This window comes from Monodelphis domestica, chromosome 2 (assembly GCF_027887165.1).
Source record: "Monodelphis domestica isolate mMonDom1 chromosome 2, mMonDom1.pri, whole genome shotgun sequence".
NCBI classification, from domain to species: Eukaryota; Metazoa; Chordata; class Mammalia; order Didelphimorphia; family Didelphidae; genus Monodelphis; species Monodelphis domestica.
Genome location: NC_077228.1, coordinates 522414743 through 522557824, shown reverse-complemented (window position 1 = coordinate 522557824; position 143082 = coordinate 522414743). Strand labels below are relative to the sequence as shown.

General features: G+C 46.4%; 3 protein-coding genes and 1 long non-coding RNA gene across 6 annotated transcripts in view; 2 read left to right on the top strand and 2 right to left on the bottom strand.

Moving 5' to 3' along the window:
* FKBP6 (FKBP prolyl isomerase family member 6 (inactive)) overlaps positions 1–5647 on the top strand; it is a 27201-nt gene extending 21554 nt beyond the window's left edge. Inside the window, exons 6-9 of one of the 2 annotated variants that reach the window (XM_016429403.2) lie at positions 3545–3739; positions 4478–4587; positions 5067–5156; positions 5392–5647. In XM_016429403.2, coding sequence (XP_016284889.2) covers positions 3545–3739; positions 4478–4587; positions 5067–5154 — 393 coding nt within the window. In that variant the 3' untranslated portion in view covers positions 5155–5156; positions 5392–5647. Of the gene's footprint in view, positions 1–3544; positions 3740–4477; positions 4588–5066; positions 5157–5360 lie in introns of both variants that reach the window. The other variant, XM_016429402.2, reaches the window with a different exon arrangement.
* Positions 5648–11134: 5487 nt separating this feature from the next.
* Positions 11135–18974, bottom strand: LOC130457554 (uncharacterized). The gene is made up of 2 exons (XR_008916864.1): positions 15409–18974; positions 11135–14801 (listed from the first exon to the last, which is right to left on the bottom strand). It is a non-coding gene; the product is annotated as an uncharacterized LOC130457554 (long non-coding RNA).
* Positions 18975–71683: 52709 nt separating this feature from the next.
* Positions 71684–74364, top strand: FZD9 (frizzled class receptor 9). Its single transcript, XM_016429662.2, has one exon. The coding sequence runs from the start codon at positions 72072–72074 to the stop codon at positions 73926–73928; it is 1857 nt and encodes a 618-aa protein (XP_016285148.2). The 5' UTR covers positions 71684–72071; the 3' UTR covers positions 73929–74364.
* A 2602-nt stretch (positions 74365–76966) lies between these two features.
* BAZ1B (bromodomain adjacent to zinc finger domain 1B) lies at positions 76967–141576 on the bottom strand. 2 transcript variants are annotated; one of them, XM_007486005.3, is made up of 19 exons: positions 140649–141576; positions 133833–133949; positions 123996–124140; positions 123532–123715; positions 121284–121405; positions 116416–116613; positions 98826–100533; positions 96190–96328; positions 93748–93881; positions 92469–92574; positions 91950–92048; positions 91011–91188; positions 89686–89868; positions 84548–84695; positions 83103–83250; positions 82300–82415; positions 80546–80688; positions 79310–79413; positions 76967–79147 (listed from the first exon to the last, which is right to left on the bottom strand). In XM_007486005.3, exons 1-19 carry the CDS (start codon positions 140753–140755, stop codon positions 78787–78789), a joined length of 4440 nt encoding a protein of 1479 aa, XP_007486067.1. In that variant the 5' UTR covers positions 140756–141576; the 3' UTR covers positions 76967–78786. The 2 variants fall into 2 exon arrangements, with proteins under 2 accessions (XP_007486067.1, XP_001366747.1); XM_001366710.4 differs by having other exon boundaries at positions 123514–123715; positions 140649–141575.
* Between the last annotated feature and the right edge of the window lie 1506 nt (positions 141577–143082).

Sequence of the window (143082 nt, the reverse complement as noted above, 5' to 3'; positions counted from 1 at the left end):
GCAAGGTTGGTTTAATATTAGGAAAACTATCAGTATAATTTACCATACCAATAACAAAACTAACAAATCACATTATTATCCCAGTAGATGCAGAAAAAGCCTTTGACAAAATGCAATAGCTCTTCCTATTAACACTAGAAAGTATAAGGCTGATATTAAAAAATAAGTATTGTTTTATTAGTTTAGGGATAAAAAGTAAAGTGACTGACTTGAGAAAGAATTGAAGTTTGAAGCAGAGCTGAGAGAGCATGTTAATTTTAAGTAAGATCAGTAAGATCAGAGGTGAATGCCTATTATCACTATTATTTAATATTCTACTAGAAGTGCTAGCTTTAGCAATAAAAGAAGAAAAATTTTAAGGAATTAAAGTAGGCAATGCAGAAACTAAAATATCACTCTTTGCAGATGATATGGTGGTATAATTAGAAAAGCAACTAAAAAAATAGATGAAATAATTAAAAACTTTAGCCAAGTTGCAGGATAAAGAATAAACCCCCATAAATCATCAGTATTTTTATATATTACCAACAAAGCCCAGAAACAAGAGAGATGACGAGAAATTCAATTTAAAATAACTCTAGACAATATAAAATACTTGGGAATCTATTTGCCAAGACAAACACAGGAATTATATGGACACAATAACAAACACTTTACACAAATAAGGTTAGATCTAAGTAATTGGAAAAATATTAATTGCTCATGGGTAGGCTGAGCTATTATAATAAAAGTGATGATTCTACTTAAACTAATTTACTTAGTGCTATACTAATAAAACTACTACAATTATTTTATAGAAATAGAAAAATAACAAAATGTATCTGGAAGAACAAAAAGTCAAGACTATCAAGGGAATTAATGGAGGGAAAATAGAAAGGAAAGTGGTCTAGCAGATCTCAAACTATAAGAGGCACTAATTATCAAAACAGTCTGGTACTGGCTAAGAAATAGAATGGCGAGTCAATGGAATCGATTAGATACATAATGTACAAGAGTAAAAGACTTTAGCAACCTAGTGTTTGATAAACCTTTTCAAAGATCCTAGTTTTGGGAATAAGAACTCACTATTTGACAAAAATTGGGAAAATTGGATAATAGTATGGCAGAAACTAGGTACAGACCAGTATCTCATACTGTATACCAAGGTAATGGTCAAAATGGGTATATGATTTAGACATGAAGGGTGATACCATAAGCAAATTAGGGGAGCCTAGAATAAGTTATATGTCAGAGCTATGTAGAAGAAAAAATGTTTAACCAAATACAAGAGAACATTACTAGATATAAAACGAATAAATTAGAAAGGTTTTGCACAAACAAAGCCAATGTAACCAAGATTAGAAGGGAAAAACAAATTGGAACGAATTTTTACAGCCAATTTCTCTGATAAAGTTCTCACTTGTCAAATTTGAGTCAAATTTAGAAGTACATCCGTCATTCCACATATGAAGCAGTTTTCAGATGAAGAGACCAAGTTCTGAGTAGTCATATTAAAAATGTTCTGAATCCCTCTTGATTAGAGAAATGCAAATTAAAACAGCTCTGAGGTACTACCTTGTACCTATCAAGTTGGCTAATATGACAGGAAAGGAAAATGATCAGTGTTGGAGGAGATGTGGCAAAAGTCAGACACTAATGCAATGTTTGGTGGAGTTGTGAATCCAGTTATTCTAGAGGGCAATTTGGAACTGTGCCCAAAGGGCTATAAAAATGTGCCTCTGCTTTGATCCTGGAATGCTACTACTATATCCCAAAGATCATAAAAAGGAGGGAAGGACCTGTTGGTACAAAAATATTTCAGCAGCCCTTTTTGAGGGGGCAAAGAATTGGAATTGGCAGGATTCTTTTTAATTGAATATAATCAGAATTATTCTTTTTACATCTTGTCACGTTCTCTGTCTCGCTTGGTCCTACATTCTTCCATTCCCCGTGGCTCTGCCGGGCAGATGATTCTAGGCTCCCCTTTAGGTCTAAATCGCCTGTTGGGGAATGGCTGAACAAATGGTGGTGTGGTTGGTAATGAGACTCCTGGGCTGGAAGCAGCGACAAACAGGAGTCGTGGTGCGCAGTCTCAGCAATGATGCCTTGTGGGGACGCTGATCTGGGGACTGAAGACAAAGCGGGCTCCGCGCAGCCTCCTGAGAAGGAGCAGGGGCCGGAAGGCAGATGGACCCTCCTCGGGGTTTTAGCTTAGGCTGTCGGGGTTGGGGGTTTGGCCTCATGGGAGTCTCCTCTTCCAACAATGACTGATACGGAAGTAGGTTTTGTCCCATGATCCACCGCGGCGAACCAGATCAGATTGCTTACCAGCTCCGGGAGGGGGAGGGAGACCATTTTGGTCTTGTCAATGTGGAAAATGTATGTTGAAAATCATTATTGCATGGAATTGGGAAAACAAAGTGTTAGGAAGTCGGAGGCCAGCCTTCGTCCAGAACCGGCATTTTGTCATTTCTGGTCATGGCGCCTCGGGACCACCAAGGGGGAGCCCAGCCCAGATCCTGCGGAAGTGCAGGGACTAGCGAGGAAGGCCCTCCCACGTGTACAGAGCACCTCCGCAGTGGGTTCCAGCCACCCAACCCATTCCCTCCACCCGGAGCCATCCGTGATCCCCAGAGAGGGCAGCGGGAGGAGACGGAGCGGCTGGGCGGAGCGGGGTGCGGGGAGCCATTGCCTGGCATGCCACTGTAGAGGATCAGGCTGAGCGAGCAAACGCCCCCTTATCTAGGAATGGGGGCTGTAGGGCTTTCCGCATCCATAGGTTGTGACCAGCCCCAGGAATATGCGACGTTGACCCTCGCCTGAAGTCCCGACGTTTCCTGCCTTCCCTCTAGCCTTCTTGATATTGTGCCATGGCTGGGTGGGAAAAGCGATTTAGGGCTGAGCCTAGAGAGGGTGTGTGCGCGACCCCGGGAGCTTGGGCAGAGCGCCACCTGGTGGGAGAATGACGCGTAGCACCCTTACTGCCAAGGGATCCAGTTTTCCTTGTGGGCTCATTGGGGAGGGAAGCCATACCTGCCTCTGTGAGCTGTTGCTGTCGCAGCTCGGGCATCAGGCGGTATTTCGTAGGTGCCCACCTTGTGCCAGGCCCTTTGCTAATCTGGGGGATTCCCATACACCCAGCCCCACCGCCCTACAGATAAGAGGGAGGCAGATACGCTTGTGTTTTCCCTAGACCGAGCCCAGTTTTCTGTTGGTAATTAGATGAGGACCGAGCTGGGAGGTGGGCGGCTGTGGGGCCGAGCGGGGGTCCTTTCAGCTGGGAAGAGCACCCTGTGCGGGCTCCTTCCTGCTGTTGTCTGGTTGGATTGTGGCCTCCTTGTCCAGCCCACTAAGGAATGTGGTGGTTGACAAGAGGGAGGTCAGGCAGCAGTGGGGTTCCCCGGAAACGGAAGACTCGGGTGAACTGTCTGAATTCCTTTCTCTTGAGCCCAGCACGGGGACTTCCGTGCCAGGCCCTGTAGGGGCTGGGGATACTGAGGCAAAGGCCCTGCGTGGGGTGTGAGCACTGTGGCCCTCTCGGGTCACCTACTTTGTTTCCCTGCAGGCCTCCTTGATTCTTTGCCGCAGGCCTTTTCACCCCGGGGAGCAGGGCCAAATAGAGAGCGCCAAGCTGCTGGTCTTCCTTAACCTGTCCTTCACGTACCTCAAGCTGGACCGGCCCACCCGGGCCCTGGTCTATGGCGAGCAGGCTTTGGCCATCGATCAGAAGAACGCCAAGGCACTCTTCCGCTGTGGGCAGGTGAGGGGAAGGGAAGAGGCGCCTGGGCCTAAAGCAGGAATCCTCCCAAAGCCCATTCCGGGGGCTCTTCTCCCAGCTCCCACCCATCCCAGTGGCCGGGGGGCCAGCTCGTGGCTGCTGCCTCTGCTCAGGGCTCCAGGAGGAGCCCGAGACACTGGCTTCTCCTTCCCATGATTAGCCGTTAGATCAGTTCATCATCCATAATTAATTCGCTTTTCTTAGGGTTCTTTGTAAGAGGAATTGATATAGAACAGCCCCCCAAAAGGCTGTGACACGCTTCCCCCCAGGACAGGCTGAGCCCAGAGGAAAATGGGCCAAAGCTCCAATTGAGTCGAGCCTCTGCTCAGCTCCTCGTAGAGGCTGGAAGAGGCCTGTCCTCCGTTGGCTCCAGTGGAGGCCCAGCGCCAGCTCTTTCAGGGATGACACTAGGACGAGGCCACCAGTGACACAGCCCGAATCCTCTGTGTGGCCAGTGTGGGACGGGAGACCAAGAGGTGGCCTAAGCGGGGGCCTTTCCGCTCCCCCCCCAGGCCTGCCTTCTCTGTGGCTTCCCCCACTAAGCGTGGACTCCAAACTCGCCCTCAGATTTTAGGCAGGCCCCAAAGGGGGCCCCCAAGCCTGTCCGCCAGTCCAAACAGACTGTGCAGGTTGCTTGGTGAGGGAGAGAGGAAAGGGCCGGGAGCCCTGGGAGGCCCTCACTAAACGGAGCCGCTTCCAGCCTTGTTCTCTTCACGGCAGGCTTGTCTTATCCTGACCGAGTATGAGAAAGCCCGGGATTTCCTCGTCCGAGCCCAGAGAGAACAGCCTTTGAACCACGACATCAACAACGAGCTGAAGAAGCTAGCTAGGCAAGTGCCGTCTCCAGGGAAGGAGGGCCGGGGGGGGGGGGGGGGCCTCTGGGAAAATATTGGGGGCTTGTGTCATGCCGTGCCCGGTGAGCTCGAGGGTGAAGGAGGCTGTGTATTGGGCATGGCCCAAGGAACCCCTAAAACTTGGGCCATTTTGAGGACATTCTAGAGATTTCTTTTCTCATGTTGAAAAATACCCTCTCTGGTCGGGAGGCCGGACGGTGATTCTTTAGAAGAAACTCTTAGAATCGGTTCTCCAGTGCCTCTGAGTTCAGGGCTGGGAGGCAGCGGAGGACTCTCCCCCGGGTCAGACCCACAGAGCGTCTGTGGCTGGCAGCCGGGCTCAGGCCGGCCTCATCATGTGCTCAAAAGCACCAGAGCCACCGACAAGGTTGGGAGGCCCCGATCTGCCGCCTCAGAGGGGGAGGGAAGGCCCGGCCCGGCCCTCAGGCGCTCAGACTGGTTCTCTCTTCCTAAAGCTGCTACCGACACTACATGGACAAAGAGAAGGAGATGTGCTACCGAATATTTTCTCCGCTCCATTCCTCTGCTGTGGAACAGAACTGAAGGTAAAGGGAGACCGAGAGGGCGACGTGCTCAGGGCCTGGATGAGGGGCGAGAAGGCCAGGCTGACTGGCTCTGAGGGCAGGGGGGGGGGGGGGTGGCAGGCCTGGGTGTGAGGGAGCAGAGGCCAGATCTAGAGGGGGCCCCCCGGGCACCTTCCCAGCACCCGTGGGAGCCAGGGATGGCAAGGATGGTCCATCCCATTCCAGGAGAAAGCAGACGTGTCAGCATTTCCCCCAGGTCTCTGGTCCTCCCGTCTGGTGCGCTGCCCTCAGATCATCCAGGAGGAAGGAGGAGGGATTCATGTGGTGGATCCAGGACCCAGGAGTCCGAGCAGCACCATTCTCTGGCTCCAGTTTGCCCCTCCCTGCGTGGAGACGGCGGCCCAGGTTCACTGGGCTCTGCCCGGTGGGAGGCGTTCACCTCTTCGCCTGGGGGGGGTTCTGCTCGTCCCCCCGCACGTGGGGACGTCTTTAATAAAGGCTGTTGTGTCTCATCGGTGTCAGAGGCCCCAGAGAACTCAGGCCTGCGCGGCTCCCTCCATTCAGATCACCCCGAGAGCCCGGAATAATCATGCCCTCCCTCACTCAACTGTCACTTAATCCGTGGAAAAAGCCCACCTGCCTCCACCACCTGCTCGGCCTCACAGATAAGTCTGTTCTGAGGGAAATTACACAAGAGAGCCGCTCGCGACAGCTGCGGAACGGCCGCCAGCGATAAACCTTCCCTTTGAGCCTCCCTCCTCCGTGCAGCACCCACAGAGGCCGGCCGGCCGGCGAGGGGCCTTCAAAGGGGGCCTGAGAGCCGCCACTCCCCGCCTGGCCCCGGGGCCGGAGACCAGGTTATCACCGGTGGGGCTGCCGTGCTCTCACGTGGCTCTGAGCCCGACGTCTTCAGCTCCTCGGGGCTCCCGGCTCTGTAGCCGGAGGGGTGACGTGGGCAGAGGCCTCAGTGCCGGGCCTCCCTCCGAGGTCTACTTGGTGTGTGGCCCCGGGCAGGTCACCTAACCTCTGCCTCCCTTTCGAGGAGAACGCGTGCCCCGCAGGGCCGGGGTGAGGCTCAGAGTGCTCAGCCCAGAGCTTGTCCATCCCGGCCCGGTGGGGAAAGCCTGCAAAAGGGTAGGAGCAGCAGGGAGGTGACTCAGTGGATAGAGCCAGGCCTAGACGGGAGGTCCGAGGTTCCAATCTGCCTGCTGACCCTTCCTAGCTGTGTGGCCTTGGGCCGGTCATTTTATCCCCATTGCCTCGCCCTCACCAGACCTCTGCCTTAGAATGAATGCTGACCGAAGGTAGTAAGGTGGAAAAGAAAAAGGGCAGCGGGGGGCTGTGGGGCTCGGCCTCTGGTGCAGCTTCTGCTCTGTATTTTGGGGAAGTTCTGCCTGTGTCTGAGTCGCCCCACTCCACGGCCCCCAGGAGTTGGAGGAGGGAGCCTGGGCTTCAGCCAGGCCTTTCTGCCTCACCAGCTGCTCTTAGCACAGGAGCCCCATTTCTCCCACACTTGGAGTGGAGCCTTTCCTGCACCCCGAGCCTTGGGTCATCAGAGGCAGAAATGTTATATTTTAGAGGTGGTTCATTGAGAGATGGGTCTAAGAAAACCAGAGGACCCCTTTGAGCCTTCCTGTCTGGCTAGGGGACAGCACCCCCTTCAGAGGGTCCCTGGGGAGGCCAGAGACCTCCCCCAGGCCTGTTTCAGGGAGTGTTTGTGGAGGTTGTTCCCAGGAGCCTCTGCTGTCAGCCGGGTGTTGCATGATGAGCTGGGCTCCTGGAGAGTTGTTGACAAAAGTACCCAGAGAAGAACCTCTGGACGTGTGACCCTGGGCAAGTCACCTAATCGCTGCCTGCCGTGTGAGCTGTTGCTCCTCCGATTTGGTCTTGGTCTCAGCAGGCTTGGAGCCCTTCCCAGAGAAATGCCCTAAAGCAGGGAGGTTAAACTCACATAGAAACGGGGCCTTCACCCCGCACGATGATCCCTGTTCAACTGGACATCAACGGAGAAAAACGGGCTTTAATGTTATGATTTGTCAATTTTTGTTTGGGTAAACATTTCCTGGTTCTCTTGACCCTGCCTTGGCCCCCTGTCAGGCACTTCCTGGGAGAGTTTCAGGAGGCTCACAGAGCAGAAGCTGCACCAGAGGCCGAGCCGCACAGCCCCCCCCCCCTGCCTTGGGGGTGCTTAGGCAGCTTCCTGGGATGGTGGGAGAGGCCCAGGGTCTCCTGACCCATGATTGGGAGCACCTGGGTAGGAGGGGCGAGCTCGGTCCTCGCTCCACTGACCTTCAGCCTCCTTCTCCAAAAGGACGCGGGGCAGGGGTGCAGCTGAGCTCTGGGCTCTCCAAGGCCCCTTTTAGCTCCAAAGCCCACTCCGTGTAGCCGGCCTGGGGTGAGCGTGAGCCGTGCTCTCCCCAGAGGCCTTGGACAAGGACTCTGGACTGTCTAACGGTCAGGGTCACTCGGACTCCCTTTCAGACAACAGCTCCGAGGGAGACCCGAAAGGTTGGGGCTGGATCTTTAAACCATCCTCTTAGAACCTTGAGTCTCGGCATTTGTTTAGGGGTTTCTTTTTTCTCCTTCCTTGCACGCAGAAGACATTTATTTAAGCCTTGGAGAATTGGATTAAGCGATTGAACCCCATTGCCCAGCCCAGCCGACTCCAGGGAAGGAATATCCTCATTTTTAAAAAGCAGTGGCGGGTCCCCAGGAGCTCCACGGGGAGGGGCGGCGCTTGGGCGAGTTTTATTAGACTCTCCGGGCAGCGGCAATGCAGGTCCTGTTGGCAGGTAGAATCCCGGCTTGGCCCTCTCCCCTAAATGGAGCATAGGAGGATCGGCCGAAGGAGAGCAGCCAAGAACAACACGCCAAGGCAGCGGGGCAGGAAGCGTCCTCGCATTTCTGAGGGTCTGGGGCCTGGAGCGAGGCAAAGACCTGGCATGACCGTGCCCAGGAGCTCAAAGAGGAGACCCAGAGAGCCTCAGAGCTGCTCCGGGGCCCAGCTTGGCCCAGCTCCGAATGTCGAACAAACAGGGACTTGTGCAAACTGCTGGCTGCTCTGCCCCTCCCCCCCAGTGAACACATGCGCCCCCTCAGAGCCCCTCCTGCTGGGCTGCATCTTCTAGGAAGGCTCAGAGAGGCATCTGACCTCGGCGAGGTTGTAAAATACCCTCCTCCCTCCGGCCTTCTCACTGGGAGATTCCAGTGAAATAACCCTTTGTTGTGTGACTATATATAGTCCCACTTGGGCTTAGCAAGGGCACATGAACACCCCTCCCTCGGAAAACATTTCCCCTGCTTGGGTTTCTTTGGCCCCCTTGTCTCACCACATCCTCTCTTGGCTGCTGCCGTGGCCCCAATTCCTGATTCCCTCGCAGCTTGCTTCCTGCCCCAGAGCACAGAGATGGACTTCATCGCATCTGTCTGGGCTCCCGGTGTGCCAGTTATCAATGAAGGGAAGCCCTCGCAAAGCCCCGGAACTCTGCTCATTCCGGGATGACTTCCTGCCATCTTGAAAGGAGCCTCAGAGCAGCGATCTCACTTTCAGAGGCTCACCGGAACCCAGGAATTCTCAGCTTGGCTCTTGTCCAGACTTGGGATGCCCCAAATAAGGGTGTCAGGTTAGATGGGCTCAGAGGGCCCTTCCGACCACTTCCTAGCAGGACCATTGAATCCCCATCGAGCTTTGGAATTATCTTGGTTTGTGTCATGGACGCAGCCCTTCTCTCGGGTGTCTCACTTGTGTCCAACTCTCTGGGACCCCATTTGGGGTTTTCTTGGCAAAGATCCTAGAGTGGTTTGCCATTCCCTTCTCCAGCTCATTAGATAGATGAGGAAACTGAGGTAAATGATCCTGCCCCTGGTCACACAGCTAGGAAGTGCCTGAGGCCATTTTTTGAACCCAGGACCTCCCCTCTCTAGGTCTGGCTCTCCATTCAGTGGGCCACATAGTTGTCCCCCCCCCCCATTCATCATCTATCACAGTCATATACCACGGTTTCTTCAGCTATTCCCCAGTGGATGGGCATCTCTTCAATTTCCAATTCTTTGCCACCACAAAAAGAGCTGCTATAAATACTTTTGTACCAATAAGTCCTTTTCCCCATGTTTTGTATTTCTTTGGGATACAGGACAAGTGGTGGTATTTCTGAGTCAAAGGGAATGCACAGGGAATATATCACTTTGGGGCTTAGTTTCAAACTATCCTCCAGAACAGTTATATCCACTCACAACTCCACCATGAGTTCATTAGTGTCCCAATAATTCCACATCTCCTCAGCATGTGTCCTCTCTCATGTAAGCCAATCTGATAGGTACGAGTTGGTTTTCATGCTTTTAATGCGTATTTCTTTTATCAGTGGTGTTCATTTTAAGAGCCTTTTTTCAGGCGACTTTATAGCTTTGATTTCTTTTTCTGAAAACTGCCTGTTTACATCCTTTGACCATTTATCCATTGGAGAATGGCTTTCATTTTTATGAATTTTGCCTTATTCCCTATATATTTGAGAAATTAGGCCTTTATCAGAGACAATGTAAAAAAAATCCATTTCCTACTTTTCTTCTAATTTTGGCTGCATTGATCTTGTTTGTTCAGAAACTTCATAATTTCACATAATCAAAATATCCATTTTACTTCCCATGATGTTTTCTGTCTCATTGAGTCATAGACACTTCCATTATCCATAGATCTGATAGGTCATTTTTAAAAAATGTTATTTAATTAGATGACTTAGAATATTTTCCGTGGTTACAAGACTCATGTTCTTTCCCTCCCCTCCCCCTCCCCCTTCCCGTATCTGATGTGTAATTCCACTGGGTTTAACATGTGTCATTGATCAAGACCTAATGGGTCATTTTTCCCATGTTCCTCTAATTTGCATATAATATCAACATGTACATTCAAGTCATACCCCTTCTGACTTTATCTTAGTGTACTATGTAAGATGTTGGTCTATGTCTCGGTTCTGCCAAACTCTTCACCATTTCCCCCTAGGATATCTCCCAAACTTGGGTCTTTGGGTTCTGAAACATGCAATAACTGTGGTCATTTACTACTACCTAGAGAATCTGTTCCATTGACCCACCACTCTGTATTTTGGTACCAGGTTGTTTTGATGATTACTGCTTTATAAGGGTTTTTAATCTGGTACTGCACGGTCACCTTCACATTTTTTTTCCCATTGATTCCCCTGATATTCTTGACCTTTTCTTCTTACAGAATTTTGCTATTTTTTTCTACCTCTATAAAATAATTCTTTGGTAGTTTGATTACATGGTGCTGAACAAATGAATTAATTTAGGCCGAATTGGCATTTTATTACATTGGCAGTGATTCCTTATAAGCAGTGAATATTTCTCTGGTTGTTTAAATCTGCCTTTTTTAGTGTGAAAAGTGCTTTGTAATTGTGTTCATGTAATTCCTTGCATTGTCTTGGCAGGTAGACTCCCCAAGCACTTTCTATTTTCTGTACTTATTTGAAACGAAATTTCTCTTTCTAGCTCTTCCTGCTGGGTTTTGTTGTGGTAGCTAGAAATGCTAATGATACATAATGATTCATTTTGTGTTCTACAACTTTGCTAACGTTGTTAATAATCATTTCAACTCATTTTCTAATGGATTCTCTAGGCTTCTCTTAAGTACATCCCCATCCCATCTTCAAAGAATGATCGTTTTATTTCTTCATTGCCTTGTCTTAGTCATTCCATTTCTTTTTCTTGCCTTGTTCCCATAATCAGCATTTCTAGTACAATACTGAATAATAGTGATGATAATGGACATCCTTGCTTCACCCCTGGTCTTCCTGGGAAGACTTCTAGCTTCTCCCTATTACAGATAATGATGCTCTTGGTTGAAGATGAGTATGACCCATCATCCCAGGTCCTCTTCATAGTGTGGAAATATGCTGTAGCAAACTCAGTGCCAGTTTCTTAACCCCCCCCCAAAAAAAAACAGATAAAAGAATCAAGTGTGTACTGAACTCTAACAAAACCAAATATTCATTTATAACTTTTTAATAGAAATGAATAACAATGGTTATCACTTACATAGAGCTTTAAGGTTTGCAAAAGGATTTAGACATATAATCTCATTTGATCCTCACAGCAACCCTGGGAGATAGGTGTAATTATTGCCTCAATTTTGCAGAGAAACTGAGGCAGGCAGCAGTTAAGTGACTAGCCTGCTGTGGGGTGGGCCAGCCTTCCACAAGGGATGGGGTCATGGAGGTGGGATGGTGTTGGTGAAATGATGGATGGGACACAGCTTTCGCATTCAACCCGCAGCACACATTTCACAGCATAAACTGTTCCACCTTGGCTGAGTCCTGGCTTTATTTTATACCCTCGTGATCACACATCTACTTGGCACACAGTTTCATTCTCAACATGCATGTTTCCATGGAACCCAACAACAGACAGGAAGCCTAGAGAGATAGTCAATGAAACATTGTTGCTAAGGGCACGATCAGTGGGTAGAATCAACATGACCCAGATATAGGTTAGGGAATTCAGAGCACAGATTTGCCAGAAGTTTTTATGCCTAGAAAAGAGGGTCCTATCTAAGTGGGTATATAAGAATCCTTAGGTTTAATTTTGTAAGTGGTCTCTCCTGGTAATATCCTGGGGGGACAGAGTGGGACATCTGTATTAACCCTGCAAGCATGTTGCTCTCATCTATTTTTCCTAGGGCTAAGTAAGAATAATAATCATGGCAATTCCAATAATAAGGGGATGTTAATAATGAAAGTCAACGTAGGGGGGTTTTGGTAGGTGTTTCCATGGTTTCCACATGGACCGTGTCAAACAGCATGGTCTTTGATGGCTCCCAGCACTAGTCTAGTATGTGTCTGAGACTGGATTTAAACTTGGGTCTTCCTGACTCCAGCCCTATCCTCTGTGAACTGCTCTAGTCCCTTCTCTTCACTGCTTGATCTCTGTATTTACATGTATAATTTTCCTTTTGTAATTGGCTGCTACTCTGTATATGGTTCTTCCCATTTATCTTTCTTCCTTCCAAATTTCTTCTGTCTTTCCACATTTCTTCATGTTCATATTTTCCATTTTTTTAAACCCATACCTTCCATCTTGGAATCAATACTATGTATTGGTTTCAAGGCAGAAGAGTAGTAAGGGCTAGACAATCAGGATTAGGTGACTTACCCAGAGTCATGCTAGAAAGTGTCTGAGGTCACATTTGAACCCAGGACCTCCCTTCTCTGGGCCTGGCTCTTAGTCCACTGAGGCACTTATTTGCCCCCTTTGCCATTTTTAATATCACTGACTTACTTGTTGCTGATAAATTGACATTTAGGTTGTTTCCAATTCTTTGCGATTACAAATGTTTCTGAAATTATTTCCATATTACAGTTATTTGTCTGTTGTGCCCTCCTACAGGAAGCCTCACTGGCCAGTGCCTCCTGCCCCAACTTCTTGGCCCCTGGAAATTTCTTTGTGTATATTTCATGGCAACTTTTATGTGTTCCTGTTGTTGTCCTCCGAAAAAATTCTGAGTCCCCTTAGTGCAGGGACTACTTCATTTTCCCCTCAGGAGCCCCATTGACTGGGCCTGTGCTGGCACACAGTAGGTACTTTTAAAATACTTTTAGTGACTACCCCACTGAACTGTGAAGCCCATGAAAGCAGGAATGATTTTATCTGGACTTTGTATCTTTCCCTGTGCTCAGCTCAGCATTCTATACATTGTAGGGACTTAAATACTTGGCTAACCTGAATTACATTCAAGTATTGATCTAAATAGATTATAGGTATAAGATAGATTATGTCTAAATAAATTAGAGAATTTCAGAAAGAAAGGACTTAAAGAACCATTGAGGCCAATGCTCCCAAGCCCCTCTCCTACCTACCCAGTGAAAGGTCATCCATGTTGTGTTTAAAGACTCAAGAGAAACCCAGGCCTTCCCAAGGCCTTTAGGCCTCTTTTGGACAGTTCAAAATGTTAGGAAGTTCTTCCTTGACATTGAGTCCAAATAGGCCTCTGCAACTTGTATTCATTGCTCTCTGGGATCCAGCTTGTCTAAAGCAGTGATGGCAAACCTTTTAGAGGCTGAGTGCCCAAACTGCACCCTCACACAACATGGGCCACCTCCCCCCACCCCTGACAGGGGCAGGAAGAAACACTCCCATTGGGCTGCTGGGCAGAGGGGCAGGGCATGGGAGAAATGTCCTCAATAGTGGTGGAGAGGAGGAGGGGAACAGCCCCCTCTGGCACACGTGCCATAGGTTCACCAATACAGGTCTAGATGAATCATCCACCAGGCTAATCACAGTACAGAGAGTTGGCTTTTCTTAGCTAAATAGCCTCATTTCCTTCAACTCATCCTCAGCTGGCATTGAGGCCCTTTACCATTCTACTTGTCCACCATGGGACATTCTCTAGCTTATCAGTGACCTTCCCAGAGCCCAGGCCTTCAGATGGGGGCTGACCAGGACAGAGGAAAGGAAGGGCCTCACCTGCTTATCCCAAGAAGTTCAGCCTCTTAATTCAGCCCAGGGTTGCATTGAGTTTTGGGCCTGTAGTCTCCCATCATTGAGTCAAGTTTAACCTGAAGTTCACTAAAACTCTCAGATCTTTTGTAAACAAGTTGCTGTCTAACGGCGCCTTCCTATCTTGTACTTACAAGGCCCATCTTTTAGAGGGTAAAAGTTTACATTTATTCTTCCTGAATTTCACCCAGGGCTTTTTGGATCATCCAATGTGTCAGTTATCCCTCCCAGCAGCCCCTGTGTCGTCTATAAATTGGACAATCCAAGGAGTTTGTCCCAACGTTAAACAGCCTGGGGGCAACCACAGACTCTGAACCTTCCACTTCTGAAGTGACCGAGAACCATCAGGGCTTTTTCCCTGGGCTTGTTTGTCCAGCCAGTTCTCATTCACTGCATGGACTTTGTGAAAAACGAGATAAACTCTTATCTGCAGTGTTCTCTGGGTCTGTCAGGTGAGGAACCCTGCCGAAAAGGAAGTTATATTGGTTTAACAAGACCTCTTCTTGAGCGTTATTTTTATCTCATATACTTAGCAGGGCTTTATTTTTCTTCTCCTGCCTTATAGGGAAAAAAGAAACGAACATTTTCGTGACAAGCAGAGTCACCTAAACCAGTTCTTGTCTTGTTATTTCAGTCAGGTCTCTTTATGGCCTCGTTTGGGTTTCCTTGACAAAGTTACTGTACTGGTTTGCCATTTCCTTCTCTTATCTCATTTTACAAGTAAGGAAACTGAGGCAGACAAGTCTAAGCAACTCACCCATAATCACACACTAGTCTGAGGCCAGATTTGAACTCGGCGAGATAAATGTTCCTGACTCTAGAGCCAACGCTTTATCCATTGTGCCACCAAGCTGCCCTTATTAGCCAGTTCCCATATGGCTATGTTAAAAACTTCGCCTTGTTTGCCTCAGTTTCCTCATCTACAAAATTACCTGGAAAAGCAAATGGCAAATCACTCTGGATCTTTGCCAGGAGAACCCCAAATCAGATCCCTGAGAGTCAGACTATAGCAACTAAACAAGGCCCTCTCTAAAAGCCAGGAGAGCATGAGGCAAAGATGATGAAGGGGGCATCGTCCGTGTCGTTCCTAGTATCCTTAGGGATGCAGGGTGAGTGATGTGCCATCCTGTAATACCCCTTCTTCCAGTCTGATGCCTGGGCCTGCAGAGGGGAGGAAAGATGCCCGTCTTAGTCCCTTCACCCACATGGGCCTGTCCATGGTCGGTGGGGTACTTCCCCTGCCCCTCTTTCCAGTTTTCCAGATATATCTGCTGCCTGCTACACTGAGAGGTCTCCACCCCGAGGCCAGCCGTCGGGATGTCCATGAGCTTGAACTCGTTCTTCCATGATGAGCAAACTCCCATCAGTCTTACCCTCCCCATCCCAATGATTCTGAAGCCCCAGCTGGCCCCCATGCACTGTTCCCTGTCCCCCCTCTCTCACTCAGCTCCAGGGGCTCCCAGCTCCCTCCAGGACCAGACACGCAGACACCCTCCCTAGGCTGGACATTTCAAGTCCTCACTAAACTCCCACATCTTACGAGAACACTTTTCTGGCCCTCCGCAAGGCTCCGTCCTTCCCTTTAGGGTTTTCATTGCCCAGCCCTGGGTATTTCGTGTTTGCCCACAGTGAGTTCTGTCCTCTGTACCATCGAATCTGAACCTCGGGGCACAGAGACAACCGTCTGCCGCTTCTTTGTACCCTTTGCCTGGCACAGTGTGGGCACTTAAGTACCCATTGACTGACTGCGTGTGGCAGCGGCCCTTACCTGAGAACGCAGCCTCGGTGTTTGCTTCTTTCCATGTAATTAGCAGTCAAGAGCAGCCGCCAAACGCCTCTCCAGAGAACACTGGGCAGGAGCATGGCTTCTGCCCGCAGATTTGCCCTGATGCTCTGGGACTCGAGAAGTGGGCCAATAAGCGAATCGTCTGAGAAAGGGGCCGAGGGAGTCCCAGGATCCCTCCACGTTGTCCTTGGGCCTTCCCATCTTCCCTTTCCAACACCATGTGTCTGTGCTCCAAGAAGCCAACCGGACAGGACGGTTGCCAATGGGATGCCGCTGCCGTGGGAATGGGGCTTGCTCCCCCGGTGCCATTTCCCTGCCCAGCTCTGCTCTCACATTTCAATGCAAACATTCCAGGCTCCATTGTCCCGCTGTGCGTCTCCCCGGTCCCATCCCTCTCTATCTTCTCCGTTACATTTTCACACTCTTCTTTGATTACTGTACATTATTTCTGCACAATTGCTGCCGGCCATTGATTCTATCATCGCTCGGGTTTCTATTTCCCATTGATTATGGCTTTTCCTGAAACCGAATTCTTCCCCCTCTGGGGCTGCTGGTTTGGCAGGACTCTGTTCCTGAGGGATGTCTTCCTTTGGGGACCTTGACCTTCTTCCACCCCCAGCCCAGCCCAGCCTGTCCTTGCCTCTCTCCTGGCTTCCTGATCCATCTCCCTGCTGGGGCTTTTCTCTCTTGCTTTGTCCATGTGGGCTTTGTTTAGCAGGCTTCCTCCTTGGCCCTAAAAGTGAACTGTGAACCAACTTGTGTGTTTTAGGAGAAACTCAATCTTGCTGAGGTGCCGAAGTGGCCCGATCGGTTTATTCTAAAGTAGAAATCTGGCCCAGATGGTACGTGTGCCCCTGACTGTAAAGGGCAGTGGTGGAACCTTGAGAAGATATAAAGAATGCCATTCCCCGGTTGATAAGTGGCCAAAGGGTACAAATGGGCAGTTTTCAGATGAAGAAATCAAGGCTATCAAAAACCATATGAAAAAATGTTCTAAGCCCTCTTGATGTCCATTAGAACAACTCTGAGGGACCACCTGTCAGATCGGCCAGGAGGACAGTAAAGGAGAAAGGACAGTCTGAGGGCCCGGAACGTCGGTCAGATCCGGCACGGGGCCGGCACAGCCCAGATCTTAAAGTTCGTTTCCTTCACATAAAGAAGTCCATTTCACGTGAAAAAACCATGCGGTAGAGACCCCAAGCCCTCGCCTTGGAGCGCCCATCGCTTGTAAAGGAGGATCTTCAGCCAGTGTTTCTTGGGGGCCTGCTCTGCACCAGGAGCCCAGCGCGAGGCCGCCCTGCCCTCCAGCCTGCCTTCTCGCGAAGCCGTCCCGCGTGAGTCAGTGGCATCAGTTACCGTGAGACAGAGGGATGGAACGGGAAGAACGCGAGAGGAGGGACCGGCCCAGAGAGCCGAGTTTGGTTTCTCTCTCTGGTACCCAATGCGTGGGGGACCTCTGACAAGTCACAGCCCTTCCCTGGACCTTGGTGTCCGCCTCTTTGAATGGATGAGTCAGACTCGGCGACCTCTAAGGTGTCTCACGGCTCGACGTCTTCCAAAACCATGAAAAGAGACTCTTAGTAAATTGGCGATAAAGACTAGATGAGATCACGGACTGTGTAACCAGATTCAGGTCATTCCAGCAAACACTTGTAAGGCGAGAAGTTAGGGCAAACTTCGTGTGACTGGAGTGGCCACTCATTGTTTAGAGGGCCAAAAGCAACCCTCTGGATCCGTGCACCTACGGGGACAGGCCAGCCCCAGCACCTTCCACAAATGTTAGACGTCCTCCGAGCATCATCATTTCCACTGTGGGAGAGCTCCAACTGCCTAATTTATAACCTTTCTTTGGGGGAGCGAGGTGGCGCAGTGGATTTAGAGACAGGAAGTCCTGAGTTCAAGTTTGGCCTCCGTGTGGTACCTAGACGAGGAATGACAGCCTCCCTCGTTGTGGGTGCTGGACCTCCACGATCCATCTAAAATCTCCACCACATTTGGCGCATCAAGCTTGACATCCACTCCAACCATGGGGTCTTTTTCCCCTGAGCTGCTCTTGAGCTCTCTCTCTCACCTCCCATGTTTGTCTGGTTGATTGGCCTTAAACCCGAAGGCTTCCTTGTGCTCACACTGGCCCGCTTTTTTAGCCAGTCAAGATCTTTCAGTCCCAATTCTGCCACCTCCCCTGTTGGTCCAACCTCGGACCCTCCACAGTTTTGTTGAGCATCTGGGCCGCATCCGTCTCGTTGATAAGATGCTGACAAGCAGGGCTGAGGAGAGGCCCCTGGACGCCATCGTGATGTCCCTCCGAGCGTGCCCTCCCTGCTCCTTTCCTGTCACAGGAGCGGCCTTCCTGAAATCTAAGGACACGCCGGCCACGGTAACCCTGCCAAGAAAGGAGGCCGCGGCGGGTGCTGCTTTTTCTAAGTGCTTAGAAACTGTTTAGAAAAGAACCTCTCCAAGAATTCAGCCGGGACCCAAGTCCAGCTCAGTAGCCATCCGCCAGTCTTCTCGTTTGAAGGCCCAGACCCACGCCAGCCTGGACTGCTCGTCCCTAACCATCATTTCCCCTGACTGGACGCTCGTGATCTTTGGTTTTTAACCCAATTTCATGTAGAGAAGAAGCGTGTGGAAGGGAGGGAGCCTCATGGCAGAGGCCAGCGCCCAGGGAGGCCCTGAGGACCTTCCAGGCCAAAAAGCAAAGCAACAGGGCTGGCCTGAGGCCTGAGACGCTGGAATGCAGGCTCCCCACTCTCCGAGTGGGCCCTGTTCAAGGCAGCCGTCATCCCCGCCGGCAGAATGTCCCAGCAGGCATTGGAGCGGAAGGCGTTTCCCTCTCCGGTTCCAGGTCCTTCGTTTCGTCTTCGATGGGCCGCGGCCTTGGGAGCAGGCCTGGGAAGGGGACGAGAGCTTCTTAGAGGAGCAGGGGAGGTGGGGGGACCCTGGAGGCCTTGGGGACGTGCGGCCAGTTAGGATCGAGGGAGACAAAACGTCTTCTAGGAGGAGCAGCGAGAAAGGAGGCCCGCTTGGCCAGATTCCGGAGCCTGGGCTCTAGGCCTGCATGGTGGTGGGGCAGCCTCGGGCTGTGGAAAGCCTTTAGACTTTACAGGAGTTTGTTTTAGCCACCAGAGTTCATTGAGCAGAGGAGGGACAGGATGCACTCAGCGTTTAGGAAGCCTAAAAAACCTATTTGATAGGTCGCATCTCAGCATTTTAAAGGTGTTTTTTTTTTTTAATTTAAAAGGTTTAGAAGTATTTGATGTGGGGACAGCTGGGTGGCTCAGGGAGCTGAGCGCCAGGCCTAGAGACAGGAGGTCCCGGGTTCCAGCCGCGTCAGACAGCCAGGCCTAGAGACGAGAGGTCCCGGGTTCCAGCCGCGTCACAGACAGCCAGGCCTAGAGACGAGAGGTCCCGGGTTCCATCCGCGTCAGACAGCCAGGCCTAGAGACAGGAGGTCCCGGGTTCCAGCCGCGTCACAGACAGCCAGGCCTAGAGACAGGAGGTCCCGGGTTCCAGCCGCGTCACAGACAGCCAGGCCTAGAGACGAGAGGTCCCGGGTTCCATCCGCATCAGACAGCCAGGCCTAGAGACAGGAGGTCCCGGGTTCCAGCCGCGTCACAGACAGCCAGGCCTAGAGACAGGAGGTCCCGGGTTCCAGCCGCGTCACAGACAGCCAGGCCTAGAGACGAGAGGTCCCGGGTTCCATCCGCATCAGACAGCCAGGCCTAGAGACAGGAGGTCCCGGGTTCCAGCCGCGTCAGACAGCCAGGCCTAGAGACGAGAGGTCCCGGGTTCCAGCCGCGTCACAGACAGCCAGGCCTAGAGACGAGAGGTCCCGGGTTCCAGCCGCGTCACAGACAGCCAGGCCTAGAGACAGGAGGTCCCGGGTTCCAGCCGCGTCAGACAGCCAGGCCTAGAGACGAGAGGTCCCGGGTTCCAGCCGCGTCAGACAGCCAGGCCTAGAGACGAGAGGTCCCGGGTTCCAGCCGCGTCACAGACAGCCAGGCCTAGAGACGAGAGGTCCCGGGTTCCAGCCGCGTCACAGACAGCCAGGCCTAGAGACAGGAGGTCCCGGGTTCCAGCCGCGTCAGACAGCCAGGCCTAGAGACGAGAGGTCCCGGGTTCCAGCCGCGTCAGACAGCCAGGCCTAGAGACGAGAGGTCCCGGGTTCCAGCCGCGTCAGACAGCCAGGCCTAGAGACAGGAGGTCCCGGGTTCCATCCGCGTCACAGACAGCCAGGCCTAGAGACGAGAGGTCCCGGGTTCCAGCCGCGTCAGACAGCCAGGCCTAGAGACGAGAGGTCCCGGGTTCCAGCCGCGTCAGACAGCCAGGCCTAGAGACAGGAGGGCCTGTGTGGAGCCGCCCTGGAGGCGGCCTTCCGTGTTTACAGAGTTTCTTGATTTCAAGGAGAGAATTTTGTGTTGTTGTGAAGAAATTAGAAACGTCCGTCCTTGGGCGTCCGTCCGTCCGGGCTGGTGCCAGCTCGTGGTGCAAGGCCGACTGTGCTTTCAAAGGCAGTGGGCGGGAGGACTGGGCAGCAGCCACTTGCCAAGACGAATTAGCTCCCTGCCCGGAGCCCGCCGGGGTTTCTGAAACCCAACAGCAGCCCCTTTTTCTTCAGGACGGCCCGGAGCGGCCGAAGGCTGTTGTGGCCGGAGCTCTCTGGCCGCCCGGCTGCTCCATCACCCTCCCTATTCCTGCTCCCTGGAGGGGGTCAGGCCTCTCCTCTGGGGTGTAGCGTCCTCGGGGTGCCCAGCCAGGCCCCACGAGTGTGCTCAAAGCAGGGATGGGAACCAGAAGGCCGGGGTGGGGAGAGGCCTTGCTTTCCCTTCCCGGGCCGGGCAGGCGTTCATCTGTCACGAGACGAATAGGATTCGACTGCGGAAGAAAGAAGGCCTGGGATGGGGCCTCAAGGAGAGCTCCGGCGCAGGGAGGCCCCACAGGGACGAAGCTGGCCATCAGGACGAGGCCTCCCGGCGTGGCCTTCCTCGGCCGGGCTGGCATCGAGGTGGCCGGGGCTGTAGACAGCTCGCCTGGCAGAGGTTTTCCAGGGAGGAGAGACCAGTCAAAAGTAGCCCCGAGGCAGCTCCCCTTCCTGGGCTGGGCCCAGCTCTCGGAGCTGGGGTCAGAGTGCCAGGAAGGACGATGGGTAAACAGCTGGGCCCATTGTGTCCGTCCCGGCCTCCCCGGAGGCTGCCTCGGCCTGGATCCCCTTACAGGCTCTTCGCGCTGGGTCGGCCTCATCCTGTGACAAACGCGCCCACTGTGGAGGCCCCGAGATAGCGATCAGAAACCCAAACCGGCCGGGGCGAGGCTGGCGGGATGCGGGACTCTTTCAGCCTCGCTTTCCCAGGCAGGCATCGCCTTTCAGGGAAGGGCCGGCCTTTGTTCCCGTCTCGGGGCACCGGGAGGCCTCTGTGTCTGGCCGGGGTGGCCGAGGGTGCTCGCAGAGCTCCCAGAGGCCTCTCTGTGTCCCGCCCCCTCGCAAGCTCTCCAGACTTCCCGCCGCCCGCTGCTCTCTCCTGCCTGCGCCTCTCCCCAGGCGGGTGCCATTAGAATGGCTGCTTGTACCTGCGAGGAGTGGCGCGGCCAAAGATGCTCCTCGGCCCGCCTTTATCCTTGTGGGGGATGGACGGCCCGTAGCCAGGCCTTGTTGAACCCCAACCTCGTATTGGCTCCAAGACAGAAGACTGGCACGGGCTGGGCGGCGGGGGTGAGCTGACCTGTCCAGGGTCCGAGGCCGGGGACGAGCCAGGGAGCCTCCCAGCTGCCCCTCACTAGCGACGGACAGAGAAACTCACAAAAGGGAGATGCGCGCTCGGCCAGGGTCTGGCTCCCCTCCCTGCCCGTCAGACCCCAGGCGTCAGGAGGGGGCCGGCCGGGCCCCATTTTTCCAGCCCCTCCAGGCAGCCAGAAAGGTTTGCTGGCGTGGCTCTGCCTCGTGGGCACTAGATGGCGACAGGTTCCTCTTTGCACTTCCAGCGGCCGGCTTGGCCTGGCTTCTGTGGGACGTGCCTGGATGGGCCCCTGCCACGGTCTTCTCTGAGGGCGAGGGCTTGCCTTGGCAGCACGGCCGCCACCAGAGAGCCTTCTGATAGCCGGGCTGTCGCTGTCAGTCAACACGCCCAGCAGCCCTCGCCTAGGCCCTGTGGGGGACTCGAGGAGCCCCTTATCTGGGGAGAGAAGCGCCACAGATACACACGAATAAATACGGAACCTGTGCCGGGGGCATTGGGGGCAGGGGAGCATCCAGGAGGGCTTCTCGGAGGCGGCTCCACACCCACAGTCCCTGTGCATTCTCAGCCCGGCTTGGACGGTCCTGGGGGCCGTTCCCAGAGTTCTCAGCTCTTCCTCCCAGCGACAAGCGGCATCCGGGAGCTGCTGCTTCGGTCGCTCCTAGTGCCTGCGCCGAGCCTTCTGCCTGAGGCTCAGACGGAGGAGATTCCGTGAGCTCCAGAGCCTCCTGCCAGCTGGCTCTTCCGCCTCCTCTTCCCTCTCTCTCAGGGCCGGGAGTCATCCGGGAAGGCTCCAGGGAAGAGGCCGGTCCGTGGGCAGGAAGTAAGGAAGTCAGTGGAGGCGGGGCCCAGAGACCGGAAGGCCTGGGTTCAAACGCAGACTCGGACACTTCCTCGAGGGGTGACCCTGGCCAAGTCCCTTCAGGGCCATTGCCCGGCCCAGCATTCATTCTGAGACCGTTTTACAAAGAAAAGCGTGCAGGGAAGCCACGTGGGTGGTGACGTGTCCGAGGGAAGACTCCGAGGAAGAGGAGCTCGGGGGAGAGAAACTGCCCCATGGGAAGAAGAGGGCGGCCTTGGAGTTCCGGTTCCGAGTCCGGTCAGGGGGGATCTCCTTGGGGGAGGGACGGGGCCCCCTGAGCCGTCCTTCCTTCGGGGTGCAGCCGGGCCAGCGGTTTGCTGCCAGTCATTTCCAGGCTCTCGTTCCTGCCTCTGTCCCCCAGCCAGACCCCCAGACTTAGGCGAAGAGGGTCCAGGGTGCAGCTGAAGGTCTGAGTGCGAGGATAGCCTGGGGGGGAGGAGACCTTTGGCTTGGATGGGGGGCACAGGAAGGAGGGGGGGTCCGGGGTCTGCAGCTGGGAAGGATCTCAGCCACAGGCTCTCACACCCACCTCTTCTGGGGAAGAGGACGAGGCGGAGAGCCCAGGGGAGTCACCCAGAGAGCAAAGCAACAAGAGCAGGATTCAAACCCAGGTCTCCAGGGCCGCTGTGAATGGAGTGCTGAGCCTGGAGGATGGAAGACCCAGGTTCAAATCCAGCCTCAGACACTTAAAGGCAGTGTGGCCCATTTAGAGTGGATATCCTACTGTTTGCCTTCTCTTTAATTGGGGGGGGGGGGGAACAGAATTGGGAACTCAAATTTTTTTAATGTTTAAAATAAGCAATTTTTGAGAAAAAAATGGTGTGACCCCAGACAGACCATGTGACCTCTGCCTGCCTCCATTTCTCTGCAGCTAAAAGGAGGTCATCACAGGACTATCCCCGGTTCAGTTTGTCCTGAGGATCCACTGAGATAACCCCCATGAAGGGCCCCGCACCTAACCAATGCCAGTTCCTTTCCTTCTGACTAAATCCAAGACTTTTTTCTTTTGAAAAACAATATTTTTACTTCACTGATTGATATTTTTTATTTTTATGCCCCGTTATTGCCAAATACCTCCTTCTTTGCTCCTGAAGCCTTTTCCAGCTCCTTTGACAGAGGAGGAAACTGAGGCAAACAAGGTGAAATGACTTGTCCAGGGTCACACAGCTAAAATCCTGGAGGGGTTGGCCATTGCCTTTTCCAGCTCCTTTGACAGAGGAGGAAACTGAGGCAAACAAGGTGAAATGACTTGTCCAGGGTCACACAGCTAAAATCCTGGAGGAGTTGGCCATTGCCTTTTCCAACTCCTTTGACAGAGGAGGAAACTGAGGCAAACAAGGTGAAATGACTTGTCCAGGGTCACACAGCTAAAATCCTGGAGGGGTTGGCCATTGCCTTTTCCAACTCCTTTGACAGAGGAGGAAACTGAGGCAAACAAGGTGAAATGACTTGTCCAGGGTCACACAGCTAAAATCCTGGAGGGGTTGGCCATTGCCTTTTCCAGCTCCTTTGACAGAGGAGGAAACTGAGGCAAACAAGGTGAAATGACTTGTCCAGGGTCACACAGCTAAAATCCTGGAGGGGTTGGCCATTGCCTTTTCCAGCTCCTTTGACAGAGGAGGAAACTGAGGTAAACAAGGTGAAATGACTTGTCCAGGGTCACACAGCTAAAATCCTGGAGGGGTTGGCCATTGCCTTTTCCAGCTCCTTTGACAGAGGAGGAAACTGAGGCAAACAAGGTGAAATGACTTGTCCAGGGTCACACAGCTAAAATCCTGGAGGGGTTGGCCATTGCCTTTTCCAACTCCTTTGACAGAGGAGGAAACTGAGGCAAACAAGGTGAAATGACTTGTCCAGGGTCACACAGCTAAAATCCTGGAGGGGTTGGCCATTGCCTTTTCCAGCTCCTTTGACAGAGGAGGAAACTGAGGCAAACAAGGTGAAATGACTTGTCCAGGGTCACACAGCTAAAATCCTGGAGGGGTTGGCCATTGCCTTTTCCAGCTCCTTTGACAGAGGAGGAAACTGAGGCAAACAAGGTGAAATGACTTGTCCAGGGTCACACAGCTAAAATCCTGGAGGGGTTGGCCATTGCCTTTTCCAGCTCCTTTGACAGAGGAGGAAACTGAGGCAAACAAGGTGAAATGACTTGTCCAGGGTCTCACAGCGAATAAGTGTCTGAGGTCAGATTTGAACCCAAGACGACGAGTCCTCTTGACTCCAGGCCTGGCACTCTGCACAACGTGGTATTACCAGAGGCCCCTTTTAGCAGAGATCTAAAAAGAAAGGGGGTGAGGGGAAGCGTGCCAACAAGACCATCCCTTCCACCCTGTCCGTGGTATAGGTTCTCCCCAGGCCTCTTTTCCCTGTAGAAAGCATTGAATGCCATGTTGAAGGATGTGGATCGGACTCTGGCCTCCGGCTAGGCTGGGGCAGGAAGCCCAGCCCTGGCCGTGCCTGGGATGATGGTCATCGGCTTGGAAAGGACGAGGGGGCTCGCGCCCAGGCTCAGGCCCCATCCGGAGCGCCGAAGCCAGCTCTGGACAGCCTGTTTGGGGGAAGAACTCGAGAGGCCGGAGAGCCCGGAGAGGCCAGGAAAGGCCTCCAAGGTTCCGGCTGTGAACGGACCGGAGCAAGCGGTCCGCCGAGCCTGGAGAAGAGCGGCCTTGGCTGGGCTTCAGGTCCAGATGAGGAAACTGAGGCCCAGCGACGGGCCGCATCCGTCCCAAGGCCGCCTCGGCAGTCGTGGGCAGAGCCGCATCCTCGGATGCCAAGTATAAGCCAGCTTCCTTCGGATGGGAAGGGCAGGACAGACGCTCCCAGAACAAGGAATGACGGGGCGGCCCGGGGTGGGGGCGAGAGGGGGCAGCCCCGGGCCTCGAAGCCTCCCTCGGGGGCCCCCTTCTCGGCCCCCGCCTCCCCCGCCGGGCCTTTGGATTTCCGGTGCCATTTTCGGGGAGTCAGCAGAGCGGAAACGGCGTGGAGGCGCCAGCAGCAGGGCTGCCGTGGAGCCCAGGCCTGGCACCTCCGCGGCGCTGGGCTCCCCCACGTTTGTGTTGGCAGCCGCCCGCCGAGCGGAGCCGAGCCGGGCAGGCCGGCTTTAATTGGCCGCTGCCTCTGCGGCCGGGCTCTTATGAAAGGCTTTCTGTCTGCCTCGCCGAGTCCGCCCGGCTCTGTTTTCATTCTGAATAGAATGTGCGCCTCATTTTGGACAGAAGAGAGGCGCTTTGGTCTTGTTTCGGGCCCTTTTCCCAAACACATACACGTATTCCACAGATCTATGTTTTTAAAGGCCTTCATGCGGCCGTATTATGAAGGTTGGGATTGTCCTGGAGAAGGCGGGCAAGAAACCCGACGCTGACGGGGATTCAGACAGAAATTCCTTTCTTTCCCTGCGTCGGGGCTCCGGACTGGGGTGCGGAACGTGGGGCTCCAGGCCGGGAAAGGGCTCCCCACATTGTCGCTGGCCGGGGCCGGGGGGCGCCGCGGGGGGACACGTTTGATCGTTTTTGTTTTTAACCTGAGCCCAGCAGTGCAGGGTTTGGAACAGGGACTTTTGTGTGACAGGCAGCCTCAGATGGGGTGGGAGTCCTAAGGGGGGGGCCTGCCAGCTCCCACTTAACTCTTCAGCTCCCACAGCTCTGTGGAGCTGCTGCCAGGAGGCCCATGTCACAAGCTCAGACGGTGCTCTGTCTTGGGCTTGTCTCAGTGGAAGATCCTGGCCCCAGGCTCTGATTTCATGGGTGTGTGGGGATTCTCGAGGCCGAGCTTCCTCTCCTGATGCTCTGGGATCATTAGATGATAGAGGGAAGCCTGAGAGAGACACAGAGGCCGTCCACGCCAACCCTCGCCATCCAAGGCTCACGGGGCTGGAATTGGACCATTTTGAGGCCCCCTTGCCCTGAAGGCAGAAGGTGGCAGGTTCAACTCTTAGCCTGGTCCTGGGTGACCCCTGATGCATCTCATCACCTCTTGGGGTCCCTTTCCCCCTCAGGACAATTCGGGGTGACCTCTGAGATTCCCCAGAACAAGGATCCTATCCTTCAGATTTCCTCCCATTCTCAGGGGTACATCCAAGATGGCGCCCCAGTAGCAGTGAAAGCAGAAACTGCTCTGAGAATCCTTATAAACCTCGGAATAACAGAAGTCAAAAACCAAGCACCGTCCTCAGAAGTACCAAACGCTGTAAGTGTTGTCGCCTAGAAAAAGTCATCTGTGCCCACCGCCTCCACTTCCCCTCCTCGCCCTTCTGCCCTTTGCAGTCCGGCTTCTGACTATCCGTTGGCTGAAACGGCTCTCTCCAAAGTGACCAGCAAACTCTTGGGCACCAAATCTGAAAATCTTTTCCCAGTCCTCGTCCTTCTCGACTGACCGCAGAACCGGATCTTCTTCGATACGTGCCCTCATGTGCAGGACTTCACTTGGTTCTTCTCCTAGCAAGCTGAGAGCTCCTGAGCTCCCTTTGTTGGCTCCTTCGCCTGATCATAGCCTGTCACTCTGGGGGTTCCCTCCAATCCCCCTCCGAAGCCTCCTGCCCTTCTTTTTCTGCACTCTCTTGCTGACATCAGCAGTTCACATGAGTTTCCTTATTATTGTCTCTATCAATGACTCTTTTTTTAAACCTTTCCATCTTAGAATCAATACCATGTATTGGTTCCAAGGCAGAAGAGCAGTAAGGGCTCAGCAATGGAGGTTAAGTGACTTGCCCAGGGTCACACAGCTAAGAAGTGTTTGAGATTCGAACCTAGGACCTCCCATCTCTAGACCTGGCTTTCAGGCCACTGAGCCACCCAGCTGCCCCCTGTCAATGACTCTTGAATCTGTTCCCAGCCCAAGACTTTTCCCCCAAGACTGCATCACCGTTAGCTCTTGGGTACTTCAAATTGGCTGTCTTAGAGACGTCTCAAACTCAGCATATCCCAAATGAAACTCATTTTATTTCCCCTCAAACCCCTCCTTCTGACTTCCCCATTTCTGTCAAAGACATGCAAGTCTTCGTCTTTGGCATTATCCTGGACTCCTTGTGGTTCCTTCATCTATCCAGTCAGTTGGCCAATCTTGGCATGTCTACCTCTACCAACATTTCTCCCACCCAAGGCCTCCCTCCTGACACAACCATCTCAGTCCTCGGACTCTGAAGTCACTATTCCTTCCACCAGCCTGTCCTCTGTCCCATACATGGACTTGAACCGGAAGCCCCTCTGTAAACTGCCAGCCACATGGATGTCCAGCCTCTGCTAAAAGATCTTCAAGATGGGGGGGGGGGGGGCAGCTGGGTAGCTCAGTGGATTGAGAGCCAGGCCTAGAGATGGGAGGTCCTAGGTTCAAATCTGGCCTCAGATACTTCCCAGCTGTGTGACCCTGGGCAAGTCACTTGACCCCCATTGCCTAGCCCTTACCACTCTTCTGCCTTGGAACCAATACACAGTATTGACTCCAAGATGGAAGGTAAGGGTTTAAAAAAAAAAAAGATCTTCAAGATGGGGACCATCACCTCTCGAGGCAACCCATGGCAGTTTGGGATAGCCCTGATTGTCCATCAGCCATTCCTTACATCGAGTTGAAACTTGTCCTGCCTTGGTTTTCCTCATTGCTACTAGTTGGGTCCACTGGGGCTACGAAGAGTGTAGGTAGGCCTTCCTCCAAATGTTAGGCAACCACATCCATGAGGACCACCATCACGTTCCCTCTGGGCTAAGCATCCCCAGCTCTTTAGCCTATCTCTCTAGGGTGTCTTCAGCCTTCTCCCATCTTGTTATGCTTTCCTTGGATTCAATGTGCTTCCTAAAATATGGGGAACAGGACTGAACCAGGTGCTCCAGATGTCATCTGACCAGGATCCAGGGCCATCTGCTCCCTCATTCTTGACGTTATACATGAGTGTATCTTGATGGACCTGTGATGTCAAGGATGCAGTTACTCCCTTCACTGGTGCAGATAGCAGCCTGTTCACACCTTCTCATCCCGTGCGATGCTTGTACACATCCTCCCATAATCCTGGAGGCCTTCTTTGAGGTCTCATCGTATTGGATGGGGCCCAATATAGTCCCCTTGCTAGCCCTTAGAGCTATATAACTTTAGTGACTCATCTTCCAATCATACCTACCTGAGAAAGTCATGATTGTTACTACCCTGCCAATCACTTTGAAGCCCCACGTGACTCTGGGTGGCCCTTTGGCATGCCCACGGGATTGGTTGTTGACTTTGTTATGCCTCTCAGTGTCAATTAAGACCAGGTCACCTTTCTGGCAGCCCCCTAAAGCCTGGAATGTCTTTATCGGAGTTGTCTAAACCACCACCCCCACCTCGCACTTGCATAGAGTTGCCTTTTTTTTAAGCCAAAGTTTAGGATTTTACATTTATCCCTATTCTAGTTCATCTTAATTAAAATTGGCACCTGGGTTTAATTTGTGGAGAGCTTTTCAGAAGCCTAACTGTGTCAATCCATGTGTTGCTTCTCCCTCCCAACTCCATGTTCTCTTTACATTGATGAGCACTCGTAATTCAAGGGCAAATAAATGGTACAACCCCGTGATGAAGTCAAACAATAAGAGAATACTTCCCAAAGCATACACTCTTTCTCAATGCATTTTTTGTTGTTGAGTCATTTTTCAGTCACATCCAACTCTTTGTGATCCCATTTGGGGTTTTATTGGCAAAGATACTGGAGTGGTTGGCCATTTCCTTCTCCAGGCAAAGCGAGTGAAGTAACTTGCCCAAAGTCACCCAGCTAGTAAATGTCTGAGGCCAGATTAGAACTCGGAAAGATGAGTCTTCCTGACTCCAAACCCAATGCTGTGTCCACTCTAATGCCAGCTCGTTGCCCTAATTCTATCCACTGAGCTACATAGCTGCCCCCACAATACATTTCTAATTGAAAAATTTTATCTAATTAATTTCAAATATTTTTCCATGGTTACATGATTCATGTTCTTTCCTCCCCTCTACCCCCCCCCCCGTAGCCGACACACAATTCCATTGGGTTTTACATGTGTCATGGATGAAGACCCATTTGCATATTATTGATAATTGTACTAGAGTGATCATTTAAAGTCTACATCCTCAATCACATTCTCATCGACCCATGTGATGAAGCAGTTGTTTTTCTTCTGTGTTTCTACTCCCACAGTTCTTCCTCTGAATATAGATAGCATCTTTCTCATGAGTCTCTCAGAATTGTCCTGGATCACTGCATTGCTGCTAGTAGAGAAGTTTGTTACATTCAATTGTACCACAATGTATCCGTCTCTGTGTACAATGTTCTCCTGGTTCTGCTCCTTTCACTCTGCATCAATTCCTGGAGGTTCTTCCAGTTCACATGGAATCCCTCCAGTTCATTATTCCTTTGAGCACAATAGTATTCCATCACCAACAGATACCACAATGTGTTCAGCCACTCCCCAATCAAAGGGCATCCCCTCATTTTCCAATTTTTTGCCACCACAAAGAGTGCAGCTATGAATATTTTACCCACAATACATTTTAATGCCTATTTATTATGAGAAAGAGAAAGGAAGGTTTTCTCAGATTAGTGTAGATGCACAGGGGAGTCACTGACCAACTAAATTTCCAAAAGACACAGACAGAAGATGGAAACAAAATCAAACAAGGAAGGGGACGAAAGCTTGGGGGAGTTTTATGATAATTGAATCAATAGTATCAAAGCCCAGATTGAGCTGCAACCAGTAAGAGAAAAGAAGGATAACCCAAAAGAACAAGTTCTTATCTTTTCAAGCTATGCAGAGGAAAGCCAAAGGATCCAAGGAAAGGCAGGGCCCTGGCTTAGAGGGGAAACGACCATGATGAGTAACTGAGGGAAGGAAGGACTGTTCAGCTTTGCTTTTGTTTTCTCTGCCAAAGAGGAGAATCCCTGACCTTTGAACTGGAAATGATGGGGCCAAAATGGCTAGCAGGAAGTCACTTAACAAGATCAATAAGAAAGCAGATGTCCTCTGACCCAGGTGGACCACATCCTGGGCTACTAAAATAACTGACTAATGTGTCTGGCTGAGGCATTGTCAGTGACCTCTGAAAGAAGGGGACGGATAAGAGAAGGACCACAGGAAGGAGAAAAGAAGTCACTACTCCACTTTTCAAAGAATGAAGAGGATTGAGTCTACAAAGAAGTCAGGATACTTGACCTCCATTCCTGGACAAGTTAAAAGCGTACTCTTAAAGGGGTGGTGAGTGAACATCTAGAAGAGGAAGCACTGACCAAGAGTGAGTCGTGCCCTCTTAGCCTTCCTTCTTCTTATGGACTGGTAGCTCAGAGGATGACGTCTATGCTTAGCCTAGATGGGAGCAAAGCTTTTGACAATATCCCTCATGTTCTTCTTGTGGACAAGATGGCAAGAGGAGGGCTAGATTCATTTAGTGGGAGTCAAACCTAACTCCGTGGCCAGATCCCCAAAGCAGGCATTAATGAATGGCTCAATGTCATCTTAGAAGGAGGTCACCTATGGAGTCCTCTAAGGATTTGTGTTTGTCCGTGAGCTGCTCAACAATTTTATTGGTAACTGGGATATCGAATTTGTAGATGACACAAAACTAGGAGGGAGACCCAGCAGGTTGTTTGAGAATTTGGAAATCATAGACTATAAAAGTGAGCCGGATCAAACGAGAGGAAATTTGATCCCTAAATATAGAACATGTGAAATAGGTAATATTTGTAGGTTTACTATTGAATAGATGGTGATCTATTTAGATCTACATATTTAATTTAATAGGGGTAAATGTAAAGTCTTCCAGTTGGCTTAAAAGAACCAAATTCATCACTGCCAAACGGAAGCAAGACTAGACTCTGATAAGTTTGAAGGTGATTTGGGGGTTGTAATGGGCTAATGGTGGGATGTGACATCTAGCAAAGTTTATACAATCTCAGAGGCGGGATGTCGAGGAATAAAGAGGCGATGATCTCGCTGCACTCTGCCTCATTCAGATCATTGTGTTCAATGCTGGTCATACATCCAACAATCACTGATAAATAGTTTTCAGGGAAGGGTCTCCAGGGTGGAGAAGAGCCTTAAGCCCGTGCCTTATGAGAATCATCCCAAAGAAAGGAGAATGTTTAACTTGAGGGGAAGGCTTGGGGGTACCTGACAGCTGTCTTCGAGTATTAGACATGCTCTCGTGTGGAAGATGAGTTGTTAGCAATTGTTCCTAATAACTAGAGCTGTCCAGAAATGGAAAGGACTACCCTGGAAGATGGTAAGACCCTGCTCAATGCCCGTATTTTTAGAGATCTCTCTTCATAGAGAAATGGGTGACACAGTGGCTAGAACACTGAGCATGGAATCAGGAAGATGCATCTTCAGGAGTTCAAATCCAGCCCCAAATACTAACTGGCTGTGTGACCCTGGGCAAGTCATGTCACATCATCCTCTTTGCCTCAGTTTCCTCATCCTAGAGAAGGAAATGGCAAACCACTCCAGTATCTTTGTCAAGAGTTCAAATCCTATGTGTGACATTTACTAGCTGGGTGACCCTCTTGGCCTCAGTTTCCTCATCTGTAGAATGACCTAGAGAAGGACATGGCAAACCACTCCCCTATCTTTGCCAAGAAAACCCCGAGTGAGGTCATGAAGAGTCACACATGACTTAAACAACTCAACAACAAAAACTTTGTAAAGGTCCGGTTGAATGGATCCTTCCCCTAGAGTAGTCAGACCAAATTACCTTTAAGCATCTGTAATCCCAAGCTCTTTAAAGTGGCCACTTGCCATATGACCTTTGGAAAGCACGTACCCCCCTGGTAGTGGGCACAGATGACACGGAGGCATATGGAAGTGGAAAAGTTGCAGAGGGAGCCCATCACCCAACGGGACATGAAGATACCATATCGTGGGGGGCATGGGGCCATATGATCTCCATAATCAAAGGTGAAGCAATGGTCCTCCTGGTGCCAATGGAAGCCCCCATCCTTGAAAGAACAGTAGGTCATCATCCTCCATCATTTGACTTCCAGATGTCAAATTTATTACATTCATTTACTTCCCCCATCTCAGGCCAAAAGGTTTGTCCTTATTGCAGTTGGTACTAATCAGTCTATAGCACTGCTGTGTCTGTCAAGACCTCTTCCATGGCAGCCACCACCAAAGTTCTCCATGATGGACCCTCCAGCATGATCGTTACCTCTCGTTCAGGCATTTGCTTTGCCAAGATGTGACACTGAGCCCGCCACCATCCCATCTGTCCAGTCTTCCATCTTCCATTGGTACCATCTTCAGGCGTTGACATTCCTGAATGCTGAAATGGGCTCTTGAATCAATCAATGACTTTGCCATCATGCCCCTAGACTATCGAGGCTGGTTGCTGCCCACTACCCGGAAGCTGTGTCCTTGGCAAATGGATGCCATCTCATCAAGGAGAATGGGCAGACTAACTAATAGCACTGCTCGCTGGAGATCAGGAATGGTGTCCAGGAAAAGGTGGTCTTTAGCTGAACTTTGAAAGGATTCAAAGAGGCAGAAGGGAAGGAAGGAGCATGTTTTAGACATGGGAAAACAAGATATGGAAAATAGTATGAGGAGCAGAAAGTAGGCCAACATGAATGGATCTCGGCATTTGTGATGGAGAGTAAGCTATAATAAGGCCAAACCAATAATGTGGGGCCAGGTGGTGAAGAGCTTTAAATGTCAAACTGAGAAATTAGCATTTGATCCTAGGGGTGATAGGGAGCCACAGGAGTTTATGGAGGGAGGGAGAGACTTTCACAATATCACTTGGACAGCTACATTCTTTATACCGAGAGCATGTGTGCAGCCTGAAAAGTTAGCCTGCAGTTAGATTGTGATGGTCTTTGAATGACAAATAGAGAAGGTTCTATTTTATCCTGGAGACTGTAGAAGCCACTCCTGAGTGATCTGGTCATACTTGGGCTTCGGGAGCATCACTTTGGCCCACCCGTCTCGTTTTACAAGAGGAACAGCTGAGATCATGTGCTCAAGTCACAGGTGGTAAGGAGAAGAGGGGGCTTGGATATCACGTCCGACTTGGATCTGGGGCTCTGACCCCAGGCTGCTTTCCATGGGAACCAAAGGGAGGTACCCTGCCTCTCTTCCTGGCATCCCGCCCAGCTTGGCTTCGTGGCCATGGCCAGAGAGTGCCGAGCCCTGAGGAGACCCCTCCCAGCCGGCATCCAGAAAGCACAGAGATGCCCCAGAGAGAGGACGGAGGGAGGGAAGCTGCCGTGCTGCAGCTGGGAGAGGAATATGTAGTCATGCCCCAAACAGGCCACTTTTCCACAACTCATTTTTTCCTGTTGCTGATGACCCAGGGACAGCTGGAAATCTGGCTGGACTGAAGAGAGAGGGAGGAGACTCTCTGGAGGATCCCCTCCACCCCCTTCTAACACCAGCACCCCCAGCCTCTCCCCGGCTGCTGAGTGGGATGGCAGTGAAGGGACACTTCTGGGGGTCTCATGGGAAGAGGCCAGGTTTGGAACTGGCGATAAAGTCCTCTCCAGGCTTCCAGCCCGTGATGTGGGCTCCGTCCTATCCAAGGTGGTCCTCCTGGGCGTCAGCTGTTTTCCGTGTGAAATAGCCCTCATGATTGCCTGCCCCACCCCAACACATGCGCCATCTTTGCCTTTATTTCCCCAGATGTCACTCCGATCACCTCGGGCCACTGGACCTGTGAAACTAGGATCTGAATTCCCTCCCCTGCCCCCTGCCCTACCCCACTCCTATTCCTCGCCATCCCGGGGCGTTCGTGGGAAGCCTGACTCTGGAGATGTCTTCGGCCTCCCGAGGACTGGTTCCCCCAGCTGCCCCTTGGCCAACCCCTGGCCCGGTGGCATTGGGGTGGGGGCAGCGTGGGCAGTCCCCTCTGCGGACGTCGAGCTGCCCCGCATGCAGGAAGTGAGACGGAAACTCTTCCCCCCGAATCTTGGGTGGGAGGGGAGAGGAGAGGGAGAAGCGGCCATAACGGATTGGGAGGTGGCGGGGAGCCTGAGGTCAAGCTGTTCCGTACATAAGCGGGTGCAGGATGCCATGTGGCTATTTTTACCCCTGCCGAGGAAATGATGTGATTTATGGGAGGCCCAATCTGCTCCCCGCCGCCTCCCCATCCCACCCCCAGGGGCTGGGCTATAAATACACCCAGTCCATTTGCCCGGATAGAAATACACACGGCGGCCCGAGACAGGCCTTTTCGGAGTCTCGCCTCTCCGTGAGCCCTTCCCCGTGTCCTCCCTCCCTCTACTGTGTCAGGAAGTGTGCAGGGCTGGGCGCCAGGGAGCAGAGCAGGGCAGGGCCATCCTCAGAGACCCCCGGGGAAAGGGCAGTCGGTGGGTCTTCCTCTGGGCATATGTGCCCAGAAGAGGGGGCTCCTGGGAAGAGGAGCCACTGAGAAAGCAGGCAGGGTGGAGGCCGTGAGGAATGCGAGCCGGCCCGGCCACACATGAAAGCAGCAGCTGCTCCGGCCAAGGGGCGACGGGTTCCTGGTCCTTGCCAGGGAGGCACTCGGAAATGTGGAATCCCCGGGACGGCCGGGCCCCTCACCTGGCCGGGGGCCTCTGGAAAATGTACTCAATCGAAGCACTGTTCGCCCTCCTTTCTCCACCCACCGTCACTGGAGGGCAAAGACGGGCCTTTTTCCACTTCTGTTTCCCCTGGTGGCCGGCCTTCAGCATCCAGTGAAGTGAGTAGGAGCCGAGAGGATGAGGGCTCAGGAGAAATCCCCACCGGCTCACTCACCGGGTCATCGTCCAGCCCCAGATTTGGCTGAAGGGACCAAAAGTCCTTCCATCCCCCCCCCCAAACACACGGAGAAAATGAAGCCGGTGAAGGCAAATGATCAGCTCTGAGCGCTGGGGCTTCAGCATAGGCCAGGCCAGCATCTCTAGGGAGGGCCTTTAAAGAGGCCTGACACCAGGGGCAACTAGTGGCTCTGTGGATAGAAAGCCAGCATGGAGATAGGAGGTCCCAGGTTAAAATCTGACCTCAGACACTTCCTAGCGGGGTGACCCTGGGCAAGTCACTGCACCCCCAATTCTTTATCTCTTTTCTGCTTTAGAACTGATCCTTGGTACCAATTCTAAGATGTGTATATATGAAGATTTTGAACCTTAGACTTCATTTCCCAGAAGTCCTTGGTGTTTCCCAGAATTCCCTACAATCTCTCCTGCATCTCCTTGGCGAGAGCATGTTATTGGCATTTAACTGGCGGTAACGCCTCCCGTGTCCTCTCTTCTTGCCTGATGTAGCATCAGCAGTGATGGTGGTAAGGCGGGGAAAATTTGAAAATGGCTACCAGCCACGGGCACGTGGTTTTTATTTTGTACCCTCTTTATTCCTTGATTTCTAATGATCCTTAATAAACCTCATAAAACGTAAGATTTTTATTATTAAAGATATAATTTAATTTTCACAGAGGGAAGGCAAGGATTTTTTTAAATGAAAGGGTTGGAATAGACAATTCTAGGATCCTATAATGCCTCCAGGAGGAAGAGACAAGCTAGCTCTAGTTGTTCGGCCCTTCTCCATCGCTCACAGAGTATCCAAAATGGCAGCTCCAAAGCCAACCACCCAGAATCTCGGGCGACCTAAAGTGGCCCAAATATCCAGAGTCGAAGTGATGCTCTGACTTTCTGAAGTGCTCTCTGCACAGCAGCCCCGGAGGCAGGCGTGGGAGGGTTTGCCGAGGCACACAACGAGGAAGTTCCAGAGCCTGGACTGACTCCCAAGTCCTCCTTCCACTGCAGAATTTAGATCCAGATAATAAATTTCCCCAAACGGTAGATGGTAGAGAAAACTCGGATCACGTGAACAGTAGGTGTTCCGGGACTGACCCCTGGGGCAGCCCGTGTGGGACCGTCTGCCTTCCCCAAGTGCCCGTGGTCCAGCCTGGCACAAAGGAGCCGACCCCCTGGTGCTGCTGCTGAAGGCCCGCGCAAATACAGCCCCAAGCCAGACTTGCTGAGGTTCTTCCTGCCATGCTAGCGGAGGGATCCCCATTTTTATCGTTCGCTTCCCCTTGGGCAGAGCTCGCTCAGGCCACCCTATCGGCCGCTCCCTGAGGCTGCTGGCACGGATGCAGGAGCTCTTCCTCAGTCTCCCCAGGCCCACCCCAACCGCAGGAAGGGGATGGCGGAGCTGGGGGAGCTGCCAGGTGGAGAACCCTCAAGGGCTCCCTGGAAATGAGGCCAATAGGCATGGGGGATCCGCGTGCGGATAGAGGCTCAGTCGGAGGATGGAGGCGTCATGGCTGCTCTAGCAATGGTGAGGCCGCCATGGAAGGAAGGCCTCAGTGGCAGAGGGCGGCGGGAGCCTGATGTCATGGAGAAAGGCTCAGGGCTGAGATGGGGGCTCGGGGTCAGGGGTCGGAGCTCAGGCGCTGGGGGCTCCCTCCAGGGTGGGAGAGTTCTAAGAACGGAAAGCATGGCCTCATCCGGCATCCGGGTGCCGCCCCGGGTTCCGGGCACATACCCGGAGTCTGGCACAAGGTGTTATTCTTTTGATCGTGGGAAATGCCATCTCAGCACTCTACCGGGGTCTCCGGGGCTTTGGTTCCAAAAGGATCCTTCTTGAACAGCTGTTTCTCTTCCTGAATAACAAGGCCGCCAGGGCTTCCTCTTAGCCGGCTCCGCATGGCCTCCTCCCCTCCCTGGGCTCCTCATACTGCCTGCTCAGGGCCTGGGAGGTGCCCCGGCTCGGGGGGCTTAACATAGCACCCCTGGGTGCTGACAGACACATTGAGACAGGCACAGCCCTCCCACCCTCAGGGACCTTCCAGGCTCCCAGTGGAGCAGTCAGACATCTAGTGCTTGGAAAGACTTCAGCAGCTGTTCGGAGCAACATTTTTTTTACAAGCAAAGAAACTGAGGCTCAGGGAGGTGGTGATTGACCAAAGGTCTGGAGAAAGGAGGGACAGAGGCAAAGAGGCTCGCCTGGGAGATTCCAGGATGGCTTCTGAAAGGGGAGGATGGGAGGCGAAGCCCCCACAAAGCAAGTCCTAGCGAGGAAAGGAGAGAATTGGGATTGTAAGAAGCCAGAAGGCAATCGTTAAAGCATGTTTCTTCTGTGATGGATGAAAAGGGAAGAGAAAAGAAAGTGGAAATAATTAGCAGACAGAAAGTGTGTGTCTGAAACAAAAATAACTGACTTTTTAAAAAGGGTAAGTCCTAGCCCAACAGTAGAGGGTCTCAAATGCCAAGCTAAGGGCTTGCGAATGGCTGGGTTCTCTCCCCACCGTGGGGTTTCCTAGAAAACGGTCACTATCTCACCTTTGCTCCATCACGGTTTGCCTTATTTAGCTCCATCTGTGTAAATCCAGTTGGAAGCGTGCATAATTCTAAGGCAAGCAGCAGCATCGATGGTAGCTGAGAGGAAATGGATGAAAGAAGGTGGGCTTGGACACTTAAGAAGGAGGCTCGAGGGGGCAGCTGGGGAGCTCAGGGGATTGAGAGTCAGGCCGGGGTTCAAATCTGGCCTCAGACTCTTCTCAGCTGGGTGGCCCTGGGCAAGTCACTTGACCCTGTTGGCCTCAGTTTCTTCATCTATAACATGACCTGGAAAAGGAAATGGTAAACCATTCCATTATCTTTGCCAAGAAAGCTCCAAATGGAGTCATGAAGAGACAGAAAAATGCCTGAACAACAAATGGACAAGAATCTCTCAGATGGAAAAGGCATTATTGGGCTTCAGTTTGCACCGTTGGAGAGAATCCCCACATCTCTGATTCCCACCTCGAACCCCCATCCACTGCCACCTAAAGTCCAGCCCCAGAGAGCTCTGGGGTTATATGCACTGAGATCTCAGCACTTGATCGCACCGAGAGGTTTTCCTGGAAAAATCAGAATTTGCTTTTATCTAGGTACACACACACACACACATACACACACACACACACACACGCACACACACTCACACATGCACACACACACATACACATACATATATATACACACACAAAAACAAAAAGAGGGAGAAAGGACCCTCGGCTCCCATACAAACACTCAGACTAATTCAATATAAAATTCATGAACCCCTTGGGCAAGTCTGCTAAAGTACATGGACCCTTCTCAAGAATTAATGCATAAAATAAAATCCATTGAATTACAAAGGAATCCAACTGTACCCAAAATCAGTTATTAAAATATTAAAAAAATAAGTCCATCAACCCCAAGTTAAGGGTGGGCTTTAACTTCACCCAATAGAAAATCCAAAGGACACACACGTGAGCCCATAAATACTCATGACAACATGATAACTTCTTCCCTCTGAAGTGGATCTCCACTCATCACAGAGACTTGATCCATGTATAATGGCCTTTGAAAGGAAAATAACTCAGAACTTGCAAAGGATTGTTCCCTTCCCCGTCCCCAGACCAGATCTGCACAGTCCACACAACTCACACTCTCTCTCACAGGAGGCCATAGACTGAGTTGACTCCTCCACCTTGTAGCCGCCTTCTTCCCTCCATGCCTCTGGTTTGTGGCCCCACTTTGCCTCTGTACCTATTTCTGTGGTGATGAGCTTTGGGGTGGGAATGAGATTCTACCATCTGAGGACCTGAATCCACTCTACGTGATTAGCCTCTCTCACCCCTGCATTTCTCTTCAGCAACTATTATCTCTCTTTCCGTCTCCCTGACTCTGTCTCCCTCTTTCTCTCTCTTCTCTTCCTCTTTCTTTCTCTTCTCTCCCTTTCTGTCTGTCTCTGCTCTGTCTCTGTCTCTGTCTCTCTCTCTTTCTCCCTCTTTCTCCCTCTCTCTCTTCCTTTCTCTCTCCCTCTCTCTCTCTGTCTCTCTCCCTTTCTCTCCCTCTTTCTATCTATCTATCTATCTATCTATCTATCTATCTATCTATCTATCTATCTCTGTCTCTCTCAGTCTCTCTCTGTCTCTCTCTCCCTCTTTCTCTGTCTCTCTCTCTGTCACTATGTCTGTCTCTGTCTCTCTCTCTGTCTCTCTCTCTCTGTCTCTCTCTCTCAGTCTCTCTCTGTCTCTTTCTCTCTGTCTCTCTCTTCTCTTCCTCTTTCTTTCTCTTCTCTCCCTCTCTGTCTGTCTCCCTCTTTCTCTCCCTCCCTCCCTCCCTCCCCCCCTCTCTCTTTCTCTCTCTGTCTCTCTCTCCCTCTTTCTCTGTCTCTCTGTCATTCTGTCTGTCTCTGTGTCTGTCTCTGTCTCTGTCTCTGTCTCTCTCTGTCTCTGTCTCTGTCTCTCTCCCCCTCTTTCTCTCTCTTCTCACCTTTTCTCTGCCTGTCTCTCTGTCTCTCTTTTTTAACATTCAATATTCCCCAGTTCTGCCTCTCTCCTCCCCTTCTAACTCTTTTAGACAAAGAAAATAGTTCAGCAAAACCAGTGTGGATATGTAGATGCCCCGTCCTCCCCCTGCCCCTGCTGTGAGAGAAGGCAGACCTATTTCCTCCCCTTCCGGCCCTCCTTTGAAGGGCCAGGTCCCGGGGGGCACTGCTGTGAGTCTAGCTCAGGTGTTAACTTCATTGGAAATGACATATCCACTGAGCAATCAGTCCTCTCCTCGAGGCAGGATTCACTCAGTGGTCTCTGGGATAAGGCGAGCTCACACGTGCCAAAGAGCTGGCTCTGGCAAGGGAATTCCGCACTCTATTAAGTAGACATCTCTGAGTCAAACAGCTGGCATTTGGGGCCTTCATATGTCCTCTCTGTAATTATGGACTGTGTAAACGTTGTACCCTCCCCCCCTAGACTGGAAGCTCCTTGCGGGCAAGCATTGTGCCATTTTGAAAATCTTTGTATCCTCAGTGCCCACTTATGCAAAACAGGCTCTTTAAATAAACAATCCTTAACTTCAGCCTTAGAATTAATACAAAGTAACTCCGTTCCAAGGCAGAATGATATGGGCTGGGCAATTGGAGTTAAGTGACTTGCCCAGGGTCACATGGCTAGGAAGTATCTGAAGCTAGATTTGAACTCAGGTTCTCCTGACTCCAGGTCTCACCCATAATAAGCCCCTGATAAATTTCATTAAACCAAGTTTATCTCATTGACAGTAAGGAATCATTGAACATTTTGAATAAGAATTTTAGAACCAAGTTCTCAGAAGAAGGTTAACCTGGCAACAGCCTGTAATCTGAATTTGTAGAGATGGGAGAACAGGCTAGAAGAATGGAATTGCAAGAACTCAGGGCCAAGGGGGCAGCTGGGTGGCTCAGTGGTTTGAGAGCCAGGCTTAGAGATGGAAAGTCCTGGGTTCAAATTTGGACTCAGACACTTCCTAGCGGGTGACCCTGGGCAAGTCACTTAACCCTGATTGACTTACTGCCCTTCTACCTTGGAGCCAATACATAGTATTGATTCTAAGATGGAAGGGAAGAAGAGGAGGAGGAGGAGGAGGAGCCAGGGCCAAGGTGACAGTGGAAACAGAAAGGAGACCTATTGCAAAAGGAAAAAACCAACCAGGAGAAGGCCTGCTGAAAGAGGAGGGGGAAGCCACAGTTCTAAAGCTGGGTGATCAGAATAATGGCCTTTCCCTGCATCCCCCAGATTGGCCCTTCTCATGCCCCAGGGCTGGGGCACCTGTCAAAATGTGGACCGTTACCTTCCCATGTGTCCAACCTCTCCAATCTGAGTACAAGACACTAGAAACTGAGGGAGAAGGAAGGGCTACTTGACTGTCTCTTTCTCTGAAGGAAGCTTGAGCATCTCCTCTCCCAGAGAAAAGGGGTTCATGGGACACAGAAATTAGCCAGCTTTTTTCCTATGAAAAACGAGGGGGAAAGAAGCAAACACATTCTCCCTCGAGGGACAGCATCTTCTTGACGGTAACTCCTGGGAGTGCCTTTGGGGTCCCAAGGAGAAAGGCTGATCTTTCCCGGACCTCTCTGGAGTCCCTCCTGGTGCGGTAATGCTCTTCGGATCAGGAAAGGTCCCTAGGATTGTTCTCAGTCCAGGCTCAGTGGGCCCAGCCAGGGTTTGATGGATGGGCTCCCCTTTTCTCGAAGTTAGTTTAAAGTCACAAAGGATTCTTGTTCTGCATCGGAAACCCCTGGGAAAATGGAGCCAACCCACCTCATCCTGATGGTCAGTATTCCCTTCTCTTTCTCCTTTCTCAGCCCCACACTTTCTGGGCTTTTGTTTCTCCAACTGTCAAATGAGAGAGTTGGACCAAGCCTCTTCCAGCTCTGAATTCTCTGTTCACACCACCAAATAGCTCCTCCAGGAGAAGGAAAACTCACGGAGGGGAAAGACCGGACCGTTTCTCGTTGTCTTTGTGTCCCCAACAGGGCTGGGCAGGTCATAACGGCTTAATAAATGTTTGCCGAGTTCAACTGAATAGAGACTAGAAAAGGACACGTGTGGGGTAGCAGAGAGTCTTAAAACCAGGAAGAGCTGAGTTCGAGTCCAGTCTCAGTCCCATGCTGGCTTGTGTGACCCTGATGGTGTCATTTAAACTCTTGGCACGTGCTCCAGGAACTCTCTAAGACCCCAAATTTCAGAGAAGGTTTGTTGGTGAGGGTTCATTTCCTCTTCTAGATGTTCCCTTTGTCAATGAAATCACAGGTTCAAGACAGATCCAGTCCCTTAGGCCTGTGGTGACAAATCCTAATAGAAACTGGACCTTTAAACTGCACCTAAAGATCCCAGCAAGCTCCCATAGTGTTTCAGTCATGCCCAGAGACTCTTGGTGACCCCATTTGGGGTTTTCTTGGCAGAGCTACTGGAGTGGTTTGCCATTTCCTTCTCCAGCTCATTTGACTGAGGAAGAAACTGAGGCCAGTGAAATTAAGTCACTCTCCTAGGATCATGCTGCTAGTAAGGGTCTAAGGTGTAAGGATAATTTAGGGTTGTGACCTACTCTAAATTTAATTTTTGGTCGCCAGGGGATATCCCAAATAAAATACTCAAGTCAGTTTGGAAATATATGGTGGTTTAATCAATATAGAGGGAAGAAATCAAGGAGAAGAGAAAGGGAAGGTATAGCATTTCTCCCACCCGGCCTGTGCCAGGGGGAGTTCAAACGACAAGGTCTTTGAAGATTAGAGGCTTTCTCTAAGAGGATAGTGTTTGGAAGGTAAAGGAGAGAAAAATCAGCCTAAAGCCCAAGAGATCTCAGAGAAGGCACCTCACCTGAACTAGGTTACTAGGCTTCCTCCAGTATGGTATCAAGGAAAATCACCGCTAAACCCAGACAACAGCAGCCGACACACCAAGATGCCAACGTGCTCAGCAAGCTGCTGCCAGCCACCTCTCTGCCATCAAAGAGGCCCCAGAGAGGAAGTGGCAAGAAATATATAGACGGTTTTACATCACTTCCTGCGTCTCACATGTACCAATGGTAGCTTAAGCTTGACTTAGGACAGCCCAGGGGACTGTCAGTTGTTTCTGATTTGTCATTTGCTAGCACATGTCTGTCATAGGCCATCCTTCTCAATACTTAATCCTTAAGTATGGGTGTAGACATTCCTGATTTTGTTAGACTAAGTAGGGTGGAGTAATCTAAAGTTCACAAAGGCCACATTTAAACTTGGGAAGATGAGTCTTGCTGACTCCTGGCCTGGCATTATAGCCAATCTGCCTTTTTTATATGCCACGTTTCCCTAATATAATGGTAATCAGATGGATGAGGAAACCGAGGACAATGAGGTTAAGTGACTTTCCTAGGATCACACAACCAGTAAATGTCTGAGACCAGATATTGACTTAGTCAATCCTCTATGTTCTTTTTTTAATTTAATCACTCACCTTCCATCTTGGAATCAATACTGTGTATTGGTTCTAAGGCAGAAGAGCAGTAAGGGCTAGGCAATGGAGTGACTTGCCCAGGGTCACATAGCTGGAAAGGGTCTGAGGTCAGATTTGAACCCAGGACCTCCCATCTCTAGGCCTGGCTCTCAATCCACTGAGCTACTAGGCTGCCCCCTCTATGTTCTTTTATATCTTTATTTTGTTCATTGTTTTCCAGTTATGTTTTTTAACCCTCACCTTCCATCTTAGAATCAATACTGTGTGTTGGGTCCAAGGCAGAAGAACGGTAAGGAGTGAGGGCTAGGCAATGGGGGTTACGTGACTTGCCCAGGGTCACCCAGCTAGGAAGTGTCAGAGAACATATTTGAACCCAGGACCCCCGTCTCTAGGCCTTACCTCTCAATCCACTGAGTTCCCTAGCTATGCCTACCTCCCATCTCCCTGACAATGGGAGCCTAGGAAAATATTCCTTAGGTTTCATTCCATTTAAATCATAATCTAAAAGAACTGCTGCCTCCCTGAAGCCTTCTCAGGTTAACCCTGCCCAGACCTCCAGACTTGCAAGGACACCGAGACCTGGGTTCCAATCCTGCCTCTGCATGCCAACTGTTTATGTGACTTGAAGCAACTCACGGAGCTTTCCTGGGCCTCTGTGTCCTCCTTTGCACAGGGAAGGGGGAGGCCCAGCTGGCCTTCGAGTGCCCTCCTCACTCCTCCGTTGCTGTTGCCCCCAAACAGAGTGGTCGTGGCTACGTGGTTAAAGGGCAGCTCCCTGAGGGCAGGGGCCTCCTCTGTTCTCCAGTGGCACCCAGAGAGGGTGCCCAGCCTACAGGGACGAGCTGAGGACAAATCTGATGCCACAAGGGCTGGGAGGAGGAGCCAGGGCTGGGGCTGATGCCCTTGGCCTGGATGTTAGGGGCTGGGCTCCAGGAAGGAGGTATGGTCAGCAGATTCCAGGCAGAGAAGGGCCTCACTTCAGCAGAAACAGCTTTCCTTCCCCATCAGCCTCCCCCGACCCTGCCCAGCACAGGGCGTCACCCCACCCCAGGAGAGAGTCCCCTTGGAGGGGAGCCTTGCCAGGCAAAAGTCCAGGGCCTCCAGCCCATGGGCATGATTCACCCTGCGGGCATCACTCAGCCAGGCAGTGGGCATCAAGATGGGAACAGGGGGCTGCCAGGAAGGGGGCAGGAATCAGAGAGGAGGGCTATCTCCCACCACCCTGTTCCATTGAGGCTGCAGGCGAGAGAGCCCCCTAACACCCCCCACCCACACTCCCACCCCCAGGCCCCAACTTGACTGTATTTGTTTATTTACTTTGGAAAAGGCCCGAAGCCCGGGCAGGAAATGGAGCTGATTCCATGAGGCTGCTGGTCGGGCTGGGGAACAAGGAACAGCATTGTACGGCCTTGCCCTGGCCCTCCCTCCACCCTGGGCCTGCCTGCAGGAGCCCCACTGAGGGGGAATCAGTGCAGGGGGATCGTTGGGGAAGAAGAGGAAAGTGGGCTGGCCTGGGCTGGGGGTGGGGGTGGAGGGAAAGGGGAGGGGGCCAGGATGAGGGGCTGCCAGTGAGCAGAGCCAGCCTGGGCAGAGGAGTAGAGTGGAGGAGGGAGGCAATGAAAGAAAGGCCTTCTGTCTGTCCTGGGTTATGGGGCCCAGACCAGGGTTCAGCATCTCCTCCTGAACCCCTGCCCCCCAGCCCAAGGTAGGACTAGCACAGGAGCCCAGGTATCCTAGTCTAGAGAGAAGAGAAGCCAAAGGAAGAGGCTACAAGTCATGGTTTGGGAATGAGCTTTAGTTCTGAAGTCAGAGGACTTGGGTTCAAACCTCAGCTCGGCAGTCACTCACTGCCCCTCAGGTCAAAGATGGATCTCAGACAAGTTGAACAACCAACCAGTATCCTAGAAAGTCCCTTGGAACTTCAGATTTTTGTGATCTGGAACTCCACGCTGCCATTATTCCTTGAGAAGGTGGGTCCCCATCTTCATTCTCCTGTGACTCCATTTACCATCCCTGTGACTTTCCAAACCAAAATACCCCTCCCTCCTTGGCCACCCTCCTCCATTCTGATTACCTCCCCCTATTTGGGAGTTCTTAACCTGGAGTCTGTGAACGTGGCTTTGTTTCTTTCATCCGTATTCTGAGAACTGGATCTCAATACAAGTGGCTTCCTTTGTCATCCCAAGCATTTTATTTTATACATTCTGAGAAGGGGTCCACAGGCTCCGCCAGACCCTGTCAAGCAAGGCCAAGAACGCGCCTTGAGAGGCGGGATTTGCCTTTGATTTTACATTTAGATCCCCAGCACTTAGCACATTGCTTGACACTTCATTTATTATTCCGATCCACGAATTCCCTTCTACAACATTCCCATCAAATGGCAATGGAGAGCCACACAAACATGGAGGCACTGTGGTTCAGTGGGAAGAACCATGGATTCAGATTCAAAGGCCCTGTGAGGTGTGGGCAAATCGCTTCCCAGTCTTCCCTGGGCCTTGGTTTCTCTTCTGGAAAACGAGGGGCTGGGAGCACTTAGTGCAAGGCTCCCCTCCAGCTCTAGGTCCATCATCCTTTTCTTCACCACTGGCTGAGAACACTTCCTCTCTTCTCTCGCATAAGCAGAATCATATCTCGTCCCAAGAGCTGAGAAAAGACAAGTCTTCACTCCTCCATTTTGCTGGGCATCACAAGTGATTCGTACACTCTCCCAGTGTACCTCACAGCGAGAGGAATTCACTTGCCAGAGGACAAACTGACCCTCCATCCAAAAAGCAGATCGAGTTCGAATCCAGGCCACCATCATCTCCTACCCTGTGACCTTGATTCCCTAGGAAGGGCCTTGCCTTCAGCCTCAGTTTGACCTCTGGCTCTAGCCTCCCACGGAGCCCAGGAACCTTGACCACAGACTGATTCCTTAACAGAACTAGTTGTCTTCAAGGCCATTGATCTAAAGGAATATTAGCAAAGACTCTCTTTGTTTTGATTTGGTTTTGGGAAAGACTCTTTACAGCTGGGTGTGCTATCTGTCGCCACTGCTGGAAATGCCGCCTATAATGGACATGTTATTTATTGGAGCCTGACAGTTATTTTCTGGAGGGAGGAAACACATCAGTAGGGTTGTAACCCGGGCTTCTCTGCCCCGACCTCCGTCCTCCATGCTTCCCTTCTCTCCCAGGTACCAGATTCTAATGAAAATGGATCCGAAATTCCTTGGTCTAGGAGTCAGCAGACCTGGGAATTCTAAAACAGTCTCTACCTGCCTCCTGCTATGTGTAGGACCTTCAGCAAGTTCTTTCCTCTTTCTGGGCCTCAGTTTCCTCATATGCCTACAAAGGGAAAGTTGGACAAGATGGACTATGCCGAAGTTTTGGCATGCTAAAAGATCATGGAAGGAGCATTTGCTAGTGTTCAAGCAAACCTCACGTGTGAAAATCCTTACTTACATAGAAGGTAAATCGGGGGTTTTACAGAAGAACTCTCCACAGTATTAGGATAATCAATTTCCTTTGGGGGGCAGCTGGGTAGCTCAGTGGATTGAGAGCCAGGCCCAGAGATGAGAGGTCCTGGGTTCAAATCTGACCTCAGACACTTCCCAGTTGTGTGACCCTAGGCAAGTCACTTTACCCCCATTGCCCAGCCCTTACCACTCTTCTGCCTTGGAACCAATACACAGTATTGATTCCAAGACAGGTGAGGGTCTTAAAAATAAACAAATAAATAAATTTCCTTTGAACTCTATTACCCCTTCTGTGCCCACACACCCACTCTGTACCTGAAGGATGGCCCTGAGGAGTAAGAGCCCCCACTGGTGTGTTTCCCCTTTACAACCTGCCAGTAGCTAATTAGTTTGTAGTCAGATCATTCACTAAAATGGTTTAGGAATAGTGGGTACATAATAGTGGATTCCCTCCCAAAAGTCTGAATCATACTCTACCACAAATACCTATAGGTCCACGAGGAGAGAGTGGGTCCATTTCATATTTAGAATATGAAGACAGTAGGCCAAAAGCAGAAGATACCCATGTGTCAAAGGGGTAATCAAGAACTCCTAGAACTTTAGAGCTGGGGAGAACTTTGTAGCCTAGAAAGCGATATCCATGTTCTTCTCTGCCTTAAGAGGCTATTCTCCCTGCAGTTACTTTTCTCTATGGGGGAGTTTCTTTCCATATGTTTTCCTCAGTGTATCACTTTGCTCTTAGCTGACTGTATTGTCTCATACTATTATTCCATTATCTTTGATCCCACCTAGCTAAACTGCCTGCTACTGGTCCAGGCTATTTATGTTGATATCATTAATTGGGGATGAGGAGGAGAAAAGATGGGGGGGGGAGAAAAAGAGAGAGACAGACAGAGGTGAGGGGGGAAGAGAGGGAGGGGAAAAGGGAAGGAGGGAGAGAGGATGGAAGAGAGAGAGAGAGGGAGAGGGAGGGAGAGAGAGTGGATGGAAGAGAGAGGGGATAAGAAAGGAGAGAGAGAGACAGAGGGAGAGAGAGGATGGAAAAAAGGGGGAGAGGGAGAGAGAGAGGGAGGGAGGAAGAGAGACAGAAACAGAGGAAGAGAAAGAGAGAGAGAGGGAGGGAGAGAGAGGATGGAAGAGAGGGGGAGAGGGAGAGAGAGAGGGAGGGAGGAAGAGAGACAGAAACAGAGGAAGAGAAAGAGAGAGAGAGGGAGGGAGAGAGAGGATGGAAGAGAGGGGGAGAGGGAGAGGGAGAGAAAGAGAGAGGATGGAAGAGGGAGGGGGATAAGAAAGGAGAGAGAGAGACAGAGGGAGAGAGAGGATGGAAGAGAGGGAGGGAGGAAGAGAGACAGAAACAGACAGAGGAAGAGAAAGGGAGAGAGAGGATGGAAGAGAGGGGGAGAGGGAGAGGGAGAGAGGATGGAAGAGGGAGGGGGATAAGAAAGTAGAGAGAGAGACAGAGGGAGAGAGAGGATGGAAGAGAGGGGGAGAGGGAGGAAGAGAGAGAAAGACAGAGGAAGGGAAAGAGAGAGGGAGGGAGGGAGAGAGAGGATGGAAATGGGAGGGGGATAAGGAAGGAAAGAGAGGCAGGGAGGGAAGGAGAGGGAGAGAGAGAGAGACAGAGAGAGACAGAGAGAGACAGAGAGAATCTTTTTTCCTCTAAAAGTGATTCTCTTTCATGGGCTTGGATCCAACTTCAGTCCTCTGCCACTGAATTAGTTCCCTGCTTGACTGTCCCCCACTTCTGAAATTCTTCTAGCTATTTAAAACCCCCAAAGGCACAGTTAGTTTGTTTGGTTAGCCAATTAGCTATTCCCTTCTTGACCCAATTAAAGAGGTTCACACCTCATAAAGAAATAACAGGGAATAGACCAGCTTGTTTACACATTTAAAACTACATCATACCTTTATGCTGATTAACTGAAGTGGAAGTATGAAGCTCCTCCCCTTATAGTTAAAATACTATTGGATTTGATAAAATTTTATGGACAGTGTGGTGTACTGCATAGAGAACTGATGTCTAAGCCAGAAGGACCTGTGTTCAAGTCCTACCTCTTGACACTCACTTGCTGTGTGATGCTGGGACAGTCACTTAACGTCTCAGTGCTCTAGACAATTCTAGACAACAAGAGTATATAAATTGTGCAGAAGGTGCTGAACTGCATTGATGGAAGGAGTTTCCTCACAAGGGAATTCCCTACACCAGTAAAATCACAGGTCCAGTCCCTATCTTTGATAGAGAAATAAGTCTTTTGTTCATATTCTTGTTAAGTTTTGAGTTCCAAATTCTCTCCTTCCATTAGCTGCTCCTTCTCCCATTGAGAAAGCAAGTGTACATTTGAAATAAAATAAAACATATTTCCATCAGCCGGGCTGCAAAGAAAAGGAAGAAAAATAAAGTGAACAAATATGCTTCAATGTGAACTCAAAGCTCAGCAGTTCTCTCTCGAGGTGGCTGAAAGTTGTCATCCAAGGTCTTTGGAACTGTCTTGGCTCATTTGATCAGAACAGCCAAGTCTCTCACCGTTGATCACTGTTACAATCTTGCTCTTACGGCATTCAGTGCTCTCTTGGTCTGCTTACTTCACTTTGCAACAATCACTGGTGTAGCTCTTCCCAGGTTTTTCTGAAATCATCCTGTTTGTCATGTCTTTTTTTTTTTTTGGGTAATCCTTACCTTCTGCCCTAAAATCCATACTAAGTATTGATTCTCAGACCAAAGAGTGGTAAGGTCTAGGCAGTTGGGGTAATGTGACTTACCCAGGGTCACATATCTATGTTTGTCATGTCTTATAGCACAATAGGATTCCATCACAATCATATACCACAACTCATTCAGCCATTCCCCCAATTGATGGGCATTCCCTTAGTTTCCAGAGCTTTTCCCCCATAAAAAGAGCTGCTCTGCTCCTGGTATTTTCGTACATAGAGGTCCTTTCCCTTTTCCCAGATGTCTTTGAGGTAAAGACTTAGTAGAGGCATTGTTGAGTCAAGGGGTGCACAGTTTTGTAGCCCTTTGGGCATAGGTCTAAATCGTTCTCCAGAATGACTGGATCAGCTCACCGCTCCACCAACAATGCATTTGCGTTCCTAATTTTCCACTTCCCCTCTGGCCTTTGTCCTTTTCCTTTTCTGTCATGTTAGCCAATCTGATGGTCATGAAATGTCACCTCAATGGTTTCAATATGCATTTCTCTGATTATTAGTAATTCAGAGCATTTTTCTATGACTATTGAGAGTTTTTATTACTTTTCCTAAAAACTATCTCTTCATATCTTTTGACAATATGAGGAAGAACTTTTAAAGGAGCACATAATTCATATAAAGGGAGAGTTCCTTCCTATTTCTCTAAGGTTGACTGACTAATTCTTTTAGTTACAGAATCACAGAATCTCTGAGCTGGAAAGAACTTCAGAAACTGTCTAATCTAATCTATGCTTGCCCAGGAATCTTCTCTTCCACCCCTTATAACATCACTCACCAATAGTCACCCAACCAGCCCTTTAGGGCCCAAAATAAGGAGCCACCCACTGCCTCCAATGGCAGCCTAATTCACTCTGGGACAGCTCTAATTACTAGGAAGTTTTGCCTTACATCCAGCCTAAATATGCCTCTCTGAAAATTTCCTCTCGTTTCTCCTAGTTCTACTTTGCCAAGCAAAATAAGGCTAATCCCTCCTCCCCATGATAGCCCTTCAAATACATGAAGATCAACTGATATCCCATCCTGACCAGTCTTCTCTCTAGGTTAAGCATCTACAATTCCTTCAATGGCTAGATCTCCAGTTCCCTCATTCTCCTGGGCACTCTTCTCTAGAAACACTCCAGGTTCTCAATATTCTTAAATATGATACCCAGAGCTAGACTCAGAACTCTAGATGTGACCTGACCAGGAAAGAAGATGCAGGGGAAGGTAGTAGCTGGGTGGCTCAGTGGATTGAGAGCCAGGCCTAGAGACAGGAGGTCCTGGGTTCAAATCTGGCCTCAAGACACTTCCCAGCTGTGTGACCCTGGGCAAGTCATTTAACCCCCATTGTCTAGCCCTTATTGCTCTTCTGCCTTAGAATCAATACACAGTAAGACAGAAGGTAAAGGTTTGAAGAAGGAGGAGGAGGAGGAGGATGTTGTTGATATTGGTGTTGCTGATGATGATGTTGTTAATGATGATGTTGTTGATGTTGATGATGATGGTGCAGGGAAAGTGAGTTTGCCTGGGTTGCTATGCGTCGTGCCTTTTGGTACTGCCTAAAATCAAGGTAGTTCTCCTGGTTCTGCTCACTTCATTCTACATCAGTTGATAAAGGTCTTCCTTTGTTTCTCTGAAAAAAATCCTTTTTATTTCCTTTGAAGTATTCCAGTACATCCATAATAACATAATTTGTTCGATAATTCCCCCACTGATGGGCACCCCTTTACTTTGGAGCTTTCTGCTACTCCCAAAGGGGCTGCTATAAATATAGTTATACCTCTGGGTTCTTTTCTTCTTTCTTTGATACCATTGAGGTATAGTTCTAACAGCAGTCAAAGGGGATTTATAGTGTAGGCATAACTACAGATTGCTTTGCGGAATGCCTCTTCCAGTTCACACCTCCACCCACAGTGCATTAATATGTTTGCCCACAGCCTCTTCAACAGTTGTCATTTTCCTTCTCTGTTAACTCTGCCAGTGTGATGGATGTCAAAGAGATCCTCTGTGCTGCTTTCATTTATATTTACATTTCTCTAGTTACTAGTTGTTTGGAGCATTTTTTCAGCTAACTATTGAAAACTTGTATTTTTTCCTTCGGAAATTGCCTCTTCAGATCTTTGGATATGACTATCAATATAGAAACAACTTATTCTTACAAATTTTAATCAATGCCTTCCATATTTTGGAAATGTGACCGTTAGTAGAAAATCTTGCTGCAAAGATTTCCCCCTTACAACTATTTCCTTCCTGATCTTAGCTCCATTGCTGTTGGGAGTTTTTGTGCAAAACTTTAAATTTTGTGTAATCAAAACTGTCCATTTTGTCTCCTGGAACCCAGTCTCCCCCCTCCCCAGATATGACAGGTAATTTCATTCCTTGCCCCTCCAGTTCGTTAATATTTAAGCTATATGTACATCCATTTGGAGAATTTAGTATATGGTCTAAATTTAATCCCAAAAGACCATTCTCAAATTTTCTCAGAGTTTTTGTCAAATAATGAGTCCTTGCTCCAGGATCTGAGGTCTTTAGGTTTATCTAACACTAGGCTAATCATTTCTTTTGCTTCTGTAGGCCGTATACCTAATGTGTTCCCCTGATCTGCCCTTTGTGTTTCTTTTGCTGTTTGGTCATTTTCAGTCACATCCAACTCCCATTTGGAATTATCTTGGCAAAGATGCTGGAACGTTTTTCCATTTTTCTCTTCAACTCATTTTACAGATGAGGAAACTGAGGCAGGCAAGGTGAAGTGACTTGCACAAGGTCACACAACTAGTATTTGAGGCTAGATTTGATCTCACAAAGATGAGTCTTCCTGACTTTTTACTCTAGATCCTCTACTCTATCCACTGAGCCACGTAGCTACAGTTTTTATTTCTTAGCTAGTACCAAATTATCTTGATGATTACTGCTTTGTAGTATAGTTTGAGATCTTGCAATGTGAGACCCCTTTCCTTCCCACCTTCTTTCATTATCTCCCTTGAGATTGTTCTTCCAGATAAATTTTATTTTATTTTTTGTGCAAGGATAGTACTGGAGACATTATCAAGAGCTTTAGCCAAATCTAAGAACACTGTGCCTATGGCCTGCCTCTACTTCCTTATCTGGTATGAATAGCCAAAAAAAAAAAACGAAACCAGAAGAACAAAGGTCAAGAATAATAAAGGAATTGATGAAAAAAAATATTAAGGAAGGAGGCTTGGCCTCCTTCTCAAATTATACCATAAGGTGATAATCATTGAAACAATCTGGTTCTGACTAACAAAATAGAGTAGTGGACCAGTGAAATAGTTTAGATAATCAACACACACTAGTTAATGGCCATAGTAATAAACCCCAATATCCAAGCTATTGAGGTAAGAACTCACTATTTGACAAAAACTGCTGGGAAAATGAAAAAACTATATGACAAAAACTAGGTATAGACCAATGTCTGACAATATCCACCAAGATACAATGATAGATACTTGATCTAGAAATAAAGGATAATACCATAAACAAATTAGAGGAACACAAAAAAATTTACCCATCAGACTTATGGATAAGAATTTATGACCAAACAAGACATAAAGAACATTACAAAAAAATTAAATCGATCATTTTGATTACATTAAATTTAAAAGTTTCTGAACAAGCAAAATCAATGCAACCAAGATTAGAAAGGAAACCAAAAACTGGGAAAAAATGCTATAGCCAATATCTCTGACAAAGACCCCATTTCTCAAATATATAGATAACTGATCTAAATTTATAAGAATACAAAGAATTCCCAAGTTGATGAATGGTCAAAGGATATGAACAGGCAATTCTCAGAGGAAGAAATAAAAACTATCTATACTAATATGAGGAAATGTTCAAAATCACTATTGATTAGAGAAATGCAAATTAAAACAACTTTGAGGTACCACTTCATACCTATCAGTGGCTAATATGACCAAAAAGGAAAACAATAAATATTGGAGGAAATGTGGGAAAATTTGGATGCTAATGTACTATTGGCAGAAGAGTGAACTGATATAACCATTTTAGAGAACAATATGAAACCCTGCCCAAAGTGCCATAAAACTATGCATATCCCTTTGAGCCAGCAATGTTACTAGTGGGCCTGTATCCCAAAGAGAACAGAGATAAGGGGAAAGGACCTACTTGTACAATAATATTTTAAGCAGATCTTTTCGTAGTGGGAAAGAATTGGAAACTGAGGGAGTGTCCATCAATTGGGGAATGGCTGAACAAGATATGGCACAGGGCTCTAATGGAAAATAATTTCACTATAAGAAATAATGAACAGAATGAGTTCAGAAAACCTTGGAAAGACTTCTATGAACTAATGTAAAGTGAGCAGAACCAGGAAAAATGTATACAGTAACAGAAATAGTGCATGATGTCCAACTGTGAAGGACTAAACTATTGTCAACAAAACAAGATTCCAAGATAACCCCAAGGGATGCATGATGAAAAGAAACATTCTCCACAGCCAAAAAAGGAACTGTTGGAGTCTTATTGCAGATCAAAGCATGTCATCCTTCATTTTATTTCCATCATGAGTTTTTTATTGTATAAGCGATATATATCTTCAGTTATGACATGGGAAGTATGGAAATATGTATTTCATGAAAGCACTGATACAATGTGTATATGACTATTTACCACCTACAGGAGTGGGCATGGGAGGGAAGAGGGGGAGGGAGAGAATCTGAATTACAAAATATCAGACAATTGTCAAAAATCATGTACATGTATCTAAAAAATAAAATTTAATTTAAAAATAAAGAGAAATGAGACTAATGTGATACAACCTCTTCTTGATGAAGCCCATGCTGGCTCTTCCTTTTATAAATTGTTCACAAACCATCCCTTTAACAAGATAATCAATGGTTTTGCCAAAAATAAAAGTCAAGCTCATTGGGTTTAGAGTTTATAAAATCTAGCCTTTCTTTCCTTTATCTTTATCTTCCTTTTTCTTTAGCAGTTCAGCAATCCCATATCTCACCACTGCTTCTGGTACCCTAAAGCAGTGATGGCAAACCTATGGCATGAGTGCCAAAGATGGCATGCAAAGTCCTCTCTGTGGGCATGTAGCTACCTCCCCTCCCCCAGAGCTTGTTACTAGAAAGGCAGAGGGACTTGGGCAGAGCTGCCCCCCTCCGCTTCTCCACTGTGCCTGATGACATTTTTTGACATTCCCTGCCCCGCTGCCCAGTAGCCCAATGGGAGTGTACAGGGGGTAAGGTGGGCAGCTCACAGGTGGCAGAGGTGTAGGGGAGCAGAGTGCTAGAGTCACTCCTTTCCCTGTCTCTACACTCTTTAAGGACATTCCCCACTTCAACTGCCCCTCCACCCAGCAGCCCAATGGGAGCGCTTTCTCCCTGCCCTGTGTGAGGTAAAGGTGGGGCAAGACATGCCCAGCACTTGATGGTGGGGGAGGGGCATGGCATGTGGTCACTGGGGGTGGCATGGGGGTGGGGCCTGGCCCTCTGTCTCTAAAAGGTTCACCATCACTGCCCTAAGGTGTAGCATATCTGAATCTGGTCATCTAAATCAAGTGAGAGGAGTAAGACACTCTTACTATTTATCTTCTTATATATTTGGGGTTTTAGCTCCCCAGTTATAGTTTTTATTCCATCCTTCCCAATACAAAGGTTCTTTTCCTCAGAAGAGGGGAAAAAAAGAAGACAAGTAAGCATCAAGAAGTTCCATTTTTCTCTCATCCTTTTTCTTTTATTCTGAGTTTAACACCTAAACACCCCACCCCAAATATGCAAAGTAGAACACAAAAGTAAAATTGTACATGAAACTCTAAAACTTTACTCTGTCTTGCTTGCTGTTTTTTTCCCAAAATGTAACAAATTCATTGCATTACTTTCAAAACTGTCCTGATTGTCTGTGCTTCCTTCTACATTGTCTTTGGGGCTCTGTGTGCTTTTAAGAAGTGTTTCATTTGCCCTCCTCTTATTTTTTCTTTTTTTAATGGGGATGGGGCCATCACCATCACATCCTTCTGTCTCTTCCCACCCCCACCCCCAAATTAAAAAGAGAAAAAAGCATCCCTCGTGACAAATATGCAGTCAAGAAAAACAAATCCACCCAGGGGCCATGTCCAAAAAATATGTCTCCTTCCACCCTTGAGACCACTTCTCTTCCACCATTATTTTTGTCCCATCTACCTGAAATAGCAGCATTGTCCTTCTGACCTCCTTCTTGCCCACAACATAGCTAGAAAAAGTCTTCTTCTTGTCTTTCCCTTTCATTACCAGCTTCATTCATTCTGAGTTTTGGTGCCTCTAACTAAATTCTAACAGTAAATAACATACCATTCTTTTTTTTTTAACCCTTACCTTCCGTCTTGGAATCAATCCTGTGTATTGGTTCTAAAGCAGAAGAGTGGTAAGGGCTAGGCAAGGGGGGTCAAGTGACTTGCCCAGGGTCACACAGCTGGGACGTGTCTGAGGTCAGATTGGAACTCTCAATCCACTGAGCCACCCAGCTGTTCCCTATGAACTCTTCTTAAACCCTTACCTTCCATCTTGCAATAAATAGTGTGCGTTGGATCCAAGGCAGAAGAGCAGTAAGGGTTAGGCAATGGTGGATAAGTGACTTACGGAGGTGGGAAGTATGTGAGGCTAGATTTGAACCTAGGACCTCCAGTCTCTAGAACTGGCTCTCCATCCACTGAGCTACCCAGCTGCCCCCATACCATTCTCTTATATTCATTCTTACTCTTGTTGGTTTGTATTTCCATCAACCCTGGAAATCTCACTTCAGAAGGACCCTTTCCCCATATGTGGAACAGCAAATAGAACCTTGATATTGAGGGTAGAAAGACTTGAGTTCAAATTTCACCTTGGTGAGGAAGTCACTCGCCCTCTTTGTAAAATTCCTTTTTCTATTAAAAGAAAGAAACGAGAAGGTTGGGCTCAATGTCCCATTGAGGTCCAGGAATCGGTACATGATCTGGATTGCGTGTGTTTTAGATCTAAGTGAGTGGGCGAGGATCTGCCCCTCCACCTTGGTCTCTTTAGACAACTCCCCTTTTCTTCAAAGAAATCCTTTCTGCCTGTGTCATTAGAATTTCAGTCTGTGAGGACAGGGGCGGAGTTGAGTGCCAGATGGCAAGGAGGCTCTCCTGACCACAGTGACGTCTTCCTTCCAAGTCAAAGGAGCATCTTAGCCCTCCTGCTGTACCTTTGGCACCGTAGCGGCAGAGTTAATGGCACCACCGTGTCTGGGGCCTTCATAAGAGAGATCTGTGAGAAGCTTCCAGCATTCCCTTCCTAAGAGGGATCTGTGAGCTGCTGGAAGCATCTCCCTGACATTGGCCAAGAACTTCGGCATCTTCAGGGCACGCGGCTGCCTTCTTATCTCATCCCAACAAGCCAGCCTCGTCCCCTCTCCCCCACCACCACGGTCACCACTTTATCTCCTTTTCTTCTTGAATGCCTTCTTGGTGACACCTTTTGGGTCACCTTCACTTCTCAATATAGCCCTAGCCCTGTCCCTCTCCAACAAGTCAGCTTTTGTAAATAAGATGGAAAAAAGAGGAAAAACAAAACTGCAGAACAGGAAGACCAGCCAGAACATCACTGGCCACATCTGACAGGACGTGCAGTATTTCCTACCCAGGATCCTCGATTTCTACAAAGGAAGGAGAGAGGCAGAGAGAGGAGGGGGAGGCAAAGAGAGAGGGAGGAAGGAGGAAGAGAGAGGGAGAAAGAAAGAGGGATGGGGTGGGAGGGAGGGAGGAAAGGAGGAAGGGAATATAGATAGAGAAAGCACATGTTGAGCATCTACTCTGTGCCAAGCACTGGAAATACAAATACGAGTAGAAAGAGACAGTGTCTGCCCTCAAGGAGGATCCATTCTCATGGGGGCAGACCTAAAGGAGAATAGGATGGGCTGGGCCACAGCTGAACTGACTGGGAAATGGAATCCTCAGCAGAGCCTCCACAATGCTAAATTTGGAGCCTTCGAGCCCAGGTTTCAATTTTGACTCGGGTGGTCTTTTTTTCCTAAAGACTAAGTCTTGGGGATAGCTGGGTAGCTCAGTGGATTGATAGCCAGGCCTAGAGACAAGAGGTCCTGGGTTCAAATTTGCCCTCGGACACTTCCCAGCTGTGTGACCCTGGGCAAGTCACTTAACCCCCATTGCCTAGCCCTTACCAATCTTCTGCCTTGGAACCAATACACAGTATTGTATATTACATTAATATATTATATTAATTATATATTAATTGCATTAATATATAATTAATGTTAATATATTAAGCATTTTAAATAAAAAATAAAAATAAATAAAATAAAGACTAAGTCTTCCTATCTTGCCTAGATTAGAAGTAGGGCAGCCACTTGTGGGTCATTCCCACTTTGATTTCATTGGAGGCCCGCCATCTTGTCTTCTCTCCCTGAACAGTATCCTTCTTCCATCAGACTTTTCCATCATGCCCCAGCAGCTTCTCCACCCTGGAAGATCCCTTGAGCTCTGGAAATCTCATCTCAGAAGTCCCCTTGGCCTAGGTTCCTTCTCTCTCATTAGATGTTTCCTCTCAGAACCTCCATCAAGGAGGGTGGCCAACCAGCCGTCTCTTCATCTCCCACTAGCCCCCACTCCTCCAGAGCCCAGGTGAGATTAGATGACAAGCCAGACAGTTTGGGTGAGTGACCTTCTCTAATGGTGAGTAGGCAGGAGGAAGGTGGTCGATGGAGGTAATTCAACGTTCAAGGCTGACAAGATGCCAATGGCAGAAGGAGAAGGAGGCAGGAAATAAGGGGTCAATAAGACAGCAAAGGGCAGAAAGCAGAGAAGGATAGAGGTATGGTAAGGATAGAGAAGAGTATTAGAGAGACAGCATCATACATGAGAAAGAACATTGGCTCTGGACCTGCGTTCAAATCCAGCCTCTTGACGTTTACTGTGACTCTAGGAAAGTCACAACCTCTTTGGACCTCAGTTTCCTCATCTGTAAAATGAAGAGGTCAGCCTAGATGATCCCTGCGGGCTCTTCCAGCTCTAGATCTTTGATTCTATGTTCTTTGGAAGCCTTCAGATATAGCGTCCCGATCTGATGCCAGAGGATTAGTATTGCTAGATGCCTCTTGCTTCTCAAAAGAGGGATGGGAGGGTGCTGATGCATCATGGGACATACTTTTCCAGATAAGGCCAATGAGTTACTTTATTTTCTTGCGCGGCTTTGTTAGAAGAGAGGGTTTATTGGGGGTGGAGTAGTCACTGGGGAATGACAGTGATGTCAAACAGAAGGGAGCATCCATAAAACATTGAGATGGAAAGAAAAAAGAGCACTTTAGAAATGAGGCTGAAGGAGAGATGGGAAATGATGGTTTGTAAGAGGGAAGTAAGAGTTCTGGGACATGGACCTTAGAGCATCCCTGTGTGGGGTGAAGCGGGACGAATGGGAAGGTGACAAGAGGACGGGGAGGACTGTGCCTGCCGATGGGGAGAAGATACGACCACCAGCTTCTCTACCAAGGAAAAGTAAAGTGAAGAAGGAAAAGGCTTAAGAGGGCATAAAAATCCTCTTCAAAATAAGTGGGATGAACATGAGTCTCTGGCTCTTCTTCATCGATCAAAGTCAACATAGATTACATCACGAGGTACTGAAGTTCAGATGAGATTGCCAACCCACTCGGGATGATTGTTGAGGAGCTGGAGGGAGTGGATCCTACATTTATGACTCCAGACTGTCTACAGCAGGCAGGCGGCCCAGTGGATATAGCTCTGGACTAGGAGTCAGGAAGTTGTTCAGTCATTTCCAACTCTTCATATCCTCCTTTGGGGTTTTCTTGGCAAGGATACTGGAGTGGTTTGCCATTTCCTTCTCTAGTGGATCCTTTTGTCAGGCATTCAGAGGTTGAGTGACTTGTTCATGGTCACACAGCTAGGCTGGTTTTGAACTCAGTTCTTCCAGAGTTCAAGTCACGCACTCTATCCCCTGAGCCACCTAGCTACCTCCTAAGCATACAGAGACTAAGTAACTTACCCAAGTTCACACAATTGGGAGGAAGTGTCTGTGACTTGATTTGAACTCAGGCCTTCCTGCCTCCAACCTATTTTAATTCCTTACCTTCAGTCTTAGAATCAATACCAAGTATCAAATTCAAGGCAGAAGAGCACTAAGGCCTGGGAAATGGAGGTTAAGTGACTTGCCCAAGGTCACACACTAGGAAGTGTTTGAGGTCACATTTGAACCCAAGATCTTCTGTCTTTCAATTCACTGAGCCACCTAGCTCCCTCCCAGGGCTACTTCTACAGTTGCCTCAAGAAGTCAGGTAGTCAGGAAGACCTGGAAATCTAGCCTCAGATACTTACTAGCTGTGTAAGTGATCCTGAGAAAAATCACTTGATCTCTCTATGCCTCAGTTTCCTCATCTATAAAAATGGGGATATAAATAGCACCTTCCCCTTAGAGTTGTTGGGAAGATCCAATGAAATAATATTTGTGCACTTTTATAAATATCTAAAACACTATATCGGTCTTGATCAATGACACTCATAAAACCCAGTGGAATTGCTTGGTGGCTATAGGAGTGGGGCTGGGAGGAGGGGAGGGAAAGAACATAAAGCATGTAATCATGGAAAAACTCTCTTAATCAATTAAATAAAATTTTAAAAATAAAATAAAGTAAAATAAAACACTATATAAATGTTAGCTGTTATTATTGTTAGTTTCACCCCCTCATTTTATAGATTAAACTGGAGGTGGCAAATGACTTGCCCACAGTCATTCAGCTCATGTCAGTGTCAGAGGAGATACAGGCCTGGGAGTGGTCAAAAATATCCTAATTTCATAAAAGGGAAGAAGTTGTATATTTGAGACAACAGGCCCAGAAAACTGGCACTGATTCCTAATATTCAAGGAGGTTTTATTAAAGGATATTTAGGGACCCTTAGAGAGGAAATAGGTGAGCACTGTGAGCCCATAGGGTTCACTGAGAATAAGTCATGCCCGATCAGACTTCTTTGCCTCTTCTGGCAGCAGTCTTTGAGGAATCAATTAGGGAAATGCCATGGAGAGAATATATGTTGATTCCAGCCAGGCATCTCACCAAGTCTCTCATGCGTAGACAAAATGAAGAGATGTGACTTGGATGCCAATATGTCAGGATGTGAGTGAACTCATTGTCTGACCAGACCCAGTGAGCAGTGATGAATGAGTGATTGTCCATCTGCAGAGAAGCCTCTGTCCACATAGTTCAGGATTCTTTCCCGGATCTTCTTCTGAACCACGTGGAAACATAGAGGCACAAACTTTAGAAGAGGGAGAGACCCTACCAAGTCCTCTCTGCAGGTCCAGTCTGAGGCGGTGGCATGATGTAGGATCTGATTGACAAAGGAGTTTTTTTCCAGAGAGAAAAAGCAATAACCCTTCTCTACTCAGCCCTCACCAGAAATCTACACTGGACTGATTTCAGGCAACCAACCCAACGCTGATGGTGTGGTGTGGATGGGTCAGACAGAATCACTCTAAGGATGCACTGCCTGGGGCTAGTCCCCCTCTCAGCCCTGGGAACCAGCCTGTCCTCGTTCTACTCAGAAGTCACTCAGAGACAACAGAATTTACAGACCTTCTAGCTAACATGCGCTGATAGAATGAACTCTAGACGTGATCATGGTGGTCCTTGGGTTAGATGTGTCCAAAAGGCTCTGCCCCGGCTGCCATCTCTAGAAGCGAGACCATGGACAGTATGGATCCCAAGCCTCATATGGAGCCTTCCTTCTCCTCCCAGGCACTAGGGGGAAGGTACCCAGAGGAGGAGGCAAGCTCTGATGAAGGGCCAGTGACTTCCCTGGATCCCTATAACCCCATTTCTGCCATCTTCCCTTCTCCTTTCACCATGGCCTCCCAGAATTGGCTCAGATACCACTTAGGACAGGAGGGCATCCCTTCTCCTCCCTCACTTGCTGTTGCTTTCCCTCCTTTCAAATGGCCTGGTGTCTATTTTGTACATAGACAGAAGAGTGCAGTAGAGTGGATAGGGAAACAGTCTCAGAATCAGGAAGACCTGAGTGCAAGTTTCAACTCTGACACATACTGGCTGTTCTACCTTGGATTGGTTGCTCCAGCTCTCAAGACTCCAAGTGACTCTCCAAAGCTCTCCCTTAAAGAGAGGGTGCCAACTCCCTTTGGAGATGGAGTTTCCTCAACTGGGAGTTCCCTGCCTCAGTGAAATCTCAGGTGCAGTACCTATATAACTGTGTATTTTGAATATACTTACAATATTTTGGGTTGTCTTTTCTGATAGAACGTAAGCCCTTGAGGGCAGGATCTGTTCCCTTTTTGCCCTTTTTATCCCCAGTGCCTGTACTCTGGCTGGCACATAGTAGGCACTTGATAAATGTTTATTGATCAATTATATATAGATATCAATTGATTGATTCCCTCCCATTAGTATATAAGGTCCTTGAAGTTAAAGATAGTCTAACTTTTGCCTTTGTATCCTCAGCACCTCACAGAGTGACTTGCACATAGTAGGTCCCTAATAAATGTTGCTGATTAGTTGATCGATAGATAGTAAGCCATTAAACAAATAATTATGAAGTGAACACGAGCAAAGATGAATGCTCCATCAGCATTGATTAAGTGCCTACTGGATGCACGGCAGACTTCTTACTAAAGTTATCAAGCTAAGCAGAGGCTCTACAACTGAGATCTTACCAAAGGAGATGAACCTCGAGTCAGTGAGCCACAGGATAATAAGCCTCTCTGCTTTGGAAATGGGTTTCAACAGGCTTTTCTTGACAACCTTCTACTAAGTCCTAGAGCAGTCAGGAAATCTCAGCTTGTGTATGTTCCAAAGAGGTATTTGGAAGTGTGAGAGAGTAGATAGAAAACTAGATTCAGAGACAGGAAGACCTGGGTTCAAATCCTGTCTCTGACACTTATCTCTGGGTCCCACGCATTCCCCGGTCCTATGTGGTTGGGAATCTTCCTTAATGGAGGAACTTACATTACATTAGAGCAAATACAGCCTGCCCACAGATGTACCGGGAAGGGGTGGTACAAGAAATGGGAAAACCCAACAAGTGGTCCATTCTAGGAAAATGTGGGGTGGGGGAGAATATTTCCCCGAGGAGGTATGAGGGAAGACTTCATTGAAGGGGCTCCCTTGAGCTGAACATTAGAGGACTTTAGCCTGCTCACTGTTCCCAGAATTTTCCTTTCATTTCCTGCCTCCACACTGTTGCCTCCTCCACATGCCTGAATGCCTTCTTTTAGCTAAGAATCCCAACTTTCCTCAGGGCTTCGTTCATGGACCACCTCCTCCAGGAAGCCTTCCCTGATGTTCTGAGTTGTTCATGTCGTTTTCCTCCTCCTCAGATTTCCACACACATGGTGTGTTCTCCCCAGTAGATGGAAGCCTCTTGAGGTCAGGCTCTGGTTTTCACTTTGTCTTTCCAGGCATGTAGTGCCTCGCAGAGCACTCTGCCCCCTTGCACACTGTGGGCTCTAAATAAATGCGTGTCGTCTGGGATGGGAGGAAGACAGACAAAAGGTGTGTGTCCAGGTGTGGAGAGTCTCTTCAGCAAATGATCCGGTGGGGACAGTGCACTGGGAATGACACTCAGACCTTGCTGCTAGGAGGTCAGAATACTATCAGTGAATAAGAATTCATATTCTAGAAAACATTTCTGGAGCACCCAAAGGTTTGCAAAACACTTTACCTGGGTTCAACAACATCCCCAGGAAAGACAAGCAAGCCGCTGCTGTCCTGAGAGCCACCCAGCAAGTAAATGTGGAAGGCAAAATTCACACTCCTGTCTTCCTGACTCCGGCACATGAACTAACCACTGTGCTTCCTGACTCATAAGTGGTGAAGTGACTTGCCTAGAGTCGCTCAGTTTAGAAGGGGAGGGACTGAGGAGGGACTCCTAGACCCAAATAAGTCTGAGATGAGACAGAAGGGCCCAAAGACAAAGCAGACCCAAGAATGGTTGAGGGAGAGCACTGCCAACTAGGGGAACCCAGAGGGGCTTCCTGGAAGAGGTGGCCTTGATTTCAACAGGAAAGCTGGAAGGAGGGAGATTGAAGGGAGAAGCAGCCGGGGGCCTCCCGTGGGGGGGCGTCAGCAAGAGCCATGGAACCTGGGCAAGAAGGCGCTGTGATTCTGTCCCTGAGTGGACCACAGAGTGTCACAGGGAGAGAGAGTTCTGCTGCCTTCTCGCCCTGGCCATTGACCGACCTCCAAACGGGCCGTGGACGGACCTCGAACTCTAGTCCCGGATGGAGCTCTAGAAGCGTCCAAGGACCTACTTTAATCCCAGTCACCGAGGCCCCAACCCTAGTCACCAGGAGGCCACCCGCCCACCTCAGTGGCCGCTCAGCCTTCTCCTAAGCCTCCGCCTCAAGCAGGATTGGAGGAGAGTGCGGATGAATCCCTGCAGCCAATCCCCGCTGAGCGAGGCGGCCCTGGCGGTCTTCAGGGGCCTCCCCGTGGGTAGGGTGGAGGTGGGTGGTGGAGGGGGGGCGGGGGGGACAGGCAAGGGCTCCCCTCTCATTGCCGCCGCTGCCGCCCACTTGTTTTGTTTTTCCCTCCACGGCCACAGCTGAATTTTCCTTCGAGTTGGATAAATAAGCAGCAAGTTCCAAAGTCAACGAAACAGGAGCTCGTGACCGCGAGTCCACAAAGCGGCTTTCAGGAGGAGCCGGGGGAGCCTCAGCCCCAGCTCTGGGCTGGGAGTGTCGGGGTCCGGGGCCTGGAGCGGCTTCTGCTCTCCCCACCCGAACTTGCCTGGTTCCTTCTGACGCCCACCCCGCCCCAGGAGAGCCACCCAGGCGTCCAGAGTCACAAATCTGAGCTGACAGGAGCCTCTGAGGCTGCCTTTTACAGAGGGGGAAACTGAGGCCCAGAGGGGAGGGACTTCCCGCCTGAGGTCACAGAGGTCCAGTCTCTGTTCTCTATGGGCCCCATGCTTGCGCTCCCCAATAAGTTCCCCCAGGTGGAGGGGACGCCCAGGCACTCCCTCATCGCCTCACATAGCTAGTCTTGGAGGCATCTCTGGCCTTTTCGCTCCAGCCCAGCCCCTGGGAGGCTAGAGATGAAGACCTCCCCCTTCTCTGGTAGAGGACACCAGGGGGACTGGCCATTAGGGCCGCTAGGGCTTCCTCATGGAGGAGAGGATCTTGGGAAAGGAGCCCAGAATAGCAGAGAAAGCATCAGCCTTGGAGATTGAAGACTTAGTTCCCTATGGCCCCCCTTCTAAGGGGGAGGTCTTGGATTCAAATCCTGCTCTGTTGCTTCCTTATCAGAGGTGTGACCTGGGCTACATGCCCTCTGCCCCCTAGTCTGTAGTAAAATGAGGGGCTGGATTCAGTGGCCTCCCAAGTCTCCACCAGCCTAGAGTCTGTGCTCCTACCATCCAGCTCAGAAAGAGTTCATTGGGGCGAACAGCTTTTCTCATGAAAACCCCTTCCCAGGCTGGGGAGTGCAGTTTATTGAGGGGTACCAGTGCCTGGGAGACCCCAAGGTCACAGCCAGGATCTGTCAGTGGGGACTTGAATCCAGGTCTTCTGACTCCAAGAGCGGGTCTTTCTTCCCCTTTTCACTCTAAACGACTCTGATCCATCAGCCAATGTTTGCTGATGCCCACTGTGTACAGGGCACCAGACTCAGTGCTGGGGGTTCTGAGCGTCCCTGCTGAGGGCCTTTGGGGGAGTCTCAGGCCAGGTGCCCTCCCTTCAGTCTTCAGTGAAACCCTCAGGGAGGTGGTCCTTGGAGAGTTCAGGCTGAGAAAGGCCTTCACCATCCATGGCCCCCAGGCCTTAGAACAACAGAGAGTATAGTGAAATGGCAGAGAGGAAAGACACAGTCAGAGGGGCCCGAGTTAAAATCCTGCCTCAGACACTCCCTGAGCTTCAGTTTTCACTTCTAAAATGAGACCACTGGATTAGAAATCAGGAGTTGTTAACCTTGTTTGAGTCAGGGACAGCTCAGCAGTCTGGGGAAGCCCTCCGACCCCTTCTCAGGATCAGATGTTTAAGTGCCTAAAATAAGCTACATACATTTAGGGAAATATCAAAGAAATAAATTCATGCATCTCCCGAAATCTCTGCCTGGGTCCCTTCTGTGAGGGTCCGCGTACCTCAGAATTAATATCTTGGGCCCTTCTGTCTCTGACATTGTCTCTCCATCTCCCTCTCTCTCTTCCTCCCCCTCTCTCTATCTCTGCCTGCCTGCCTGTCTCTCTCCCTTTCTCTGTCTCCCTCTTTGTCTGTCTCTCTGTCTCTCTCACTGTCTCCCTGTCTGTCTGTCTGACTCTGTCTCCCTCTTTGTCTGTCTCTCTGTCTCCCTGTCTGTCTGTCTCTGTCTCTGTCTCTGCCTGCCTGTCTGTCTTTCTCTCTTCTGTTTGTCTGTCTCTGTCTCTGTCTGTCTGTCTGTCTCTGTGTCTGTCTGTCTCTGTCTCTCTCTGTTGTCTCTCTGTCTCTGTCTCTCTCTGTCTCTCTGTTGTCTCTCTCTGTCTCTCTCTGTCTCTCTGTTGTCTGTCTCTCTCTGTCTCTGTCTCTGTCTCTCTGTTGTCTCTCTCTGTCTCTGTCTCTGTCTCTGTCTCTCTCTCTGTTGTCTGTCTCTCTCTGTCTCTGTCTCTGTCTCTCTGTTGTCTGTCTCTGTCTCTGTCTCTGTCTCTGTCTCTCTGTTGTCTGTCTCTGTCTCTCTCTGTCTCTCTCTCTGTCTCTGTCTCTTTCTTCAGGTTTGCAAATGAAACCGGAACTCCCGTGAATGCAGTGGCTGAGGGGGAGGGCCGGAGGTTCTCCCAGGCGGTCCTGGGCTGTCTGTCCCACGTTCTATAGTCTATGTCTGCGTCTAACACATTCCATGTACTCCAGATCTGGACTGGACCGTCTGGTGGCCCCACTAAGGCCGCTGGGCCTGCCGGGGGTGGGAAGCACCAAAGATCTCGGGCCTTCTGGAGGTCGCGCCTCATCCGTGGGGGTTCCCGTCCAGCTGCGTCGGAGAGGGGCCGGGAAGGGCATTTCTGGGAGCACAGAGGGGGAGGGGCGGGGCATGTGGACATCCTATGGCCGACCGGCCACCGCAGGCGCCTGGGACGGAGCTGACTTCGGCTCTGCTCCACCTGTCCCTGGATGGCCATACGGCCCCCACCCCCACCCCCGAGCTGGAGCTGGGAGGGGGCTGGGCGGAAGGGGAAGCCATCTTGTTTTCCTCCCTCCTCTCTCTCCTCCCCCCTCCATAGTGTCCCTTTCAGTGAGAGCCCCGGGCATTGTTCCCCCTTTGTGAAGAGAGGGAGGGAGGAACAAAGCCGGGAGGGAGAGGCCGAGCCGCTCCAGAGGCTCCCTTTTCTCCTTTCCCTCGCCATTTGCATGGGTGAGGGGCTGGCCCACCCCCTGGATCCCTTCCCTCCTCTTGTCTGTCCTGGGAGTGGGCCCAGTGCCATGGCAACCGGCCCCGGCTCCGGGACGGGGCCGCCTCTGCTAAAACCCCTTGGATAAAGGACCCAGAACACCCTCCCGTCCTCCAAGCTGCAGGGTTTGGCCAGGGAGACCCCGTTGGAGCTGGGGCTGGGAGCAGGGGCTCTTGGGTCTTGGGCTGCTGGGGACCCTCTCCAGCGTCTACGCGGGCAGGAAATCTCCAAATGCCTGCGAGGTGCCGGATTTGTGCTAACTAATAACACAAGAAGTGATGGTGCCAGGCTCAGGGCCTCAGTTTCCATATTATTTATTATCTATTAGCTGATGAATTGCATTAATATTTCATCTATGTTCTAAGTGGACTAATTAAATAAATTTTCTAAAAAACTTGCTCACTCAAAAAACATTAAATAAATAAATAAAAATAATCTACAATCAAATATTTAATAATTAAGTACTTAATAATGTACTTTCAATTAAATACTTCGTTTCATTTATAATGAAGTACATAATAATTGTATTAAGAATTGATTTAGGGGGACAGCTGGGGGGGTCAGTGGATGGAGAGCCAGGACCAGAGATGGGAGGTCCTGGGCTCAAATCTGATCTCAGACACCACCTAGCTGTGTGACCCTGGGCAAGTCATTTAACCCTCATTGCCTAGTCTTAGCACTCTTCTGCCTTAGAACGGATGCACAGTACTGATTCTAAGACGGAAGGGGAAGGTTTAGAAAAAGAAAAGAATCGATTTCTCACTGATACTCCACAATGTTATTAGTGATTAAACTGTACCAAAATAGTGACAGCAGTTGCGGCAATATCAGGAGCTCCCGAACGCCCTGCTCTAGAGGATCCGAGGGGGCCAGGGAAGCCAGTAACGGAGCCGGAGGTCCCCCGCCAGTTCTCTTAGGAGGGAGGGAGCGCCCCCAAGCCTTCGGGCATTCTTCATCTCCCAGCACAGCCCCAGAACTCTCTCCCGGACTCTCTTTCCACCGTCGGGAAAGGACAGGTTCTGGGGAAGCCCCGGGGGAGTCGCCACGGCTGCCTCCTCTCACTGAGCCCGGGGGGTATTCAAGGTGAACCTGTTAATAAAGCGAGAAAGCCCTTTGGGAAGGCCCCGAATCCCCCGGCTCGGTCCCTTTGGGGCGGTGGGAGTGTGAGCGGGTGAGGGGGGAGGGAGGCTCTCTGTAGCTGAGCCAGCAGTAGCCGCCTTTGAATCCGCGCCTCCGACGACGACAATGAAAGGATGACTCCCAGGAAGCCTGACAAAGCGGCTGGGGGCGACGGGGGTGGAATGGCCAATGAGGCGGCGCGTCTCGTGCACCGGCTCTTTTTGTCCCCGATGGGGGAGGGGGAGGAGGGGAAGGCCTGGAGCTTTGGGAAAATCCGAGTCATCGATCAAACTCGTTTGGAAAGGCAGAAAGAAGCCCCCAGCGTCGGGCGCCCTTTTATGTGGATCCGGCGCGCTGCGCTCCGCAGCTCTCCCGGGGTCAGAGGCTGGCCGGCTGCCTGCACACGCTCTCGGGGCCAAACAGCCGGCACAGATGAGAGCTTCATTAAAGGCCGCGAGGGATGAATCCGGGCTTTGGGGCCGGGAGAAAGGGGAGCGATGGGAATGGTGGGGGCGAGGCGGGGAGGATGGCAACGATGTGGTCCGGGAGAGCCCTGGGAAAGGGGCTCTGGGACCCGGGGATGAGGGCGGCAGACATGCAACGGAAGGGCGGCTGGGTGGCACACCAGGCTTGGAGCAGGAAGGACCTGGGTTCAAATTTAGCCTGAGATGCTTCCTAGCTGTGTGACCCTGGACAAGTCACTGAATCCCGATTGCCTAATGTTGCCACAGAGACACTAAGACAGGAAGTAAGGATGTAAAGAAGGAAAAGAAAGATGACTGGAACTGAGGCCGGGGCTGATGGTGGGGATGGGGAAGGGGATGGGGAAGGGAAGGTGGAGGACTGGGAGGGAGTGGGATGACAGGTGGAGTAAGCAAATGGAATTGCTTGGGAGGAAGGAGAGAAGAAGGGAAGGAGACAACTTGGATCATATAACTTTGGGAAACGTATGTCATTAGAATTTAAAAAATAATAAATAAAAATAAAAAGATGTCCAGTGGGGATTGGGTTTGAGGACAACAGGGAGAGGACTAGAAAAGGGGAGGGTGGAGGGGAAGGGGGTGGAGAGTGTAAATGCTAAGATCTAGAAGAATCCTCCGAAGACATCTCTCCTAGACTTCATTTTACAGGAGAGGAAACTGAGGCCCAGAGGGAAATATAGCTATAGCATTTATTAAGTGATTACTATATGCCAGGCATTGTGGGAAATACTGGTTTACAAATAAATACAAGCAAAAGAGACTATTCCTCCCCTTAAGGAAAATCTCTTCTCTTTTTTAATTTTATTTTACTTAGTCAATTTAGAACATTTCCCCCTGGTTACCAGAATCCCTTCCCTCCCCCTAATCCCTCCCATAGCTGACATGCAATTCCACTGGGTTTTACATGTGAAGGAGAGTCTCTTCTAGGGAGAGAAGACAACACCTAAAAGGGAGGTGGGGTTGGGATGGAGGGGGAAGCAAGGCTGCTGGGGAGGAGATGGAAAAGTGAAGGAACTAAGGAACAGAGAAAGAAAGTGACTTGCTCACAGTCACAGAGAGTAACTGACAGAGTCAAGATTTGAATCCAAGACCTTGGACCCCAAAGACATACAGGATGGCAATCTTGGGGTTGGGAATGCTAATGGTGAGGGCCGGGAAAGAGAAGGATTGGAAATGGTGATGGAATAAGGCAAGATAAGCATTGGGGGGCAGCTGAGTGGCTCAGTGGATGGAGAGCCAGGCTCAGAGATGGGAGGTCCTGGGTTCAAATCTGCCCTCAGACACTTCCCAGCTGTGTGACCCTGGGCAAGTCACCTAACCCCCATTGCCTAGCTCTTATCACTCTTCTGCCTTAAAACCAGTGCATAGTCTTGATTCCAAGACAGAAAGTAAGACTTGTTTGTTTTTCATTTTCTTTTTTCAAAATAGTCTTCCCACGTGGCCACACGTCCTAAAGCCTTTTTGGATCATGGACTCCTGCCCCATTGGCAGCCTGATCAATCCTGTGGACACTTTCCCTGAATAATCAGGTTTTTTCAGAATCATAATTTTTCATTCACAAAGCACAAAGGAGGCCAATCATATGGAAATGCAATTATGAAAACAATATTAAAAAAACAAGTTCATGAAGCCCAGAATACAAACCCTGAGAGTCTAAGCTTAGCCTTTGGTTTACAAACGAGGAAACTGAGACCTGGAGAGGTTGGGCCCAGGCACAGACAATTCCTGCTCTCCAGGAGGTTACATTTTACTGGGGAAGGGAAGGAAGAAGGGAATAAACACTTATATAGCACCTCCTCTGTGCCAGGACCTGTGCTAAGCATTTTTTACAAAGATTTTCTCATTTGATCCTCTTGACCATTCTGGGAAACAGTACTATTATTATCCCCATTTTAAAGATGAAGAAACTGAGGCAAAAAGAAGTGAAGTGACTTGCTCAGGATCACACAATTATTGAGGCCAGATTTGGAGGGAAGTTCTCCTGATTCCAAGTCGTGAGCTCTACCTCTTCCATTGGGGGGGGGGGGTGATGAGGGGGACAGAGAGCATAGACCACATGTATCCAGGTTGCATAATCATAAGGAACCATAACCATCAGAAGCCATTTAGTATCTCCTGCTAATTTTTAACAGATGAAGAAATTAAGTAAATTGAACATTGATACAAAATAACTTGGGGCTGAAAGAAACACTATCAACCCAGAGGGATTACTAGAGTCTTTGTGTTGAGGGATAAGGCAGAAAAATGGGTCTTGAAGGGAAATGGAGACTAAAAAGAGGGCAGTCCTGGAATGAGGCACAGCCTGTGCAAAAGTGTGGCAAGGGTATATGATATGTTGTGTATGAGGGGAAAAAAGTGAAAAGAACACAATATGTACAGAGACTAACTTTGTTAATTTACTGTTCATGATTAGTCCTATAACAATACTCTTTGTGAAGTTTTCTTGGCAAAAATACTGGGGTGCTCTGTCATTTCCTTCTCCATTCGATTAGAACAGACAGAAGTTAAGTGACTTGGCCAGGGTCACATAGGTAGTAAAGTCCCTGGTTGGATTTGAACTCAGGTCTTCCTCTTTCCAAGCTTCCTCTGGGAAGAAGAGAAGAGGGGAGGAGAAGAAGAGAAAGGAGAGGAGAGGAGAGACTGCTCTCAGGTAAACTCCTCCCAAAGCTAAATGGAGTCAGTCATTCAGTTTGGAGCTCTGGCAGACCCCTCTGTGCTTGGCTGCCCCCCAATGCTTATCTTGCCTTATTCCATCACCATTTCCAATCCTTCTCTTTCCCGGCCCTCACCATTAGCATTCCCAACCCCAAGATTGCCATCCTGTATGTCTTTGGGGTCCAAGGTCTTGGATTCAAATCTTGACTCTGTCAGTTACTCTCTGTGACTGTGAGCAAGTCACTTTCTTTCTCTGTTCCTTAGTTCCTTCACTTTTCCATCTCCTCTTTTCCCTTCTCTTGCCCATTCCCTACCAGGCTGCCACAGCTGGAAAGAGCAGAGGGGCATCATTTCCCACAGTGACCTGCGCAACCTGGGACAAATCCCTTCCCTCTTTCTTTAGATCTCAGTGAGGCGTTGAGCCCGCTGAGAAGCTGTCCTTTGCAAAAACCCTGAGCTATGGCAGAAAAAAAAAACTCGTTTCACATTACCTTGGGTAAGTCACCTGATGCGTGTGCCTGCGAGCTGGCGGAGGAGGAATGTCGGGGTCAGACTGCAGGCTCTCTGAGGTCCCTGCGAGTACTAGAACCATTAACTAGCTTGTGGCCCTGGGTAAGTCATGTAAGAATAGCTGGCATGGATAGAGAGTTTTATGGCTTGCAAAGCACTTTGCAAATGTTACTTCAGTGGATTCTCACAACAGTCGAGGGGGTCTGGTGCCATTATTATCCTCATTTTACAGATGAGGAAACTGAGACCTGAAGAGGTGAAATGGCTCGTCCAGGATCACCCAGCTGTTGGGTGTGAAAAAGGCTTTGCAGATTCCAGGTCCAGAACGCAGCTGAGCCTCAGTTTCCTCCTCCAAAACCTGAGAAGAGGGCCTCGGAGCTCTTTTCTGGTCTAAAACTGATGACGTGAAACAGGGAAAAGAAGACACAGAGCCATAACCAGATAGACAGGGAGACAGAGACAGAGACAGAGATAGAAGGCTCAGAGACAGGCGCACACAGAAAGAGAGGGAGCCATGGATAGACAGAGAGATCCAGACTCATATACCCCCTTCCCGTCCCGGCTCCCCACGACCTCTCCAATTTCGAGCCTCAGCTCTCCACCAGGCGGTGCGCGTGGGGAGCCGGGGCCCGCCGCGCGCGGCTCCTTTAAGGCCCCGCCGAAGGCGTGTCCTACGTCCCCGCCCCGCCCCGGGACGTCCCCTCCCGCCCCGGGCCACGCCCCCGAGGTGGTAGCGCCGGCCTGGAGGGGGCTCGGGCGGCTCCAGGCTCCCCGGCTCGGGCGGCAGCAGCGGCGGCGGATCCGGCTTAGGCAGCTCCGGGCGCTGCGGCTCCGGCGCGGGCAGACGCAGATCCAGACCCGGACCCGGAGCTAGACGCAGAGCCGGGTCAGGCCGAATCCAGCCCAGCCCAGCCCTGCCCAGCCCTGCCCAGCCCGGTCGGGCCGGGCCGGGCCGGGCCGAGCCGGGCGGCGGAGGCGGGCGGCAGAGCCATGGGCGGCCCCGTGCGCGGCGCCCGGGGGGCGCAGTGAGCTGCCCGAGCCCCACTCGCCCTCCTCCTCCACCTCGTCCTCCTCCTTCTCGTCCTCCTCCTACCCCGGGGCGCCCCCCGGCATGGCCCCCGGGCCGGCGCGGGCCGCACTGCTGTGGCCGCTGCTGGTGGCCGGCGCGGCTGCAGCGGCTGCGGCAGCAGCGGCCGTGGCGGCGCTGGAGCTGGGGCCGGACGAGGTGGAGCGCGAGCGCGAGCGGGGCCGGGGCTGGGCGCGCTGCCAGGCCGTGGCCATCCCCATGTGCCGCGGCATCGGCTACAACCTGACCCGCATGCCCAACCTGCTGGGCCACGAAACGCAGGCCGAGGCGGCGGCCAAGCTGCACGAGTTCGCACCGCTCGTGGAGTACGGCTGCCACGCGCACCTGCGCTTCTTCCTCTGCTCGCTCTACGCGCCCATGTGCACGGACCAGGTGTCGGCGCCCATCCCCGCCTGCCGGCCCATGTGCGAGCAGGCCCGCCGCCGCTGCGCGCCCGTCATGGAGCAGTTCAGCTTCCCCTGGCCCGACGCCCTGGACTGCGACCGCCTGCCCACGCCCAACGACCCCCACTCGCTCTGCATGGAGGCCCCCGAGAATGCCACAGCCGGGCCCCTGCCCGCCGCCCCTGCCGCGGCGGGCCATGGCAGCGGCGGGGGCGGCGGGCACCAGGGGCTGGGCATGCTGCCGGTGGCCCCACGACCCCCCCGGCCCGCGCAGGGCCCCGGGCCCGGGGGCTCCCCCCCAGCTTGCGAGAACCCCGACAAGTTCCAGTATGTGGAGAAGAGCCGCGCGTGTGCGCCTCGCTGTGCGCCGGGGGTCGAGGTGTTCTGGTCCCGGCGCGACAAGGACTTTGCCCTGGTGTGGATGGCCGTGTGGTCTGCGCTCTGCTTCTTCTCCACCGCCTTCACGGTGCTCACCTTCCTGCTGGACCCGCACCGCTTCCAGTACCCCGAGCGGCCCATCATCTTCCTGTCCATGTGCTACAACGTGTACTCGCTGGCCTTCCTCATCCGGGCGGTGGCCGGGGCGCAGAGCGTGGCCTGCGACCAGGAGGCGGGGGCCCTCTACGTGATCCAGGAGGGCCTGGAGAACACGGGCTGCACGCTGGTCTTCCTCCTGCTCTACTACTTCGGCATGGCCAGCTCGCTCTGGTGGGTCGTGCTCACCCTCACCTGGTTCCTGGCCGCGGGGAAGAAGTGGGGCCACGAGGCCATCGAGGCCCACGGAGGCTACTTCCACATGGCGGCCTGGGGCCTGCCGGCCCTCAAGACCATCGTGGTGCTCACCCTGCGCAAGGTGGCCGGCGACGAGCTGACGGGCCTCTGCTACGTGGGCAGCATGGACGCCAGCGCCCTGACGGGCTTCGTGCTGGTGCCGCTGTCCTGCTATCTGGTGCTGGGGACCAGCTTCCTGCTCACCGGCTTCGTGGCGCTCTTCCACATCCGCAAGATCATGAAGACGGGCGGCACCAACACGGAGAAGCTGGAGAAGCTGATGGTGAAGATCGGCGTCTTCTCCATCCTCTACACAGTGCCCGCCACCTGCGTCATCGTCTGCTATGTCTATGAGAGGCTCAACATGGACTACTGGCGCCTTCGGGCCACGGAGCAGCCGTGCACGGCCCCCGGGGGTCCCGGGGGGCGCAGAGACTGCTCGCTGACGGGGGGCTCCGTCCCCACCGTGGCTGTCTTCATGCTGAAGATCTTCATGTCGCTCGTGGTGGGCATCACCAGCGGCGTCTGGGTCTGGAGTTCCAAGACTTTCCAGACTTGGCAGAGCCTGTGCCACCGCAAGCTGGCCGGGGCCGGCCGAGCTCGGGGCAAGGGTTGTGGGGGTCCCCCGGGCTGCGGCAGGGGCGCCCACTGCCACTACAAGGCCCCCGCTGTGGTCCTGCACATGACCAAGGCAGACCCCTATCTGGAGAACCCCACGCACCTCTAGGGCTAGCGGGGAAGGGAAGCCATGATCGGCCTCTCCCCTCCCCACACGCTCTTTCAAGGCTTCCTCCGCCCCCACCCCTCCAGGAGGGACACGCATGCAGGCTGCCTGCCTTCTGGGACAGCTGAAGTAGCCGCCAGCTGTCAAGGTCGGTGGAGCTGGAGGGCCTGGAAAGGGGGTGGGGGTGGCGAGGAGCCTGCAGAAGAGACTCCCCACTCTTCTCCTCGGTCCCCAGTGGGCCCTGCACCCCGTGGGAGAAGATAGAGGGGCCGATGGACCTGGCTGAGCCCCCAGACCATGGACTCCAGAAGAGCATTGTGGATTGAGGGGAGGGAAGGGAGGCCGAAGGCCATGATCCAGGCAGGAGTTTATTTAATGATGTAATTTATTGTGAAGTTCCTTTGGAAGCATCGACTGGAATAAACCCCCCTCACCCCCACCCTGTGTGGCACCACTGGCTTGCCTGAGTCTGCCCTGGGGGAGGGGGACAAAAGCTAGCCTGGGGTGGGGGGCCGGAGGGGACGCATTATTGCTTCTGGGACAGCTGGGCTCGCATGGGCCTGCCGGCTTCCACTCAGGACTGGGCAGAGCTAAGGGCCAGACCAGTGAACAGGCAGTGACGGCCTGGGACAAGACATTGTGTGCTGAGTCCCAAGGGGGAGGGGGCCAGAGAGGGGTCTGTCTATCGGGGCATGTGGGCCCCAGCAGCAGCCCCTTCCTCAGGTATGGAGCTGGGAGAAGGGAGAGCGGAGGGAGAGACCTAAGTCTGACAAGGCTCCGACTCCTCTTGGAGGCTCCAGGATTCCCAGATCTCTGATCTCTCTGGGTGGGGAGGGAGACTGGTGCCCTCTTAACCACTCTCTTCCCCACGCCATAGGACTGTGAACAGGCTGTAGAATATTGAGGTCCTTCCACCTCAGCTCTGGCTTCTCTCACGTCTATGCCTGCTAGGAGGTGAGAGCGGGCAGTCTGTGGCCACACGGGGCTACATGGAAGCTGCCTTCCTGAAGGGTTTTGGGGGGATGGCCATTGGAGCAAGGAGTGACCGGTGCCATCTGGGCTTTGTCCGAGGTCAACCACATTAAGTTATGGCTTGGGTGAGTGCCCCCTGGGACTCTGAGGGGCTTGGACAGGGTCATCCATGTTCTTCCCACCTTGGCCACTCCCAATTCTAGGAACCTAGAAGGCTGGAGGGATGGGGGAGATGGACAGTGGGGGGAGGGGATAAAGTTGTGGCCTCCAACCCCTGCCTCCTTCATGGAAGCCACTGCCCAGTTGTGATTCAGATCCCAGGGAAGGAGGACCAGCAAAGACCCTGGAGAAGGTCCAGCAGAGAGGGCAAGAGGCCCCCTTTAACTCCGTTTCTCTGAGGCTCTGTGAGACTCCCAAGGCAGGAACTGTCCCCCCTCTGCCCTGTCCCCCAGGAAGCTGATGCCTTCCTGAGCTCCTCCTCCCCCTGCCCACGCCTCATGGGCAGACTCCCTGGCTTCCATGGCCCCAACTGAGGGAGGAGGCTGGGAATGCCCTCAGCTCTCAGGGAGATCTTCTCTCCTTGCCGGCCCTCACATCCATACACACAGCCTGGAAATGAGGAAGGAAATGGATCTCCAGCTGAAACCCAAGGCCGGGAGGAAGGGCTCCATGGTGGTGAGCCCAGGCTAGTGGGGAAAAGGGAGGGAGGGGGCCCCTAGCGCCGGGGTTCAGCCAGGCGTGTGGGGGTCACCTGGTCAAAAATTAGGCCCTTCCCCCTCCCTTGACACCGCCTCCAGCTGCCTCTCCCCTCCTCCTGCCTTCTTGCAGCCTTGACCCCACAGTCAATATTTGCTCCAGGGAAACAACTGGAGAGTTCCCGGACTGGCAATGATGCTTTTTGATAAAGGGGGAAGCGGGAAGGGGAAATTATGGCCTGGAATCTCCTGCCAGACAGTCAACAGTTTAGACCCCGAGTCTGGGGCAACAGGACCAAGAGAGGGTTCTAGCGGCACCCTCCGGGGTCTGAGGGGAGGCAGCCCAGGTGGGGAATCTGCCACAGAGGTCAGGAGCTGGAGGTGATGCCTCTCCCTGCTGAGCCAAGGTGCCCAAAGGACCGGGGTGGGGCACGCTTTTCGAGTCAATACTCTATACTGGTTCCGAGGCAGAACAGCCATAAGGGCTAGAAAATGGGGCTTGTGACTTGTCCAGGGTCACACAGCTAGGGAGTTGCACTCGGGACCTCCCGTCTCTAGGCCTGGCTCCCCACCCTGCCCCTGAAAAGAGGGTATTTTTGTGCCTATTGGGAAAAGCTCACCTTTGTTCGGGCAGGGAATCTCCACTCCGGTTCTGAAAGGTAGGAAAGCCCACTGGCACCGGAGTCAAAGGACAAGGGGCTCAAATGCCACCAGTCCCAGCGGGTAACCCCGGACCCTCTCCTTTATAAAACTGATCAGGTCACGGCTGTTCCTGCCTTGCTCACAGTAATCTGGGGTGGCTACTTATCGGGGGAAGGGAAGAATGGAAGGAGGAAGCCAAGCTGGAGATGCCCAAGAGCCGGGCAGGGAACCTCTGCAGCCCCCCTTTGAGGGATCCCCAGCCAGCGCCAGCACCCGTGGCGGGGAGGGATCACACACTGGGGAGCCTGGAACCCATTCGGGGCTGTAGGGTTAGTCCAGGAAGCCCGTGTTCTAAACTCGGCAGCCTGACACTGGGAAGACGCACCCGGAGCTGCCTGGAGCGCTTGGGTGAAGGTCCTGGGCCTACTCGAGGACCTGCGAAGGTGGGCTTGGAGGCTCTCCCGGCCTCCCTTCCTTAAACGGGGCCACACTCCGCCCAAGTGGCAGGAGGCTCTGCAGCGCTGCCGGACTGCCAAAGCCGGTGGCTCCTCCTCCCAAGGCCACGTTCCAGTTCTTCCGCCCCCAAATGGCCCGCAGGTGGCTGGGGAACAGGGGAAGGGGCAGGAACGCCTCCGGCCCATCCTTCAGTGGAGAAACAAGTTAACAAGGCATCAGAGGCCAGTGGGGAAGGCGAGCGGGGCGAGCACTGACACAGAGAGCCAGAGTCTCCAAAAAGGTTTAAACAAACACAAGTACATAATGTTTATTGTTTGAAATTCCGATTTATTACAAGCCTGGTCTTTGGCAGGACCTTTCCCTCCTTAATGACAATGAAACGAAAAAGGAAACATACAAGTCAGACGCCACTGAAGCAACATCGGAGGATGGACAGCTAACAAGAGAAGTCAGGCCTCCCCTCTGGGGACGGAGGCCAGGGCTGCGGGGCTCCTGGCTAACTCCAGCTCTGGACAAGAGAGCCAGGGAACGCCCTCCACACCAGCCACCTGGGGCGAGTCCCCAACCTCCTTTTTCTCTGCCACCGAGAGAAGAGAGATATCGGGACACACCTTGCAGTTTAGTAGCAAAGATTTTATTCTCAGATTCTAGGAGTTACATCACTTTTGTGGGTTTATTTAAATAGGTACATTAGAGCCATTGGCTCACATCTTCCAAATTCAAACTTGATAGAAAAAGGGAACCCTGTTCTGCATTTTTATCAAAGTTGGCCATAAAAGGGAGATCAGGACTACAAAGTTTGCCTAAATACAACTAGGGCTAAGGACTCACCGAAGAGAGGGTTCGGGCTCTGGTGCTGCCTCTCCGTCTGGGGCCACCGAATCCTCGCAGATTCTCTGGGTGGGAGTCTAGGGCCTCCACGAGAGGTGAGAGGCAGGAGCTGGGGTGGCCCATTGCTGCCAGAGCCAAGACCCCCTCCCCAACCTAGAGCAGACCCTCCCCTCCCAACCCTTCCGGCTTTCAGGGAGAGGGACGAGGATTAAGCAAACACAGCCTTCATATAAATTGTCCTGTACATGTGCCAAAGCAAGACGACAGAATTATTTTACAAGGTGTCCTTTATACAATATCACTGCTGAAACAAGCAACTTTTAATAACTAGAAAAATCAATTTAAAAAAAGTTACACGTTCAAATTCTTCCCGCTTTGTTCTGCTCCCCAAACCTTGTCTGGCTGAGAGATGGGCTGGGTGCCAGGGTCCCTCCTCGGGCCAGCTGAGCCCAGGGAAGGGCTGGCTGCATGATTAAAAGCCAGCTAAGGGGGCAGGAACCTCCAGTCTTTGTAATAGTGAAGTGCCTCAATTGGAGGAGGGGGGAAGAAGAGGGAGGGAGGGAGGGAGGGAGGAAGGAAGGAAGGGAACATCCCCTCGGGTCCACCAAGATCACCTCAAAGCCAAATTGTCTCATGATGCTGGTGAAAACTGAACTGACCTCTGAATGGGGGGATGCACCCACATTTACTGGGGACAAGAGGAGGGGGGTGTCAAAAAAAATCAAGACCATATATAAATATATATATGTATGTATATATATATATATTTTAAAATCAACAGCCCATTGGCCTGGTTACTCTTGGTCCTGTGTAGCAAAGCAACCCCTCCTCTGTGGCGAGTGGGGGCTCGGCACTGCAGGCAGCCACAGAAGGCGCTTGGGGGGCCCTTCTCTTGTAGCCCCCCGGGGGCTGGAAAGGAGAGTTCTCAGCAAGGAGGGCAGAATTCCCAGGGAAGACCTTGGCATTTCACTGACTTCCTAACAATCTCAGTATGGCAGCACGTGGCTGCCCTGATCCCTTTCCATCCCTCGGAGATTGCTCTGGGCACAGAAGCCAACCTAGTACCAACATTGCCTAAGAACGTTTATTATACTGGAGGCAGTGGCAGTGGCAGGGAGGTCCAGAAAGCAAGCTTAGGCCTCTGAGAAGGCCGCGCTCCCTGCTTCTGAACCCTTCCCCAGAGGCCTGCTCAATCCTTTCCCTGCCGTCTCCTCCCCCCACCACCGGCACCCGCCACCGCCGCCCTGGACACCGTCCCTGGCCTCTTATTTCTTCCTCTTCCGACCCCTGGAATGTGCCAGCGCCTCCGGGTCACTGTCCCCCGCGTCCCCTTCCAGGGGCTGCTCAGGGAGCTTCTTGCGCTTTCTGCGGACGTACGGGTGGCCGGGCAGGTGTTTGTGCACCAAGGCCACGAGGCACTGTTCCGTCTTCGCCAGGCAGGTCAGCACGTGGCTGCCGCGGCAGTTGTAATGCTCCGCGTTGGCAAACACCTGCTTCATGTCGGACAGGAACTCCTGCACAGAGCGGTAAGTGCCGCACGAGCATTTATTCTTCATTGTCTGGAAGTCCATGGGGTGGCTGATGACCTCAAAGTAGTCTTCGGCCTCCTCTGTAGTCACAGGCTCCCTGGGTGGGGGAAGGAAGGGCCCAAGGCCGGCGGGAAGAGGTTACGGAGGCTACTGCCAGCTGCCCAGGGACGTGCCCCCACCCCCACCCCCTTCTGGGGCTAAGAGGCCCGGGGAGGTCCAAGGACACTCCTGAGCAGGGAGCAGGGAGGGACGTGCTGACCTGAAAGGCCAGCTGAAGCGGAATTTGATGAGCTTGGTGAGGATCTCTTCACACTTCTGCAGCTCCAAGTTCTGCCTTCGAGAGCCCCTCTTGGTCTGAAGCACCTGTTGCCAAGCAGAGAGAAGGTGATGCTAGTGATCCGTCCCCCAGCAGCCCCGGAAGGAAACCGGCCCAGAGACAGGGCCCTCCAGCTAGGGAAGGGAGAGAGCAGAGTCCAAGGAAACACCGGACGTCTCTTCCTTGTTCCCTGACAATAGTCACAAGGGCCAGCAGGGTCCTGCTGAGGCAGCAGACAGCTCGGCCCAGGGAGCCGGGGGTCCGTCAGCCCTAAGCCCCGGCCTCATTTCTCCAGGAAGTTGAAAGGCAGAATCCTCAGAGCTCGAACCGAAGGCGAGCAAACCAACCCGAAGTGTCCCTCCACTGCCCAGGCCTTCCTGGCGGCAGCAGGGAGCGCAGCTTTGGGGAGGGCTCCGTGTGCCATTTGAAGCCATGACCAGAAACAGCCGCTGGCCCGGGCACTTTGCTGATGGGGACAGAAATAAAGGGAAAACCAGAGCTGCTCCACTCCAGATTTGCAGGCACAGAGAGCAGGAAGGCTAGAAGGAATGACTGAAAGAGGCCCAGCAACAAGTCATACCTTTGAGGCCCAGTCAGGAGACTGAGGCTGGGAATGGCCATTGGGATCTACCGAAGGCCTGAGGGTGGACAGGGACTAACTAGAGCAGGGCCCGAGCTGCCTTTCATCCTGGGCACAGTGCAGGCTCTCAGCCAGACCCAAAGAACCCTCTGAAGCCCTGACGAGGGGAAGGGGCTAGGAAGAGAGAAGAGGCCCCACTATGCAGGGCCTACTGCCCAGAGGAACCTAAGTGCAGCAGTGAGAGTCAAAAGGCGGGGGTGGGGTGGGGTGGGGGCCTCCAAGCCCAACAAGCAAAGTGCTGGCAGGCATTGCTGGCCCCTCCGGCCCCCCTGGAGACAGAGAGATACTATTTAAAACCAAGCGGCAAGCTGCCTGCTCACCAAGGCAGACGCTGTGCAAAGGCGAATGCAGAGGGATGCTGCGCACAGCCCGGTCCTTGGAGGGTCTGATGCTTTTGTCTATCTGCACAAAGTCCCAGCTGGCTTAGGCTCTCTCTAAAGCCCCCTGCCCTCCCCCCAATTCAGTGGGGTGGGAGAGGGGAGGGCAACAGGAGGAGGGCTATCTCCACCTGTTGCCTGAAACCATCCATCCGTACGTACCAGCTCATCCACTTCTGCCTCATCTACAGGCAGGGTCCTCTGCCGAGGTCTTCTGGAAGGATGTAGCTTCTTGCCTGGACGACGGCCTGGCCTCGTAGTGGAGATACCACCATGCTTGCCCCGGAGGGCCTTTCGGGGCCGTACTGAAAAGAGAAGAGCGCTGTCTTTAGCTCAGAGAGGGGACAGGGCCTGGGACAAGCTGAGAATCCTGACCTCCATCTCCAGGGGGTCGCTCCAGCTTCCTATTCTCTAGAAGGAGATCCTCAAGTACAAAACACGCCAAAGAGAAGGGCTGAGGAGAAAGGTGATGCCTTCCAGGAGGTGCCCCTCAAACGCAGACACCTTGAGCAGCCCTCAGGCAGGTGCCGTCCCCCCAGAATGCCACAGAATTCTCTTAGGAGAAATAAAGGCCACTGAGGTGCCTGAGAGGAGAGGCAGCTCTCTTGTGCTGAGACGTGGATGCAGAGGGCCGCAGGGCCCTTACCTTAGATCTACCTTCCTATCCCCGGAGCTGGCCCGCCCCCTTCCACAAAGCCACACCACCTCCCACGGACAGCGACTGCTCAGGTGCCACAACAGGGCTGTCCTCAAGGCCAACCCTGTCCAGCTCTGGCCTCCTCCATTAAAGTCATTTTTGCCACAATGATTTTTCCAGGCTCACATCCTAGATCCTCACAGCAGCTGAAATTCTGGACAGGAGGGTGGGGAGCCGAGGCAGAGACTGGACTGACCACATTTCATATTGTATTTTTAGACCACAGCCGCCCTTCTTTTACTATTGTCAGAGCACTTAGCTTAGGGCTTGGCTAGTCAAAGAGGTCAAGAATCCCAGTCCCAAGCAGAGGCCATAGAGGCAGAGGAGAGCAAAACAAGGCGCAGTACCCTAGGAGGTTCCTTCAGCTGGTCCAACAGCTCAGTCCTAAAGTGACTTAGGGATCCATTCAAACGGGTCCCAGGCTTCCTTGTGAATTCAAAGCCCAAAGCAGGAGCCCCCAAGATGAAGTGGGAATCATTCACTGACTGTTTCTATGCCAGTCCATGGCAGATGGGCGGTTTCATAGACTAGGAATTGGCCCCCTGATTTCAAGAGCATTAGGCCTTTCTGACTTTAGACCCTGGTTACAGGGGTCAGCTCATTTGGGGTGGTAGCAGAAGTAAAGATTATGCCAACGTGATAGACCTTTGAAAGGAAGAGCAAGGCAAGCAGAATCACTCTGGTAACATGAGAGTGAAGCCCTTCAAAATTCAAGAGCTATTAAGATTTGCCATTCTCTTGGCAAAGGGAAAAAAAGGCTAGTGATTTGGTTACAGAGCCGAGGCACGAAGCCCTGGCCTCTTACAAATACATATGTAGTTATATATACGAGGGTTAACTCCCAACCTCCCCGTTCCTCTAAGTAGACTCTCCCAGAGTCTTGTGGGCCAAGGGATCTGGACAAGCCAATAGTACCGTCTGAGGGGCTATGGTGAAACCTTCCTTTGTTCTTGCCAGCCCTGGAGAATGACTCAGGCCTTCTAAGTCACCACGGGGCACCACTTAAAGCCTCCTTGTCCTAATGGCCCACCTCTGGGGATATGGCAGCCATGAGACACAGGAAGAACTACAAGAAAGAAGTACGAGTAAAACCATAGGAATGAATGAGGAGCTCCCCAGCTCCTCTGCAAAAGAAGCCACATACATGGATGGTTGTTTTCATCTATGGGAAACTCCAAGTTTACACAGGTTCAGGCAGGCCACTTGAAAACTAACTTACATCTAACTCCAGCCACTTCATAGTCTTCTTCCTCTTCTTCCTCTTCCTCCTCCTCCTCCTCCTCTGAATCTTCCTCTTCTCCATTGTCCTCATCATCCGAATCTTCGGTGTAATTCCTATTTGGGGAATAAGAGTATAGAGGGAAACTGACTTGACTCCTGAGTTTACCAAAGGAGGACCCAGTCCATAGCAGCATCTGGCCACATTTTATTCGTATTTGTTCAAATAGTCACAAGCGAGAATTGAATTAGACTCAGGAAAGCAAGGCATGACCCAAAGCAGAGCCAAAAAATCCTCTCCCTTGAGAAACAAAATGTCTTTTGTCAACCCGTACCCCCATCCCTGGCCAATTCAGCCTGTCTTCCTCCCCAGTAAACCGACAGGTGTTAGTTCACATGATGGCTCCATTCCAGGAGGTAAGACAGCTTGCAGGTGACCAAAACATCAAAGTAAGTACAATTCTCCCTACAACAGCTGGCTAAAGGCCTAATCTTTGGGGAACAGGACGGCTCTTCCCTTTTGTTTCCCAACTATAACTGAGATGGAGCAGGATAGAACTTTAATGGGGCAGGTAGGACAAGGATCACACAGATCAGCCCTCTTAATGCCAAAGCAGAAAACTTCCTCCATCCTCAGAGGAACCCCACATGGAGTTAAGGTAACAACAGCATCTAACCAGAGGGGAGTGAGGATTGCCAAAATGGAAAGATGCTGGCTCAATGGTCTATTTGCCAGGCCAATAAGCTAAAAAAGAAAGTCTCCCAAGTTCATACTGAGCACTGAAGTCAGCCAGGCTCACTCACCTGCCCCGACAGCTTCGTCTGGAAGTAGCGGGCTGGCAGGCTGGGCACTGCCACTCCCCATCTGGAATCTCATACAGTGCCGGCCTCAGACAAAACAGGTGAAAGGCTTTATTGCACTCATCACACAGGATCAGTTTGTCATCTTCACCTACAGAATCCCAAAACAAAAACCAAACCAGCAGGAGAGTCATGTTGTCTGGTAGCACAACCACAGGCATTTAGTCTGCCCTATAGCTCATCTTCACTCTGTAACATGGCAAATTCCTCCAAAAATTATTTTCTAATATATACATTCATAGTATTTAGGACTAAAAATAACCTTAAACCCCTCACATAAACTGAAGTCAATTGTTATTATTAGATTTGGCTCAAGTCCTTGCTAAATTTTTTACCCACACACAAATCCATGCCATAGAACACAACCTGCAAAAGAGAAAGATGAAAGAACGAGGTACTAATCTTCCCACTTTGTAAATGGGGAAAGGAGAGATGGGCCCCAAAACTACCCAATGAAGTGGCCTAAAGCTCTCGATGGAGACTCATCTGCAGAGCAAGGCATGTCATTTTTCATTTCCTTTGAGTCATTTTTTTAAAAAACCCTTATCTTTCATCATTGAATGAATGCTATGTATCAGTTCCAAGGCTAGGCAATGGGGGTTAAGCAATTTGCTCAAGGTCAGCCAGCTTTTGTTTTGTTTTGTTTAATTGTATATGTGATATGTGTCTTCTTTTATAGCAGGAGGAATGTGGAAACAGGTTATTGCACAACAGCACTGACAATAACCTATCAGATTTTTATTGCCCGGGGGAAGAGGAAGAGAATCCTAACTACAAAATGTCAGGAAATATTTGTCCAAAATTGTTTCTATGTAAAAAAAAAAAAGAGGTGGTCTGAACTAACCCCAAGGTTCACTCAGGGACAAGGTGACAATTGGTCATCCTTTGACCTGTGCTTGAGAAGGTCCAACTATAGTAGAGCAGGGCTGATTGGCAAATCTGAAAAGGGTTGCCTATAACAACCAAGCTTGTCCCCTGAATTTATCTCCTCAAATTCTGAAGCTCCATTCCTCCTGCTTGCCTCTCTGCATGAAGCTCATATGCCATGCTATTCCCAGGTCTACCTATCCCACTCTATGGAGGGCATGAAGAATGATCCCTCACTCTAAGAATTCTTTAATTTATGAGATAATCTAAACTCAACTAAGCCTGTTTTTAAGTTAGTGTAAAGATTTTAGAATTTTTAAAAAGTGGCTTCTTGCTATAGAAAGCTTTAAGAGTTGAGGATCATTTGTCTTTAAAAGCCCTTCAGTTTTCTTACTTAATATTGTTAAGCTCAGCAAGATACTGAGGACAGAAATCCTGAAGATGACAGAGTCAGGTTTAGTAATGCAAAAGATGCCCAACCCCTACACTCCCTCCTCTGCATGGCCACGCTGCTGCCATACCTTTCTTCCGACAAACTTTGCATCTGGCATTCTCTGCAGACATGTCCCATTTGATGCAGGCGTCGAGCATCCCAAGCAGCACATGCATACGAGAGAAGGTCTGGGCCTCCCGGATAGCTATCTTCCATTTCTCCAAGGCTGAAGCAACCTACAGAAAAAGCAAAGAAGCCTAAGGACTAGAGGAACAGAATTGGACTTGGAAACTTTGCCATGTTGTAGTTTATGACAAACCTCTCTGGGCAAAAAGCAGGAGAAACATAAGGAAATTTCTAAGGCCATACTCATCTTTCCCAGTATGTTTTAATAAAACAAACACCAACAAAAAAAAACTCCCATGCATATAGAAAGAAGGCAGAACACCAAGAGCTGCTATCTTAAGAATGAAAACAGCCCGGGGGTAGGGGGTAAGAGTAAATTTCTAGGGGAGCACAGGAGTTTTTATCCATTTTCATTTCTCCTCTTCACTCAATCCCATCCCAAGGCTGAGGTCCTAACTTCTGCTGACATTCCATGGCTCATACCACGCTGCCAATTCCTTTGTATGGAAGAAACTTCCTGTGCATAGGCCCTGCTTCATTTTTGTACCCCAGAGCCGAGTCAGCACAGCCTGACACACAGGAGGCACTTTTAATAAACACACAATATCCCCATGACATTGTGAAGTGAAGGGGTTCCTTAGATACCAAACTATTTCTAGCAGAACACAGAACAGATGCATATTCACAAACTGTTCTAAACATGGGGGGGAAGGGGGGCAAGATGAGGCCTCAGATCAATGAGGCAATTTCTGCATGAACTGATTCAGAGCAAAAAAAAAAAAAAAACAGAATTCCCAGAGGCCCACTGAAAAGTAGAAGACTGACCCTGGGCAAAGGCAGCTCTATTTTAAGTGGTACTGCCCTCCCCCTCAGGGCAGATATACTAGAAGCCAATTATCCTGCTGGGCTGCAGACCTTAAAATAGAGCTGTCAATAGCTGGGGTGGGTCAGCGAGCTCTAACTCTGGATGCCAAGGGATATGGGGTGTAATCTTGAGAGAAAAGGGCAAAGAGGGAAGAAAAGAAAAGAGATGAAATGCAAAGAAGATGAGCCCAGAAAGAATGGATGGAATTCTTCAGACCCAGCGGGAGGGGAGAATTCCATTGAAGGTTCAAGGGGAGGAGCAGTGAGCCAGAACTGTGGTCTGGTCTGGTCACTTCACCACTTGACTTTTCTTTCTTTCTGGCCAACCCCTCTGAAGGAGGAAGGCTGAAGAAGTGCTTAGCTTTTACCCTCCTTTACATGGTTGAACTGAAGAGTCTTGCCCAGTGAAGATCCCAGCTGATATATAGAAAGTCAACCTTACATTCTTTGAAGAGACTTTGAATTGAAGCCTTCAACCAGAGATAGGGGTTCTAGCTAGGGAAATTCCTCTCCCTCTCTCCTTTTATTTCTTTATTCCCTTTTCCCAAAAGAAAATAAATTAGACCTTCGACTATAAGAAACTGTCTTCAAACTTTGCAATAGTAGGAGGGAGAATCTAAAATATTCAAAGGAGAAGGTTTGGGGAGGGGTGACTCACCACCTGTTAGGTCAGACTCCATTAGGGCTGTCTAGCAGAGAGAAACAAGAAGGAAGTTGTGACCTTGAACTCAGTTCTTTACCTCAACTGTTTCCTGTGCCATCTTCTTACTAGTCCTCCCCCTCTCCCAGTATCCCTCACCACTACAGGGGGGTGTGTGTGGACACGTGCACACATACCTATTTAAGGTTCCAAATAGCATCCCCCATGTGCCCTCTCTGTAGCCAGGCTTATGTCCCCATAACCCTACAGGGGCTCAAGGCGGGGAGCAATGAAGGCCATTCCTGCAGGGCTGCTCCCCAAAGGGCAAATCCAAAGCTATCCCTGGAAAAAACCTGAGCCTATTTCCCTGAGCCTCAAGAAAAAAGTGCCTAGCGAAGGCCGGCAGTGCCCTCTGGTGGACATGAGCAGGTACTGCTCACACTCTCTTCTGTCTGCCTGGCAATGATGGACAGCTCTGAATTTGAGTTTGTGCTTAGACTCATCCATTGTGGCATCTCTCTCTCTGTGAGAAAAGGAGAGGCGGGGCAGGAGGGCAGAGGGGGCACCAGAACTCAAATCAGAAAGGCGGCCCTAGATTTGTCTCCTCTGACCTATGACTACAGGGCTGAGGCTGGGTGAGGAATATGAGGACACCCCTTTCTTTTGCTTTAGGGGTACCTGGTTGGAAATGAATTATTTGTATAGAATCACTGTGCCATTGGGGCACAGTGGAGGCAAGGGAGTTATATTAGTGCTGGAATTCAGCTCAGGGGACCAGATTTCCAGGATTGGAGACTTCTCATCACTCTCATTGTCCTAAATTAGAAGTTTTTGCCAAACTCCCTGCTACTTGGCTTGAATTGGATTAAAATGCAATTGGGAGGGTCAGCTAGGTAGCCAGTGGATAGAGGGCTAGGTTGGAGGCGAGAGGTCCTGGGTTCCAATCTGGCCTCAGATAGTTCTAGCTGTGTGACCCTGGGCAAGTCACTTAACTCTATTTGCTTGGCCCTTCCTGCTCTTCTATTTTAGAATTGATACGAAGACAGAGGGTATGGATTTTAAAAAATTAATCAGGAAGTGCTGAACAAAATAAAAACCCAACTTAGATGATGTTAGTTTGCGGGCTTGACCACACTGTCCTAGATCATCTAAGTGGATCAGACAATGCTATCTATGAATCTATGGCCCTGCTGCTCTATGTAAGCAGCATATGTAAGCAAGAAATAATCACACTGTAAAAGGAAATCTTGGTTTCCTCTTCACAACGCACCAGCTAGTCAGCCCTTTTAACGGGAAGGGAATCTGCGCTGACATACTCATATCAAACTTGTATAAAGTCCGAAAGATAGACACAAGGAAGTCTGAAAATGGCTAACTCCATGAACCCAGCCTGCCCCTTCTGAGAAGCTCGTGTATAGCTCAAGTGATCCCAGGTGTGAAGTCAAGTGAGTGTCTTTCAAAAGCAGGCAAACAAGTATAGGACTATACTTGCAGCTAAGGCCCAGTGTTCTGGCAAGCACACAACCAAGTCACGAGTTCATGTTGTGTTCTTCCTGAAGGAGGGGAGTGAAGCTGTCAGCCTGAGGAAGATGGAAGATGTGCACCAAGGGACAAAGAGGGAGCATATTCCCCCTGCACCCAAGGAAGAGCAAGAGGCCCTGGCTGGTTAGGAAACACTCAGAGGAGTTTGGAAAATGTGGTTTCTGCAAGCTGTCATCTGTTACAAAGCAGAAGCCAAGAGGGAGGAAAAAAGGTATGAGGCTGAGTTCTCTGGAGGTAAGCAACAATTTCAATACTCAAAAGCACTTGGTGACATTGTTTTCCGTTTTCCAAGAAACCATCCCACTCATCCTGCTGGTGTATTGTGCACCTTAACCCTGATGGGCCAAAGCTGGAGAGAAGACAAAAAACCCTCATTTTCTTCTGTGGCTGAATGTAGGCACTGAGTCCTATGGGGCAGAGACAGAGAATTCCCTATTGAAAGACTTGCCATTACATATAGGAAAGGAGAGTGCTCAGAGAGAACCAGGAAGAGTAAAGGTTCCAGGCTTCACATGCTTGCCAGGCAGGAGATGAGTTCTCTTCTGTAATTAAACTAAATTGAGAACAAAATTCTGGGACCCTGGCATAGGCAGGAGGCACCTGTAAAAGCCCGAGTTTTTAAGCCTTTCCTGAAAAAGGAGCCAACACTTCACTTCCACTCAAGACTGGGGGAAACACTTCCAAATCTTGAGGGGGGAAATGGCCAGGCCTCGAACAAGACTCCTCCTGCAGTTACTAAAGCTACCATGTTCAGAAAAGTGCTTTGTTAGGCTGACAACCCTTGCAACTGAAGCAGGTAGTATATAATAATTCCCATTATACAGCTCAAAAAACTGAGGCTCAGATAGTGCAAATGAGATGAAAATCCAAGTCTGTTGAGCACTCCTTCCCATGATACTTTACTGCCTGCCTCTCCAGTATTTAAAAGAAGCCAATTCTGAAAAATGTGAAGGAGGCTGAAGTCTACTACAGAGTTAGTTATACATGGATTTATGGTGTCACCTCAAGGCAATAACTCATCTGCAAAGAGGAGGGGGCCACCAGGCCAGGAATACCCACATCACTCATACCCTACAAGTGCTGTGCAAACTGGTAATGCTCAATAAATGTTCAAGTATTAAACTGTGAAAACATAAACTACTAAATGTAATTTGGTTAAGATAAAACTATTCTACTCATGCCTTCTCCTGCCTTGAAAATGGGTGCATTTGTATTTTGTCAGAGTAGCCCCACAGACAACTTTTTGATATCTTCTAAGTTCTCTGACCTCCCCTTTTCTACAGGGTCAGCCCAAATCTCTAAGCTGTTGTTCCCATTTCAACCTGCCTTCTGGGACACTCTTACTTGGCTCCCATCTCTTCCCTTAAACACCAGATAGCTTCTGTAACTTCCTGTTTCCTGTAGGAGGCCTGTAACTTCCAGTTTCCCAGCTCTTGAACTTAAAGGCATCTTTGGTCCCTTCCTTCTTTTTCCACCCTCTTTGCTATCATTAGACTGATGTGTCTCTAAAACCCCTTCTCCACCTCTGTGTATCTCCCCCCCACTCCCCACCCCCAGTGCCTTCCTAGTGACAGTAAATGGGAAGTGGAAATCATCTGGGGTGGGGAGCAAGAGGAGAGTTTGTCATGCATGTTTGGCATAGACTACATTTACAATGCATTAACTCTATGCCTCCTTGGACATAAATGGCATTTTAAGGTGCCTGATAGCCAAAAATGGCCACACAACTTTTATTCTGTAGAAAGGTAAGTGTGTATAGTCCCACCTAAGGATCTTCCACACAAACCTCAGTCCTGCCCATCTCCTGACAACAACTTCATTTGGTTGGCTAGTACTAGAGTGGGAAGAAGTGGAGACACTGAGGGAATGTCAGCAGCAGAGCAGCCCAGCCAAGGCAAAAGACAAGACAAGATGAGGGAAACTGCAGAGCACATGAGGAGACACTCAGAAGCAGCCCTGGACTAGAGTACAATGGCAGAATGTAAAGGATTGCAAATTTCAACCATAGAAAACAAAGAAACCAACTGCTTCTGTCCAGAACCATGGGCTGATACCTTTGCTTCTTCTGCCATTTTCTTTTCTTCATCTATTTCCTCCATCTTTGCTATTGCATCTTCCTGGTGTTTCCTTCTCTTTTGTTTTGGAGCCATGAAACCTTGAAGAAATTTCTTGATGACACTGGCCTGGAGGGAAATCACACACTCTCCAAAATCCTTTAGATTCTCCAGAGAGAAAACCTATAGAGAATCATAGAAAGTCAAGACAAATCATGAGAAAGCAGGTTCATTATTGTGAGCTGAAGCCAAAACATTCTATTTACTCTAGCTGTCATCTTTTGCTAGAAACACAAAAGCAGTCTGACTATTCCTGATGCCATGTTCAATTTTTTCACAGAAATCACAACCCATAAAAAGTCCAGAGGGATTCAGAAAACATATCGATCACATAGTTTGATAGGGATGTGATTAGGGTTTTAATGGTAAACAATCATGCTACTGCAACTATGAGTAGCATGGAAATAGGCTTTGAACAACGATACATGTATATAAGCCAATGGAATTGCTTGTCAGCTCTGGGAGGAGGGAGGGAAAGGGGATCTCATGAATCATGTAACCATGGAAAAATATTCTAAATTTAAAAAAAAGTTATTTAATGGTTATTCAAGTATCATTACCAGCTATATAGCCTATTCCAATCAATTATAGCCATGGAGCAAACCCTATTGCTTCCTTCAGCAGCTCCTGGGGAAGACTTCTCTGAAGACAGCAGAATTAAGTTCTATTGTGGTCAGCTGAAGAACAGTGAAGCCAATAGCTCACAAACTCAAGTTTCTAAGTAATGAAGTTCCAGGATTCCACCGAGTTTAGAATCCAAGACCAACCTCAACTGTCATTGCTGGCCTCAAGAACAGTCTCTTCACTTTCATCTCAGAGACTGAATGAAAGCAATAGTTTGTTCCCAGTATGAAAATTATGCTCATTCCAATACACCCTCCTAGTCAGCTGGCTATAGGAAAACAGACAATATGCAGGACATCCCAAAGCAATGATTAAATAGTGAGTTCAAAGTGTGATGTCAGCAAGCAGAGAAGGTGGAAGAAATACTTGGAAGGATGCTGGAACATAAAACTTCAAACCATGTACAATTATAAATTAGGATAGAGCAAAGCTTTCTGAGCAGTCAGGGAGACACACTTGTCAAGCCTTCAGGACCACCTCTGTGTGTATGACCCAGTAACACATTGGTAATTTCAGCATATCCCCAAAGGGTTGGTCTCACATTGGTTTTTTCTTGTGCCTGCATACATGGATCATAAGGACCCTCAGTGACACCTTTGAAAGGGGGGAGGGGGGAGACGGGACTTCCTGAATGTTCTCACCCTGGCTTCAAACTCAGATGTCTCCTCGACATAGCCAAGGCCCCCCTTTTGTAATCGAGTAGCCACTTCAATGAGGTCACTGCGCAGGAAGTTGAGGAGCTCTTGATTTCCATCACAGGATTTCAGGCCCAGGTTCTGTTTCCGTGCCAGATGAATAGAATGGGTGATGTCCTGATATCTGGAAAAGGCATGGCAAAACCGAAGAGGATGAGAATACACCCATACTAGGCTAGTATTCAGATCAGAACTAGTAAAGATACAGCCTTTATATTAGACACACAAGCCTAGCAAACACCTAGAAAGGAGAGAAGAAGCGCCTGGAATCCTTTGAGATGTGGCCTTTACTGGCTCTCTTTCCTCATTCCTGCTACGCCAGGACACATCTCTATCCAGGCAGCAAAGCCATGTATTTAATCAGCGGGCTGATAAGAGTGCAGATTACCCTGTCCAAGGCCTCAAAATGGAGCATAAGATAAGGCAGCAGCTCCATTGTACCCAAAGATATGCAAGTTACACACTACACACATACATACATGTTTTAGAATGGAAAGTCTCTATTAGCAAAGAAGTCTTACATTTCTGTAACAAGAAGATACCTGGGCTCTAGAGAAAAAACTTCCTGTGATTAGGTGAAAATGGGCCCTAAGAGAAGACGAGCAGTAGCAATTCTAATCTGGAGGACAGGCCAGAATTTCTCCCAGCAAGGACAAGGTCTGAACGAAGGCTCTGTCAGGCCACCTTGGTATACATGGTAGTGCTCTGAACTCGGGCCCAAGTCTGGTATTGCTGTGATAACTAAAGAGCAGTTCTGAACACAGGGTTTCACAAACATTGCAACAAAGACATTTTGGGACAAGCTCTACAAGAGAACAAAATGAAATGCTAGCAGGATTTCCTAGTGTAGTGTTTGTGTGTGAGGCCAAAGGCTTTAGGCTTTACCTCTTCTGCAGTCTCTCCTTCAGTTGGCTTTCCCTTATTCCCTGAGGATGAAGGCAGTTCAGCAGTTCATCCAGTTCTTTTTGGCTGTCACATAAAAACCTGCGGGACAAAAAAGCCCTGAGTCCTGGAAAAGAAGAGGTATCTGAGAGGGACAAGAACCACCAATCCAGGCCCAGTCAGAGCTGCAGCCCATTAAATCCAAAAATGGTACTGGATAAGCCAAAAGTTCCATTCCAGCTGACCCCACCTGAGGCTTATTGATTCTCTAAGGATAACAATGAGCTAACCCTGCCCATCCCTAGGCTTACTCTTGGGCTTCTTAGACAAACTCACTGCTATTTTAGCAACATTTCACGGTCCCCCTCCCCCCCCAGCTAATCCATAAGATCTGATAAGCACCCATTATTCCCAGAGCATGCTGCCTTCTTAAGAAGAAGTGGGACATCACTGCCACCAATGCTTTCACATTCATTAAGAAAGAAAACAAGGAGCAGCACCCAATGCAGCTCGTCACATTACCACAAGTTCTGTCCTTGTTTGGGCACAGTGCTTTCCACAGAGCCTTCTGCCATACAGCTGGGGTGGGGGGTCACGCCTGCATTTTTTCCAAGGCTTGTTTTTTTACCTAAGAAAAATGTATGCATGTTAGATCAAGTAAAGGTAACTCTCCTCAAGCTGCTCATCTCTGTAATTCAGACAGCTAAGTCATGCCAGGATTTCTTCCCCAACCAGACACATGCTCTACTACTGAAAAATGTTTCTATGCCCAGGCCCAGGGACAGCATTGGTAATATGGAAAGAATATTGAATCTTTAAGAAAGAAAAGAAAATTACACTAGGTCCTTGGCTCCTTCCTAGTTGGGTGACCCAGAGCAAGGACCTGATGAATGTGAAGGAATTCCCCCATTTGCACAACAAGGACCACAATTCTTATACCCATATTGCCCATAGGGAAGCCCTTCACAAAAGTGAGAGGTTCCTGATGGCCAAGCACCATACAGTTGCCCTGCATCAGTAGAAAGATTATGAACACTTCTAACTCGATCAATGTGGAGCTGGAAAACGCTTTGTTCATGTGGCCAAGAGCTGAGGAGGGGCATATATATATATGTCCTTGAAACAGAAGAGCTCAACTCTCTAAGCTGAAGCTTTAAAAGCAAAACGAGGCAAAGAAAATATCTGCTAATTCAGAACTCTGAGGATGAGAACATTTCAGCTTCTTATCTAGGGGGCTAAAGTGAGAGACAGTAGGAGGATACAGGTGGAGACATGCTGGGATGCAGAAAACAAGTACTAATGCAAACATCTCCTTTCTCATTATTCTAACATTCAGATTACCAAGAAATAAAAACTTCTCACTAACATTTCTGGTGGAGCACAAAGCTTTATACACTCTCCAGAGCCAGTGTTAAACTTCTGGAAAATTCCAAGCAAGAAGTGGCTCACTTTTCCTTTCCATACAGAAACATCTTAAGGATCAAGCTCTTCCTCATCTTCAAACACCCTATCCTGGGCTCCTCAAAGTCCCCAAAACTACTGATTCTGCATTCACATTTACAATGATCCAAAGGTAAGGTGTTGGGAGAACCACTTGTCATTAATATAAATGTCATAACAAAAGGATCAGCTGCCCAAAGACTTCCAACATATCAGAGAATATACATCAGCGAGCTAGATTTAGACAAAGGAGGGAAAGAAGGAGATTCAATGACTCCAAGAACAACTGTGTTAAGAGAGGCCCTCATTCTTACTTAACCTCACCTGGGGGTAAAGCACAGAAGTTGAGGCACACACTTACTTCGGGGGGTACAATCCTCATCAGGACAGTCTGTTCGTTCTTTTCGAGGTGGGGTGAAGCGATAGTCTATGCTATCATGTACCCAGCCCTTCTCAATGAACAATCCAGGAACTTCATCTGAAAAGAGCCAGTACCTGAAAATCAAACACACCCCATATGGTAAAAAGATAGCAAACATTCATTTGATGATGTGACACAGCTTAAACAAAACTCCAAAGAACAGTCATTCATTCCTAGCTGGTACTTTTCTCCATGCTCAGATCTTCAGAGAAATGCTCTCTAAGAGGGCAACAAAAGGAAGCAAACAGGAGCTTGATGAAGTCGGCTTCATCCTACCCATTACAGTCCCTAGTGTTAGTGTACTTAAAAAATTTCCCTTTATTTTAATAAAAAATTTCCACATAAGTTTTCCAAAGTTATATTGATTAATGCTATCATCACCCTCCTGTCTTCTCTCCCCACTCCCAGAGTTGACAAGCAATTAAATCTGGGCTATACATGTATTTGCATGAAAACATATTTTCTTATTATTTATTTTGTAAGTGGAATAATCTTATAAAACCAAAACTCCATATCATATACCCAAATAAACAAGTTATAAATCATGTACTCATCTGCATTTATACTCTTAAAAGTTCTTGCTCTAGAGGTGGTCATAGCATTCTTTTTCATAAGTGCCTCAGAGGGGGAAGCTGAGTGGCTCAGGATTTAGATCCAGCCTAGAGATGGGAAGTCCTAGGTTCAAATCTGGCCAGACACTTTCCTAGCTGGGTGACCTGGGCAAGTCAATTAACCTTCATTGCCTAGCCCTTACTGCTCTTCTGCCTGGGAAGTGGAGGAGGTCTGTGACCCACTTGTGCTAAAATGGGTGACAAATCAGAAACCGCCCCCTAGGCAGTTCTAAGCAAAGCTACAATTGGTCCACATAAAATGGAAGGAATGCACAGGAAGTGACACAAAGAAGCATCTTTAAAAGCAGTTGCAACTTCCTGTGAGAGGGAGTTCAGAGTTGCGAATTCAAGGCTGGTGAAGAATCTGCTTCCTGGACCCAAGACTAAAATTTAGTAAGACTGTTCTTGAATCTCTCCCTTTGAACTATCACATGGGTGAGTGAAAAGGGTGACTTCTTTCCTGACTTTCAGGAAAAACAAGCCTACAGAGAGGCCCCCTATTTTGGAGAAGGCCTTGTGGCTGGAACCCTTACTTAGTTTACCTCTGGACCCCCTCCTTTGCTGGGGCCTCTGAAGTCCTGCCTGGTTTGAACTTGGCCGGAGTAATTATCTATTTTCTCCTTTTGTAAATAAACTACCACAAACAGTCATTCTGACTTGAGTAATTAATTTCAGCAACCACATTTCTCATAAATTTAGTCCAATCTTTAATTTTTTTTTTTAAATCCATACCTTCCCTCTTGGAGTCAATGACTCCAAGGCAGAAGAGTGGTATGGGCTAGGCAATGGGGGTCAAGTGACTTGCCCAGGGCCACACAGCTGGGAAGTGTCTGAGGCCAGATTTGAACCTAGGATGTCCCGTCTCTAGGGCTGGTTCTCAATCCACTGAGCTACCCAGCTGCCCCCCAATCTTTAATTTTTAACCTGTACAATTCTAAGAAGGAAGATAAGGGTTTAAAAAAATGTCCCTCAGAATTATTGTGGACCATTATATGGCTGGGAGTAGTTAAGTTTCATTCCACAATATTGCAGTTACTGTGTATAATGTTCTTCTGGTTCTTATTTCATTTATGCATCAGTTCATGTAGGTCTTCCCAGCTCTTTCTGAAATCATCCTGTTCATTCCTTACAACACATATTCCATCACCATCACATACCACAATTTGGTTAGCCATTCCCCAATTGAGGGACATCCCCTTTAGTCTCCAAATTTTTGCCACCACAAAAAGTGCACTATAAATATTTTTGTACAAACAGATCCTTTCCCACTTTTATTTGGGTATAATTCCAAATTGTTCTCCAAAGTGGTTGGATAAATTCACAACTCTACCAGCAATGCATTAGTGTCCCAATTTTGCCACATTCCCTCTAAAATTTCTTATTTTCCTTTGCTGTCATATTGGCCAATCAGATGGGTATGAAATGGGACCTCAAGAGTTGTTTTAATTTGCATTTCTCTGATCAAACATTTTTGTATTTTCTAAGTGACGGAAAATGCATTCTGAGTATCAGTGTTTACAACTCATTTCTGATTGAGGAGTCTCAGCTCCATCTCTGCTAGGCCTCTCTTGAACCAAAAGATCTATTTTTAAAAAAACCAACCAAACAAACAAAAAAACCTTATCTTTTATTCTACAATTGATACTGCATATCAATTCACTGAGCCACCAAGCTTCCCCTCATCAGATATATTTTTAAAAAGAAAACAAAATCTAGTTCAACATTCCTAAGAAACAAGAGTAACTAAATGTAGGCTGCCATGTAAACCTACCTGTTGTGGTTCCGGTCTGTGCCAATAGGTGTCCTACGCATAACCAGCTTGGCCTTGGCAATTCCCTCCTGGAAAGTCTTCTCAGCAGCTGCCTTATGCTTCCGGATTCTCTCCTCTTCAGCTTCTCGCTCTAATTTTACTATTAGAAAGTAAAAAGAGATGAATCTAGCCTTCTTCAGTTATATTTTGTTTAGAAATTAATGCTAGCACACAGTGAAAATAATTTTACAACACTTTCCACTCAAATTCAAATACAATTGTGTGTGTGTGTGTTTTGTTTTAAGCTTTTTTCTGTTTTACTAACATTTCTAAGACAGAGGGGGCAGGAGGTAGGCAATTAGGATTAAGTGACTTGCCTAGGGTTCACATAACTTAGAAGTGTCTGAGGCCACATTTGAACTCAGTACCTCCAGACTCCAGGCCAAGCGCTCAATCCACTGAGCCACCTAGCTGCTCCTCTTGTATTGTTTTGAAAAGAACAAATCTATGCTAAATTTCCTCTCTCCAAAAACTGAACATAGGGACTACCTGTAAAAGATTGCCCCAAATACATCACAGCCAAGAATCATCTTCCTGAGGGCAGCAGGAAACTCTGAAAGATCAGGCTGAAAAACGTCACCATTTCAAATGAAATATCCTCTTGAGTCTATGAAAACCTCACAGGTTTTTCTCTCACCAGAAGAGAAACTCAGTTCACTGGCCCCAAGTGCCAGAATTAATAATAGTTGTACAAGACAGACTTGTCAGAGGCAAGTTGGTTTCGTTGTCTGTAGTAGTATGTATAGACAAACATAAGACAAATAGCTATTCTGAAAGTTCAACTAATTAGCAGATTAGTGCTCAGAGTAAACTGAAAATTAAAACTGTTTTTGAATGATTTTAACCAGTTAGTTTTGCCTGGAAGAAATATGAAGCAGTATCTAGTAATAACAGTAAATTAAGGACCTGAGCTACTCATGTCCGTTAAGGAAAATAATCACCTTTAAAAATGGGAAAGGTGGTATGTTGGCAATAGCAAAACTTTTTGCTTAACCCTGGTCCAAAACCACATTTACTAGCAAAAATCTGAAAAACAGGGTGAACTCAGAAGTATGATCTGAAAATAGTTGGAGATAAATCTCTTTTGTTCAAAAGATAAAATAAACCTAGAGCACTATGGGGACCTGTCCTGAAGCACGTTTTCCAGAATGAATCAAAGTATAAATTGGAAGCCACTGAAGCGAGGCCACAGTGGGTGGAAAACTAAAGAAATGATCAGCTCAAGGGGAGCTCTAACAGCTTACTGGTAGGTGACAGTGTCAACAGAATAGAGCCAGCCTAGCCACAATCCTTTTTTGCCCCAGACAGCCTGGGTTCTAATTCTGATTCTGTATTAACTTTCATATGCACCACTGCTGGTATGTATGAAAGTTTTAATGCACATCAACTTTGAATCTTGAGTTTCCTTACATAGAAAAACAGAATACCTGCTGATCCTTGGAGACAGAAGAAACTTCAAAGATGACAAATGAATGCACCCTCCAAAGGGGAACTATAATTTGTCAGGAAAGGTGAAAACTTGCTATATATGTGTGCTCAGGGGTACTTCTCTAAAAACTTTTTTTTGTCATTACTTCCCACTGAGAAATGGTACTTTGTAATCTTACCAATAAAAGGAGTTTCAGTTACTAGTTTTTCCCAATTTGTTATTTGCAAATTCTCAAAATTAGTAGTTAGCAAGGATGCTTACAATTCATTTCCCTCCTTTGCAGATACCGCTATTCTTCTAACACCAAGATTTCTCAAGAAGAAAATTCTGACTTCACTACAAGAACAAACAGAAAAGGCTGGAGGGGAAAACTACTTCAACAGCTTAAACAGAAAATGAAATACATAAAGACACTGGAGAAGTAAAAGCTTAAGCATGTGCACTGCTGGTCTGTGTTCTCAACTTCTGTTGCAATAGAACTATTGAGTTTCCCAAAAATATATATATATTTCCAGAAACTTTTTGGGGGCATCTTGGGGGTTTCTCATATAATGCAAAATCTTTCCAGATATTATGATTATCTTTAACATAACATGATAAAATGACAATTATTTCATCTTAAAGATACAGCACTAAAATGATAGAGTCCAAAAGAAATGATTATACTTTTGTGACTGACTGCACCTATACAAAATGGAACTGTCTATCCTTCTCTCTGATTTCCTCAGGAAAACCAGTAGCATTAGACTTTTTCACTTAAGAGCCTTGAAAATGTTTGTAATGGGACAATTAGGTCACACAGTGGATTGACCACCAGGCCTAAGAGAGGGGAGGACCCAATTTAAAATTTGGCCTCAAGACACTTCCTAGCAGAGGGACTCTGGGCAAGTCACCTGACCCCAACTGCCTAGCCCTTACTTCTCTGATGCCTTAGAATGGATATTTAGTATCAATTTTAAGAGTACTGCTTCTAAAACAGAAAGTTATGGGGTTTTTTAAATGTCTATGATTCTTCTTCATTACAGTGGGACCTGGGTATTTTAAAACCATCAATTCTCCAATGTTATTCAAGGTCTTGGTCATACCAGGATGTTGACTTAATGCTTTAATCCAAGGCTGTCCCACTAGGGCTCAGAGGCATGGACGCAGGGTGGGTGGGGCTCTTTACCTCTCAGCTGGCGCTCCTGGATCTCTCGCTCCTTCTTGGCCTGGATGGCCAGCAGGCGCCGGCTCTTCACGGCACTGATCATGTCTTCTGCTTCCACATCCCCCGGGGGCTCTACCTTGGGCACTTCTTTTTTCCGGTCAGGTTTGGCCAGCCCATTCTCTTCCTTCCCATTCTCTTTATTTTTGGCTTCCATCTCTTTCCGTTTCTGCTTCTCAGCACGTCTCTTATCATTCTCCTCCTTCAAGACAGCCAAGCGCTCTTTCCACAGCTCGGCTGACATCTGCTGTTTGGCCTCCATGTGGTCCTGCACAGAGTAGGTCATGAGGATCCGGTGACAGAGGGCAGCTAAGATCTGCAGCTTTTCTTCTGACGTCAGCTCAAAGAACTCTGAGGTCTCAAGCTTCTCTAGAAATTCGTCCTGGACCTCATTGTCTTCAAAGGGGGCGCTCTCTTTGTTTTCATCAACTGTGTCCGAACCCTCACTCTCCTCAGGTACGTCAGTTTTGCGCAAACAGAGACGAACGAGCTCGGAGACAGAGTGCAGTGTTAGGGGGATCTCGGAGAGCTTCATCCCCAGCTCACCATAGTCCTCAGCAATTTCATCCTGCAGCAGGGTTTGTAGGAGGATCACCAGTACTCTGTTCAGGTACAAGAAACCTCCCTTGTCGGCACTCAAAGCCTCCATGAGGGACACAGCAGTGATGGGGTACTGGGCATCGGGAAGAAGCAGCCCAGAATAACAGCTCAAGAATTCAACCACCATAGCCACATCCCCAAAGAGGGTGTTGGGTAGCCCCTCAGGGGTGTCCACTAGTCGAAAAGAGGGCAAACTCTTGCCAGTCAGCTCTTGGTCCTCATAGCGCCTCTGCTTCTCCAGCCTCTCCAGCATCTCTTTCTCTTTCCGCTCCTTCGCTTTCTCTTTCAGCCTTTCCTTCAACTCCTCCCGTTTCTTCTTCAAATACTCTTTGCGCTGTTCTTCAGACATAGAGGCCCATTTCTTCTTGTGCTCCAAAAGCTCGTAGCGCTTCTGAACCAGGACACGGAGCTCTTCAGGAAGGCGGGCTCGGTCCTCGTTGGAAAGCAACCGGGCTGTTTTGGAGATAACACAGGACAGGGCACTCTTCTTGTCTTCTCGGTCTTTGTTCTCTTTATAGTAGGCAATGAGGTGGAGGGCAGCAGGTGGGAGGTGTTTGTGGGGCTTGCTGGAAGACCTGGGTGTCCCCCCAGAACTCCGAGGAGTGCGAGTCATTTTCTGGGTACCCTTGGCCATGTCCAGCAGGGTCATCTGTTTCATTTTGGTTTTGGGTGTCTTCAAGCCCTTTTTGGGGGATTTGGATTTTCCTGGAGATTTCTGTCCATTTAAAATGCCTTTGCTCCTGCCCTTTGTTTTCAAAGGTTTGTCCCCATTCTTCCCTAACTTTTTGGAGATGGGGCCTTTTTTGGGAATGTGAAATGTGGTATTTAATTTGCCAGGAGACATCATCTTCATCATCTCCTCCAGTTGTTCTTCAGGGGACTTGGAATTCTTTGAGTTCTTTACTTTGAGGGGGGAGCCATTCAAGGATTTCTTTAGATGCACATGGCACCATAATGTGGGATTCAGCACCTGGTTCACTGAGGAGCTTTCAGTCTTCAGTTTCTTAGAGGATGGTTTTCTATCAGGAGATCCAATATTTTTCCTCTTTGTAGAAGGATTGAGAGTCATGTACTGGAATTGAAGAACAGAAATAAAATTAATTCGGAGAAAAGTAATGCTGAGGATAGAACTATAAAGGTATGATCCAAATATGACCCTTCGGGACAATGAACCCCTGATCATCCAAAAGCCAGTGTTACTTTGTTACAAACATTCCTGCCCAGGATGGATTTAAACATATTCAATTAGCTATAGAATGTCACCTCTGGGAGTAACAGTCAGACCCTCTCTGGGCTTTCCACCACTCATGCTGTAGGCAAGCAAAAGAATATTCTCAAGGTGACTGAGGGCAACTGAATCATCCACCTGAAAGGGGGAAATGTGTCAGGTATGCTGCCCTGCAGTCAGAAGTAGGAAGAGAAACAGAGTAGCTACAAAAGCATTGATCCTAGATTCAGGAAGACCAAAGTTGAAATCAGACCTCAGACAAACTTTCTAATCTGTGGATCTTGGGGTAATCCACTTAGTCTCCTGTCTACCTCAGTTTCCTCATCTTTAAAATGGGGATAATAACAGCACCTCGCTTTCCTTCCACCCCAAGTTGCTGTGAGGACCAAATGAGAAAATGTTGATGAAGTGCTCTGAAAAGTTTAAAGCCACCAGTTACTCTCTTCCATCAAGACTAATGGATGAAATGGAATATCACTTGACAGGCAGGGCTGTGTTGGGGCAAGACAGGGGTAGAGTTAATAAGCTGTGCCTTCATACTCTAAAATTCCATAGTACCACTGCTTCTTTGCTCATTTTCTTCAGCCTCTGCAAGTTAGCTTTAATATTCCAAAGAGTAATATCTGTTACAAATCTGGTCAAAGCAGATCCATGAAGCTCATCTTTTCGGAGATCAAAGTTGGATGCCCAAGAGTGATTTTTGGAGATCCTATCTAATGTCTAAAAATTATCTCAGTGGTTTTATCCACTACTAAACATAATCCAAGTTTCTACACCTTTCCTATACACACACCTAGCATCTGAGAAGGTGTCAAAACTAAACCCCAAAATGGATGAGGATCCCAAATACAGTGACCTTCATCACAATGAGGCAAGAGCCCTCAATTCTTATCTTTGCTCTGTCAAGAGGCTAATTTTGCACCTTAGTTTATAATTATAATCTTTATGTTCCTGACATGTTTCTGTTCTCTTAATGTAAATTATGTCACACTCTTAGAGACTTGAAGTGATATTATTAATTATATTTGGCATATGTGAACAATGAAGAAATGTAATAAAAATGATTTTTCAAAAAATTATGCTTTAAGTCCTATCTGACAAAGAGAAAACTATGCAAAAAAAACTGAAGAACCAGGGAATAGGATCAACAGAGTAATACCAATATCTAATTAGACATCACTAAATTGACTTCAATAATCCTTTGGGGGGAAAGAAGTTCAACAAACAGCTCTAATAATGTAAAACTGAAAAAGCTATGTACAAATAAAATCAATGTGACTATAATTAGATGAGAAGCCGGGGAGCACTATTCACCAATTGGTTAAATGGCCAACAGACATTAAAATGGGCAAATATTCAGAGGAAGAAATCCAAGCTATTTATAGCAGCACTTTTTATGGTGGCAAAGAACTGGAAATTAAGGTAATAGCCATCACTGGGAATGACTGAACAAATAAGATACATGAATATAAAGAAATACTATTGTTTTGTAAGAAACCACCAAGGGGATGATTTCATAAACCTGGGAAAACTACAGATGCAGTGTGAAGTGAACAGAACAAGAACAATTCAAACAATGTAAGGATAAACAACTTGGGAATTTTTAAGAACTTTGATCAACTCAATAACCAAACATGATATTCCTAAGGATTTGATGGAGTTATTATTTTTTTTAAGCTTTTTTTTTTGTACATGGTCAAGGTGGGAATTCACGTCCTTGATCCCACCAATTTCTTTGCAAGGGGAAGGGATGTTTTTCTTTTTTGCCCCCAGTGGGGGTGATGGGGTTTGCACTACAAGAAGAAAATAATTTTAATTTTAAAAATACTACTTGGAATTACAGCAACTTATTCTCTTACCTATTTTTATTTGTGATGCATATAGGCTCTTTGGGTAATGAGTTCCCTATGTTGACAATTTTCCCATATAATCTTACTTATTTTGTCCTTGATCTCCTCGGACTTCAAGGAGATTTCTTAGAGGTTATTAAAAAGCTCAATGGATAGAGCCTAGACTCTGATGGGCCTGGATACATACTACTGCCCAACTGACCTTGAAGTCAAATGACTTAAACTCTATTTGCCTCAATTATCTCAACTGCAAAACTGAAATACCAATAGCACCTCTCTCTGAATCAAATTGTTGAATCAAATGAGATCTTATTTGTAGAACACTTATTAAGCACAGAACCTGGCAGATAGCAGATGCTTAATAAATGCTTGTGTCCTACTTCTTATATTAGAATATACCTCAGGTACTGTTTTGCAACATTCTTTCTTCTGGTTGTTAATAAAACATGTGCCTTTACAGAGAATTACTTCATAATCAAACACTTCAACTATTTATCTAATGGGAAATGGCTTCTAATTTAATATATTTGCTAGTTGTTTATATTTTGGATACAAAGTTTTTTCCCTGTCTCTATTTCCTTTCTCAAAATATTATTCCTATAAAAACTTATTGCATTTCATTTGATCAGAATTACTTATTTCATCTTTTGTTATTAATTTTTTTTTATTACTTGTTTGGCAAAGGAATCATCTTAAACTCCGAGTTGTGAAAAACAATTGTTTTAACAGTATGGTCTTATTTGCATAGTTAACAAAATTACATCCCTTTTTCTTTTCTAATCCTATACATTTAAAATTGTAGAAAGGGTCCAAGAGAAAAAGTTATGGATGCCTGGTGTAAGAAATTGATCTAAGTCTAATTTCTACCCATCATTTTCTCAAATTTTCAGCAATTCTTAGCAAATAGGGAGTTCTTTCCTATTTAATATCAAGTTATTTAATTGCATTATTTCTGACTTTCCACCTTTTCCATTTCATTTCAGTCATTTATTTTTCATTATTTTTAATCTGCTATCAAATAGTTTTGATAATTCTTATTCAATAATATAGTCTAGAGGAGAAGTGCTATTTCCCTTTATTCCATTCTTTTTTCATTATTTCTCTGATTTTTCCTTGAAATTTTCTAATTTAAGTTTTCTCTTAGCACAGTACCTGGTACATATTAGGCACATAATACATGCATAATCTAACCTCTTCCAAAGAAGGGTAACAAGAAGAGACTTTTGTCCACTCCTATGCAGGAATGGGAGATCCACAAGTTTAAAATATTCTATTTTCAGACTTTGTTTTGTTGGTTGGTTTTATTGTTTTCCTTTTTGAAAAAATATTCTTTGCTATATAGCTGTGAGAGCAAACCTTTTAGAAACTGAGTGCCCATACTACAACCCTCACACCACATGTGAGCCGTCCCCTTACCCCAGAGAGGGAAGGGAAGAAGCACTCCCATTGGGCTGCTGGGCAGAGGGACTAGTGATGGGAGAAACATCCTCAGGCACGGTGGAGAGGGAGAGGGGAGTAGTACTCTCCAGGACCCATGCCATAGGCTTGCCAACACAGCTATATAGGAAAGTTTCCTGGGATATATGCAGAAATATAGTTGAAATAAAACCAGAAATATAGCAATAGCATTTAAAAACAATTCAAGAGGAGTCCTTTTATGTGAAACAAAATCTATACTATAACAGTCTTTTTCTAGTAGAATTTTCAGCATGTTTGGACATGTAACTTCCAATCTGAGTTTATACTTCAAGGTTTTCTACTAACCTTCATTTCTTGATTCTTGAGCTACATGGCATGACAGAGGATCAGAGCACATACATGAGTTGAATTATCACCAAGAGTGCTCCCAAGAAAACCAGTACTGGTGGTTAAAATCAATTTGATAATTCATGATGGCAAAGAATGAGTGTTCTCAGAAATTAGGAACAAGTAATCCAAATATGATGGTTTGGTTTTCTGATATGTGCTTTTCCTTCTATTTAATGGAAGGATTGCCAGGGATTACAGCAATTCATTGTACTGCCTCTCTAAATGCCCCAGGTAGGAGACTGTTGAGCATTGCTTTCTTCACTCAGCTCACTGCTCCTTGAACTGCACATCACACTGCAAGTAGAGAACTTTCTCGAAGTCTTTGGTTTAAAAAGATTCCCTGGAAGGTCCACAAGTCAACAAGTAAAAGGTCTAAAAGTCAGTATAAGACTAAGTTAAAGCAAAGTTTGAATGCCCACAAGTACAAGGGAGCACAAAATAGCTAATATAATATAGACTGGTCAAAGTGCTTTCTGATCACCCTAAGCAATGATGGCAAACCTTTTAGAGACAGAGTGCTTAAACTGCATTTGAGTCCCTACCCCTTCCTTACCCCAGACAGGGAGGAAAGAAGCACTCCCATTGGGCTGCTGGGCAGAGAGGCAAGTGAAGTGAGAAATGTTCTTAGGCACAGTGGAAAGGGAATAGGAAGCAGGGATTATCTGTGAAAAATTGGCTACTCTTAGCAATACAATGATCTAGAACAATCTTGAAGGAATGCTATCTACCTCCAGAGGAAACACTGTTGGAGTCACCTTTCACATCAGTGTATTTATGGTTTTATATGAGCATGATATTACAACAATGACCAATGTGGAAGTGTTCTGCATGACAACTAGAATATTTAAAAGAACGTTTCTCAAAACACATATACCCTCTGTTGGATATAGAAATCTATCCTCCACAATAAGAAAGTAGGAAGGGGATAAGCTATACGTGAGGGATAATAAAATGGGTATAGGAGGCAATGGTCAGATTTGAGGAGGAAAAGGATTGGGGGAGGGGTGGAGAAGGAAATAGAATTAGAGGGAAATATAAAAGGAATTACAACTATGAACTGGATTGAAACCAGAATCCAACAATGTTGTGTACAAGAGATACATGTGTAACAGAAAGACAGAGATAAAATAAAGGGCTGAAGCAGTATCTATTATGCACAAAAAAGATCAAGGTAGCAATCAAAGTAAAGCTAATTAAAAGAGACAAACTATGCATTTTGCTAAAAGGTACCATAAAGAATTAAGTAATTAAATAATTTTATAGTAGGTTTCTCTGATAAAAGCCTTGTTTCTCAAATACATAGGGAACGGAATCAAATTCATAAAAATCAGAGCCATTCACCAATTGATAAATGGTCAAAGAATATGAACAGAAGTTTTCAGAAGATACCAAAGTGATTTCCAATCATATACAAAAAATGCTGTAAGCCACTACTGATCAGAAAAAGGCTAATTAAAACAAATTTGGAGGTATCACTTCATACCTATTAGAAATGACAATTACATATATCTAAAACCAACAGCTAATATCATCTGCAATGGGGATAAACTAGATGCATTCCCAATAAGATCAGGAGTGAAACAAGGATGCCCATTATCACCTCTACTATTTGACATTGTACTAGAAACACTAGCAGTAGCAATTAGAGAAGATAAAGGAATTGAAGGCATCAAAATAGGCAAGGAGGAGACCAAGTTATCACTCTTTGCGGATGACATGATGGTCTACTTAAAGAATCCTAGAGATTCAACCAAAAAGCTAATTGAAATAATCAACAACTTTAGCAAAGTTGCAGGATACAAAATAAACCCACATAAATCATCAACTTTTCTATATATCTCCAACACAGCTCAGCAGCAAGAACTAGAAAGAGAAATCCCATTCAAAATCACCTTAGACAAAATAAAATACCTAGGAATCTACCTCCCAAGACAAACACAGGAACTATATGAACACAACTACAAAACACTCGCCACACAACTAAAACTAGACTTGAACAAATGGAAAAACATTAACTGCTCATGGATAGGACGAGCCAATATAATAAAAATGACCATCCTACCCAAACTTATTTATCTATTTAGTGCCATACCCATTGAACTACCAAAATACTTCTTCACTGATTTAGAAAAAACCATAACAAAGTTCATTTGGAAGAACAAAAGATCAAGGATATCCAGGGAAATAATGAAAAAAAAAAACACATATGATGGGGGCCTTGCAGTCCCTGACCTAAAACTATATTACAAAGCAGCAGTCATCAAAACAATTTGGTACTGGCTAAGAAACAGAAAGGAAGATCAGTGGAATAGACTGGGGGAAAGCGACCTCAGCAAGACAGTATACGATAAACCCAAAGATCCCAGCTTTTGGGACAAAAATCCACTATTCGATAAAAACTGCTGGGAAAATTGGAAGACAGTGTGGGAGAGACTAGAAATCGATCAACACCTCACACCCTACACCAAGATAAATTCAAAATGGGTGAGTGACTTAAACATAAAGAAGGAAACCATAAGTAAATTGGGTAAACACAGAATAGTATACATGTCAGACCTTTGGGAGGGGAAAGGCTTTAAAACCAAGCAAGATATAGAAAGAATCACAAAATGTAAAATAAATAATTTTGACTACATCAAACTAAAAAGCTTTTGTACAAACAAAACCAATATAACTAAAATCAGAAGGGAAACAACAAATTGGGAAAAAATCTTCATAGAAACCTCTGACAAAGGTTTAATTACTCATATTTATAAAGAGCTAAATCAATTGTACAAAAAATCAAGCCATTCTCCAATTGATAAATGGGCAAGGGAAATGGATAGGCAGTTCTCAGATAAAGAAATCAAAACTATTAACAAACACATGAAGAAGTGTTCTAAATCTCTTATAATCAGAGAGATGCAAATCAAAACAACTCTGAGGTATCACCTCACACCTAGCAGATTGGCTAACATGACAGCAAAGGAAAGTAATGAATGCTGGAGGAGATGTGGCAAAGTAGGGACATTAATTCATTGCTGGTGGAGTTGTGAACTGATCCAACCATTCTGGAGGGCAATTTGGAACTATGCCCAAAGGGCGACAAAAGAATATCTATCCTTTGATCCAGCCATAGCACTGCTGGGTCTGTACCCCAAAGCGATAATGGACACAAAGACTTGTACAAAAATATTCATAGCTGCGCTCTTTGTGGTGGCCCAAAACTGGAAAACGAGGGGATGCCCATCAATTGGGGAATGGCTGAACAAACTGTGGTATATGTTGGTGATGGAATACTATTGTGCTAAAAGGAATAATAAAGTGGAGGAGTTCCATGGAGACTGGAACAACCTCCAGGAAGTGATGCAGAGCGAGAGGAGCAGAGCCAGGAGAACATTGTACACAGAGACTAATACACTGTGGTATAATCGAACGTAATGGACTTCTCCATTAGTGGCAGTGTAATGTCCCTGAACAACTTGCAGGGATCCAGGAGAAAAAAACACCATTCATAAGCAAAGGATAAACTATGGGAGTGGAAACACCGAGAAAAAGCAACTGCCTGAATACAGAGGTTGAGGGGACATGACAGGAGAGACTCTAAATGAACACTCTAATGCAAATACTATCAACAAAGCAATGGGTTCAAATCAAGAAAACATCTAATGCCCAGTGGACTTACGCGTCGGCTATGGGGGGTGGGGGGGAGGAAAAGAAAATGATCTATGTCTTTAACGAATAATACTTGGAAATGATCAAATAAAATATATTAAAAAAAAAAAGAAATGACAATTACTGGAAAGGATGAGGGAAAAAAGGTACAAATAGTGAACTGGTCCAAACTTTCTGGAGAACAATCTGGAACTATGCCCAAAGGGCCACAAAACTGCATTATCCTTTGATCCAACAATACCACACCTAGGTCTGTACCCCAAGGAGATCAAAGAAAAAGGAAAAGAACCTATATATAATATTTGTAGCACTTTTTTTTGTGGCATCAAAGAAATGGGAAATGGAAAGCATGCTCATCAGTTGGGGAATGGTCAAAGACTTGTGGTATATTATTGTGATGGAATACTCTCGTGCTATTAAAAAATGCTATTCCTGACCAGATCGAAAAACTGATTAATTCTGAGTGCAAATAACTTTTCTCCAGTTTATTTTTTTCCTGATAAAGCTAACCTGGAAATGTTCTACATGATTTCACATGTATAATTGATATAGTTTGCCTTCTCAGTGGGTTGGGGAAGAGTATCTAGAACTAAAAACTTAAAAAGAATATTAAAAATAAATATTAAGTTAAAGGAAAAAAATATGCCTTCTCTGCTCCTCCCAGAAATTAATATAGTTGATAAATTTCTTAAACTTGGTATCTGGTTCTCCAAAGTTGAGTTTTCTATTCCAGCCAATTCTAAAATGCTTCAGAGCTTACTCCAAGGATACTGGAGCTAGTTGAATAGTTTGGCTTTGAGAGTGAGCAAGATTGTCCAGTAACCCCTTTTATTTATAAGGTGTGATTTTTTTAAAAAGCCACACCATATATTTTTAAAAAGCAAAGAAATGGACTCACCCAACCCCCTCCCAAAAGGCCGGCTCCCTGGGTGAGCAGAGTCCTTCAGTAGCTGGATCATCTCAGCATGGGGCATGCTGGGCAGTCACAGCCGAATGGGAGCCGGCATGGCTGGACTCAGGGGTATCTGAAAAAGTATAAAACCACCCCCCACTTAGCATAATCAACTCATTGGGAGAGGTGGGGGAAGGGAATTCCTAACTGACTGCTTGTATCCCACTCCCCAGAAAAGCAAGTCTAACCAATCCTTAAGCCTCCCACATCTCTCTCACTATTCTACCCGCTCAGTCAAGGACTTCTCTTCAGTGAGAAAAAATTAAGGCCAATGGCCTGAAGTCTCTCTTCTTTTTGCTTCATCTCAAAAAACCAGAAATCGTCTCCCACTCTTTTCTCCTTTTCCTCTCATCTTTTGGCCTTAAAACTCAATTATCCTGTTGTATGTTGAACCCTTTCCTAGTGGAGTCTTTACTATTGCCTTCAAACATGTCTAATTCTCCATCTTTCTTAAAAATAAAAAAATGGGACTGCTGTAGTTCAGTGGATAGAGAGCCAGGCCTGGAGATGGTAAGACCTGGCCTCAAACTGGGCCTCAGACACTCCTTGGCTGTGTGACCCTGGACAAATCTCTTAATTCCAACTGCCTACCCCTTACCCCTCTTCTCTCTTGGGACCAATACTTAGTATTGATTCTAAGACAGGATGTAAGGCTTAAAAAGTAAATAAATAAATCCACTCTCTCAAGTCACTATCCTAAATCTTCCTTCCTTTTCTCAGCCATATACGTAGAAATAGACATCTCATATTAGCTCCACTTCCTCTTATCTCTACTTCTAAGGCCTTTAAAATCTAGATTCTGGCCTCACTCAACTGAAATTGTTCTCTCCAAAGTGACCAACCCCTCTCTCAATGGCCAATCTCTTGGATAATGCCCTTCTGTACTCATGTCAACATTCTCATTCAAACCCTCACCAATTCCCAGTTGGAATACTGTGGAATACTGCAATAACTTCCCTCCTTCAAGTCTCTCCCTCTCTAAGTCATCTTCTCAGCTGTTAAGGCTAGAAAGGGCCCTGGCACCCTGCTACCACTCTCACTTCAGTTGCTGGCTAATACATGTCCAAGATCAAAGAAAAACCCATCTGTACAGTATTTAAAACTGTCTAGCCTGAGCTCCTCCTCTTTATACCCCTCCTTGAAGTCTATGATCCATCAACACTGACTTGCTTTAAGTTCTTAGTATATACATCACAGTCCCATCTCCCACTCTGTGCTGTTGAATAGCTCTCATGCCCAGAATACTCACCCCTCTGGTTTCCTTCAAAACTCACTTCTAATCCCCTCTACAGGAGGCCTTTCCTGGTGCCCCTAAGTGGCCCTTCCATCTAGTGTGTGGATAGGTCGTGTATGAAATTAGTTATTTATATGTCTCTCAAATAGAACACAGGGCTCCTTTCAGGCAGAGACTTTTTGTTGGAGGTGGGTTCCTTACTGTGTATCTCTCCCAGCATTTACTAACCTTCTCCTCCTAGATACTGTCTCCTCTCTGGGCTTTCATGACATCACTCTTGCCTGGTTCTTTTCTTACTTTTTTAACCACTCTCTCAGATTTCATTGGCAGCTCATCATTTCAGGACCCCTTCGTGGTATTCTCTTAGTGACTTCTATTTATGTCCCACAGATTTAATTCTAATTTTCTGTACTGCCTAATGGACAGCATCAGTTAGATATCCTGGAGACATTTTCAAACTAACCATGTTGAAACTAGTTCTTATTCTATTTCTCCCAAAACTATTCCTCTTCTAAACTTTCCTATAGAAAGTACCCCAAATATTCCAATCTTCCAAGTTTATAACTTGAGGGTGATCTTTGACTCCTCCCTCATACCTGGCATAGTCATGATCATTTACTGAATCTTGTCATTTCTAACACCAGTAAAATTTTTTACATCCAACTCATTACTCATAATCAAGACACAGAACCTTAGTTCAGGCCCTCCTGACATCTTACCCAGATTACTGCAACCACTGACTAACTGGTCTCCCCACCACAAATCTCTCAGATGAAACCATGTCCCATTCCTCCTGAAACTCCAGTGGCTTCTCTACTACATTTAGCAAACATAAGTTTCTCTATTTACTTTTTAAAACCTTTCACAACCTGGTGCCAATAATCTTCCCAAACTCAGTGCACAATAACCCAAATTAACTGGTCTTTCTCTCTGCCCTGCAAATACAGCATTCCTTATATTTCTGGTTTAGCTTTGGTGATCCCTAATCTGTAGAAAAGCCTCCCTTCACCTCATAAATATTCTCTTCTTTCATCAAGTCTCCCCTGATCCTAAATAATAGCACTTTCTTCAACACAACATACTTTGGAGTTAACTATTTTGTACAGTCTCTTTTTTAATCATTATTGCATTAGAATTAAAAGTTCCTGAGAAGAGAAACTGTTTCACTCCTCTATATAGCCCTGGTACCTAACACAATATATAGCAGGTATTAGTTAATAGCCCTCATTTAAACAAAAGCCTTCCCTGCTGGGCAATTATCTAGATACATGTTTTAGAAACTCAAATATCACTAAGCCTAAGAACAAACAACTACAACTACTAGTGGTAGTAACTAGGTTCTTAAATTAACATCTAATTTACTGGTTAACAACAAATAATTTGTTGTATTTTGTCAAATCAAATTCAAGATTATTAACTAGCCAAGCTTGGCATTTTGAGCCCAAATGCTACCTTGGCCATTAAGTCTTTTGAGAGTTTATTTCTCTTTTTCCTAATTTGTAAAAGAGAGGTAATACCTTCTCCTCACAGGTTGTCTTCCAGCTCAAATGACACAATAGGCAAAAGGTCTCACAAACAATTCTAAGCTTTCCTCCTGTTGATCTTGCTCCTATGGCAGGCATGTTACATGGTCCCTAAGGTGCTATAAGAGGCCTTTTTAACTCATAGGAATGTCCAAGAATGAATTAAGTAAGAGGAAAGAAAATGTTTTGGAATAAAAGAACATTCAAAATAAATTCACTAGAGGAAAAACTGGAACCATTATAATTAATACGTGCCTCTTTCCCTGATGTCTAACACAAAAATTCAAGAGTAAAAATATCTTACTAAAGAAAAAAAAACCCAGAACAAGGTTAAGACTTTGTTCTTTTCTTGCCATGTAGGTCTCCTAAATCTAGCAAGGTTATTAGCAGGATAGATAAAAAACATCTTTTGTTTGTTAAATGCTCATGCTAAGTCAGTATAAATTATGCAATAGTCGCTACTATATGACACAGAAATAACTGAACACTGGAGTAAAATCCCTACTAACTATACCATGATGAGACTTTTTTACAATAATAAACTCAGGATCCTGCCCTAAAGATTAAGGCTTGAAATTTCTCTACCACTTAACCAGAAGGAACAAACTAGAAGAAGCCATGCTTCCAATTCCATCAGTAAAACATTAAATAATGCTGGGCAAGGTATGAAGATAACTAAGGTCTGGTTCTTGATCAACCAAAGTCATGAAAATTCAGTCACTAACAGATCTGATTTCCAAAAACGAGCCATTGTTTTGCAATCTAGCCCCAATAGCAGACAGACAACAACAACAGTGGCCAGTACATTTCTTGCCAGTGCCATCTCTCCTACAGCTTCTCCTGAAGTCAGGAAAAAAAAAAGAGTACAAAACTAAGGAAAAAAATCATGACACTCCAGCAAAACCAGAGAGAAGGCAGCCAGTATAGAAGAGATCCCACTCTTAGTTCTCTAGAACATGTAAAGATCCATGGAGAGGATGATCTGAAAAGCCAAACCCAAGTCAAGGCCTGAAGAAAAGAATTTCCAAAGACAGATATGAGGAAAGAAATGTGTTCTGGAAAGGGTGGGCTAAGAAGAGAATAGGATATAAGAAGAAACCAACAGAGTAGAATTTACAGAAAGCAAGAAAGGTCAAAAATGGTAGAAGAGGGGAAGCGAGGTGACTCAGTGGTTAGTCAGGTTTGATGACAAGATTTCAAATTTGGCCTCAGATACTTCCTAGCTATGTGACCCTGAGCAAGTCACTCAACCCCAACTGCTTACTTAGCTCTTAGACTTCTTCTGCCTTGAACCATATTTAAAATCAATTTTAAGGGGGCACATGGGTAGCTCAGTGGATGGAGAGCCAGGCCTAGAGACGGGAAGTCCTAGGTTCAAATCTGGCCTCAGACACTTCCCAGCTGGGTGACCCTGGGCAAGTCACTTGACCCCCATTGCCTAGCCCTTACCGCTCTTCTGCCTTGGAACCAATACACAGTATTGACTCCAAGACAGAAGGTAAGGGCTTTAATCAAAAAATAAATAAATAAATAAATTTTAAGTTGGAAAGTAAGGATTTAAAAACAAAAATAAGAAAATGTAGAAGGGAGGCATGTTTTAGAGTTCATCCTAAAGGCAAATAAGAACCACCTATCAACACCATGGGCTGGGGAGTAATGGGGTTCCCCTCATGTAAATACATTAGGAGGATTTTGGCAAATATATAAATGATGCTTTTGAAGTAAGATGGCAGACACTGAACAATTAGTGACTTTGAGCTGTATTCAATTAAAGTGCTAATTATCTATGCTATTCAAACTCATAACAACAAGTCTCCTATGCTAATTGCCACCTCAAAATGCTTTTAAATAACAGCGCCATCAGTGGACAAGTTGATTCTAGAGGCCTCATCAATGAAGTTAAGAGTCTTAGAGAGCCCCAATCTCCTTGCCAACCATGAATATCAAAGTCTAGCTCAGGATTCAAGAGCAGAGGTGGTAAGGAGGTAGCATTTTGTAAGTGTGCCTCTGGGCTTTGAAATTCAATCCCTCAAAAATTACAGCTTCAAAGAAAACCTTTACTTGGAAACAAGCTGAACTAGAATTCCTGGAAGAGATGAGTTTAAAAATGCTTTTTATAAATTAAATTAGAGAAAAAAATGAATAAGAAATAAAAGCTATGGAAGGAATTGGAATTAGAATTAACAGCTCAGTATAGTTGGTACAAATATCTCTCATGCAATAAACTGAAAATTATAATGGACTACATGGAAACTAATGACTTCAAAAAACAAAAAGTATTAAAACTAAAAGATTTTTTAAAAAGCTGAAAAGTATCTCAGCAAAAAGAAATAGTCTGAAAACAGATCAAACAAATCAAGGAAGTATTTTTTTTTAAATCACTGGAAAGCCTAAATGTTACAGACCAAAAAGGAGTCTATCAAGAAATCTTAGGAAGCTGTCCAGATCTCTTAAAATCAGAGCAAAAAGTGTATGTAGAATAAATCACTTCCTGAGAGAAACCACAAAAAAGGGAAAATTCCCAGGAAGATGACAAGCCAAAATCTAGAACTTTAAAGATAAAATACTGCCAGCCAACAGAAAACAAGGAATTCAAGTCCTGAGATACCAGTGAAAAGAGAATGATCACTGCGGATTTAGCAGCCACAACTCAAAGCACAGAACTAAGCATTTTTTGATATTCCAGAAGGCCTCAATTAGCACATCTCAATATAATCCTACAAGGGAAAACAATGGATTTATAATGACATAAAGGACTTCCAAACATTCCTGAAAAAAGACCAAAGCTGCCTGGAAACTCTGAAGTGCAAACCCAGGAATCAAGAGAAACATAAAAGGATAAACATCATCATAGGAGACTTAATCGAGGATTGTAATGAAATGTGTGTCCCCTATAAGTCCATCAGTATCAAGTATCAAAAACAAAGGGACTGAGAAATGGCTTGCTTTTTCAGGAAGAATTGGAAAGTAAGAGGAATACTACACCAGAGGAGCAAAGTCTGGGAAAAGTATCTGATATAATCAGGGTGTGGAGGAAGAGATTTGTGAGAAAAGTCAGAAGTTTATTGTCTGAAATATCTGGTCAAAAGACGAAAAGGACACATACATGTGCACATGTAGGTGCATGTACCCCACATTTTATTCAACAAAGAAACAGAAAGGGGAACAAGAACTAAGAGAGGGATGAGAGGAACAGTGAAGTGGGGGGAAACAATTCTAAGCAAAACAAACCCCAAGATTTACAAATAGGTTTAGAAATTGAGAGGCTGCCATTCATTGGAGAATGGCTGAACAAGTTCTGGTATATGATTATGAAAGAATACTACTGTATTTTAAGAAATGATGAAGACGATAAAGGAAAGGGTAGCTAGATGGCTCAATGGAAAGAACCAGCCTTGAAGATGGAAGGTCTTGGGTCTGGATGTAGCCTCAGACTACCCAACTGTGTGACCCTGGGTAAGTCACTTAACTCCTATTACCTAGCATTCCTACTCTTATGTTTTAGAATTGATACTAAGACAAAAAGTAAGATCTTAGGGGAAAAAAAGATGATGGCAGAGATGACCTCAGAGAAAGCTTGTACAAACTGATTTTAAAATGGGGGGGGGGGGGGGAGGAGAAGGACAATCTATACAACAAAATCATAAGAAAACATCTCATCAAAGTTATGACCAATTATGATTTCTAGAGGGATCATAAGGAAAAACACATTACTCAATTTCAGACAAAAAGTGGTGGATTTAGGGCACATATACTGAGGTATTTATTTATTCTGGATACAGTCGGTATAGGAATCTGTTTTCTCCAATTATATGTAACAGGCACTTTCTCAACCAGGAAGATAAAGTTGATTTTTAGGGGTTTTTAAAGGGGAAATGCTAATATTAAAATGAAAGGGAAGTTTTTGTTGTGTTTTTAAAGTCATCCTCATTTGATACAATTAAGAGGCATAAATGATAAAATAAATCACCATGATACAGTGGAAAAACTCTGGACTGGCCGTCAAAAGATCCAGTACTCATCTTATTTGTTAATAGTTTCTTTGTACCTGTTTTCCCAGTTGCCATATATGATTACAACTACTCCATAAAATGGGTAAAAAATTAAATGAATTCCCTGGTGAAGGAAGCTCAGTTCTAGAAAACATTAGCATATAATATCCACCCTCTGCCTTCTTGGAAAATGTCATTTGTGCAACTGTCAATAAGTAATTTTATTTGATTTACAGAATAAGCATTTGTAAAACATGAGACTCAACACCTTAAAGACAAGAGCCCCTCGATAAACACTTGCTAACAGAGTTATACAAACAAATGTTTTACCAACTCATTTATAAATCACTACAACACATAAATTCAGTTTTATACATCTATGAAAGCTTTAAAAAAGCCAGTGATGACTCTAGAGAAGACTGAACAACTTATTACAAAAACGTTAAAGCATGTTATTGAACTGATTCAATAGAAATAGAACATATGCTTTAAACTTTCTTTTGTTCCAGCAAATATTCACACATGCTGGTACTTGTACAAAATGTGAAGCATAAGAACAAGTGTTTTTTAGACTTAAAGCAATAAATAAAAGTTCTCGAGGAGACCTATTTTCCAAATAGGCTGTGAGTAGTTGCAAAAGTTTTGGCGCCTAAACATCCCTCTGCTCCTGTTTGCCTCCCTCAAAGAATATGACCTAATGCTGTATCCTTACCTTGTATGGATCAAGTAAAAAGTCATTGAACTTGCTCGGCAGGGCATGCTTCCTCACCAGTTCATCCTCTACTACCCAAGGAGCATTTTCACCCGTGCCAGCACGAAGAGCATTATGGCGGATAAAGTAGCGCAGAATCTCTTTGTTGGGTGGCCGCTCTGTGCGAATCAAGCTGTCAGCAGGGACATTGCTGATGATCTAGAAAGTCAAACAAAATTGGTCACTGAGGAACAAATGATATTAGAGAGTAAGAACAATATAACTTTTAAAAAGAGAGAAGGGTACATAACATATTTAAGGATTCTAAGATACAGGTTGTTCTCAAGGACTTCTCAAAGGTTCTCAGCATTATAAAGGGTCTCAGATACAATCCACAATCCTGACAAGTGGTCATCAAATATCTGTATGAACAGAAAACTCACTAGCTAAGGAGACACTCATTCCAATTTCAAACAATTCAAAATATTAGGCAATAATTCCTTATACTAAGTTCTAGGTCTATTTCTCTTCAACTTCTTACTTATGATACCAGTTATTTTCTCCCTGGACCTATATAAAAATAAATTAATCCTTCAACTATGGGAAAACAACTCCATTTCCCCTAAAGTTTGTTTTTCTCCAGAATGGCCCCGATACCATCTATAGAACAATGCTATCAATTGCCATAAAGGACAAATTGTTAATTTTAAATATAAAATGTCACCTTAAAAGGAATTCTTTCAATTCAAGAAAATGCCTCTCCACTATATACTTAACTGCAGAAATTCTGAGAAAAAAAAATTGAAATAGAATAATTCGCAATAGAAATCTATAACTTGACAAAAGACTAAGCTAAATATGGTACATTTCCTCTTCTCAAAAGTATTTAAAGGAAGTCCAGCTAAATGGCTCAGTGGATTGAGAGCCAGGCCTAGAGATGGGAGGTCCTGGGTTCAAATGAGCTCAGATACTTCCTAGCTATGTGACCCTGGGCAAGTCATTTAACCCCCACTGCCTAGCCTTTACTGCTCTTCTCCTTAGAACCAATACACAGTATTGATTCTAAGACAGAAGGGTATGGGTTTAAAAAATATATATATATATATTAAGGTAAAGGCTGCTGTGACTCCAAAGGTAAGCTTCCTGTAGTAGTACTATAGTAAAATATTACCAACATAACGGCAGGACTGGACCAAATGACCTATTATGGTTCCTTTCAGCTCTAACATTTATTATGTTAGTAGAGAGAATTGTATTTGCAATCAAGAATTTGAGGCTCATCTATCTTACAAATCTCTCAATGGAGTTGATATCTTGAGTTGATAATTTGCTTCATTTTAATTTAGGATTATCCTCAGGATTGTCAAAAATTTAAGTCTTTAGTATTGAAGTTCAGAAGTAACTACTTTTCCATCAGTTATCATGGAAAAAAACATGTTCTATTAATAAAGAATCTAAATAGTTATCATTAACATTTCCCATAGTCTATTATATTTTATACATTATATATACATTACATAAAATACAAATATAAGCACAATAAATATATATTATGGAAATATACCTAATAAATATAACAGTGTATTTGTTACATTAAATTTACTATAACACACATTTATATTAATTATATTGTGTATAAACACAAAAATAATACCATGCTGTACAATTAACATAATATGGCATGCATCAGTTAAAACAATAACTTATTTTTCTATTTGCATTAAATAGCTATATTATATATTAAACAATACTGCATATTAATGTACTACATGTAATAATATAGAATGCTTTTATTATAGCGCATATGGCTATTAGCAATGTTCAAATTATTTTGAATTTACATTATATTATTGATATGCTAATATGTAACAATAGTATGTGACTACATTAAGAGTTTTTCTCCGGTTCTGCTTACTTCACTTGATAATAATAAAAATTTTCCGTGCTTTTTTGGACTTATTATAGTCAACATTTCTTAGAGCATAACGTTGCATCACCAACTGATCAGCATTTATGATTATCTAGCATTGATACTACTTCAATTCCCAGTATTCAAAATGTAGTAGGTCCTTAATAGACCTTCATTAATTAGTATATTTGCGGCTCTTGTTATTCACCTCCTTGAAGTATATGCCCTGCCCCAGAATTTCTTTGTGTATTTCTAAATTGTTTTACAGGTGTAAACCTTAAAATTTCTCAGACTTATGAATGTTAGGGGTTTCCCCCATTGGGGAATCTTCTACTTAAAAAAATTCCCTAGCAGATGGTGAGAACTCTACTTGAATGTGGGGGCTCCTAGCTATGGGAGTGTCCCTGCTCCACCCTACTTAAGACTGCTTCCATGCTTATGGAAGGGACAGGAAGTTCTTTGAGTCATGACTGTTTTAGAATTGATACAATGGGATACTAAGTACCTATAAAGGTGGGGCAACTTGTAAACTACTTAAACCTAAAAGGGTGATAACTTATTCAGGTTTTTATTTTTTCCTGACTTACTAAAGAGATTAAAACTACTCAGCTGTGAATTCAAAATGGGCGGTCCTTTAGAAACATCTACAGTGATTGGTAAGAGCTCAGAGAAGAGCAAGAAATCTCGATTTCTGACTCTCATTCTGAAGGAGAGCTCCTTGAGGAGCTCCTCTGAGGGACTCTGTCCCTCTGGGGTAGGAGCTCTGGAGGCTCTTGAGAGAGGCCCTTTGAAACAATCTCTGGCTGGAAGACTCTTTGAGGAAGGGTGCTGGCCTGGTGTCACTGGTATCCTTGTTTAGTCAGACCTTGTGGTGAGTGTTAAAAAACTGACTGATTTCTCTTTTAAGACTCAGGTCTAGGCCATATTGGCTTTGAGGCCCTTCATACTTATTCCTTTTTTACTCTCTCTCTCTTTTCTTTGATTACTCATTGTATTGTTAATTAAAATCTCTATAAAACCCAATTGACTTGGGTATTTGAATAATTGGGAATATTTCCCTGGCGACCACCTTATATTTGATTTAAAAACCCAAGACACTCTAGTGAAACATATTTCTGCGGTCAAATTTACTCACCCTCTCTTATATCTATCACAATTTATATCTTCCACTATTTTAATCACTACAGTTTAAGACCTCAACCATTTTAAATCTCACACAGGATGGTAAGACAAGTTCACAGATGAACCAGCTCTGCATTGTCTTTTGACAATATTGACTTTTCTCATCTTTGCCAAAGCTCAGAATAGGTTTGATTTGTATTTCTCTTATTGCTAGTGATTTTTTTGTATATTCTTTCAAAGTTTATCAGTAGTTTAAGAGACCACCTGAAAATTGTTCATATTGTTGACCACTTAATCTTGTGAGGCTTTTATTTTTATATATTTGCTATGAGTATGTATTCCATATAAAGATCTTTCTTTCCCCAATTAACCAATTCCTTTCTTCTGCTAGCTGGCAGTTATTTTATTCATCCAGGTCTTAAAATTTCTTGCCATTGAAATTATCCAGGTTATCTTTTATAATTTTTATCCCTTTTTTTGACTACAAAATCATTCCACGAGCTATAAAAAGTACCTAATTTCATTCTCTTCTAAAAATTTTTAATGGTGTGATCTTATATATGCTGGTTGTATATGTGATGGAAATTGCTAGTCTAACCCTAGTTTTCTCCAGCCTGCTTTTCCACTTTCCTAGCCAATTATGTCAAATAAAGAGAGTTCTTTCCTATGTCATGATGTCAAATAATTTTGATTCTTCCTTTTCTAATCTGTTGCAATGATCTACTTTTTATTTTATTAATATTTTAATTATCTTTGTTTCCCTAAGTAAGTTGTATTCCTTTACTTAGCTCTGTAAAGCACCTTTCTTAGTAGTCTGATTGATATAACATTTGTATATTAATTTTGGAAGTATTGTCATGATGCAGCATGAACACTATCTTTTAACTATTTAAATTCTTTAATTTTTTTCAAAAAGTATTTTGTAACCACAGAACTACTGAATTTTGTAGATTTATGAGTTTGATTATTATGATGAATAGGATTTTCCTATTTATTAGTTCCTAGATTTTGTATTATGATATAAAAATACTCTATATATTTTTTTATGTATTTATTTTGTGTTCTTCCACATTACTGAAGCTATAAAATGTTTCAATGAGTTTTTTGCTATTTCCTTAAGTAAAATGAAATAAACATTTTCAATGTGGTTAAATTTTATTCAACTTTTTTTCTTTATAAAAGTTCTTTGTTAAAAGGGAAAGCTCTCTTGAAGGCAAGGATGTTTTATTTTTGTATTCACAATGCCCTATACAAAATTGGAATTAATATCTACTGATTAAAAATAAGCTTGAAATCTGGAAATAGTATTTCATTGCTTTAAGGTCAGTCAGAAGGAAAGAGAAAGTGAGTTCCATTCCACAGTATGGGCTAGGAAAAGACAGCACACCTGATAAGAAGTAATAAGGAGAACAATAGAAAGGGAAACAAATAGAACAATCCCTAAATTCCTTAGGAAAAAAAGGTGATAGAAATCAAACTTATACTGATTTCATCCAGAAGACTTTACATGCCCAAGATAAATCCTACATATATACACACACAGTAATACAGCTGCTCACTTACCCCCAAAGAGCTCCAAATTCAGTTGCTAAAAACCCCAGCACCGCCTCAAGCAATGAGCACCACCACTAATGGTTAAAAGTTGAAGGAATCTTCCTTCCTGACAGGTCTAGGGGGATTGGAAGGAAAGGGAGGTCTCTGATCCTGCAACTGGTAACTATTTTTTACTGAAAATTGTGTTTACTTAGGTTCCCAGCTTTTCTTAAACTTATGACATACCAGCTGAATAACCTGGTGACTTCTCCACCTTGTTATTTTCCCTGATATTTCTGGGAAGGAAGAGGAAATGCTCACATACCTTCTCTTCATTCTGCAGTTTGACATCATATTTGTGAGGCAGAAATTTTGGAGGAGCCCATCTCTTCTCCCCTTTCTTTAGGGAAGTAGGGAGTTTTCTAGGAGACCTGCGTGCCCTGTCACCTGAAAGGACAAAGAAAACTGAGTTAAGGAAGAAAACAGAACAACTTATTTTACACTTAAGCAAAGGCTACTTATAGATTCCTAGACAATTTTAAAAGATACTTTTCCAGGAGTACAAAAATTTTTTAAATTAAATTTTAAATAAAAATGGTTTTTAAAAACCAGACAATTTAGTCTAATGGTAGGATAAGAGGAGGGTGGAAAATGGTTCGCCCCTTTCAATCTTAACTGGCAACAACTTACTTAACTGGAAAATGGTGGTGGGAGAAGGACCTCAATGTAGTTTACACCTGCTCAGATTCATTAGTTAAATCAAGGGCACCAAAAGAACTTTCCTGCTGCCTCTTATCTTAAATGCTTAGGATTCAGACCAAAACCCATAAGACAGATTTTGTTAATGTATATACCTGACCATGTTTTCAAGACCCCATCAGCACATCTGCCATTGAAATGCTACTACTAGGTCTGTATCCAGAAAAAAGTAAAGGAAAAAGGATGTATTTCTACATAAATATTTATAGCAGCTCTTTTTGTGGTAATAAAGAATTTAAAAATGAGGAAATGCCCATCAATTGGGGAATAGCTGAATAAGTTATAGTATGTGATGATGATGGAACACTGCTATGCTATCTGGATAAAATAGTTTCAGAAAAACCTGGGAAGACTTATATGAACTGAGGTAAGGTGAAGTCAGCAGAACCAGGGATCACTGTATAAAGTAAAAGTAATATTGTAATGATAACCAACTGTAAAGGACTTAACTACTCTGACTAAAACAGTGATTAAAACAGTGATTCAAAACACTTCCAAAGGACAGTGATAAAAAATGTGATCTGCCTCCAGAGATAGAACTGACAAACTCTGAATACATATTGAAATATACTTTAAGAAAGAAAGAAAAAACACTCTTATTTTCTGTATTAGAATCAATACTAAGTATTGGTTCCAAAGCAAAAGAGTGGTATGGCCTAGGCCAGTGATGGTGAACCTTTTAGAGACCACATGCTGTGCCCCCCTCCTTACTCAACACAGAGGGAGAAAGCCCTCCCATTTGGCTCCTGGGCAGAGGGGCAAGTGAAGTGAGGAAAATGTCCTCAGCAAGTGGGGGGGTGGGGGGGGGTCTGAGTGTTCGGTTCCCCTCCAACTGCCACCTGTGAGCTGCCCACCTTACCCCAGATGAGGAAGGAGGAAGCATTCCCATTGGTCTGCTGGGCAGAGGGGCAGGGATACATGGAAGAGAGGGAGAAAGGGAGCAGTGGAACTGCCAGAGTCCCTTCTGACTTTCTAGTAACCAGTAACAAATTGGAGAGGAGGGTGAGGCACACCGCAGGCAGCAGTGTGTGCGTGGGCACCAATGTGTATGCACGCTCTATGTGTCATTTTTGGCACACATACCATAGGTTTGCCATCAGTGGCCTAGGTAATTGGAGGTAAGTGACTTGCCCAGGGTCACACAGCTAGAAATTGTTTTGAGGCCACAACTGAACCTAGGTCCTCCCAACTCCAGGTATGGATCACTGTCCACTCTGAGCCACCTAGCTGCCCCTTGAAATAAACTTTAAAAATTTTCCTTATTTTTGCATTTGTTTTTTTTTTACAACATGGATAATATGGATATATAGAAATTTTATGACTTTGCATGTATCGTTGCTATCACATGGCTTGCCTTTTCAAGGAGAAAGTTGAGAAGAAGAGAATTTGGAATCAAAAAATATTTTTAAATGTTAAAATTTTTTTTCACATGTAGTTGGAAAATAATTAAATAAGAATGTATTTAAAACAAAACTTCTCCCCACTGTATTACATTCTTCATCAGTGAAGGTACTGTCTCATTCTTTTTTTCTGGCCCCTCTTAGCAACTGAGTCTTCTCATAGCCATGCACAGAACCAGGAGAAATAGCCAACAAAAAGGACTTCAAAGCTGCCTCCTTATCTAACTGCCTAGGGTGCAAAGTTTAGTGGTTATTCTTTATTCAATAAACTCTTCACAGGTTAAAGGAAAGACCAGTTAAAAATACTGTCTGAGGTATACAAATGAGATTTCTGAGAAACCCCAAAAAACAGGCTTCTGACTATAGACCCTTGATTAAAACTAACGCTATACATACTAATACTATCTCTCCTGCCTTCATCCTCTTTTAGGACTGGATCCTTCTTTGGAAGATCCTGGGCCACCTGACCAGAGTTCTCTTTATCACTTGATGGGGAATCACAGGCACCATCAGATTTCTTCTCAGAGGTTTCCTCATCTACCTTCTCCAAAGGATGAATTTTCACAATCTTTACCTTCAGCATTTTTTCCTTCCCAACCTATGAAAAGAAAACCAAAACAACAAACAAGCAGTGTTTAGTGAAGGAGAGGCACAGCTTATTACTTCATTAAGTCACATTATCTGAAGCTAGAAGACATCTTAGAGATTTTAATGATAGAAACGGGATTAAAATCACACCCCTTCTATTCTCCTAGGGATGAATACCTTTTGGTTAAGCCTCTAGCAGTCTTTCCCCCATATAGAAGCACTATTTCAGAGACATATGGGAATGCTGAAGGAGGTCAATTAAGCAGCTCCAGACTGAAGTAGGTACTCACCTCAAAGTCACACTCCTCTCCCACAGCATACTTGGTCATGATCTCCAGCCAGGCAGTATCAACTAACTTCTCTAAGGAGATCGTGTTGTGGTGGACCATCTCCAGCACAAGCTTCTCATACCAGACAGGGAACTCCTCCTTCAAGCTAATCGAAGATGTCACTCATTAATAATCTTCTAACAAAACAACCAACACCAGCTCTTTGATCAAGGTAATATTACTGGCTAGCACTCAACAATCATAGCACTCAACAAAAATCATTCTTCTAAACAGCCAAGTGACAACTGCTTAGCTACTACATTTGAAACAAGGAAAATAGAAAAACTAATATTCAAAGCAGAATTCTATCTATCCAGAAACAATCAGCAAACATTCATTAAAATAAGCTAAAAGTTCATGCTCAAAGGTAAATTATTCTCCCAGGGACTATTTATTCCCACTTTATAAGTCCATCCTCTAACCTTCCATAATGAACAGACTAGAATAGAGGGAGTAGGGTGTAGTGAAAAGGACACTAGGTTAAAATACAGAGGGGACCCGAGTTTGAATCCTCACTCTAACACTTATTAGCAGCTATGAGATTCGTGGAAAGAAATTTTGCAAAATTAGAAGAGGCTAGAGTTAGAAGAAGGATCATCAAATTGATATTGAAAGAGGACACACAAAAATTATAAAGTGATGCAACTAATCCAAAATTACAGTGATCTCAAACCTTGAGTAGATGATCAACCAATAAGGAAACCAAAAGGGTCCTTTTTTTAGATAATGAATTTTATATTGCATTCAAATCTTCATATTCCCTCTCTGGGACTGGGGAATTCCAGGATCCCCATCCCCATCTCTCCCTTGAATGGGTTACCCTCTTGCCTAGGGTCTGCAGAGGCTTCAATCTGGGATGAGGAAAGAGCTCTAAGGCTGGCTTGTCCAATCTCTATCCAAGCCTACAAGCCCAGGCCAGCCAAGAAGCCTTAAAATAACAGGTGCTAAAAAGGTGAATTTCAAACAACAAAAAATATATAATTATCTTCAATGAAGTAAATACCCAATATATAGATCCTTTAAGAGATAGAATACATACTCTATAGAAAAACTGAACTCTTTCTAGATCAAGAAATGATTAAGTGGGTAAAATTCAGAAGTTTTGTTGTTAAAAGGGTTATTCCCAAGCTCTTCAGAATAATTTAAGAGATTCTGATACCTTAGAATTTTACCAGATGTGATTTGAGCTTTCCGGACTCATATGGGGGAAGGTTCTACAGGGAGATGAAAAGAAAGGCCTGCAATTCTAAATGCCAGAAAATGGACTTAGAAAGTGAAAAAAGAAGAATCAGGAGAAGTTTAAAGACCAATAATCAAGAAAGGCAAGTACTAAAAGAGAAAATATTAGAAAAGACAAGGAGGGAAAGGAGGGTATTAATAAAGTACACTGGGTAAATCAAAACAGTGACAGTTCTAGGAACTAAAGATTCCCTCAAAATAGTCTGCAATAGCAGTTACTAAGAAAAACAAAGATTGGGTCTTACTTTCAGCAATTAAAAAGAGCAAAGGCTACTGCCCTGCGCAACCTCAACCTGAAAAAGCTAAAACCTCTCCAGGATTAATGGGTGCCTGGCACACAGTAGGTGCTTCTTAAGGAATTCTTGCTGATTAGAAAAGGCAAAGTTCAAGGAATAGCTCTTCATACTCAAAGAAAATTAAGTTTAAGTTTAATTAATATTAAAAAAAAAAACATACTTAAGCCTAACACTTTTAAGGCGTTGATTAGTTCTGATGAATAGTTTCTTCTTTGCCTTTTAAAAATTCTTTATTATAAAGGATGGTTTTCCTGCAGATGATGGAAAAACAAGAGGTACTGACAATCACCACAAAAACAAACTCAGGGAGAAGGCTTCAATGTGAAAACTAAAGCCAAAAGAGGCAGAGGAGAATCAGTTCAGAATGGTGATAGAAGAGGAAGAAAGACCATCAACCCTTGGAGCTAAGAAACAAATGGAAGAGGAAAAATGGTGTAAACAAACTGGGTTCGCTAGACTAGAGATGATCCAGAAAGTATCAGAAGAATCATGGAGAAGACAGGTAATTCCATGCAGAAGTCAATAAAGTAGCTATTTGCTCTTCTCATTATAATGAAAGTCTACTGTCTTCTTTATAGAAGTTATGACCTACTTCTAAAAATGAACAGATTAATAATAATATACAAAACAAAGACCTATGCAAGATTATGAAAAGCAAAACAAGCAGAACCAAGAGATTACATACAGCTACAGAAATATTTGAAGGATAATTTGTGAATATATCCACCTCCAGAGAAAGAATTGATATACAGAAATACAAAAGATACAGGTTTGTTTCTTTTTGTCAAATGATGTCTTCTCTAGTGTGGGGAGGGGAGAAAGGGAGATACCTAAGAATTTTAATGTAGCCAACAAACAAATCAATAACAAAACATTTTAAATAAAAAAAGTGAATTTCCTTTCTAAGGAAGGAGTGCATATTACATGGATGGGTGATGTGGCTGCCTAGAGTTTGGCAAATATAATCAAAAGGCCTTTAAAAAATAAAAAGGACTATAGAGGAAGAAAAGCATTTATTTCACCAAAATAGGAGGCAAAATCTAAGAAAGGAACCTGGAACAAAAATCATTTGTCTACACAAATTCATCACAAATAAGAATGGCTAGCTAAAAAAGCATTAGGCAACACATCTGATTTCCTAGGTACAGCTTAAGCTTTGGCAGACGGATGCTTCTTCCTTATTCAATAGAAACAAAGATGAGGTGGCAGAATGTCACCATTAAGCTGTTCGAGAGAATTTCTAGACAAGAACTGCTGGGGAAAACAGATCACTGTGTTAGAAGTAAGGTTTGGTCAGGCTATCACCTTATACTACATGTAACAAACTCAAAATGAACACATGACCTGAACAGAAAAGATCCCACAAGGGAGTAAAAGGCTCTTTCACTAAAAGTCAATCAGAAGATGAAAAAGATGATCTGTAACACAAAATTGAAAAGCTTTCACATGATAAAATCAGACAATTCAGACAAAAAGGGGAGCAAGTGAAAATATCTTTGCAAACATTTCTACTAAGGAATATCAAACTAACAAAAAGAGCAAGAAAAGACATTCCTCAATTAATAAGTAATCAAGAGACACATTTCTTTTTAAAAAAATCGAAGTATCATTACAATTAATACCAATCAAAACAACTGAGGTTTTACCTCACATACAGCAAATTAACAATGAAGATAAAAAATGAGAGTCTATGTAGGAGGGACTGTGAAAAGATAATACACACCAAAACTGTTGGTGAGACTGAACCCTGGTCCAACCACTCTGGAAAATGATTTGGAATTATATTGAGTAAGAGTAAAATGTTCATACTAAAATGGCTAGAGAAATCAAAGAAAGGTCCTATATATGTAAAAACATTAAGTGATTCTTGTAGTAGTAAAAAACTGGAAACAAAGTAGATGTTAATTGACTACAGAATATATAAACCATATAAATAGAATATTACTGTATTATAAGAGATGCCTGAATACAGGTCATAAACTATAAAAGGAAATATATAGAAACAGATATACAATAATTACAACAGTATAAATGCAAATAATTAAAAATGAATGCTTGCTAGAATAGGATATTATAACAAGCAATTGGGACACAGCACAGATACTGAGACTTGGCAAATGTATTGTCGAGGTTTGTACAACTGTCCTTTCTTTAAACATCTCCTAATGTCCAAATCCTCTATCCTATCTCTCTCTCTTCATGGCCATCTGTAGCCTCCAACACCATAGATCAATTTCTCCCCCTTTATACTATCTTCTCTCCAGGTTTTTAGGACCCCACTCTCTTCTGATTCATCTCCTACTTATCTGGCTATTCCTTCTCTGCCTCCTTTGCTGAATCTTCCTCCAGATAACTGTATGTCCCACAATGCTCTGTCCTCAGTCCTCTTTTCTCCTTCCTTTATAGCATTTTGCTTGATGACTAAGTCATAAGCATCCAGAGATTCAATGATCTGTCTCCATGCAGATGATTCCCAGATCTATTTATCCTCTCTCTCCTGACCATGTCCAACAGGCACACTGGACATCTAAAACTGAAAAATTTAACATTTTTTAAAACAGTGATTTGGTTAAAAACATAGATGGTTTATTTATCAAGTTTGCTGATAGCAGCAAGCTGTGGATTCAAAGATTTTCAAAAGCTATCACACTGGGAACAGAAGATCACATTTGTACTAACTAAATTTTAAGCCTTGCATTTGAACTTCCTAAAAAAAGCAAGTTCACAAAAGTATAAGATGTATTGGTCAGATAGCAATAAATTCTCTTTAAAGGACTTTGGGCCCCTAGATAAATGGTTAAAGGATACAAACAGTTCTCAAAAGAAAAATTGCGAAAAATATTTAATAAAAGAATTGCTAAAGTTTCACAATCACATAAAATAATATTCCAAATCACTAAAGGTAAGAGAAATATTCATCAAAACAACCCTGAGGCTTTACCTCACACTCGGTAATTGGCAAAGATGTTTAAAAAATGGCAGCAGACAATGCTGGAAGAGTTGTGGAATGATAGGCACAATCATAGATTGTTGGTATAGCTGTGAAATGGTATATCTACTTTGGAAAACAATTTGGAATCATGTAAATAAGAGTAGAATGTCCATATCCCCTGAAGCAGACTCTTCTTAATGGGTTCATAACTTAAAGAAGTTTCCGATAACAAAATTCCCATACGCACCAAAATATTTATAGCAGCATAATTTTTGTAATAGCAAGGAATCAGAAACAAAGATGACCATCAATTGAGAAATGGATAAACTGTGGTATGTGAATGTAATGAACTATTACTGTTCTTTCATTAATTATATTGGTGATAAAAGCACAGGGAAGTTATATAAATTAAGGTAGTGAAATAAAAGCATGCTTGAGCCAAGAAAATAATATACACAGTTAACTACAACAATATAAATGGAAAGAACACACCAAAAGAATAAAAAAATCTAACAAAATCATAAAGATCAAGCAGGACTTAATGAAAGAGATGAGAAGACATCCCTTAACCCATCTCAGAAGTGAGAGAAACAAGTGTCACATGTTGCACATGTTTTTGGCCTTTTTCATTGTTATTGATCATGTGAGCTCATTTATTTCCCCCTCTTAAAAAACATTATTTGTTAGATGAGTTGTTACTCAGGGAGGGAGGGGGAAACTAAGGATATTATCATGAACAGAGGTCATTAATGTCTAAATTTTTTTTTAAAGGTCTGAGGTTTTTTAATGACCTTCTAGCTAATCATATTAAGTGTAACATGGTAACAAAGAAAGTTAATACCATCTTTTGGAATACATTAAAAGAGACACAACAGCTCCTTTTGAATGCCATATTTCTAGGAAGAATACTGATAACTGAAGAATGTCTAGGAAGACAGAACTAAGCCCAGGGGAGACCTTCTGATCCTGTCATGAGGATCAGTTGAAGGAATTCTCCTTGCCTCTCTAAGATAAAGCCCAAAGAAGCCTCATAGACTAGGTTAGCCATCTTGAAATCTACAGGACTTTCATGAGGAAGACTCATTCTCAATGGTCCAGAACTAGGAATGTGCAAAAATGGTCCAAAAGCAAACTGCTTCAACCAAGCTCCACCATTCAAAGCCTCACTGTCTACTGGACAACTGGCAAGTCACTTCTTCCCCTATCTGAGAGACTATATTTTCTTTCTCTGTAAAATGGCAGGGCTGGTCTACATGAGGTTCTTCCAGATCTTTCAGTCTTAAATAAATGATCCTATCCAAGAGTAAATGGGCTGCTTCAGGAAGCAAAAAGAATTTTTAGGTCCTCTCCTTTTCCAACCTTCAAGCAAAGGTTAGATAAACCACTGGCTGGGAATGTGGAAGGAACTCACGTTCAGTCATGCTTAAGCTACATGGCCTCTAAGATGTCTATCGGATGGAGGTTCTGTGATACAAATATAAACACATGCAAGAAATTGAGGATACTGAAGAAAATCTCCAAGACAAGGGAAAGAAAGAAAATTGGAATATATACAATAGTTAGAATGAAGTCATTTTATTAATAAAACTGTAATTTTTAAATATATTTTGGAATATTAAAACTTGGGAAAATATGGAAAAGCTGTTTGGGGGGAGAAACAAGGAACACAAAAGCTGTACTTTTATTTCTGAATTATAGTTATAAACTATTGACAAAGGCATATGCCACTCACAAAGTCCAAAAGGTGAACATAATGCACTATTGTCCATAGATATATCTTTGGAAGCTTCCATTTGTGGCTCAGTTTTACCTCACAAGTTAAATATCTATTTTTACATAAAAATTAACTAACCCATCCAGCAATAATCACGTAAAAATCTATACTGTTTACCAATAGTCAATAAGGCAGCCTAATAATTTGGAAACTGTCAACTGTTATGTCCTGGCAGAGTCCAGAGTAAACCCAAACTGTTTAGCTGCTTCTGGTCCTGCTTCTTCAGGTGAGGGAAGATGATCACATCTGGAGGCAGAAGCCCTGAGTTTAAATCCTATATCTACCAATTAGTACCATTTTTTTTTAACCTTTAACTAGCCATTTGCTCATCTGGAAAATAGTCTAAGTGCTCTCTAAAGGTCCCTCTTACTCTTTTAATTCTGATCACCTATAATCCTTTATGTAACATACCAGGCATGAAAGTATGGTTGATGTATTAAAATACTTGATCAGTTCAGTTAATGATCAATGTATAGGCAGTTCTAAGGGCAAGAGAATTACTGGACCTAAGCCACAAAGGCTTAGCCCTCACCTTGTCAAACCTCATTCCTCTGAAAAGCACATGTCAGGTGAATCCCCACTTACTCTGATCTTGTCATTGTCTATCCAGCCAATGTTAAGACCTACGTGCTATGTTCCGTATTCATTGATCACCTCTCAATCCACAATAAAGGCTGAGGTGAGTGGCGCTACTCTTTCTCTTGATTTCCTGCAACCTTGGAACTCTTTCTTCTATCTCTCTTTATCTTTCCTACAGCCACTCTTGGCCACGTGCTTTCTATCTCAGAATTCTTACTTCCACGTGTTCTCTTATTTCTCATATTTTCCTTTAATTATTTTTCTAAGGAAAATATTATCAGGGGCCAGCGCTGCTCCCCATTTCAATTAACTTGTCTGTGTCTCTTGATTTATCACCCATTTTCTCCGACTCCTTTCTCCTTCTCAAGCCCAAACCCACTAAGGAAATACTTTATGTAGCAGCCGCAGGTCAGACTGTTATACTTTGAAAAGGAAAATTTCATTGTTGTTAAAAGGTTTCCTTCTAGCCTATCTCAATATTAGGGCCCAATTTAATGTTAGCTGAAATTCAATCAATTTATTTGGGGGGAAGTAATATAATTTCTGTAAAGGAGAGGAAAAATCCACTGTACTCAACTCAATAATAGGGTTTTATAGCATTTGAATATAGAAAAAAAAACAATGCCCTAACCCTAATTGAATGCACCCCCCCCCCCTCCACGCCTCAATAATAGGTAGGTTCTGTTCAGCAAAGCCCATCAAAACTAAATCAAAGGATTCAGAGAAATGTTCTTTCAGGGACAATACCACTGTATACAAATATAATATAATCAGCATCATTACTTTGTTTGATCCAACAATCACTTTTATCTCCCACTTTAAAGATGAAGAAACTACATATAGTTCAGGAGATTTTGCTCAGATCAGAGACAAATCAATTGCAATGAAGCCAAGACTAGAACCCATTTACATGACCCCTACAGTTAAGGGAGATTCTAAAAATCCCAGACAAGTGACTTAAGCCAGGAAAAAGGAAACACATCCATTTAAGATTGCTGACTATTTATCCACAGACAAAAAAAGGTAAGAAGACAACTTCTGGTGGAAATGACAGAATTCCTTTTAATTATCTTTTGCTTCTACCTTCAGATCCCAAGTTTCTTCTTCAAAAAGGTCCTGACAGAATCACAGTTTTAGAGCTGGAGAGGACCTGAGCCATTCTTTTATTTAAATCATCCTAAGTAAACCCTGAATCCTCAAGTTCTTATCTGGGTACCCCTGGTTGTCACTGTCAAGTGTGGTAGTAGCCAGAGGACTGGATTCAGTGAGAGAGCTTAGGTTTGTAACTGGGATGCCAAATGATGTGGCAGTCAATCTTCATTTGTTTTATAATGATTCTATTCCCTATTACCTTCCTTTACAGTGAATATTAATAGTAAGACCTCTTTGCATTTCTCTAATACAAATGAAGTACTTCCATAGCTAATCAGGTCTTTGGGGACAAGAATGCCTCACAACAATCCTTGACTACTCAACAATCACCAACTTTACCTTTCAAGGCCCCTGGTTTAGACTTCTTCCCAGCTAGCTTTGTCAATTTGGCCTCTCTGAAGTCTGTTTCCTCACTGGGATATTTATGTATACTAGCTAGACTTCACAAAAGTGTCTTGAGATAATAGGTATTTTGTAAAATCATAAAGTGGCACAGCTAAGGAAGTACAGTGGATAGAGCACCAGGTCTAAAGTCAGGAAGTCTTAACCTTCTTGGGTTCAAATCCAGCCTCAGGTATTGGCTATATGACCCAGGACAAGTCATTTAACCCTATGTGCCCCCATTTCCTCATTTGTCGTAGGAGCTAAAGAAGGAACAGCAAACCACTCCAGGATCTCTGCCCATATCTCTGTATACATGGTCACAAAAGTGAGTCAAACACCACTAAAAACAACTGAATAACAAAAATCATAAAGCATTATATAATGCCAAATTACCATTCCTACCTTACAAATAAGGAAATTCAAGGCCCAAAGCAAAATACTAGTTTACATGTAGCTCACATTCCTAAAAATGACATTTTCAAGGAAAATCAGTTCAGGCACTCTTCAAGTTCTGAAGTCCTGACTTCCAAGTATAGAAAGAACAGTATATTCCAAGTATGGAATTATAAAACTCATGTGAACTGCATATTCCTCCTTTCCCATTTTGTCATATATTTTCCTATTGAAACAAATGTTACGAATGATGGGTAAGAGTTCATAGGCTAAACCCTAAAATATTGTTAATATTCAACACAGCCAAGATATAATCATTTGTAACACTGTTTCCATAATCCAATATTCTGAAGAACAAAACAGCTGATTTATAGACACACTTTCTTAACAACCCATTTTAGGTTATTGTTCTAGGCAGAAAAAAAATAACACCAAAGATAGTCCCAATGTTTAAAAAGTTTTGAGAAACAAGTGTGGCTTATATAGGCAGATCAATACATTCATTCTACTCAAGGTTATACCCATGGCTCCAGTTCATATCTCTGGGCAATTCTAATAGTCTTTCTACTATACCAAGATATTAAGCACCGTTCAAATTTAAGGATACTAAGAAACAAAGATTCTTCCTTAATTCTTGCCCCAAAGAGTTTTTAACTTGCGAGGTCGATGGACCCCCAAGAGTAGATGGATAGATTTTAGGGAGGTCTGTGAACTTGGATTAGAAAAAAACTGACATCTTTATTTTCACTCTTTTTAAAAGGAGCATATAGCATTTTCTTTGGATTCTGAAGGCAGAAAACAAACCATTATTCTGCAGTCCAAAGGAGGGGTCCATGACTCAAATGTACTTAAAATAATCCCTGAGTAGGACTCCATTTGCCAGGGTGGTCCCCTACCAATGGCAAATATAGCAGCAGGAACTTAGCTCACCTCATCCTGGAGGAGTGGGGTAGCATCGGCTCAAGCTTACCAGGGTCCACAATCATCCCTACTTTCAAATGTCAAAAAAGCACTTGGGAGATTAATGCCCCCTTCTCAGTGCTACTTACAGCTCAGCAACTTCCTGCTCTTCCTCCCAGGCCTCCTTGTGCGTCAGCTGGCTGCTGCCAGTGCTCTTACACGTCCAAATCCGTTCACTGTATCTTTCCAGGCGGGCTTCATACTCTCTGTGGTGGCTAGAGTTCAGGAAAATGACATTCAAGTAATGAAGGGGAAAAAAAATCCAACCCTAGAGTGATGATCCTTGCCGAAATTATATGCATAATTACAAGTCTGCATCCAGACTAAAATACACCAGTCTTGATAAGTACAATGTGAGGAAAGACACAACATAACATCAAAGGACTCGGGCTTTAGTAGATAAGCAGAATATGAGCTTTTGAGTATGGATCTGTGTTTTTTTTTTTTTTTAACCGTACTAATCCAATTACAGAGGAGTGGCTAGGATCACATTCATTCAAGTCCTACCCCTGGTGCATACTTGTGTGCTAGGAGCTCCACATTGCAGAATAAATGATCATCTGTATGGGTGGAAAGAGTTGCTTCATTCAGAGTTCTGGTCCAGAAAAATCTCGACTTCATGCAACATAAAGTTTAGAAGTCACAAAAGACTCAAAATGAAAATTACCAGTTGTTCTCCCTCCCCCCCCCCAGGAGAGCTTTCATGGGAGCAGGCCTAGAGCCACCCATTACAGCTCTAACCCAGCAGCATCTGAAGAATGTTCAATAACCTGGACAGTGGCTCTGGCTGTAGCCCAAATCTGAACCCCAGGAGAAAAGGAAAAAGAGAAGAGTAAAGCTTGAGCTGCAGAAGACCTAATGCCAAATGCTAAGAGATGAATGAGGTTCTGAGCTTTATGCCAGGTAAGCAGTACCATAGAAATGATGCTCAATATAATGTAAGAGGGGGTGGAGGAAGAGGAAATCTGAATCCTGGTGCCTTTTAATCCTTTATGACTTGTGGGTGAGGGGGTCCTCAGTTTGCTTCTTTGTAAGGTAAGAGAATAAATATGGCCTAGATGGTCTCCAAGACCCTTCCATTTCTGTATCTATAATCCTAACTAGATTGACTGAGGAAATCACTTAATCTCCTTGGGCTTGAATTCCTCTATAGTAAACTGAGGGGGTTTAGACCAGATGACCTCCTCCTCTCTGATGTCTTATCTCAGATTCTGAACTAGCTAAAAGAGGAAAAAGAGATCATTTGAAATGTTAGATAAATTTAAATAAGAAACAAGCAAAAAGACAAGTTAATGCAATTCAATGACTTTACTGCAGCCTTCAGCCTTGGGAAGGAACCACAGAATCTTTCTTGAATGGCAGTTTAAAAATGTAATATCTATCTTCAGAGAGCAGTTAAATAATCTTCAGAAAATCCTCTCCTTGTCCTTTATGCTTTCTTCAATAAAACTACATTCACAAGACCATCTGAGTAGTCAGAGGAGGAAAAAAAAATAAAGTTGATGGCTCCACACCATATTTCTTAACTCTTCTCCTACCCCAATGGTAATTCACTCTCATCAGGTACATGCAAATTCAACCATAGTGAGTAACTAATAATCTTGCATCTACAGCAACAGACTCCATTCAAGCTGAGAGCCTCATGTCTTCCAAGGTGGCCACTTTGAATAATAGTGGAATTAAAACTCTGAAAAGCTGCCTGTGCTACCACCAGAAGGTAAAAATTTCTTTCCAGTCCTCAACTCACTTCAAGGTTATAATCAAGGGAACCCCAGAACAAGAGACAAATCAGAATCTAAAACTATGACTACTCAACAGTTTTTACTTATTCCCTGATCTTTCTAAATAATGAGTCCTACTACTGCCCTCTGATTTCGATCCTGATATGATAAGCCATCTTAAAAGGTACTTGGAAAAAAGAACAGAAATAGTGACAAGTTCTATGAGCTAGTGAGGCCTTAATGCCACACTGGGCAAGCCGAGTAAGAGGTAAGAAATAGTGACCTACAGTCAAAACAACTAGATCTAGGCTTCTGTACTTACTGAGGGATTTGATCATGGACAAGTCACTTATCTCTCAGCCTCAGTTTCATCAGAAAGGATAATAATGCTTACTCTACCTATCTCATAGGATTATGGGAAGGAAATCCTTTCAGCAGCCTGCAATACAAATGTGATATTATTCAATAAACACTGTACAAGGTGTGGGGAGCTGGGCTAATATGAGGGTCACACTAAAATTTTAAATTATCATGGGGAAAATTGCAAGGCAAAAAGATTGTATTTACTGTCAGATATGACCACCATATCTGGGGGTTTTTCAAACTATTTTTCTTGGCAAGGGAGGGTTTATTTTTATTTGGTGTGTAGAGTGATAGTTCTTGAAATAACCTTCATGAAAACAAAAGGCATCAATAAAATTTTAGGAAAGGGGAAAAAAGTTTGTAAAATTTAACATCTACTGCTACTGTAAAAAAAACAACCAACTTAAATTATTGCAAGATATTAAAGGCAATACTATCTCACAGATAGGAAACAAAGGGTTATCAAAATAACAAATTAAATCTCCTAAAGAGAACAGCTATCTTAACACTTAATTGGAAGGGCAGTTAAGTAACTCAGTGGATAGAGCCAGGTTTGAAGTTAGAACCTGGGTTCAAATCTGGCCTCAGACACTTCCTAGCTGTGGCTACCCTTCCCACCCCCAGGCCAAGCTGCTCCCTTCCTCCTCTCCACCATGCCTGACATTTTTTTTACATCACCTGTCCCTCTGCCCAGAAGTCCAACAAGAAGGGGGGGAGGCACCCACAGTGCATAGCACTCTGTCTCTAAAAGGTTCACAATCACTGGCCTAGCCCTTGCCCCTCAGTCTTAAGAGTGAAATGTTTAAAAACAAACAAAAATCTTAAAAGGAGCTGTAAGAGGTTATATGCCAGATGGTGAAAGGTCAGATAGTCGTAATGAATAGGAAAACATTTTTAAAGAATATCATATACAGTGAACTCCCCAAATGCCATAAGTATTTTTTCCAATTAATGAAATGGTCAAGTTGGGGGCAGCTGGGTAGCTCAGTGGATTGAGAGCCAGGCCTAAAGACAGGAGGTCTTCAAAACTGACCTCAGACCTTCCCAGCTGTGTGACCCTGGGCAAGTCCCTTGACCCTCATTGCCTAGCCCATACCACTCTTCTGCCTTGGAGCCAATACGGAAGGTAAGGGTTTAAAAAAAAAGAAGAAAAGAAATGGTCAAGTCAATGGGGAAGATCATGCCTTCTAGACAGGACAGCAGTGGGTGAATTTTATTTAGGGAGCTATATAGATGGTAATCCATTTGAGAAAGAACAATCCCTACTATGAGAAACAGAATGACATGACATATGTCTAGAGATTATCCTCTGTTCATATTCTACCTGACACACAACTCAATGTCTCTAAGCACTCCAAAACTAGAACTTGTCAAACAGTTGATGATCTACCTTGGTAATTTCTTCACTGGGAGTTCTGTTTGACAGTGAAATTACAGGTCAAAACCAAAATCTTAAAATCCAAATTTTCTTTTTTTTAGGATCACTAAAGGAATCTAGAAGTTCTTGTAATGCATTCCCTAGAAAAGGTTTAGATGTTCACAGACAATTCCCTTTGTAATGTATTTTTGGTTTTAAAAAAGGTCTTTAGAGTATCTTTTGAAAATTGCCAGAAAATAATCATGTCTTCCCAGACAACACCTCAAAATTACCAGAATGAAATAATCCAAGTCCTAAATAATGATCAAGAACAAATACAGAAACACAATATCACTGCTCTCAGGAAGTGATGCTCCTGAGTCTAGAAGGAAACCAGGGATTCTAGAATCTGGTGAGTGAGGAGTAACCAGAGCAAAAGTCTAAAGAAAGGAGATGGATCGGGTGGAAGGGCAAATAGCAACTGAGCCAGTATAGCTGAAATGTAGTTATCAACAACAAACCTTTAGAAGGGGGTGAGGCTAGTCCAAGCAGCTTGGTACTTAGTTTCCATCAATTTAGTGTTTAATAAAAATGAAACTTTCAAAACAAGTCTCAATATTCCAAAAGTTTGGAACAGGGGCAACTACCTCACTCAGCTACATGCTATCTCAACATGGATAGGTTACTTCTTTTGAGATGTGAGATCACTTTCAACAATGTTACAGGAATAGAAGGAAAATGAAAGAAAATGTAATCCATTTGGGGAAAAATAAAGTGTCTTACTTACAAACCCTATTTCAGATTTCAAGTTTCCCAAAAGAAATCTATCCATCCCAAAAAATGAGTCACAGCAACCACAATGTGAAGTTCCCAGTGACACAGGTAGTAACAGACAAAATCACACAGCAAAGCCCCAGGCTAACTACAAATGAGAAACATTTGTTTAAAACATTGTTTAAATCTAGGAATATTTTAAAGTGCATCTATGCTGAGAAAGGTCTTCCTTCCACCTGGGGGGGAGGGGTGTTCTCCTTATAGTCCTTATAGCCCAGTAACTCTGAGCTGGTCAAGAGGAACAGTTGAATGGGGGAAGGGAGTATGAAGAAAAGAGAAGGAAAGTCAGGAAAGCTGAAACTGAAATTTCCTACAGCACCAGAAAAAAAAAGGAAAAGTAAACAGTACTACATGATTAATGAAAAGAAAAATTCAGGGATTTCTCATTTTTAAAAAATTCTTCTCTGTTCTCAATAAACCAGTTAACCATTAAGGCAAGTAAAAACTAAATCTTGCTTGCACATAATCATATACTTAAAATAAATTAAAATATGAAAGCCAGCTCAGCATTCCATCTGTCCAATGCAATTCTGTCTTGTAACTGCAACTTAACTCCATTTACAGCTGCCCAGCTCTCATCAGGACAAACTCTGGGTCACATTCTTGCCTAGCACAACTACAAATTAACATTCAAACAGTCCTCACTCTTTCTGCTTCCAACAGTCCCTAAACAGTTAGAAAGTCTACAAAGTGTTTTAACACTTGAGTGCTTAAACAGCTGAACCCATGCCAAATAATAATCTGACAGGCTCATATGAACTACAGCCCTTCCTGTAAAATTTATTTATATACAATATTCAGGGTATTATCAAATCCCAATTCATTACAATCAAATTCAGTACTAATTCTGACAGGATTTTTATACTTTCAAACCTCAGATCCCACATATAGGCTTGCAAATTTTGAGTTAGATTTCATGTCTAACCATTATTGACATGAAAAGTCAGTTAATACAACAAAAGCACACTCACAAAAGCTCTATATCTTTATATATTCAACAATATACCACCTATAGCTTTAAATAAAATATTCTGGAACATTTACTATGTGGCATACACCAAAAGATATTAAAAAGAAAATTAAAATATCAAATCATATCAAAATCAAAATTTTAAATATTAAACTGATTGTGGGACTGAAAATAGATGTGCAATAAACCCAACCAGGGAACTTATTCACTTCCAGGAGACCACTAAGGACCACTAAGATACAGATATGCCAACCATACCCATACTGTACAATCGTTTAAAAACCCGTACTAGGAGAGCTTCCATTTGTAGCAATTCACAAGAGAGCAATTTTTCACCTATAAAATTCAAGGCAATTAAAAGCCTCATGTTAAAAGGGCTTGTTAAAAATAATGGCATGAGAAATAATGTTAAGCAGGAAGATACCTTAACCTCCATCACATTTTCGGTTAAACCCTTCCTCTGGGGGCTATCCTTTTTTTTTTTAAAAAACTGTTTCATCATCGATATCAGCATAAGAAAAGTCTTTATGGCAAAGCCCATTTTATTTGTCTTTGTGTCCCCCACGCTCTCAGCAGGCACATAGGATCTGTGCATTGCTTAACCACTATTTCACTGAGTAATTTACATGGAAGGGTCACGGGCGAGTTCGGTGGGGATGGCAAGAGTTGCTGTGGTTCAGTGCTCAAAAGCCGAAAAGAACCAGGTTCTCTTGGCTCCGCTGCCCCTCCCCCAGCCCCAGTGCATCGGAAGTCTTTCGCCCAGAAAGAATACTTGGGAAAATAAAAGGCCCTGCTCCGCGGAGATAAGGGGTGCTGCTCCCCCAGAGAAGAGCAACCACCGCAGACACAGACAACGCTCCTGGCCATCTTCCCCGCCGCTCGGGGGCCCGGGGACATTTTTAAAGACTTAACAGGTGGAGGTGGGGGGGGGGGGGTGCCGTTAAGTTCCAGTTCACAGACGCTAGAAAAAGGAGGAAATCAATACAAGGAGTATGACAAAGTTCAGGAGTGTGTAGAAGGCCCCAGCCATCCCCACGACAATAAAAAATACCTGAACTAGCCCTAGCCCACACGACTGGTTCCCGGCCCAGCTGGCCATCAAGGCCCACAGCAAGTTTAAGGTCCAGTTCGCTCACTACCAAACAGTAGCCTCTTCCCTGGGGGCTTCTCGGGAATGCCTCGGCCACAGCCTCCTCTCCAGCTCCTTTGTTTTGGAGACCGCCCTCGGACTCGGTGCGTATCCGGAGTCAAGAGCGGGCGGCCTTACCAGCCCAGGCCAGTCCCGCAAAGGTCAGCTCCGCAGAGGCCGGGGCCCGTTGCCCAGGAGCGCTCAGTTCTTCTAGCCCCCAGGCCCCTGGCCCGAGCCTGCCTTTGTCTGGGCTGACACGGAACTGAGCGGGGAAGGAAACTTCCAGCTGACTCAGGGGGCTTAAGGGGACAGCAGGAGGAGCCGCCGCCGCCGCCAGCCAGGGCCGCCAGGACTCGGACAACAATGGCTCGAGGCGAGCAGGAACAGCAGGAGAAGGAGGCCGCGTGGTCCGCCGGCGCCCGCCCGCCCTCCTTCTCTTCCTCCACCCACGGGGTCCCAGACTCTTCCCGGGAGCGTTCCGCTCGCCGCCTGACAGCCGCCCCGAACCCCAGGCCCGGCCCCAAAGGATACTCCCGAGTCCGGAAGGCCTCCTGTGTGTGCGGGATGACGAAGAGAGGCTCCTCTCCGGGCAGCGGCTTCACCAGCGGGAACGGCTTGCGGCCCAGCAGCGGCGCCATCACGACGGCGGTGGCAGAGTGAGCGAGAGCGGGACCCGGGGCGGAGCGGGAACCGGAGTGGGAGCCGGCGCACGCGGGAGGAGGCGGCTGCTCCGCGGGCCCCGGCCCCGGCGCGCCACGCTAGGCCTCGCTCTGGGCCCGGCGCTCGCGGCTCTCGCGCGCTCTCCTGCGCGCGCTCGTTCTCCCTCGCTCCCCCCCTCCGGGGCGGGGGGAGGCGCGAGCCCCGGCGCTCGAGCACCACCGGCGCGGGGGCCGTGACGGGAAGGACCCTCGCGCGGAGGTCGAGGAGCCCTCCCCCACGACTCCACCACCGTCGCCGCGCTTTCCTTGCGTCCGCCGGCCTCCCGCCGAGCACGGCCCGAAGCCCCGGAATCCAGTGTTCGTAGCGGCTCCTCGGCAGCCCCGGAGGAAATTATTGAAAAATGGCGGGAGATTGCCCTTCTCCCCCCCGCCCGTTCGGCGCTCACACTAACTTGCTCCCCCGTGGCGCCTCTCGCGGCGGCCGCAATAGGCGGAGAGCCAGCCGGCACTCGCGGCTGATTGGCTCGCGCCAGCCGTCGCTCAGCCCCTGACGTCGCCGCCCCTCCGGCTCCAGCCGGGTAGTTGGGCTGCGGCGCAATAGAGGGCAGTGTGAAAAGGTGAAAGGTCAAGTTATGTAAGCACCGGCTGCTGGCTCTCAGTTTTCCAGAGATCCCAGTGTGGGTGGGAAGCAGTGGGTGACCAGCGCAATCGGGGTCTGAGTGATGGGGAGGGAGACGGCGGAAGGGTCAACCGGAGAATCGCCTCCTTACGGACACTGCGCCATCTGTCACCGACGGCGACATCGACATCCGGGCATCATGGTCCGTGCGCCGGAGGGGAGGGGGCGGGGCGCGCGCGTCCGGGGGCTTTGTCTTTCCTCCTGGGCCCCGCCCCCATCTTAAAGGGGACGCGCTCGGCGGGCGGCACTGGGCCACACCCCAGGAGGGCGCCCATGGCCAAGGCCAATGACCCCAGGACTCCTGAGTCTCGAAGGGCCTCCGGCAGCTTCTCTCCTTGGAACTCTAGGGAGAGGTGGTGTTAAATGGAACAAAGCCGGTTCTGTCCTCCTGGAACCCCAAAGCACCCCTTTGGCCCCATCTCCTCTCTCTGTGGTCCTCCAAAAACTTCCCGCAGATTCTGGTGCAAACACAACCCGGTGGCCAAGGATCCCCCAGGAGGGTCACTGGGGCGTCGGGGAAAGACTGAACAATGCCTCTTGAGGAACTTGAGGGGGCACCCCAAAAGGAAAAGAGTGGCCCCTCTGGGAGGTGGGCTAGAACTGGAAGTGCCAGGCCCAGATGAGGAGCACCCAGCCCACCTCGTGGATTGTCAGTGCCTCAGCCCACCTTGCTCATGTCTGGTCCTGGGGTCACCTCCCCAGAGCAGGGCCAAAAGGTTTTGGGGGGTGACCTATGTATGCCCAGGCCCCCAGCATGTCAGCCCCTTGAGTTCCATAGCTGTCAGTAATAACTTTCCTCCCACCTTCCAGTTTAGTTTTGTAACTTCTGGATGTAGTTAATGAAACCACTTGTTCTGTTACTGTAATATCTTAGAGGATTGGGGTCCTGCTTCCCGTGGCCTCGGGTGCATCTGAAGTGGCCAGACCAGTTGTTCTCTCCTTTCTGCTTTGGGCTCGATCTGGGAACCTCAGATGCAGGGCCCAGTCTTATCAGTTTGGTGGCCCTCTCACCCCAATACCTCTAAGGGCTTTGCACCTTTCAGACAGTAGGCAGGAAAAAGGAAGAGAACAACCCTTTATAAGTGCCAGGAACATTTGATCCCCCAGACCCTGTGAGGTATTATTATCTCCATTTTACAGATGGAGAAACTGAGGCAAACTGGCACCGCAGCTTAACCAGGGGCATACATCTCCCTAAGTGTTTAAAGGCTGATGAGAACTCCTCTTTGGGACTCCAAGCCCAGATCTCCAGCATCCATAATTAATAAAAAGTCCATTGTTTTTTAATACCCCCCACCCACCTATTTGCAGTGCCCAGGTACACTGTATCTGAATGGGAGGAAGTAAGAAAGAAGAGGTAAGCAGATCTGGACCAACTGCATAGAAACCTAAGACTTCTACAACAGCCACACATTCTTTTTAGTAGCTTACTGCAAACTCCTATCATTCCTGGCTCCTTTTAACAAAGCATGAAGCTGCTGGTGTTGTCTGTGTCTCTCCAGTGTGTAACAGAGCCTGGCATAGACTAGATTCTTAATAAGTGCTTCATTCCAGGTTGCAAACTACATCAAAAAGGGCTAAGGTTTGTAGGCAGCCAGAACCACTAGCAAGGACCAAATGTGCAGGT

Bases quoted from the DNA above. Each gene is read 5' to 3' on its own strand.
- BAZ1B (XM_001366710.4), bottom strand. From the start codon at position 140,755: ATGGCGCCGCTGCTGGGCCGCAAGCCGTTCCCGCTGGTGAAGCCGCTG. The intron at 123,716-123,995 runs GTGAGTACCTAC...TTCTTTTCATAG, and splicing joins GAGAGGAGTGTGACTTTGAG to GTTGGGAAGGAAAAAATGCT. The intron at 92,049-92,468 runs GTAATGTGACGA...TTTGTCCCGCAG, and splicing joins AAACAAGGACAGAACTTGTG to GTTTTTATGTGACAGCCAAA.
- FZD9 (XM_016429662.2), top strand. From the start codon at position 72,072: ATGGCCCCCGGGCCGGCGCGGGCCGCACTGCTGTGGCCGCTGCTGGTG.